Source organism: Bos indicus x Bos taurus, chromosome 11 (genome assembly GCF_003369695.1).
Source record: "Bos indicus x Bos taurus breed Angus x Brahman F1 hybrid chromosome 11, Bos_hybrid_MaternalHap_v2.0, whole genome shotgun sequence".
NCBI classification, from domain to species: Eukaryota; Metazoa; Chordata; class Mammalia; order Artiodactyla; family Bovidae; genus Bos; species Bos indicus x Bos taurus.
The window spans coordinates 21,859,929-21,977,091 of record NC_040086.1 but is presented as its reverse complement, the minus strand read 5'-3'; the positions used below and the strand labels follow the sequence as shown (position 1 = coordinate 21,977,091).

At 42.5% G+C, this 117,163-nt stretch overlaps 1 protein-coding gene across 1 annotated transcript; it reads right to left on the bottom strand.

The window, feature by feature from the left end:
* Positions 1 to 19,659: 19,659 nt before the first annotated feature.
* Positions 19,660 to 77,281, bottom strand: TMEM178A (transmembrane protein 178A). The gene is made up of 4 exons (XM_027555080.1): positions 76,767 to 77,281; positions 35,440 to 35,553; positions 32,243 to 32,380; positions 19,660 to 20,630 (listed from the first exon to the last, which is right to left on the bottom strand). Exons 1-4 carry the CDS (start codon positions 77,164 to 77,166, stop codon positions 20,389 to 20,391), a joined length of 894 nt encoding a protein of 297 aa, XP_027410881.1. The 5' UTR covers positions 77,167 to 77,281; the 3' UTR covers positions 19,660 to 20,388.
* Between the last annotated feature and the right edge of the window lie 39,882 nt (positions 77,282 to 117,163).

Sequence of the window (117,163 nt, the reverse complement as noted above, 5' to 3'; positions counted from 1 at the left end):
GCTAGGTTAAAAGATAACCTAGCGAAGATAATCTAGGTAAGTAGAAGGACCTTGCAGGGAGAAAATAGAGCAGAGTAGTGACGAGAACATAGGAGGATGGGGGCAAATGTTTTGCATTCTGCTTAAAACAGCTCCAGCTTCACTGAAAATGTGAGATTTGAGCAAATATTTAAAGGACATGGAATAGTGTTCCAGGCATATGGAACAGCCGTTGCAAAGGTCCTGTGGCCAGAGAGTGCCTGATGTGTGTGAGGAACAGCAGAAAAGCACATGTGGTTGGAGGAGAGTGAGTAATGGGGAGAATGAGAGGTTAAAGAGAAAGTGAGGGGCAGGTAAGGGTGGGAGGGGTTGGTGGGTGGGTTAAATCACATAGGACCTTGACGACTACAGGAAGACTTTGACTCAAAAGCAGTATAGAGTATTTAACAAGTCACAATCTAACATACACTGTATAGGATCACTGACTGCTGTATTGCACAGCGACTGTAGGGAGGCAAGGGTGGAAGTAGAGAGGTCAGTTGGGAATTTTTGCAATAATTCAGGCAAGAGAAGGTAGCTTGCCCCAGGATGGTGGAGCACAGGTAGTAAGAAGCAGCTGGATTCTGGATGTATTTTGTAAGAAGAACCAGCAGGATCTGCCGATGGAGAAGACGCAGGAATGACCACAAGATTTTTTGGCCAAGCACCTGGAACAGTGGAGTTTTCCAGTCAACTGTCCAGGGAACAACACAGGAGGAGCAGGCTTGGTGTGAGATATCAGAAGTTCAGGTTCAGACTTGCTCGCTTTGAGATACATATTAAACATTCAAGTGGAGGAGCTAAGTAGGCAATTGAATAAATAATCTGCAGTTTAAGCTGAAGGTCTGTTCTGGAGATAGAAATTTTGGAATTTACAGCATAAAGTTGCCATGAAACTGAATGGGGTCACCATAGGATGGAGTGGAGGAAAGAAAGGAAGAGGAGCAGGGCTGAGCCCTGGGTTCCTTCAACAGAAGAGGGATCTGCAAGGGAGACTGAGAAGGAACAAGCGGTGAGGCAGGAGGAAAACAAGAGCAGTTGCCTGGAAGGCAAATAATATGGTGGAGGGAGTGACCAACTACTAAACACGGCTAACCAGCCTAGTAAGAGAAGGACTGGAAATTGACTATTGGATTTAATAATGAAGAGGTCATATGGGACCTTGATAATGGGAGTTTTAGTGTTGTAGAGAAGGAGAAAAACCACACTGGATTGGGCTTCAGAGAAAACAGGAAAAGAACCAGAGGTAGTATGTATAGGCAACACCTTCAACTAGTTTTGCTGAAAAGAGCAAAAACGTAATAGTTGGTCAGGGACGTGGTGTTGAATGATTTTTTTTTTTTTTTTATGATGAGAGAAGTAGCATTTTTTTATGTTGATGAGACTGTTCAAGAAAGGTAAAAACTGATGAGCCAGGGAAAAGGGGCCAAATGCTAGAACGTCCTTGAATAAGGAGGTGGTACGAGTCCATACATGGAGGAATAAGCTTTCGATAAGAGCATGAATAATTTCTCCATGGTGACTAGTGGGAAGAAACATATAGGCATTTCTGCTATAACATGATAAATGTGTTTCTGAACACTTTTTCAATCCAAAATCCATGCACTAAAAATAACAATTTATGGAAAAGTAGGGTTGGGGCAGACCATTCCAAACTTATCCAATTTTGCAAACTGCATGCTAGCAAAAACTGACATAGTTGTTTGTTGTTTTTTTTTTTAAAGCCTTATATTTCATATAAATAAATCAGAAAATAAAAGACTCCACCTTCCCAAGAAAAGGGCAAAGACAGCCTGCTAGAATTTAGGAGAAGGAAAGATAGAAACTGCTGAGTCACGCCAACGGGTGGCCATTTCCTTCTCCAGGGGATGTTCCTTACCCAGGGATCAAATGCACATCCGCTGTGTCTCCTGCATTGCAGGCAGATTCTTTACCCACTGAGCCATCAGGGAAGCCCCCTCCAAGACAGAACCTGTGGCCAAACCACCAAGACCAGGAAGGACCAGGAAGGAGCGGCGTTACGTCAAGTACCTTATTCTGCAGCTCGTCCATTCAGCTCACCCCATTGGTGTCCTTCCCATTCGGCAGCTTTTATCTGGTGGAACAAAATATTAATGTGCTGGGGAAAAAATCACTTGTGATCCAACCCAATTTCCATATTACAGTGACATCATCCCCCTACTTAGCAATAATATTTAATGCCTGTCACAGAAACACACAGCGTAGGAGAACAGACTGTAAGTGGGAGCAGATGCTGGAAGGTGGGCGGATGTGCTGGTGAAAGACTGTTGGAGTCTTCCTACCACTTCCATTTTCTCAGTGAAAAAGTATGTGGTTATTTCCCCAGTTTCTGAGTCTGTGGTTGGAACAGCTTTCCTGTGCAGTGAAAGAATCTACACAATGAGCTCCAAACCAGGGGCTTGGGGTGTCTATTATGGAAGGACTAAGGTTACATACTCCCTAGGCTCCCCCTTCCTATCAAAATGACCAAAGAAAAGCAACACTGTACGTCTATAGGAACTGCAGATCTTGCTGCCACCAAGAATGAGGCACAGATGCTCAAGGGCACAGATCCCATCACTTGGCATCTGAATGCAACCTGTGTCAGCTTTGGGTCTGCTGCTCTGGCTCATTTACTCCTCCTGGACGCCTGGGTAGGAGACAGCTCTCTAGCTGGTCCAGGCACACTGGAAGCAGCTCTGCATTTTGCCCTTAGGACCCAGGAGAGTGAATGATGCCCAGACAGTCTGGGATCAGCCTGGATGCTGTGTGGACTCTGTCGCAGGTCCTAAAAGGGAAAGTGTAGCTGCAGCCTCTTGGCTTTTGGAGAAAATCCAAGCTTTCTTATGCAAGTAGTTATTCTTTTAGAAATAACTCTTGCTGCTAAGGGCTTGACCATAGGATTTTAGGTGACCATGTGACCTAAACTATCCATCCTGAGATTCAATCCAGCAAGCCAAGAGTGAGAGGGCTCAGTCTGACAGCATGCCTTCATCAGATGGGAATGACATATACCAGCACTGAGTGTGTGTGACTGACAGTCCTCATCCAGCGAGGTGCCTCCTGCCTGCCACTCCCCTCCCTCATAATCATGGTCCCACAGGGAATTCCCAATGAGTAGATCACCAAGGAGGAAAAAAAGCCAAATCTGGTTTGCAGATGGCTCTGCCAGTTTAGCTGTTATCTTCTGGCATTTAACTCCCAGAGCATGTCAGCCCCACTTGGGGCCAAGGGATGATGGGGAAAGGAAACATTCCCAGGGAGTACCGCTTGAAGCGGTCTGCAATGTCCACTTTACCTTAAAGGAGAGATGGCCTGAGAAGAGGATGCCCCCCATGTCATGGGCAGTAACTACCAGTTTGAAAGGATGGTGAGCAACATGAAGTGTGGGAAGAGGAATGTGGATGGACATCTCAGGATGGGCTCCCATATGGGAGAATCACTGGGTCTCAGTCACTGGAATGGTCCAGAACTCCCACCACGCATGAGACTCAGGTGTGTGAGCAGCAGATTGCCTGGCCTGCGCCTTCCCCGTTTTTCACTCAACAGCCTCATGGACAAAGTGGGCATGGTTTCAGACACAGAGATGAGGCGCTGGCCCAACAAGGACTTCTCACCAAGGCTGATTGCCTACTGCCCCTGCTGATGAATTTTCAGCAGCAGTGACCAGCCCTAAGACTTCGATATAATACCACACGGAGGAGGGGAATTAGAATGGAGACCCTTCCCTGGTAGGGAGGGCAAGAATCTGTTCTCACTAGACTAACTGCTCACTCTGGACCCCAACTCTCCAGACCAGCCACGCCTTTCATGGACCTTGTTTCCCTGCAACAATACTTCTCATCAGAGTTCATTTACAGTGCTGTGTGTGAGACACACCACTGTGAGATCTGTGAGACCAAGGTTCATTGAATTTCTAGTCTTGTACCATCTGTCCCATCACCTCAAACAGAAGTCCTGATGGCAGGGTGGAAGGGCTATTCGACACTCAATGACTGTGCCAGCATAGAGAAGTCCTTGAGAGGCCGAGAGGCCTCCTTGCAGAATGCTATGTGCACTATGAGCCAAAGACCAATAGATGGTGCTCTTTCTCCCGAAGTCAGAAAAAAGGGATCAGGGGGTGAAAGTGGAAGGCAAGCCTGTTACCATACCCCATCTAAGCAGGCACCATGATGGAATCCACTCTCTGGAAGGGTGTCAGCAGAAGGATCTGGCCTCAGGAGTCATAGGGCCCCGAAGGAACGGTACGAGCTGCGGATGGTGCAGCCCAATGAGGCTGCAACGGCTCATTGTGACAGCAGTCCTGTCATGGCAGCTGGATGATGTTTCTGGTTGTGTAGCCACACAAACTAATTTCCTGCCCTCCCGAACACCTTAATATACCTAATTTTAATGACGTCTCTTCTGCTAAACTGCCTAGAGTAGATTCTGTCAGATGCAGCTAGGAACCCTGTCCCACACACCTGCGTTACCGAAGCCCACTCCTGTCCTCCGGGCACAGCCCTCTCCTTCTCGGTGGGGTGCACTCATCTCTTCTGCATTTGTTCTTTTGCCACAGGTCTTAATTTTATATAATTTCTACACCCCCCCTTCACCAAAATTACTTTTAATGTTTTGGCCTCTTAAAGACGTTGAACAATAATACAGTCTTTTTCATTCTGTGCCTAAACCTTACTTGAATATTTAGAAGAGAAAAAAAAAACGTGCAAAGTTGCACATCTTTGTGTGTGTAACCAAGATGTAGCAAATGGCAGGTAGAAAATATGTTTCCTCATGGACTTGAATGACAGTTGGTGGACATCCTCAAAGGCAGTGGTTCTAACTATCTTTGCACACTTGGCAGAATTAAATCATGGTTTCAGTGTCTGTTAAAACAGCTTTAATAATCAAATGCACAAAATGATAAAGCTTTTTAAAACAAGTTTCCAAAATTTGAGGATATCTTCTAGTAGGAGTATTCTATCGTATTTTCCCCCACCCTTGGCACAGGGTGTGGCCCCCAAGAACAGTTAATATTCCTTGAACAAAACTAAACTGGCTCCTATTGGAAGGGAACAAATAGATGTTTGTGGATCTGAGGACAGTTAATTAAAGAGACACCCAGAAAGCCATGTGAGAGACAGACAGCTGTCTGGGGAGAGGCCTACTTTCTACATAACCTAGAAAACTAAGCCTCCTCAGGGATTCTAAATATATTGATTTTTCAAGAGGAATCACTCACTTGGATATTGGGTAAATATAAGCGTTCAAGGAGCCATGCAAGAAAGCTTTGGGGCAAAAATTAGCGAGATGAGAGGTCTTCACAGAAAAATCCTGGTAATAAAGAAATCTTAAGTGAGTATTTTCATGCACGTTATACAAACACATTTTTACATAGTGTTTATAGCGTTTTCAATTCTCTTATTCACTTCATTCATTGGACGGCCAAGCATCTCTGAGTACCTGCTGTGTGTCAGGCTCTGGGATGCTCATTAGTAAAGTGAAAAGGTGGGCAGGGAGCAGGAAGACAGCAGCCAGAGGTCTCCACGTATGACAGGGCTATCCCCGACCTCCAGACACAGAGGGACAAAATCACTCTCTGAAAGAGCTTGACAGAGAAAGATGGACAGAGTCCAGGATTGAGAGCAAAAAATAATGGATTTGTGGGGAGTTAAAAAAAACTGAATGCCTGCCTAGGTGTGGCTAGCTTCATCTTTTAGTTACATCACCTTTTAATGACATCTCTTCTGCTAAACTACCTAGAGTAGATTCTGTCAGTTGCAGCTGGGAACCCTGTTCTGCACACCTGGGTTACTGAAGCCCACTCCTGTCCCCCGGGCACTGCCCTCTCATTCATATAAATTCTGTGAATTTATGATGCTCAAGAGATGCAAGAATTTGAAGTATCATTTTGCCATCCGAATGCCACAACCATTTAATACTGTCAGTTTTCATCAAGTTCATTCAGCAAGTAATGGCCTTCTCAAATGTGTAATAAATGAGAACAATTACACCAGGCCCTCTCCCTGCCCATCCTCCTCTTTACATTTCTTCTTACCATTGAGTGGCTCTCCTCCTAGCTGCCCTTCTGTGGCTCCTGCCCTTGATATGTCTACACTATTTAGATTGAATTCACCTCAGAAGAGTGGGCATATTAACCATGTGTTCTGCCAGGGGCCCCCAAATGCCCAGTCTTGGACTCTGTGTATTAACATGATTCACTGGGCCAGAGGTTTTTTGGTTTTGTTTTTATGTAAGTTAGATAGTTCATCTTTCAGTGTCATATCTTTTTGCCTTTTCATACTGTTCATGGGATTCTCAAGGCAAGAGTACTGAAGTGGTTTGCCATTCCCTTCTCCAGTGGACCATGGTTTGTCAAAACTCTCCACCATGACCTGTCTATCTTGGGTGGCCCTACACAGCATGGCTCATAGTTTCATTGAGTTAGAAAAGGCTGTGGTCCATGTGATCAATTTGATTAGTTTTCTGTGATTGTGGTTTTCATTCTGTCTGCCCTCTGACAGATAAGAATAAGAGGCTTATGGAAGCTTTCTGTTGGGAGAGACTGACTGTGGGGGAAACTGGGTCTTATTCTGATGGGTGGGGCCATGCTCAGTCAATCCTTTGTCCAATTTTCTGTTGATGGGCGGGGCTGTGTTCCCTCCCTGTTGTTTGACCTGAGACCAAACTATGGTGGCCTAAAGGAAATCAGTCCTGAATATTCACTGAAAGGACTGATGCTAAAGCTGGAATTACAATACTTTGGCCACCTGATACAAAGAAATGACTCCTTGGAAAAGACCCTGATGCTGGGAAAGATTTAAGGCAGGAGGAGAAGGGGACAACAGATGATGAGATGGTTGGATGGCATCACCGACTCAATGGACATGAGTTTGAGCAAGCTGCAGGAGTTGGTGATGGACAGGGAAGCCTGACGTGTTGCAGTCCACGCGGTTGCAAAGAGTTGGACACAACTGAGCAACTGAACTGAACTGAAGTCAGATAATTGTATGACTGTCTTGCTCAAAGCCCTCCAGTGATTTTCCCATTTTCCTCAGAATAAAACCTAAAGTCTTGATCTGGCCCCTGGTACCCATCTAACTTCATCTCTGACACATCCTCTCTCATTCTGACCCCTTGCCAACCCAGGAATGTGCAAAGTTCTGTCCCATCTCAGGCCTTTGGACTTGCTGGCCCTCTCCCTGGGCATCTCCCCTCATCCTGCACTGCTCAGGCTCTCAGTTGAAATGCCCTCTGATGAGCAAGGCCATCCATGGCCTCCTTACCTAAGCCAGCCACCACCTCACCCTTCACACCTAGTCTCAGAGCTCTTTTTCCATTTCTCTTTATATGTATGACATGCTTGTCTGTTGGCTGTCTGCCCATTACAGTGGCAGGTCCTTGAAGGCAGTGGCCTTAGTAATTTGCTCACAGTTTCTCTCCTGTACTGAAGTCAGTCTCTGACACATACTAGGCACTCAATATAGATTTGGTAAATAAAAGACCACATGAAGATTCCATTCCATGATCATCTGCCAACCAGATGAACAGAGCCAGAAAGGCCTGGATGCTAGACCAAGATCCCCCTCACTCTGAACAAATGCATACACTCCAAAAAAGAAGAAATGTTCAACTGTTATTCCCTGAAGAGAAATTCCCCCCACCTGCTTTCTTTTCCTTTGTGACATTAGAATGTATGGAATCGCGCAGCCCAGAACCAGCTGCTCAATCGTTACTAGGTAAAAGCTTGACATTTTCTGTGACACCCTTCTTGATTATGTAGGCGTATCACAGCCCCACAGGCTGACTGCTTTTAAAAATAATGAAGTTGTACTAAATTTCACTTTAACCCATTGCATTCTTCACTCCTCTGGCTCCCCGCAGCCACAGGTATTTTTTTGGACAAGGTTGTGAAAAGCGGGCATCCATGCATCCAGCCCTGTCCAGCTCCACAAAACTCTTAGCCCTTTAATCCATCTCTCTCCAGCTCACCCTCATTACTCCCTCTCCCTCACCTCAGTTCCCTTGAAAACCATTCCTCACTCCTATGAACACTCTTTAAACTGTTACTTGATTTGGAAAATTCTTTGTTTAAGAACTGGCTCATCCTTTGAATCAATACCACATTAATCACTTGTGTTATCTCCTCCAGATTACCTTTCACACTTGGTTTAGTTTCCATCCCCTAGTCCACGTTATCTGAGAAACGTGTTGGCACAATAGTGATTTACTGTAGTCACAGCAGAGGCATATAAAGCAGACACAGATGCCCAATTGACATGTTTGCAGGAATACAGATGCTTTGTTCAACCTCAAAATCTACTTAGCTGTTCTGTTTAGGGTGTTAGACACCTCACTAGAGACTGGCTGAGAGATCTTAGGTTAATACTCAGTCTCGTTTCCTCTCTTGTCAACAGGGATGACGATGAGGGCCTCCATATACCTTCCAAGGCTGCCTTGAGGTTTGGTTTGGTTTGGTTTTGAACTCACCACTCAGTGATCAACCTCTCCAAGAGAAAACATAAAATGAAGTACTCTCCTTGATTCATTAGAAAAAAAAATAAGAAGAACCTGTAGGATATCCTTTTTTGACTCAACATCAGATGGCTTTACTTTACTGTTTGTGTAATCCCCATGCTATATTTTCAAAGTTGCATTCAACTTGGATAAATAAAAGTTTACCAAAGTATTCAAAGTATTTCATGGGCTTCTCAAAAGTGTGGTGATTGCCAACATCCCTGGAAATCACATAAGCTCATGGATGTGTCTAGAGGTTCAGGAGAGGTGACTGGTTTTCAGTACTGTACATCAAGACAGTCACAAAACAAGGACTAAAATCCATGAGTCTCTGAAATCTGATACTATTTCTAACTGTATAGCCTCCTTTCTGAGTAATTGCTCTCATTTAATCATTTTTAAAAAGCCATCAGGAATGCTTTCTCAGGACAAAAGAAGGCAGACCCACCCACTTAAATATTAATCTTTGAGCCACCCTGGTGACATGGGAATTTCTCAAAATGTTCAGTGGGGGAAGTGCCAAGAAGGTAATTAAAATTGCTGTCATACCTTTAGGCTGCCGAAGGTCACTCATGTAAGGAGAGGTTCTGTGCTTGTAAAAATAGGTCTGGCATTCTTTAGAGAATTACAAAGGTCAGTGTGTGCTCTGGTTTAGAAATGCAGTAGCTTGATTAAAAACTGCAGAGCAATAACGTCCAAGGGGAACCATAAAAAATGTGGGGGAGTATGAACATATCTAGATGTACACGACTTTGAAAAATAAAATCAAATATAGCTAAAAGTGGACTGGCAGTGTTTGTCCTGGGGCTCCAGTAGGTGGTGTGGATGTCATGTGGAAAAGTGGAAAAAGCAATGACTTTGGAGTCAGCAGGCCAGTATCTAAACCTTGGCTCTGCCATTTGATACCTTAGAGAAGGTGATTTAACCACAAGGAGCCTTAGTTTCTCCATTTAGAAAGGAGCTATAGAACCTAAAATGGACTGAAATCAGTGAATTTAACTCAGATGACCATTATATCTACTACTGTGGGCAAGAATCCCTTAGAAGAAATGGATTAGCCATCCTAGTCAACAAGAAAGTCTGAAATGCAGTACTTGAATGCAGTCTCAAAAACGACAGAATGATCTCCATTCGTTTCCAAGGTAAACCATTCTATATCACAATAATCCAAGTCTATGCCCCAACCAGTAATGCTGAAGCTGAAGTTGAATGGTTCTATGAAGACCTACAAGACCTTCTATAACCAACACCCAAAAGAGATGTCCTTTTCATTATAGGGGACTGGAATGCAAAAGTAGGAAGTCAAGAGATACCTGGAGTAACAGGCAAATTTGGCCCTGGAGTTCAAAATGAAGTTGGTCAAAGGCTAACAGAGTTTTGCCAAGGGAACACACTGGTCATAGCAAACGCCCTCTTCCAACAACACAAGATAAGACTCTACACATGGACATCACCAGATGGTCAATACCAAAATCAGATTGATTATATTCTTTGCTGGAGAAGGAAATGGCAACCCACTCCAGTATTCTTGCCTAGAGAATCCTGTGGACAGAGGAGCCTGGTGGGCTGCTGTCCATAGGGTCGCCCAGAGTCAGACATGAGTGAAGCAACTTAGCAGCAACATATTCTTTGCAGCCAAAGATGGAGAAGCTGTATACAGTCAGCAAAAACAAGACCCGGAGCTGACTGTGGCTCAGATCATGAACTCTTTATTGCCAAATTCAGACTGAAATTGAAGAAAGTAGGGAAAACCACTAGACCATTCAGGTATGACCTAAATCAAATCCTTTATGATTATACAGTGGAAGTGACAAATAGATTCAAGGGATTAGATCTGATAGACAGAGTGGCTGAAGAACTATGGATGGAGGTTCATGACATTGTACAGGAAACAGGGATCAGGAATATCCCCAAGAAAAAGAAATGCAAAAAGGAAAAATGGTTGTCTGAGGAGGCCTTACAAATAGCTGTGAAAAGAAGAGAAGCGAAAGGCAAAGGAGAAAAGGAAAGATATATCCATTGGAATGCAGAGTTCCAAAGAAAACCAAGGAGAGATAAGAAAGCCCTCCTCAGTGATGGATGCAAAGAAATAGAGGAAAACGATAGAATGAGAAAGACTAGAGATCTTTTCAAGAAAACTAGAGATGCCAAGGGAACATTGCATGCAAAGATGGGCACAATAAAGGACAGAAATTGTAGGGACCTAACAGAAGCAGAAGATATTACGAAAAGGTGGCAAGAATACACAGAAGAACTGTACAAAAAAGATCATGACCCAGATAACCATGATGGTGTGATCATTCACCTAGAGCCAGACATCCTGGACTGCGAAGTCAAGTGGGCCTTAGGAAGCATCACTACAAACAAAGCTAGTGGAGGTGATGGACTTCAAGTTTCAAATCCTAAAAGATGATGTTGTGAAAGTGCTGCATTCAATATGCCAGCAAATTTGGAAAACTCAGCAAAACTCAGCAGTGGCCACAGGACTGGAAAAGGATTGCATTCCAATCCCAAAGAAAGGCAATGCCAAAGAATGCTCAAACTACTGCACAATTGCACTTATCTCACATGCTAGTAAATTCTGGCTCAGAGTTCTCCAAGCCAGGCTTCAACAGTACATGAACCATGAACTTCCAGATGTTCAAGCTGGATTTAGAAAAGGCAGAGGAATCAGAGATCAAATTGCCAACATCTGTTGGATCATCGACAAAACAAGAGAGTTCCAGAAAAACATCTACTTCTGCTTCATTGACTACGCCAAAGCCTTTGACTGTGTGGATCATGACAAACTGGAAAATTCTTCAAGAGACAGGAATACCAGACCACCTGACCTGCCTCCTGAGAAATCTGTATGCAGGTCAAAAAGCAACAGTTAGAACTGGACATGGAACAATAGACTGGTTCCAAATCGGGAAAGGAGTATGTCAAGGCTGCATATTGTCACCCCGCTTATTTAACTTATATATCAGAGTACATCATGAGAAATGCTGGGCTGGATGAAGCACAAGCTGGAATCAAGACTGCTGGGAGAAATATCAATATCCTCCGATATGCAGGTGACCCCACCCTTATGGCAGAAAGTGAAGAAGAACTTATGAAAGTAATGTAAGTAAAAGAGGAGAGTGAAAAAGTTGCTTAAAACTCAACATTCAGAAAACTAAGATCATAGTATCTGATCCTGTCACTTCATGGCAAATAGATGGGGAAACAATGAAAACAGTAACAGACTTTATTTTGGGGGGCTCCAAAATCACTGCAGATGGTGACTGCAGTCATGAAATTAAAAGATGCTTACTCCTTGGAAGAAAAGCTATGACCAACCTAGACAGCATATTAAAAAGCAGAGACATTACTTTGCCAACAAAGGTTTGTCTAGTCAAAGCTATGGTTTTTCCAGTAGTCACGTATGGATGTGAGAGTTGGACTATAAAGCAAGCTGAGTGCAGAAGCATTGATGCTTTCGAACTGTGGTGTTGGAGAAGACTCTTGAGAGTCCCTTGGACTGCAAGGAGATCCAACCAGTCCATCCTAAAGGAAATCAGTCCTGAATATTCATTGGAAGGACTGATGCTAAAGATGAAACTCCGATACTGTGGCCACTTGATGTGAAGAACTGATTCATTGGAAAAGACTGATGCTGGGAAGGATTGGGGGCAGGAGGAGAAGGGGACAACAGATGATGAGATGGTTGGATGGCATCACCAACTCAATGGACATAAGTTTGAGCAAGCTCCGGGAGTTGGTGATGGACAGGGAAGCCTGGCATGCTGCAGTCCTTCAGGTTGCAAAGAGTTGGACATGACTGAGCAACTGAACTGAACTGAATGTTTGTAAGGAAGATGTCCTGGAACAGTCCCTAAGAAAACTCAGTCCTTCCCTTCAGCATCTCATCAATGTCAAGAAACAAAACTGGAGAGGACTTAAAAATCAGAGCTTTCTTTTCCACTTCTCATTTATATCTAACATTTACAAGAATGAAGGAGACCTGGAAATTGACAGGAATAAAACTCCAGCACCAGCCTCTTAAATTCAAGTGCTTTGAAAATGGGAAGTGGTTTTTTTGAGCATCCAAGAGAGTCCAGAACTAACAAATGGAAACCAGGGCTTAGAGAGAGATGAGAAAACCTCAACAATTTATGCAGCTGCCTGGGTCCCTTTCTGCAGCCCAGTGCTTAACAGCTTCCACCGGTGTGGAGAGCTGTGATGTGTTTCATGTGTGCGGAATGAGTTTGAAGCCCACTGATGCCACATCCAGTGAAGTCAGGTTCCAGCATGGCCCAATTCCCAAAGCAAGTATTGAGGTCTCATCACAGTCAACTTGATTGACAGGCAAAGCCAGGAGGATAAAAATAAATGGTGTTTTATAATTCAAAAACTAAACATCCAGAGCCTGACATCTCTCTGTGATTTTTGAGGGATCTGTTGTGTTCTGGGGGCACTGTCAGTGGGGTCCCAGGCCCTTCTTGCCAGGATCTAGTGGAGTCTTCATGAACCCCCACTCCAGCAAAGCTTCCATGCACTTTCCAGAATTCCCAGAGGATGTCATTCCACATCTACATAGTATTTAGGGGATTTACCTCTAGGGGCCTGTGTAGATTTAGAATGTTTCCTAAATAGCTTGAGAATACAGTTCTCTATACTCACAACCCACGCTCTCAAGGTGGTGGCATCATCCGAGACTTGGCCATCCAGAACGAGCAGATGATGGGGTAGTGGTCTGTGCGTTTGGTGAATGTCAGTAATACCAGCCCTCAGACATGATGGAGACTTAATGAATGCAGGCCAATAGTCTGTCAGGTTGAATTTAAGCTAGGGGTGGCCAGGGCATGACATCTGCCTTCCCCATTCACTTACAATCACTACATCCTTTCCTCTCTGGCTGGACTGAAATCTTCCCGAACACCAGTAAATGATCAAGTTCCTACTCAGACTGAATCCTATTTGCCAACACTGTATAAGCAGCTTCTGGAGAACAACTATAAACCAAAGAGGACGAGGCTAGCATTGGATCAATTAGAGAGAAAGCACATTGCAGTCACTAGAACACATTCTCAGCTACAGCTTTTCAATCCTGGGCTCCACTCAGGATTTATCTTAACACAGGTGCCATCCTAGGTGACACTGTGTTTGCCATAAAACTTTGTATTGTTTTCTTTTTTCAAATTGCTATATGCCTTTTTGATATAAGAACCATAATTTCCTTAGTAAATAACCTATTTTCTTGGGCTCCAAAATTGCTGTGGATGGTGACTGCAGCCACAAAATTAAAAGATACTTGCTTCTTGGAAGAAAGGCTATGCCAATCCTAGACAGTGTATTAAAAAGCAGAGATGTCACTTTGCGGACAAAGGTCCATAATAGTCTAAGCTATGGTTTTTCCAGTAGTCATGTATGGATGTGTGAGTTGGACCATAAAGAAGGCTGAGTGCCAAAGAATTGATGCTTTTGAACTGTGGTGCTGGAGAAGACTCTTGAGAGTCCCTTGGACTGCAAGAAGATCCAACCAGTCAATCCTAAAGTAGATCAGTCCTAGGTGTTCATTGGAAGGACTGAAGCTGAAGCTCCAATACTTTGGCCACCTGAGGGGAAGAGCTGACTCATTGGAAAAGACCCTGATGCTGGGAAAGATTGAGGGCAAGAGAAGGGGATAACAGAAGATGAGATGGTGGATGGCATCACTGACTCAATGGACATAGTTTGAGCAAACTCTGGGAGATAGTGAAGGATGGGGAAGCCTGGTGTGCTGCAGTTCAGGGGGTCACAAAGAGTCAGACACAACTTAGTAACTGAACAATCAAAAATTACTTAGTTGTCATCCTTGATAATGTCCCCTCTTTTCCCCCTCTCCATCTACCTTACCAGCATGCCTTGTCAATTCCATCTATAAAGTATACCTCCCCACTTCTATCTTCATCATATTCGTACCCACCATTACACCTCCAGGACTCCAGCAACAACCACCCCCCTTCTCAATGGGCTTCTCCACTTCAAGTCTTGCCTCCTTCCAATCTATTCTCCATCCAGCAACAACACTGACATTGTTAAAACAGAAATCAGATCCCATTGTTGTCCTTCATTAAAGACTTTCATTGCTTTTCAAGGCCAGAATAAAACCTCATCTCCTTATGGTGACCAGGAAGGCCCTGCCCATCCTCGAAGTCTCTCCTACACCACTGCCCCTTGCTCTTACCCCTCCAGCCAGTGGTCTTCCCTCATTTCTTGTCTGCAGACAGACCCTGACAGAAGTCCACGTGTAGCCCAAGGCCTTGCACATAGCAGACAGTATTCTACAGTATGGTACATGCTGACAGAGGAAAAAATAGGAAGACAGAAAAGTATCTTATTTTATAGCCAACCATTTTGTTTTCCTCTTACAGATGCTGTAAGAAGACATATTCTATTAGATTTTAGGACAATTAGAAATCTTTCTTTTGAAGGATGGCAGAATATAGGTTGTATACAAAGAGGAAATGTATTGGATGGCCATGTTCCCAGTATGCAGTGGGGTGACCTGAGCATCGTCAGGCATTTGTGGTTGTCCTACAGCAAGGAGAACTTCCGGTCAAACAACAGGGCCCCAGGGAAATTCAAATAATGCAATTTAAAAGGGTTCTTGGTCTGTATAGCTATTTACATTCAAAGGAAATTATTTTTGAAGCATTCCTTTCAGAATTCCAATTAGAGATCTGAAACATATCAGCACATAAATGGAAAAACTTTAAAATGAGGTGTAGAACCATATTGAGGTTACTAATGTAGTACTGTTCGAACCATCAAATAAATGTCCCATGGTACTTAGTTCGTAACACATTTCAAGTTATATCTGGGATAGTTTAGGTTAATAGTCCTTTTAATTATTCTAATGAGACTTCCTTGCTTGCCAAGCTATATTCTCATTCCATTTAGCCTATTATACTACTGTTTATTTTTTTATGGGTTCCCTAAAATTGGTGCTAACAGAGTCAGTTCTGTCCAGGGAAGAGGAGAGTTTGTTTTTATGACTGAACTCATACATTTATTCCACAAAGGTTTATAAGCACCTGTTGGGTTCCAGAGCTAAACACTGGAGACAAAACTCAAACAAGACACAGTGTACACCTTGCAAGAGTCTCTCATCCAGTTAGGGGTGAGCAGGTGATTAGTCAGCTGGGAAGTCTGCAAGAGGCAAACTCATTCCCACCACCAAAAAAAATTAATAATGTACTTTTCATGCTACTGATAGATTCAAATAAGAATGATATGAAGTGAAGCACATAGCCAATGAAAACATAATTCAAAAGAAACTTACTTAATAACTGGATTGAATTACTTTAATCCTGGATTTATGGAATCATGTGGGGCCTGAAGGAACTTCCTAGGTGGTGCTAGTGGTAAAGAATCCACCAGCCACTGCAGGAGATCCAAGAGATGCAGGCTTGATTCCTGGGTCGGGAGGATCCCCTGGAGGAGAAAATGGCAACCCACTCCAGTATTCTCATCTGGAGAATCCCATCGACAGAGGAACGTGGCAACTTACAATATATAGTAAGAAACGAATTGTTGAAATATATAGTTGAATATATAGTTGAAAAGAGTTGTGTGTGACTGAAGTGACTTAGCATCCACATGGGGCTTGAAAGGGTAACACATTTTTTATTTGTACTTTATTGCATTTTACTAGAAAAAGCTTCACAGGGGCAATAATTTTGGTCTGTTTTGCTTCATTGGTGTTCCCCAAGTGCCTAGAAAACCACTTAGAATTCAACAAATATTTAAAGTATACCAGGACTCTTGCTTATTAAGGGTCCATGGTGCTTCAAAGAAGGAGGGGATAGGGTTTCCTTTGAGTGGGCAGCAATGTTCTAACATTGCAAATAAACCAAAAATGATACTGATAAAAGGAGGGGTCCATGTGGCCTATGATTATCTCATCAAGGCTTTGGGTAGAGCTCTCTTTTTCGGTAAATATTATCTATATATGGCAGATGGACTTGAATCTTAGTCTACAATCTCAGGTGTTCTGTAAATTTATTTACTTTTTATTCAAAGCCCTTCCTTGCAGGTCTAGGGGGTATTTGCTCTCAGTCATTACTGGGGACACACACAAACTGTACCAACATTCCCAGACCTCCCAAGGGTCAGACAGGCCACCACTGAGAGGTCCATTATTCCAAGGAGTGGTCCCTCCCAGCCCATTGATTCTGTTGCTCTGAAACCATGGTTGGGGCATGAGAGCCATTGTACTAAGGGCCCAGTATTTCTGGACACCCACACAGCCATCCTTCCCAAGGTCCTGATAACCTCAAGAAATTCATGTGCTTGTGCTTAGTCGCTCAGTTGTGTCCGACTCCATGTGACTTTCTGGACTATATTCCGCCAGGCTCCTCCATCCATGGGAATTTTCAGGCAAGAATATTGGAGCGGGTTGCCATTTCCTCCTCCAGGGGATCTTCCCAACCCTGGGATCAAACCTGGTCTTCTGCACTGCAGGTGGATTCTTTCACCGAGTCATTGGCGAAATCCTTCCAAGAAATGCACAGACCCAGCTAATCACAGGCCTGCCACCCTTTTCTCTCTCCATTCTCCGGGATGCCCTTGAGCACTTCTCGCCCACAAAGTCAGTCCTCTAGCCTGGCCTCCCTTCTGGACTTCTGCATCCTCTCTTCAAGAATATCAGCTACCTCTGCTTTCTGCTCTGCAAAAATACCCGAGGCAAAACATACACACACACACACACACGTAGCCTAGTTACAGGCATGTAACTCCAAGTGGGAGAGAGAGAACATGAGAACAACATTAATTAATTCTTCTGCACATGCAGTACTGTGTGGCCATTTCAATCACTCCTCATTTGCAAGATAATTAAGAAAACACCTCTATGAGAAGCCTAAGGACTGGAAGCCAAATGCCTGTCTTTGGCAACATTTACTCACACTCTAAGATAGTAAATAGAAAGCAAGAAACCTTGCTCTGAGCTCCCTTTGGCTGAAAGGCAGGGAAGCTCTGTTCTTGCCAACACAAGTTTGCATCCTAAGTGTACTCCCTTGGCTTCTGGGCAAATCTTTCTAGTACGTGAACCCTTCAACCTTCTGTCACTCTGAGTCTCTCTTCCACTCACACCTCAAGCCCCTGGGAAGCTTTTCAGAAACTTCAAACGTCACTTACTCAGACGCTGCTCTGGTGGTTGGAATATAAATGCTCAAGAGTCCTGACATCTTCTGTGGGGCTCTTTAAAGAAAACTTCAAAGAAACGGCTCTCCGGCTTTGAAAATTTCCCACATAAGTAATAAATGAAAATAATTGCCCCTTTCTATACATCTCTGATCTCATCCAGAGGGATGGGTTTATTAAATAGGCCTGAGAGATTGTCGGGGAATATGGCCACAGGCCTCAACAAGAGCTTATGAGATCACCCAGATCATCTAACCTCTTCTGAAAGGCTTACGTGAAAATATGCGGAAGTTTGATTTTTGGGCAGGGGTAGGTAGATTATCACTGTCCTTCTACAATCACCAAATCAAGTTTCATCATGAAGAGAGAAAAATCTTTTACAAAATTAAAATCTGAAACACTGCTGTACTTCTGGTATAACATCTTTTCTCTTTTATAGACCATCTTTCTCACATGTTGTGTGTAGAATATCAGATAATGCCAAAGTTTTTAAAAGGAAAAGCAAAAAATTAGCTAGTAAACCTACCCTTCCATTTAGGGCTTCCCAGGTGGCATAGTGGTAAAGAATCTGCCTGCCAGTGCAGAAGACACAGGAGATGCTGGCTCAATCCCTAGTTTGGGATGATCCCCAGGGGGAGGAAATGGCGACCCACTCTAGCACTCCTGTTGGGAAAACCCCATGGACAGAGGAGCCTGCTATATACAGTCTGTGGTGTCATAAAGAGTCGGACACGGCTTAGGAACTGAACATACACACTTTTCCATTTAAAAGATAAGGAAACGCCATGGAAGAGTTTTAATTTTGTCCTATACCCACACATTAAAAAAAAAAAAAAAATGAAGCAAGTGCTCTGAGTCTGCCCTTCAGCTTCATTGTCAGTAAAATGGAATAAAAGTACCTACCTGGATGATCAGGCCACTCAAGATAGTTCTTCTCTTGCTCTCAGCACATCCTCTGCTTGATCCATCCCTGCTTTACCTACACCCTACTCAAGGGAATATGCTTGCCCCCTGCCCCTTAGGCCAGAATGGTTCCACCTGCTAGTTTATTAAAGGGAAACATACACCCTCATGATAGTTGTTAACCTGCGGGGCGGGGCTGTGAGGGAAGGTGTCTCAGCTTCTTGTTTCCCTGGTAACTAATGAGCCAATCTGACATCAATTCCCTGAGAAATGGTAGCCTCCTTCTCCCCCAGGTAGCAAAGACCACTGCCATAGCCTGCCTGCCATCTACTGAGGGGTATTGCTCTAGGACCTTTTTGCTTCAGATGTGTAAGATTTCATGTCCAATAAACTGCTGATGTCTCTCTGTCGCTGTCTCTGGGCTCTTTCTTCCGTCTTGAGGCTGGTCATCCACAAGGCTTGCAGGGTGCTGCCTAACACTACCTGATAGAACTTTTGAGAGGATTTGAATGAAATTATACCTGGAAAAAACAGTCCAGTTACTGGCACACAGTACGTGCTAAATGAATGTTAGCTATTAAGGAGATAACCACAGCTCTGACGCAGTACAGTGACTCTTTATCACAGCTGCACGTCATACCTGAGGTGTTTCTTTTCCAAAATTATTCAAGCCGAGGCCCAGCTGCAGATATTCTATGATAATTGCTCTGGGACAGGGCACAGTTTAGGTACAAGTGAAGATGATTAAGCAGGTGATTCTGCTGTGCAGCCAAGGTTGAAACCCATTGGCTTAGGAGGTCCAAGGATAAGGCCAGAAACTGTAAATCCTTATCACTGGCTACATGCCAGGCAGACCGCACACAGAGAGGAAGAGGGAGAGAAGAAAACTCAAAATACTTCAGTGAGGTTTTAAAAGAAGCTTGAAAAATGATATCTTTTGTCAATAGCATATGTGTGGGTGCCACAAAAGATAAATAAAAATGACCAACCTCACTGAAATGAAACAAGTCTGTGAAAAACAAGAGTTCTCACCTGTCCAAATGGCTAGGGAGACCTACTGCCATGGCTGAAAGACAGAAGAACACACCCAGATTAACAAGGAGGCAGTCATTTAATGCAGAGATCCAGTTAACATAAAGAGACAGGTTGAACAACAGACAGGACTTCAAACAATACTGCATAGTATTACAGGGTAACTCTTCCACGGTTGGTCTGTTTCTCTTATGATTTCGATTCCAGTACAAAGAAGGAGAAGAGACTTCAATTAAAAATAAATAAGGCAACAGAAGAATCTTCCTGTAACAAAAAACATCAACAAATAATGCACAAATATTTGGAGCTGACACAAGACACCATTAGGACAAGTTCTGAAGGTGCAGCATGAAAATTTAACAAGCATGGTACAACAACAAGAAAATTATACTCGCTTTGTTATGAATCCTTTTGCAAATAGAAATGACTCTCGGGTAATTGTTATATACAAACTTTCTGAAATAAGTGGCAATCGTACAAATTTTTCCATTGCAGTTTCCTCTCTTTCTAAACCGAGCAATGTTCCATGGCACTGTTCCCTAACTCCTCATAGTCAAAGCATAAATAGTCATTAAAGCACTTGAATCCACAGTAGTCTTGTCCTTAGAAAAGTATGGAGGTTTTGCATGATTAGATATCAGTCATCCACAAGGGGCTGGCAGGCAACAGACTGGAATGTAAAAGACGGTATTTGTGCTTGGGATCGTGACTCAAACTCTCCTCCGTCCCCTTCAAGAGTCGTCCGCACTGTGGACGGGGCCACCAAGCAGTGAACTTGAGTGTGGACAGTCATACCGTGGAGTCCCTGCCAGACTTTAGATGTGCAATCTTGGTCCGGCTGATAAATGGGTAAGCAATGCAGAGACCTCCAGCTGCCACAATAAAGCCTAAACTGCACCAGGCACAAAAGATAGACCAGCTGTAGCCGTGTTCCACATCATCAGGCAGGCTATAAATTAGCTTCGGGAGCCGGTTCAAATCATAGGAGATGCTGGCAGCGTAAGTGCAGAGGGAGATGGTGCAAAATATTCCTATAAATAATACAAAGAGAGCAGAGTGATCCGTTACTGTTTTGCCGGCTACAGGCAAATGCCAGACAGGCCTTTGTGAACATCAGATCAACAAATGAGATGATGAGTCCAAATTAATAAAAGATCCACAATTCTTTCACTTGAATTACTTCATTCAACAAACATTGGCAAAACCTTTATGTGCCAGGCTGTATGCTAGGTTCTGGAGACACAGGAGTGAAAAAAAAAGATGCAGGAAATTGTGGTAACTTGAATTATTCAGAATTATCTAAATTAAATGGTATGTATATATGAATTTTTTTCTTCTTAAAAACTTAGAAATTTTGATTATTTTTAAGGAAAAAATCTTCTATAATCACTCAACCCTAATACAAACAATTTTCATTTCCTTTTTATTATTTTTGTTTTTTATTTTTGGCTGCACTGGATTTTCTTTGCTGTGTGCGCGCTTTCTCTAACTGCAGTGAGCGAGGGCTGCTCCCTAGTTGTGGTGACCGGGCTCTAGGGTGCCAGATTGGTAGATGTGGTGCTCGAGTTTAGAGGCTCCAAGGAATGTGGGATCTTCCTGGACCAGGGATTGAACCTGTGTCCCCTGCGTTGGCAGGCAGATTCTTAACCCCTGGACCATCAGGGAAGTCCCGAGTCTCATTTCCCTTTGTTCTATACCTGAGTTGATGCATTTTTAGAGAGCTGCAGTCATACCAAGTCTTTCTTTTTCAATTAACATTATCCTTGAAATGTATCTGGGTGTCTGTGAATAATATCTCAAATTAATTTTTACAAGTTTCTTTTAAGGCACAGAGCTTGGCACGTTCTAGGGCTTCAAAAATCTTTTTTTTTTTTTTTAATGAATGGATACAAAAATTTAAAATAATATAAATTAAATCCAAGAAGCTGGAGTTGATGTAAAATAGCTGACATCATATATAGGAGATCTATAACTCAACCGCTCAGAATGCAGGTAATTTGGGTGGCTTAAGGAAAATGAGAGTCCCTTGGACTGCAAGGAGATCCAACCAGTCCATTCTGAAGGAGATCAGCCCTGGCATTTCTTTGGAAGGAATGATGCTAAAGCTGAAACTCCAGTACTTTGGCCACCTCATGCGAAGAGTTGACTCATTGAAAAAGACTCTGATGCTGGGAGGGATTGGGGGCAGGAGGAGAAGGGGACGACAGAGGATGAGATGGCTGGATGGCATCACTGACTCGATGGACATGAGTTTGAGTAAACTCTGGGAGTTGGTGATGGACAGGGAGGACTGGCGTGCTGCGATTTATGGGGTCGCAAAGAGTTGGACACGACTGAGCGACTGAACTGAACTGAAGGAAAATGAACAATTTAATTTGTTCATGTCAACATGGTATATACAATTGTCCTTTCAGAACACTAAAATCAGTATTCTGATAAAAATGCTGCAAAAGCCCAAAAGACAGGATTCTTAGTACTCATGGATGTAGATGGTTCTATTTCACCACAGTGGATCCCAAGGATGCTCCTTTTTGGTAGGCATGGGATTGCAATAAGGCAGTTGCCGAGCTGAAGGTGGGTAATAAATACAAAAATCCAGTCAAGTATCAGAATGTTTCGTTCTGTTCTGAGTCCTACATATCTGTTTTTAGTATTTTGGTTTATCCTTGTGTACAAAGGAGGTTATATCCATTTGCTGGAAAATTGCTTTGGTAACCTTAGGGATCTCTGCAGCATCTCCATAGGATTCAGAGACAGGTTTGGAACTGTAAAGAGAAGGTGAAAAGTAACAGACCGCTATATCCCGTTTTAATAGAGCTTTGGGGATCAGAAACACCAGAAGAAAACAAACTCAGAACAGGCAGCAGCCAGGAGGAAATAAAGATCACCTTAATGCCTCCTTTTTTCCCCTTAATGACATTTTTAAGTGATAGAATTTGTCTGCACTTAAATCGCATAAGGATACATTGCCTGAATCCTTTTCCAAATGTGCATTTAGAAATGTTTTAAATGAAAAGGACACTTGATCTGAGGTGATTTGATATCTCCTACTCTTGGCATAATTCTATTTTTAGACTCTAAAGCAATTATGTTTTATAAAATCTTGTTTTCTGACTTCTTGCTCCAAATTATTATGGTAAACACATTGCTTTTTGAGTTCTCTAAAGAAAGATCATGATGGAAATAAGTTTTTCATAAAGAATTGGTCCAGTTAAAACCAGAATACTACTCTGCTTTTTTCAAACCATGTAAAGAGCAAATGTTCTTGCATCTACATGAATGTTTTCACTGGCAGCCAAACAAAGACAATGTTTTATATGTAACAAGGCCCGTCTAATGAGTGCTGGTAATAGAACAATAGGCAGAAGAATTTGATCTCTAGAGTGTCAACAGGTAAAATACTAAAAATAGAACAGTAACCTGCTCACAGGAGAACCAACTCTAATCTGCATTTATCTGTCTGCACACAGCTGAGTGCTTGAAAGTGAAGCTTTTTACAAGTAACATATTTTTAATGACCTCAGAAAGTATGAGTTCAAACTAAGACTCTTAAGCAGCCTTTGATGTCCAAATGCATTGGGCTGGGATGAAAATAATATGTATTCTGGTCCCCAGCTCTGCTACTAATCTCTGAGTTTCGTCTAGGAAAGAAAATGAGGGCTTGGTTCCTGAAGTCCCTCGCTGTGCCAATTTTCAGAGACTCTATTATTCCACAATATAGCATAGAGCCAGGCCATTTCCCAAAATTTCCTAGTGAATCTAGTACTCAGTATTATACAGCTAAATAAAAATTGAAAGAGTCATGAATTTTTCTTTCTGCACGTACTCCTTTTGATTTTATACTAAACTTAGATTTTATTGGCATCTCTCCCCTACCAACACCCAAAACTGCTTTGAGTGAAATGAATTTTTTTTTCCCTTGGTTTCTCCTCATTTTATTATATAAACAATGATTGTACAACAATTAGAAAATGCACATAATACAATATTGTGATGGTTTTTGCCATACATTGACATGAATCAGCCACAAGTGTACATGTGTCCCCCACCCCCCATCTTGAGCCCCCCTCCCGCCTCCCTCCCCATCCCATCTCTCTGGGTTGTCCCAATGCACCAGCTTTAAGTACCCTGCTTCATGCATAGAAACTTGGGCTGGTCATCTATTGGGTGAAATGAATTTCAGCGTAACAACACCAGCTCATACTGAATAGAAAAAGATTATAACCTGAGGATTTAATCTCTCTCTGCCCTGAGTGTCATGCCCAGGGCACTTAGTTTGTGCTTACCTCATGGACACTGTGAATGATATCACTAATAGAAGTTTTTTTCCCCCCCCCAGCAAGTTGCCAGAGAGCTGAAACTCCCCTAAAATGTATACATTTGTACCCACACCCCACACCCAGGAGCAAAAACTGGCAAATTCATGGCATGCTTTTTGGCTACTGACCTCACCCTTGGATCCATCTTGCTTCGCAAACATGACTGCTTCTTTGTCTTATTTGTATTTCTTATTTTTATTTATCTTATCTTGAAATATACACATCTCTGTGCCACTTAAGTTCTTTCTGAAATAGGACATCACCAAACCTTGATGAAAACCTGCTTTATTTCCTTCTGCCTTTACTCTCTCAGCTGGGATGGGGTAGAAGAGACTCCATGAGCCCATAAATATGCCTGATTTCTACCCCTCCCCCTCCCCACAACTGTCCCCAGAGGCTGCTCTTCTGGGGACATTGTTTTCTCCCTCCGAGATGCTCTTGAAGTGGTTCTGAGTGAGAGAAAAGTAAAGATGAGCCAAAGAGCATATCTAGGAATTTCCCCTTTCTGGACCCTCACAGCTCTAAGGAAGTTTGCACGCACATAGCTGCCACAGCTCTTATTCATGGGCTGGGCATCACTGTTTCTGATTATTACAAAGAAATGTAGGGACAGGAGACAAAGCAGTGTTTCCAATGCTTGAAACCAGCTTTTGGAAAAGAGGCCTACTCCATTCAAGATATAAGAAGAGGAAAGAAAAACCCTTCTAACTTCAAAGACGCTAAGGAAAAGTGTTTAAAGGATGAAAACATCTTTGGTGCAGCTAGATTAGTAGTCTTGGTCAGTTTTGACCCTGTTGAATTCTATTTTATTTCCCTACACATGTCTTATAGTCTTCATGTGTGTTAGTTGCCTGGGTTGCCTTAAGAAAGTAGCAGCAGTCTGGATGGCTAAAACAACAGAAATCTATTTTATCACAGTTCTGGAGGCTAGAAGTCTGAGATCAATGTCCTAGAAAGGTGAGTTTCTTGCAAGGCCTCTCTCCTTGGCTTAAAGCTGGTGGTCTTCTCCCTGTGCCTTCACACATCCTTCCCCTGATAATATTTGAGTCCAAATTTCTTCTTTTTTATAAAGACACCAATCACCTGGGATTAAGGCCCACCCTAATGACCTCATTTAGATTTAATTACCTCTTTAAAGACCCTGCCTCTAAATACAATCACACTCTGAGGTTCTAGGAGTTAGAACTTCAACATATGAATGGGAGGCGGGCCACACAATCCAGCCGGTAACATTGTGTGCATGTGTTCAATGTATGAAGTACATTTCTATCCCTTTTATCAGATCAGATCAGATCAGTCACTCAGTCGTGTCCAACTCTTTGCGACCCCATGAATCGCAGCACGCCAGGCCTCCCTGTCCATCGCCAACTCCCGGAGTTCACTCAGACTCACATCCATCGAGTCAGTGATGCCATCCAGCCATCTCATCCTCTGTCGTCCCCTTCTCCTCTTGCCCCCAATCCCTCCCAGCATCAGAGTCTTTTCCAATGAGTCAACTCTTCACATGAGGTGGCCAAAGTACTGGAGTTTCAGCTTTAGCATCATTCCTTCCAAAGAAATCCCAGGGCTGACCTCCTTCAGAATTTGGACTGGTTGGATCTCCTTGCAGTCCAAGGGACTCTCAAGAGTCTTCTCCAACACCACAGTTCAAAAGCATCAATTCTTCGGCGCTTAGCCTTCTTCACAGTCCAACTCTCACATCCATACATGACCACAGGAAAAACCATAGCCTTGACTAGACGAACCTTTGAAGCCTAAGCAAAACTTTACTATTTTAAGAGTTATTTACTCAGTTTGATCCCTGGGTTGGGAAGATCCCCTGGAGAAGGGAAAGGCTACCCATTCCAGTATTCTGGCCTGGAGAATTGCATGGACTATGGAGAAGGCAATGGCACCCCACTCTAGTACTCTTGCCTGGAAAATCCCACAGACGGAGGAGCCTGGTAGGCTGCAGTCCATGGGGTCGCTAAGAGTTGGACACGACTGAACGACTTCACTTTCACTTTTCACTTTCATGCATTGGAGAAGGAAATGGCAACCCACTCCAGTGTTCTTGCCTGGAGAATCCCAGGGATGGGGGGAGCCTGGTGGGCTGCTGCCTCTGGGGTCGCAGAGTCGGACACGACTGAAGCGACTTAGCAGTAGCAGCAGCATAGTCCATGGTGCCTCAAAGAGTCCGACAGGATTGAGTGACTTTCACTTTCTTTCACTTTCACTCAGTTGCTCAAGAGTTATTTATAAGTGGAATTCCCTGGAGGTCCAGTGGTTAGGACTCTGCACTCCCACTGCCAAAGACACACGTCCCTGGTCAGGGAACTAAATTCCCACAAGCTGTGAGGCGTAGCCAAAAAATAAAAAAGAATTATTTGTAAGCCCCTTCTAGGTTCCAGACCCAGTTCTGATTATCATAGAGGTAGCTGAGTTGAATGAGTTCTTGATGGTCACAGCCATCATTTTCTTGACACTAACGTGATCATGAACCCCAAATGTTCTTTCCATTCACTTCCAAGCACGCATCTCAGGGAAAAGGAGTAGAGACCCCTCCCCACCCCAGACTTCCTGTAAGTTCCACATGGGGCCTAATAGCACAGAGGATATGGGAGTCAGCAAAACCTGCTGAACAAAACTGAGTTCTACAATGCAGTGAGTTCTACACACCTAAGAACCAATTCATTCCAAACTGCCTTCTGTAAGATTTACCTTGGAAAAGGAAATGGCAACCAACTCCAGTATTCTTGCCTGGAAAAATCCCATGGACAGAGGAGCCTAGCGGGTCACAGTCCATGGGGTCACAAAGAGTCAGACATAACTGAAGCGACTTAGCATGCAAGGTTTATCTAGGTAGCAAGTTATTTCAGATAATGTTGCCTTTTTGTCAGTAGCAACTTAGTTAATGCGAGATATGGGATGAGGGCATGGAAAGATAAGGTACCAACCTTGCATTTCAAAGTTCTAAATCAAATGATCCTTCTTAAAAATCCACGAGGAGAGAGGTCACATCTCTTTCTTCTTCTCTTAGACTTTTCCTTCATTTTCTCCTCTCTCCTGACCAACCAGGAGCTCCCTGGGGCAACCACCACTGACACTTTTCAGCCCAGCTAGTGGTGCCAAGGGAAAGGAGTTTATAAGTCCCAAGCCTCTGTCCTGGCTATTGCTGGTAGCATCGTCAAAAGGGTGAATAATTACTGGTTCTGAAGAGCCCTGTAGGCAGTTACTTTTCTTATAAAATATTAAAAGGTTTTCTGCCAAAATTCTTAATTAGAAGATACAGTGATATCACAGAATTACAAGACTGGAAGGGATATTTTCAGATCAGGAAAGAAGTGAATTTATGCTGCATCTCAGATCATCAACCTAATTTCCTTCCCTAAACTCTTCTCAGTGCCCGTGGCCAGCTGGTACAGTATAATTAGGGTAACTGGGCCCACTCTTCTCACCATCCTCCTTTGATGTGCTTGAAAGGCAGAAGAGAGCGGAAGTTGCTTCATCCTGGTTAGCCTGTTTGATAAATAACGTAGCTGCAACACCCAAAGGCATAAACATTGATTTTTTTTTTTCCCCCACTCCTTCAAAAGATGGCCTGCCCATCATTCTGGTCTCTGCAATTCCACACACACACAAAAAGCTTCATGCTACTTTTCACACAGATTACTCAAAGAGCCATTGCTAAGTTGCCTTAACTAAATGACTGGGCAGGACTAACAGAGACAGATGACACTTCTTGAAAAAGTCAAATACATGATCCACAGGCTGTAACTACTAAACCCAGAAAGCATGCAATTGTCTTCTGAGAGATTGCAGCACTGTAAATGACCAGCAAATCTTGGTCTGATGTGACACAAGGCTATTGACAGTCCTTATTGATCTTGCCTAGTGTGAATATTCATATGTTTGGCTGCAAAAATGTTAATGTATTGATTTTAGACCCTGCTTAGGGTGTTAGATAATACAGAATACATGCACTATATTACCTTTCTAAAAATCTAAAAAAAATATATTTTTTAAATCCTGAATCCCAAAGTGCACCTGGTGCCAAGAGTTTCAGATATAGCATTAAGAACCTATAGTTTTAGGAAATAATCAATGGATACCCTAGATAAGTCAATACACCTACAGAGGAGGCCTTTTTTAAAAAAAAAAAAATTGAATGTATTGAAGCAAAACAATGGATTGCCTAATGTGGGTGTTACCCATCCTGGAACTTGGCTGGGGTGGCCTGGACTGTTTCTTCTTTCTCTGCTGTCCCAAAAGCCCCGTATTGTTAGCAGTGGTCACTCCTGGCACAGCCTATGAAGGGGAATGGAGGCCCCAAAATATTTGCGTTGAATAAATTAACTTTTGAAAATATTTATATGTCTGCTGCTGCTGCTTGCTAAGTCGCTTCAGTCGTGTCCGACTCTGTGCGACCCCAGAGACGGCAGCCCACCAGGCTCCCCCGTCCCTGGGATTCTCCAGGCAAGAACACTGGAGTGGGTTGCCATTTCCTTCTCCAATGCATGAAAGTGAAAAGTGAAAGTGAAGTCGCTCAGTCGTGTCCGACTCCTTGTGATCCCATGGACTGCAGCCTACCAGGCTCCTCCGTCCATGGGATTTTCCAGGCAAGAGTACTGGAATGGGGTGATTTATATGTCTAACAAATGATAATCATCATTCTATCACAATGGTGATCTAATGAGAGCATCATTTGAAGCTGAGGCACATACTCACTAGCAGTGCCCAAAGACAGTGTTGTCTGGTCAAGGGCAGCCCCCCACCCTGGATCATTAGTCTTATTTCCTTTGTCCTCTGGATACGCCTCAGTGACAGGGTGTGTAACCCAGAGGACATGAAGTCAGAAGGTTTTATTTGGGGCCCTGTGCCCTTGGCCCTGCTGGCGGACTGCTTGAGAGCCCCAAGGGAATTAGGATAAGTGACAGTTACAGCCCTGCTGTTCCACATGTGGGTAATCAAGAGCTGTCTGTATGCAATACGGCAGGAGAGATTGTTTCCAAGTTTCCATTTTAACATCTTAACTGTCACATCACTGAGGATCTTCATTGAAGGTTTGACTAATAAATTCAGGTAGAGTGAAGATGCCAGCGCCTTAGAAGAGGCTAAGATTAGCATCAAAAATCGGTGAGAGTGACGCTGACTAGGACTGCCGAAGACATTTCTGCTTAATTAAAATCAATTCTTTTAACCCTTATTTGCTCTCATCTGCTGCTGCTACATGGAAAGGTCCTATAGCTAATTTATCTCACGCAACGGATTAACACAGCTATCTCAGTGTTTACAAGGAAATGGAAAGGTATTATTTGTAGTAGCAAAAATGAAACAAACCTCCCTAAATCCCATAGTACAGGACTACAGCACAGCAAATCCCCTCCATGGAAGAAAATGCAGCTATTAAAATTGATTAAAAACGGAACACAGAACAATATAGGGACACGGGGAATGGATTTGGTAGAATGTTAAATGGAAGCCTAGAAAACAAAATACTTCCCAAATGATGAAGGTTGCAAACATTTTTCTTCTTTTTTTCTTTAAACTTTCTCTTCTGAAATAACTGTAGACTCAAATGCAGTTGAAAGAAGTAAAATGGTGAGTAGGATGGAGGATGAGTGGGAAGGAGGCTCAAGAAAGAGGAGACACATGTACACTTACAACTGATTCATGTTGTACAGCAGAAATTAATACAACATTGTAATTATAACCCAATTAAAAAATAACTTGTGTGTAGGCAAGATCCTACATTACCCATCACTCAATTTCCCCAAACAGTAATGTCTTATGACGTTAGGATAATAGCACAACCAGGAAACTGACAATGATACAATCCATCCACCTTATTCAGATTTCACCATTTTTATACACTCACTTGTGTGTGTGCACACTTAGTTCCACGGAATGTCACCATGTGTGCAGATTATGTGACCACTTTCATGGTCCAGATACAGGGCATTTCCATCATGAGAATGCCCTGAATTATCTACCCTTTTACAGCACAGCCACTTCTCTCCCCTTTGTTTACTTTTGTTTTCATGAGACAAAGATGTGGGCAAGACTTGGTTTAGGATAAGGAAAATATTTTAACAACCTAATTTTTCAGATGGTGACATCTATAAGTGGATTTTCCCTTTAGTCCAAAAAAAAAATGTTGTTTGGACAATCAAAATCAAAAACAAAAAAGCCAAACAGTGTTATGTGGTGTCTGTTTATCCTCCGGGACTGGTCATCAAACTTCAAGTTCACAAGTTTGGGATTTTGGAGGGGGGTTGCAGTGGGGTTTTGCTATTGTGGCTATTGTTCTGCTTATTCTTTTTTGTTTAACAATTGCACAGGGACTTTGAATGATAAATCCTGCTGAGCCCTGAGTCAGTCTGGCCCGAAGTTACACATTCAGTTGAGGGTTGAGTGGAGGCAGGTGGGCCTGGCTCAAGAAACTCTGTTCCTAATTCTGCTCCTAGCGACCCAAGACTGAACTCCCACCTCCTCTCATTTAAAACTAAACAAGCCCTTCCGCCTCCCAAGGAATGCTCACTGAGGCTGGCTTTTATGGCCCTATGATTTATTTTTATGCCAACAATTGTTTTATATCTAAGAGCATCCTAAATTATCCATGCATTACCCACATTAAAAGTGTCCTTTAAAAACTAATACTACTGAGGCTTTTGTCTGACCCTCAGCCCCTTTCATTTTCCTAAGGATACAACGTGGGGCCTTTCCAGGGCTGGGGGTAGTGAATCTGTACTTTGATGTCTATGAGGACGAGAGTTTGAAAAATGAGGCCTCAGCTAATAAAGGAAGGGAAGAAAAGGGAGAAGATTTTTAGCCTCCCAGGGCTACAGTCCTTCAGTCTCTGTGTAATCCCCCAAATTTGGAAAAGATGTTCTGCTAAGAATTTTTCAGGACCCAGGTGACTTCTAAGTGCTCTGTTCACAGTGATCATCCAGATTCCAGATCACTGCCAGTTACAGCCTCACACAGAACTTAGAAGGAAGGGCCTCTGTGGCAGAACTGGGTTAGGCGGGCTGACTGGTTGACCATTTACCTGTCAGTCACTTAAGACAAAGAAGACAGTGCCAACCACCGAGGGGTGCTGCTGCCTCCAGTTAACACCAGCTTGAGTAAGTGGCCGTGACAGTGAGAAGTGTCAGAAAACCCAGTCATGCTCACTTGAGTAACAGGACTCCAGAGAAGCAAAAATAAGCTTATTCAAAGTGCCTGCACATCTAGAGTAATAGCGCCCCAATGCTAAGCGTACTCGGGTGAGACTGCTAACTTGGCACTCACTCATCACTATCACACTCATGTCCTGAGAAGCAGCAGGAGGAAAGGTTTTTTTCCCCAAAGCCACGTTCAATTTCAGCCTTCAATTCAGCTCTTTTGACTCCTTCTTAGGTAAAAATGTCCTTCACCTGCTAATCGGTAAGACCAGCTGTGTCTCCACACACTCCCCACCCAACCTCCTGCTTTAAAATGAAGTCACTGCTCAGTTTAAAGCCTTCTGGTGACTTCCATCACCCTTGGATTAAAATCCAAGCCACTGCCCACTTCTCTGCCTCACAGGATGCTGTCCCTCCCCTCCTTGCTCTCCAGCCACACTGGTCTCTCTGTAGCTCAAAACACAAGCATCAACCCAGCCCTCCTTGGGGCTTGGCATTGTGCCTTCCTCTGCCCACAGCACACTCCCCATTTAGAATAGGGTCCCCTAGGCCAACTCGTTTCTCTTTCTCACAGCTTTTATGGCTGTCATAAATGATCATTTGTGTCTCCCCACAACAGAAATGGAGAAGGATTTTATTGCCTTAATCTCTGTGTGTCTTTAGTATGTAAAGCAGTGCCTGGCCCACAGTAAGTCCTCAAAAAATATCTGTAGAATAAAATGAATGAATGTGTTTTTGTGCGTAAAAATGACACCAGGGACTCCATCACTAAGGATGGACTGAGCTGACCTTCTGCCCAGAGGCATGGGCTGTGCTGAGCTATCATCCTCTGCTGGAGGGTTCCTGAGAACCAATGGTCCACTTTTGCTAAGAGTCCACATCAGAGCTAGGGGGCAATATGAAAGAATGGGACAGAAAAATCAGATCTGCCTCATTCGGAGATTAAACCCAAGACATCTCCATCTAATCTTGCAATGCACCACAATAGGGAAATCAGGACTGTGTTTTTAACATTGCTATTTTCTTTAAAGTCTGTATTACCTACCAAAGCCAAAGAACCTTTTGGTTGCTTTTCTCACAAGTGAAAATAAAATTAACAGAGAGATAACAAAGTGAAGCTACATGCTGCAGAACAGCCTTCACTTTTTCTGGGAAAGGTGTCAGAGGTGCTCCACGTACCTGTCATGAGGAAAAGGAGTCCAGCCACATGCTGGGTCAGGCTTTCCTCCCAGAAGAAGCTGACCGTGGCCACAATGCAGCCACAAAGCAGGACAGCCACAGCCATGCCCAGGAAGCCAGCAGTGATTCTTCTTAAATCTAATCTCAAATACAAACATTCAAAATAACAAGAAGGAGAGTTATTGAAAATTAGAGAATGAAGAGCTCTGTATACACTGTGAAAATTAATAAGTTGCATGGATAGGCATAGTGTCTACAGGGCCAAGGTGATTTAGGAAATAGACTTCCCAGGTATTCAGTAAGAGGACAGACCGGGTATAACGAATTGAGGTATCAGCATCTGCCTTCTCTAAATCCATGGAAAAGTCCCTACCAAGTAGAACACAGACCAGAGGACACCAGGGCAAATGAGGGTTATAGATAACGAGTTACTTAACAAACTAAGAGTCTGTTTGCAAACAAACAAGGTTGTACTGAACAAACTGAAGAAGGTCTGCAAAAGATCTTTATTATCCTTCAAAGAGCAACAGAAACCTAGGTCACCACCAACTGCAGTGACTGTAATTAATTTGACTTTGGGGAAAAAGTCTAAAAAGTCAGCTACAGTGAAACATGGTTTTACCTGCACACCAAGGATGCCAATTATTTTATTTTTCAGTTATATTTCCTCCTGCTTATTTTCAAAAAGAATTTGAGAAAGTGAAAGCAGTTGTACCTAAAAGGGGACCCAAGATGCACATATAAGACACCTGCTCATAAAGGCCCTCTCCCCTTAAACACAGGTCCTACAACCCACGCATCCAAGTACTCAGGTTAAGGAAGGGCTGTTTTCATGGCCAAGCCCACTGTATATGCAACTGTCAAGTTTGGTCTATCACAAAACCACCAGTGGTTGTGATCACGGGGCCAGGAACCCATCCCCTCCCCACCTTCTGAGCCATAACCAAGAGATGGACTGACTTCATGTACTTTGGTGCCGTGGGCTTCCCTGGTGGCTCAGATGGTAAAGACTCTGCCTGCAATACAGGAGAGGCAGGTCCAATCCCTGGGTCAGGAAGATGCTCTGGGCAAGGGAATAGTAACCCATTCCACTATTCTTGCCTAGAGAATTCTATGGATGGGGGAACTTGGTGGGCTATAGTCCACATGGTTGCAAAGAGTCAGACATGACTGAGCAATGAACACTGAATACTCTGATTGCCCACCCTCCTGTTATTTTCTTTTTCTATTTTCCTCTCTCCTTTTTTAAATTTGAATGCAGATACTTTTAAAAATTGTGGCTAAATTTCTCTGATCCCTCTTAAAGCAATAGATCCCAAACATAAGGCTGACCCTGAGACCAGTCAACAGTCCTGGGCAAGGTGGATCATGCACACCTATGCACATACAGAGCCCAGACAATAGGCACACCCTGCTGCATGAATGTGGGCGGCTCTGCGAAGGTGCCCAGGCAGACACCACCTCACTGTGTGTTCCTGTGGCTCCCGGGCAACTCAGGGTGGTGTATACAGGGTAAATTATGGTAGCTTCCAGTCTTGGCCTTGTCACACATGGTTCATCCCTTTCTTTCAAAAGAATTTCTTATTTCCAGCTCAGAGCATCTATACTGAATCAGGGCATTGCAGCCTAGAAGAGAAAGTGTATACATCACAGAGCTAGGGGTCACAGACACAGTTCATTTAAAGGGGCTGTTTAATATTACAGTGTAGGTCATTTTGAGACATTCAATATCATCATAGCTCAGCCACCATAATCTCACAACCTCCTAAATTCCCTGTGATTCAAGTTTTATTTACTATGGCCATTAAAATGTATACACACAAGGTTCAGATATAATCCACTTGGGATTCGCATTAGTACCAGACATGTTAAGCTTATCTGGTAAACATGGTACAGATCACCAAGTGTGACTGTCTTGGAAAGAGCCACGCCTGAGACTGCTGAAAGCATCTTTCCATGAGAACCTCAAAGAGGATTAGGAGGACAGTGCTCAATGTGGTCTTGTTGGGCAGTGACAGGGTACAAACTCAGAGTAAAGAGATAAGGTTCTTTTTCAGGACCCAGTAATGATCTTTTCTCACCTAAAACCAATGACTATGTGGCTTTCTGGATAGATGATTAAGGCAAAGAACCCCAAACATGCTCAAAAGTAATTATAAGAACACTTAGATAAGGCTCTAACTAAGGTCTGTTGAGAAATGACCATTAAGATCAGCCAGCCAAAAATAATTTTCAGGAATTTTCAGGTTTATTAAGAAATAAACCACATTTAAGCCAAGGACTTTCCAAGTTCTAAATGTGCCGATCACAATATCTATAATATTATACCACTGTTGTGGGCAGTATCTTAAGAGCTTCCATTTATGTGTTTGAGATTCAAAATAGAGCCCTTTGCTCTGCGGAGAGATTTTACTTTGCAAAATGAAACTCTGCCTTTGTAGTGACTTTGGTCACCAAACAAGATCACTGAAGTCCTTGTACTGACTGCATTGGAAATGACAATGTCAACCTCTGACTGCGGTAAACACTAAAAAGAATTAGGCCTAGTTTTTTTTTTTTTTTACTTTCCTGTATTAGCTATCCCTAGGCAACGCGAATCAATAGTTTTCAGGTAAATATCAGTTTTCTTTGGTATCACGCTGACGATCCTTTCTAGACTTTCACATTTTCCTGACAGTAACAAAAGAGTTCCTGCCATCAAGATGTGGAGGTAACAGACACCTTCTGAGAAAATTATAACATACACTCAATAAAGATATTTGAGTAGAAACACCAAGGTCTGAGACAGAAACGGTAACTAAAATGAATATTGGATAAACAAAACAAAAATAAGAGCACCTAAGGTATAATCTCCTGGGCTCATTGAGACAATTACCAGATCAGGGTCTTGTACCCCATGACCTGGTAAAGGAAACACCCAGGATGTGGCTTGTATACAGATGCCACCAGGACAGACAAGCTCACTGCACTGTCTCCCAGAACCCCACGCCTCACTCTCACACGTCTGATCTGCAAACAAGCTGTGACCTCGGCATGGTGAGATGACCCTCTGAGTCTCTGCCCAAGTCAGATGGGGCCCAGAGGCCCACGCAGGATCAGCACAGCATCTTTCAGTCCAGATCTGAAACGGCTGGTGGGAATACTTTTTGTTCAGAAAGACACCGCTTCCTCTCTGACCCTTTCCCGGAAATACTCACGAAGCAGGTGCCATTCATCTTGCTGGATTGTCTTGGTCAAATTGAAAGGGATGTTTCGTAAGCGGATTGGCTGAGAAAAGTGGTACTTGATGGCTGTACATCGTTGTGCAATACCTTGAAGGAAATAAGAAATGTGAGCTACTAGTTTGTGCATTTGTAATAGAATTCTGGAAACTGAAGGCAGGGTAATGCATCCTAAACTGGCTTGAAGGGACAAGGGAGAAGAGTCTATTGATTACTCTCATTAATAGAGACAAGTCAAAGCAGTAAAAACCCAAAACATGAAATAATTTTTTAAATCATGTTTCCACCTTTGAATGTATTAAATTTGATAAGAATCTAAACTCCCTTAATTGTTTTTTTCAACATTGAATTTGTGTTAATTAAACACAAAACTCCTCAAGGAGACATGGTCTAAAAGTATACAGAGGATTGGGAGAAATCAGCTTGGAATGTTAACACAGATAAATCTCATGCATCCAAATTTGATCCAACCTCAAACTCTCAAATAATCAAAAAGTACATCAGGAAGTGTGTTGTTTGTAAACCAGAAGACATTTTTCCATAAAGAATCTTCCACATGATGGTTTAAGTGGTAATTAGGTCTCCAGACAACCCACAAGAACCTAACTAGCCCTAGAGTAGCTGAAGTAATTCCTTAATACAAATTTTATTGATCTGAATTCAACGTCCTAAAAGCAAGGGTAATATTAAAAGGAGAAAGAAATGTGTTTCCTCCCTTTTCTGGTTGTTTGCATAATATTTTGAAAGGGGAAAATACCTACTACTTTATCTAGCAACTTCTATATTCCCTTCCAATCCATGATTTTATTGCATAGATTAACACAGGCCTATTTTTCCCCTAAAATTTGCTGAATCCAACAAGAGTATCTATCTTCCTTTCAAAGTAAAATATAACAAAACTTTGTTGTTTCCTTGTAAATCACCGTGATCAGTTGTTTGGATAAATGCAAACTGATTAGATTAATTTTTAAAGAGCTGTGAGTAAATGTTAATCCTTTAACTCAAGCAGCTGTTAAAAAATATTCTCATAGATGCAAATAAATCTCTAATTGGTAGACTTGGAGTAAATGTAATAATAAAGTGAAACTTTTTTAAAGATCAGACATTGAAAAGGGAGATTAATATTTGAACACAGTTAATACCATGATCCAGTTAGCCCCTGACATGAAGGCACCTACAGAATCATCTCTCATAAATAGTTTCTCAGTCATTAGTGTTCGTAAGAATCACCGGGGGAGATAGTTTAACATGCAGACCCTGGACCTCACCAAAGATATTCTGAATCAAAAGATTTGGGACGGAGCCACAAACCTGACTTTTAACAAACATCCCAAGTAATTCTGATACAGGCAGCTGAAAAATACTACCCAAGACTATGTCTGCTTTTTGGAAGCTTATTTTTCTTTTCCTTATGAAACCATAGATTCTCCAAAAAGCTCAAAGCTCCCTTTTATTTTTCTCTTTGGTTGTGAGGTCTGTAAGGTATGTAAGTTCAGTGTTTATATATGTTATGTGTTTATAAGTCAGAAAATTCCTGTGCTTACAAAGAGCAAATGATCTGGGCTGAGAATAATAATAGATAACAGACTGAAAATGTATTAATGGTTTACATTTGTGTTTTTCAAAATTATCATTCTACTTGATACTCATCCTTGGGGTAACTTTGAGGCTCTGTGTAAGCAGGAACTGAAGGGCTAAAGCAGAGTTGAACGACATGCCCCAACACACACACACCGTCCATCAGCAAAGACTGGTAACCTATTGGTTCTAGGCAGTTAAGGACATTTCTGTATAGTCATTAGCTTCCCACTAAGCTAGTCAAGCAGAGACTTTAGGGCCTACATATGACAAAGGATACAGACTTCACAGAATTAGTTCAGTAGAGTCACTAAACAAACAAACAAAAACCATTGACACAAAAAACAATAACAAACTCTGAGCAGGAGGGAGAATCTAATTTCCAGAATTGCTATATAATTTTAAATGCCCAGTTTCAATTTAAAACTACAAAGCAAACACAGAAAAGGAACATATGAGTCATACATAGGAAAAAAAATAGGTCAGTCAATAGAAACTATCACTGAAGAAGCCCAGACACTGGATTTATCTAACCAAGGCTTCACAATTCAAGGTTTTGTTTCTTGGTTTTTGTTTTCTGTTTTTAACACACTGCCAAATATGTGAGATCTTAGCTCCCCAACCATGGATTGAACCCCTGCCCCCTGCAGTGGAAATGTGGAGTCTTAACCACTGGACCACCGGGGAAGTCCCTAACCAAGACTTTAAATCAAATGTTCTAAATATGTTAAAAGAATTAAAGGAAACCATGTCCAAGGAGCTAAATGCAAGTGTGAGAATGATGTCTCACCAAATAGAGAATATTAGTAAAGTGACGAAATGTATGAAAAGAAAAACAAATAGAAAATCAAAAGTTGAAAAGTATAATAACTGAAATTTAAACATTTATTAGAGGGGCTCAACAAAGTTTTGAGCAGGCAGGAAAAATAATCAGTCAACTTGAAGATAGATCAATTGATATAATCCAGTCTGAGGAATATAATGGGAGTCCCAGAAATGAGGAGAGGAAAAAGGGACAAAAAGAATATTTGAAGAAATAATTGTCAAAACTTTCCCAATTTGATGAAAAACATGAATCTATACATCTAAGAAGTTTGATGAAGTAAAAAAAGGACAAACTCATATTCAGACACACCATCATCAAACTCTTGGAAGCCAAAGATGGAGACTCTTGAAAACCACAAGAAAAAAAGCAGTGTATGATATGTAAGGACTCCCCAAAAGACTGGACACTGATTTCTCATCAGAAACCATGGAGGCCAGAGGGAGTATTCAAAGCACTGAAAGAAGGATTGTCAACCAAGAATTTTGAATGCAGCAAAGTTATCCTTCAGAAATGAACAGAAAATGAAGACATTTCCAGTTAAACAAAAACTGACAGAATGCGTCACTAGCAGACCTGCCCTATAAGAAATAGTAAAGGAAGTCCTTCAGGCTGAATGAAGTAACAGTAACTGAATCCACATGGAGAAACAAGAAAACAACAAAAACATTTGTAATGTTACAAAACAGGGAAACATAAATGGAATTACACTAAATATAAATAGACCAAACATTCCAACAAAAGCAGAGATTGCATTACAGATAAAACAACATGATCCTTATGTGATACCCACTAGAGACACACTTCAGATTCAAAGACACAAGTAGGTTGGAAGTAAAAGATGAAAGAAGATACACCATGAAAATAGTCACCAAAAGAGAGATGGAATAGCTATACTAATATCAAACAAAATTAGACTTTAAGACAAAAACTGTTATTAGAGACAAAGAAAGACATTTTATAATGATAAAAGGGTCAACTCACTAAGAAGATATAACAACTTTAAACACATTTTATCCACTTACCAACAAAGCCCCAAAATACTAAAAAAAAAAAAACTGACATAATTAAAGGAAGAAATAGACAATTCAACAATAATATTTGGAGACTTTAGCACTCCACTTTCAATAATGGTAGAATAGCGGAGAGTCAAGAAATAAACAGAAGATTTGAACAACACTATAAACCAACTAGACAAAACAGGCATCTACAGAACACTCCACCAAACAGCAGAATATACATAATTTTCAAGCGTACATCAGACACTCCCCAGCATACACCATATTTTATGCAATAAAATAAGTCTCAATGCATTTAAAAGTCATGCAAAGTATGTTCTCTGACTGCAATATAATGAAATTGGAAATCAATAACAGAAGGAAATTTTGGAAATTCAGAAATTTGTGGAAATTAAGTAACACTTCTAAACAATAAATGAGTCAAAAAGAAATTACAAGGAAAGTTTAAAAACACTTTGAGATTAATGAAAACAAAATCACAATATGTGAAAATCTATGAGATGCAGCACGGAGAAGGCAATGGCAACCCACTCCAGTGTTCTTGCCTGGAGAATCCCAGGGGCGGCGGAGCCTGGTGGGCTGCCGTCTATGGGGTCGCACAGAGATGGACACGACTGAAGCGACTTAGCAGCAGCAGCAGCATGAGATGCAGTTAAAGCAGTGCTTAGAGGGAATTTACGCCTGTAAATGCCTACATTAAAAGAGAAAGTCTCAAATCAGCAGCCTGACTTTCTGAAGAAACTAAAAAGAGAAGAACAAACTAAACCCAAAGCAGAGAGATTACATAATTAGGGTAGAAGTAAAGTTAGTAGAGACTAGAAAAATGAGGAAAGTTTTTTTTTAATTTATTTTTTGAAAGATTAATAGAATTGATAAATCCTTATCTAGACCATTCAAGGCAAAAGGAGAGAAAACTTGAGTTACTAAATTCAGGAACAAAACAGAAGACAACACTTTACAAAAACAAAACATGGTAACAAGAGAATACTGTGAAAAAATTATATGTCAACAAATTAGATACTACAGATTATACGAGAACTTCCTAGAGAGACGCAAATTACCAAAACTGACTCAAGAAGAAATAGAACATGTAAACCGATCGATATCAACTAAAGAGCCTTGAGTTAGTTATCGACTTAGTTTTAAAAAAAAAAAAAATTCCCACAAAGGAAAGTCCAGAACCAAAGAGCTTCACTGGTGAACTTTACCAAATGTTTAAAGAAGAATTAACCATGTTTCATAAACTCTTAAAAAAAAAAAAAGAGGAGGGAACAATTCCCAAATCATTGGATGAGGCCAGGTTTGCCCTGATATGAAAAACAAAGGCATCACAAGAAAAGAATATTACAAAACATTTCTTATGACTATGTATTCAAAAGTCCTCAATAAAGTACTAGCAAACTGAATTCACCAACATATAAAAAGGATAGAACATCATGACTAAATGCAATTTATGCCAGGATGGTAAGGTTGGTTCAACATAAGAAGATGAATTGATATAATACGCCTTATCGATAGAATGAAGTGCAGAAACCACCTCATAGATGAAAAAAAAAAAAAAAGCATTTGTCAAAATTCATTTGGTACTCACCAATTCCCCTAAGAATTAGACATAAAATAGGTATTATTAATTCCATTAGGTGGGAAGAAAAATCTGATGCTCGCAAAGGTTAAGTAACTAGACCAAAGCAATAGAACAAAGTACAAAGCAATAGCCACACTTTAACATGTGCAGTGTCACCCAAACTTTGCATAATGCTCACTCAGGAAAGTTAGGAATCCCTAACTCTTTTAGAAATGCCTCTTAATTCCGTGGGTAGTGAGACCTGTAGTTAGTTTGTTTTCATGGAAAGGCATTTTATTTTAAACACGGGAGTGTATACATGTCAATCCCAAACTCCCAATCTATCCTTTCCTCTCACCCTTCCCCCCTGGTAATCATAAATTCAAGAACTGTAGTTATTGAATGAACTGTCAGTTTGAAGTGAAAAACAAATTTTTCAGTTTAGTACAAGCATATGCTCTTTTGGAAACAACCTGATACCCAAATTGAGGCTTCTGTCTGTACATTTTCCATACCTTTCAACACACATTATTCAGAGACTGGATTGGCTCATGGTTGACTCAGTGGCCTCATCCTTCCCGCATCTCACAGAAGCTGCTTAAGGCTAGATATGGGGTTGGACTGGGAAGAAATTCTCTCAGACTCAGAGGGCTGGCCTTCTACCAACTCCCGTGCTAAGAATATCTTTGGTCCCTTGCTAAACATCATTACTAATACTCTCAGAGCCCATCTCCTCCTCCACCCCTGCTGGAAATGGGTGTGATCCCAGGGGGCAGAGGCAGTAGCAGAAAGGAGGCGACCGGCCAGCCCAGTGTTCTTCTGCTCCCCACACATGCCAGGAATGAGGTAAGCAGTGCACACGCAACCAAATTATCTTTCCTTCCCCAGGAGGCTTCCAGGCTAAATTTAAACTGCCAAGAACTCTGAAATGAGAAGACATAGGAAGTGTGGAGAGTGACAAGGTCTGAATGGAGCACCTAAAATCCCAAAGATTAGGAGTATGGTGGGGAACCCAGAGCAACTTCCTTGAGTTTGCAAGAAAATGCTCTACAGCCCGGGAGTTACACTCCCTTGAAAGATTATTCGAGATTTCAGGCAGAAGTGGGGGTAAAGATGGAGATAGGACAGATCGCAGTAGGGTCAGAGGCCTGCCATTAGCTCTTTTATATCCTTTAAACATTTGTTCCACCATCATAGCAGAAAGTCAAATCGATTTGAAAAGGAAAGTATATTATTAAGTTCTAATTTCCTATGGCATGCACATAAAACTGACAAAATGAAACTTCACGAAAATCACATAGGAAAAGGCCTGCAGTTGCTTGATGGTTTGCTAAAGACAAAGTTCTTCTGATAAAAAGACAAGAATACGTATATACATAAGGGGTGGTCAAGATAGAAGTTCCGTGAGATATACTGAAGAGCAATACTATGAAAATCCACAAGGAGGCATTAGATGCAAATTTTTTCAAATCCATGCATGCAAACTGAAATTAACTGGCTGTCCGGGCTTAGAGAGCGATGAATCTGGTTCTCTGGAAAGGAACACAAAAAGCATGAGATCATAGCACCAGATGGCATCACACAATGGGGGGAAGAGACACGCAGGGGGTTGAAAAGAACAACTCGTGGTCTATATTTAGTGATTAATTAGCTTCTTAAAGGGCCAATCAGTTCAGTTCAGTCGCCCAGTCGTGTCCAACTCTTTGCGACCCCATGAATCGCAGCACACCAGGCGTCCCTGTCCATCACCAACAACAGAGCCACTCTAATGATGATATAAACCATGGAATAAGATATATAGACTATGCTGCACAAGGGTTAAAAATGGGGCTTAGGGGCTGGTGAATTTCTGTTGTTTCTGATGCTTAAGAGAAATGAATCAAATTCTGAGCTAAGTTACAGAAACTCACACTCTAGGTAAAATGACTGAGAAAAGTGAGAAACAGCAGAAGATGCTGTAAAAAATCATCAATCAATGACGAAGCAGTACATGCAGTGGCTAAAGGCCTTGCAGTCAGCCAGGCTCAGATTTGAATCCCAGCTGTACGATTTTGGGCAAATTACGTAACCTCCCTGAGACTCAGTTCCATCATCTGTAAAAGAGTGGGAACAATGGCAGATATTTCATGGGGTTATTGTGGGAAACAGAGATAGCACAGGATGTGGCCCACTCTAAGGCTCAGTAAACGTCAGCATTGGATTACGAGTTATCTCTCGGCATCTGCCCATGTTCACCACCAGAACAATCAGACACACTAGGAGTCTGAACCCTAAATGAGCATCGCTGTTGCTGCTGCTGCTAAGTCACTTCAGTCGTGTCTGACTCTATGCGATCCCATAGATGGGAGCCCACCAGGCTCCCCCGTCCCTGGGATTCTCCAGGCAAGAACACTGGAGTGGGTTGCCATCTCCTTCTCCAATGCATGAAAGTGAAAAGTGAAAGTGAAGTCGCTCAGTCGTGTCCTACCCTCAGCGACCCCATGGACTGCAGCCTTCCAGGCTCCTCCATCCATGGGATTTTCCAGGCAAGAGTACTGGAGTGGGTGCCATTGCCTTCTCCAAAATGAGCATCGCACATCAACCCAAATGCACAGAGAAATACACACACTCATGAAACACCTGACTGTACAACAGTCTAACCAGTGGCTTTTCTGTTTCCTCTCCTCCACCGCCTCTCAAGACTTCTATCAAGTCTTCACTTCACACCTGAACAGCTGGCTAACTGGCCACTTTGCCACTATTTCCCCACCTTCCACCCCACCCTGCATGCCACAGATAAACTTGCTGTGTGAAGGTGTGGGTCCTCTGGAGCCTTAGGTGCTCATCTATAAGGTAGGATATGAAAACCTTTATGATTGTTGCTATATCCACCTGCCTTTCACAGTATCATGAATTTAATATGTTTCTTTAAATTGATAACTCTACCAAAGCCTTTGGCTGTGTGGATCACAATAAACTGTGGAAAATTCTGAAAGAGATGGAATACCAGACCACCTGACCTGCCTCTTGAGAAACCTGTATGCAGGTCAGGAAGCAACAGTTAGAACTGGACATGGAACAACAGACTGGTTCCAAATAGGAAAAGGAGTATGTCAAGACTGTATGTAGTCACCTTGCTTATTTAACTTCTATGCAGAGTACATCATGAGAAATGCTGGGCTGGAGGAAGCACAAGCTGGAATCAAGATTGCTGGGAGAAATATCAATAACCTGAGATATGTAGATGACACCACTCTTATGGCAGAAAATGAAGAACTAAAGAGCCTCTTGATGAAAGTTAAAGAGGACTGAAAAAGTTGGTTTAAAGCTCAACATTCAGAAAACTAAAGATCACGGCATCCAGTCCCATTGCTTCATGGCAAATAGATGGGGAAACAGTGGAAACAGTAGATGATTTTATTTTGGGGGGCTCCAAAATCACTGCAGATGGTGACTGCAGCCATGAAATTAAAAGACGCTTACTTCTTGGAAGGAAAGTTATGACCAACCTAGACAGCATATTAAAAAGCAGAGACATTACTTTACCAACAAAAATCTGTCTAGTCAAGGCTATGGTTTTTCCAGTGGTCATATATGGATGTGAGAGTTGGACTATAAAGAAAGCTGAGCACCGAAGAATTGATGCTTTTGAACTGTGGTGTTGGAGAAGACTCTTGAGAGTCCCTTGGACTGCAAGGAGATCCAACTAGTCCATCCTAAAGAGATAAGTCCTGGATGTTCATTGGAAGGACTGATGCTGAAGCTGAAACTCCAGTACTTTTGGCCACCTGATGCGAAGAGCTGACTCATTTGAAAAGACCCTGATGCTGAGAAAGATTGAAGGCAGGAGGAGAAGGGGACAACAGAGGATGAGATGGTTGGATGGCATCACCGACTCAATGGACATAGGTTTGGGTAAACTCCGGGAGTTGGTGATGGACAGGGAGGCCTGGGGTGCTGTGGTTCGTGGGGTTGCAGAGAGTTGGACAAGACTAAGAGACTGAACTGAACTGAACTGAACTGAAGTGGGACACAGTTTTACTTGCCATCCTGTAACAATGTATTTGTTTTAGAATTCTGTATTTATTTGAAAACAAGGTGTCTTGAACAAGGTAGGTGCCATACAATTGTATAATGAATAGCTTTAAAGCTGTGCCAATGTAGCAGCATCCACATTTAGGCAAACAGAAGATAAGAACATTTCTAGGGGACTCTGAGAGCAATAAGCTCAGAGTTTTCATTGTCCAACTCTGTCTTGCTCCTTCTGAGACCATACCATCAGCTTCCGCCTGAGTCAAGCCCAGGTTATAAGCCCCTACCTTCTATCCCTGACCCCCAGCTCACTTACCTGTAACTGGTCCCCAGTGGCTCCCCCTACCCCTCCAACCTTCCCCTTAGAACAACCTACAACCTACTAAGCCCTCAAGGCTCAAAATCTTCATTCAAAAAGTCTTCTCTGAGCACATGGCCCATGCAGCTCACCCCCTTCTCTGGCTTTACTTTGATGTTCAAGGCTGAGCCACACAATCTGGCTCTAATTACTCAGTCTTTATTGCCTAACAAATCAGCAAGTCTGCCTCCCCCGAAAATCTGAAATTCCTTAAGGGCCAGGCTGTGACTTCCCTTCTGGGTCTGTGATGTTTAAGAGGTACATCAGCCACAGCTGTTGACGAATGCAGTATAACTGATACTTTGGGTCCTCTAGCAGGTGAAACGGAGAAGGCAATGGCACCCCACTCCAGTACCCTTGCCTGGAAAATCCCATGGACGGAGGAGCCTGGTAGGCTGCAGTCCATGAGGTCTCGAAGAGTCGGACACGACTGAGCGACTTCATTTTCACTTTTCACTTTCATGCATTGGAGAAGGAAATGGCAACCCACTCCAGGGTTCTTGCCTGGAGAATCCCAGGGATGGAGAAGCCTGGTGGGCTGCCATATGGGGTCGGACAGAGTTGGACACGACTGAAGCGACTTAGCAGCAGCAGCAGCAGCAGGTGAAAGGGCTGGTGAATAGCGTGCATGGTTTCCTAAAACATTTCAAAAGCAATTTGGAATTCCATAACTGGCCACGAGCAGAAAAATGAAGAGCTCTCTCCCCACCAGCACTACCTGCACACATCCCAGGTTAAAAGGAAAGATCGACCGTGGGGTCACAGGGCAGGGTGGTCACCATGTTCTTCCCTAAGAGATTTAATTTCAGAGGAAGGCAGGTGCTAAACAGGAAAAAGGAAAGGTTTTCCTCATCATCTCCTTGAATCAGCATGAACAGCTCTCACTTAGATAAATACACTAAGTACAGTAAGCCTAGTAGCTTAAAGCTGACTTTTAAGCCTAAAATGACCAAAACCAGTCCTGAAGGGCAAACCCATCATGAAGTGTCCAGAACTGAAGGGAGAAAGATATAAAATCAGTAAACCTATAATGTTGCTGTCCAGTAGAAATGGAACACAAGTCACATAAATAATTTTAAATTTTCTAATAGTCACATTATAAAAATAAACAGGGGGTATTAATTTTAATGTATTTTAACAAGCAATCAAGATTTTGAACATTATGAATGAGATATCTGACGTGCTTTTTTTTTACACCAAGTCTTCAAAACCTGGTGTTTGTTTTTCCCTTATGGCACATCTCCTTTTGGAAGTCTCCTTTCAAGCACCCATAAGTCTCCTGTGGCTGGTGCCTCTTGCACTGGAGAGAGGAAGTTTCCAGATGAAGGTGAATAAGACTCTATAAAAGCAACTAAGAGCAAGAAGGTTGGATATTGGAAGTGCCTGAAAGGTGTGAACGTTATTTTTTGCTGAGACTCTTTCTCTACAATACACTAGCTTGTTCTACTATAATTACTTATGATTAATACTAGTGGAGAATCAATTTTTAGCAATGTGGAATTGTGTTTGTGTTCACTCTGTTGGAGCCAGACAACCTGGATTTGTATTCTGGCTTCACCAGTCACTAGCTGTGTGCCCTTGGCCAGTTACTTAACCTCTCTGGGCATCAATTTCTTCTGTTGTAATATATAGACAATGACAGTTCATCTATCACACACAGGAGTAAATATATAGTACTTATACAATACTCATGTAATATTATTAGTGCAATTACTATTACTATTGTTAATACTACTACTGTTACTATTTCTACTGCTGCTATTTTGAACAAACCCAGACAACCACACTATTAAAGGTAAGATGCTGGGGAGTTCCTTGAACCGTAGAAAACACATGATCTCTGGGGTTCAATGCCAGAGGGACGGTTCAATGCCAAGTCTGATGGATTCAACCTTCTGCAGAGATAGTGAAAATCAACACAGGAAATTTTTTTTAAAAAGTGACAGTGGAGAAAACCAGAAATAATACTGGTCACACAGGCCCAGTCCTGTGTAAAGGTGGACACTGTCACTGGGTTAGGGTGATGACTGGTCTGCTGAACTTAACTGTCCTTGAATTTAGTTATGTTGCTGGGTCTAAAACATAATAAAACATTTAAAACTTGCAAACCAGGGATTCTCAGTTTTGAACCATCATGGCACACCATCAGGGACGTGTCTGGTGGCTTGGGGATTTACGATTAGAAGCTGAAGAGAGGATGTGATTTTCTGTGGCTTATGGGGGATGTTAGCCCAGCTGAACACTCTCTACCACTCTCTCTTTCTCCCTTCCTTCCTCCCTCCCTCCCTCTTCTCTTCCCTCCTCTACCCACTCTCTCTAGCAGGATATGAGAGAACTGAAATGCAGAGACAGGTCCTGGCCTCTTTTTTTCCATCTCAGAGGCGGCAGGATGAGAAACAGGGGAGTGATTCCACCACTGGAGAGAAGGCAGATGCACTAGTAACCGATACCCCCTCCCTCACCCTATTCCCTGAGCCCCGACTCATGTGAAACCAAATACAGCCATCAGCTAGTGGATACAGGAGCATCACACGCTGTGTATTTTCCCTGCCACCCACAGGGGATACCATGTTGCAGGGACAGGCCAACAGTCATTTCTAGTTACTCCTTCTCTGGTCACAACATGCTGACCTCAAAGAGATCAATACAGTCTGGACAATAGCTGTCTTAATAGTACCCGGGTCTGTTGTTAATACACACCTGAAGTTAAAATCTCCTGACTCAGGAAGGCATCCAGTCAGTCAGTGTGAGAAGCACATTGAAGCTGTCTTCCCCCTCCAGTCCCCAGGACTTTTTCAATTCATGTGAATGTCAATGAGTATACATTTTTTAATCAGCAGGTTAAACCCTTATACTCTACATATTGGGAGAAACTTGGGAATATGAGTTTTGTGTGTGTGTGCATTTAATATATGTGTATAAGAAGCAGCATGTGCAGTACTGTGCTCAGTCACTTCAGTCATGTCCTGCTCTTTGTGACCCTATGGACAGTAGCCTGCCAGGCTCCTCTGTCGATGGGATTCTCCAAGCAAGAATACTGGAGTCAGTTGCCATTCCCTTCACCAGGGGATCTTCCCCACCCAGGGATTGATCTCCTGTGTCTCTGCATTGCAGGCTGATTCTTTACCTGCTGAGCCACCTGGGAAGCCCCACAAAGAAGCTGCATGCAAGAGTGCAAACTGGAAGATCAGCTTTGGAACCAGCACATTGTGTAATTTAAACAATATACTTGACTACCCTGAGCCTCCATTTCCTCATTTGTAGAACAGAGGTGATATAATCTCATAGAACTGTTCACGAGGATAAAACGAGGTCACATATATGGAGTGTTCTAACACTGCCTAGCCCATAACTGATGCTTCATAAAGGCCAGTGTCCATTCACATCCCTCTCTTCCCGCCCTCTTCATAAGCAGGACCATTACAGTGTGAGTTCTGACCTGAGAGATGGCAGGAATTTCATCCTCGTCGCCAGCATTTGGGGAAAAAAATACTGGCTGTGTGTCAGTCACTATCTTTTGCCATCAAGAGTAAATCACCTCATCATTTATTCTTTATTTCATTTGCTCATTCATTCAACATTCATTTAGCAAGTACCCTTTAGATGGAGAACCTGCTTTCTGAATCTAGAATGTGGTTCCACAAAAACTGAAAACTAACAATATCAAACCAAACTACAACTCTAAAATGGGGAAAGGGGGAGAGAGTGGAGGATGAATGGGGAGAGAGAGGGAGCAATCTCCCACCTGCCACATGATGACCTATAAATACTGATGGCTTTAGCAATTCACCAACTACTCAAAAAAGAGCAACTTTCTGGAGAAAAGCTGCCAATTGTAGAGTGGGTTGGCAGTGTCCCAGGGCAGATTATCCTTAAAAACAATGCACTCTTGGCCCTTTCCAGGTGCCTTCATAGAATTCTTCAAACTGACTACACTTTCAAACGTTTGTTTCCTCCGTGAAGATAAGCCCTGGATCGAGCTGAACTGACTAATTGCTACTATACATGGAGATGAGGAAAGCAGTTTGGTAGAGCTAATTTATGAAAATATGGACAAGAGCAATAGCTCTGCTCAGACTGTGAAAAAAATCTAAACATATTTACTATCATGAACAATGTTCTCATGTCCCCTTCACCAGATGGGCTGCTGGATTTATGCTGGGATGTGTCACAGATACACATCAAGATAAATGGAAACTAGAAGCCCCTTTAAAAGCAGCCCTTAGGATCTCAAGAGAGAGCCTATTCTACTGCTGGCTTGATTACTAACAGGGTTGTAGTCTTGGGCTTTGATAGATGATTGAAATCAATTTCAAAAACCATACAAACTATTTTAAAACAATATTTTCAACTTTTTCTGAGTAAAGATCAAGGCTAAATTCCTGGATGTAATCTCACAAATGACAGAATGATCTCTGTTCGTTTCCAAGGCAAACCATTCAATATCATGGTAATCCAAGTCTATGCCCCAACTAGTAACACTGAAGAAGCTGAGATTGAACACTTCTATGAAGACCTACAAGACCTTTTAGAACTCACACCCCAAAAATATGTCTTTTTCATTATAGGGGACTGGAATGCAAAAGTAGGAAGACAAGAAACACCTGGAGTAACAGGCAAATTTGGCCTTGGAGTACAGAATGAAGCAGGGCAAAGGCTAATAGAGTTCTGCCAAGAGAATGCACTGGTCATAGCAAACACCCTCTTCCAACAACACAAGAGGAGACTGTACACATGGACATCACCAGATGGTCAATACAGAAATCAGATTGATTGTCTTCTTTGCTGGAGAAAGAAATGGCAACCCACTCCAGTATTCTTGCCTAGAGAATCTGTGGACAGAGGAACCTGGTGGGCTGCTGTCCATAGGGTTGCCCAGAGTCAGACACAACTGAAGTGACTTAGCAGCAGCATATTCTCTGCAGCCAAAGATGGAGAAGCTCTATACAGTCAGCAAAACAAGACTGGGAGCTGACTGTGGCTCAGACCATGAACTCCCTATTGCCAAATTCAGACTTAAATTGAAGAAAGTAGGGAAAACCACTAGACCATTCAGGTATGACCTAAATCAAATCCCTTATGATTATACAGTGGAAGTGAGAAATAGATTTAAGGGACTAGATCTGATAGATAGAGTGGCTGAAGAACTATGGATGGAGGTTCATGACACTGTACAGGAGACAGGGATCAAGACCATCCCCATGGAAAAGAAATGCAAAAAAGAAAAATGGCTGTCTGAGGAGGCCTTACAAATAGCTATGAAAAGAAGGGAAGTGAAAAGCAAAGGAGAAAAGGAAAGATATACCCATTTGAATGCAGAGTTCCAAAGAATAGCAAGGAGAGATAAGAAAGCCTTCCTCAGTGATCAATGCAAAGAAATAGAGGAAAACAAAAGAATGGGAAAGACTAGAGATCTCTTCAAGAAAATTAGAGATACCAAGGGAACATTTCATGCAAAGATGGGCTCAACAAAGGACAGAAAATGGTATGGACCTAACAGAAGCAGAAGATATTAAGAAGAGGTGGCAAGAATACACAGAAGAACTGTACAAAAAAGATCTTCGTGACCCAGATAATCATGATGGTGTGATCATTCACCTAGAGCCAGACATCCTGGAACGTGAAGTCAAGTGGGCCTTAAGAAGCATCACTACAAACAAAGCTAATGGAGGTGATAGAATTCCAGTTGAGCTATTTCAAATCCTAAAAGATGATGCTGTGGAAGAAAGTGCTGCCCTCAATATGCCAGCAAATTTGGAAAACTCAGCAGTGGCCGCAGGACTGGAAAAGGATTTCATTCCAATCCCAAAGAAAAGTAATGCCAAAGAACACTCAAACTACTGCACAACTGCACTCATCTCACATGCTAGTAAAGTAATGCTCAAAATTCTCCAAGCCAGGCTTCAGCAATACGTGAACCGTGAACTTCCTGATGTTCAAGCTGGATTTAGAAAAGGCAGAGGAACCAGAGATCAAATTGCCAACATCTGCTGGATTATCAAAAAAGCAAGAGAGTTCCAGAAAAACATCTATTTCTGCTCTATTGACTATGCCAAAGCCTTTGACTGTGTGGATCACAATAAACTGTGGAAAATTCTTAAGAGATGGGAATACCAGACCACCTGACCTGCCTCTTGAGAAACCTGTATGCAGGTCAGGAAGCAACAGTTACAACTGGACATGGAACAACAGACTGATTCCAAATAGGAAAAGGAGTATGTCAAGACTGTATATTGTCACCTTGCTTATTTAACTTCTATGCAGAGCACATCATGAAAAACGCTGGGCTGGAGGAAGCATAAGCTGGAATCAAGATTGCCGGGAGAAACATCAATAACCTCAGATATGCAGATGACATCACCCTTATGGCAGAAAGTGAAGAACTAAAGAGCCTCTTGAAGAAAGTGAAAGAGGAGAGTGAAAATGTTGGCTTAAAGCTCAACATTCAGAAAACGAAGATCATGGCATCTGGTCCCATCACTTCATGGGAAATAGATGGGGAAACAGTGTCAGACTTTCTTTTTCTGGGCTCCAAAATCACTGCGGATGGTGATTGCAGCCATGAAATTAAAAGATGCTTGCTCCTTGGAAGGAAAGTTATGATCAACCTAGACAGTATATTCAAAAGCAGAGACATTACTTTGCCAACAAAGGTCTGTCTAGTCAAGGCTATGGTTTTTCCAGTAGTCCAGTAGTCATGTATGGATGTGAGAATTGGACTCTAAAGAAAGATGAGTGCCGAAGCATTGATGCTTTTGAACTGTGGTGTTGGAGAAGACTCTTGAGAGTCCCTTGGACTGCAAGGAGATGCAACCAGTCCATCCTAAAGGAGATCAGTCCTGGGTGTTCACTGGAAAAACTGATGTTGAAGCTGAAATTCCAATACTTTGGCCACCTGATGAGCCGACTCATTTGAAAAGACCGTGATGCTGGTAAAGATTGAGGGCAGGAGAAGGGGATGACAGAAGATGAGATGGTTGGATGGCATCACCGACTCAATGGACATGAGTTTGGGTGAACTCCGGGAGTTGGTGATGGACAAGGAGGCCTGGTGTGCTGCGATTCATGGGGTTGCAAAGAGTCAGACACGACTGAGTGACTGAACTGAACTGAACTGAAGCAATTTTAAGCAAAACTGACAGGTTTGAACTTCACTCCCTTTACTGTTTCAGTCTACCCTCTCATAGTTAGGTGGCCTGGTAGGTTCCAGAGGCAGGAAGCAAAGGAGCAAGAAAATCTCCAAATTGGATGAATTATCAATTATTCACTCCAACAAGAGCTGAGGATGGCACTCACTACCTTCCAGTGGCAAGAACCTTATGGAAGAAGAAGCCAAATCTCAAAGTCATTTGTAGCAGCAGCAGGAAGACAATAGGCAGGGCAAGATCCCTCCGTATCCAGCATCTTTTACACTATTTCCCATGAGTTCTGGCTCCTCCAACAATTCTATGGGCATTTCTAAATCATGACATAAATCTGCAGCCAGATAGCACACTGTTGAGACCCCCAAGAATTGCTATAGTGTAGTTATAGGAAAATGATAGTCATGCTCTTATTTATTATATTGCCTGTGATGCTATAGTCAACGTGCCTTCTCGTGCATCCTGATAAGTTACATAAGGCACCTTTCCTGTCCCTTCACAAGGAGGGCACAGCGGTTTGCCTTAGGCCACACAACTAAATGGTGATAATGATAGTTTACCGGGGACTTATTCTGTGCCAGGGTCTGTGCTGAGAGCTTAACCCACATTTCCCCCGTGAGATAGGTTCTGTTTTACAGAGGAGAAAACAGAGGCTCAGAGGTTCAATGATCTGCCTGAAGTCCCACAGCGAACAAGTGACAGAGCTGGCACTGAATTTGCATCTGCTTCCAAAACCAGTTCTTAGATATCTTAACAGACTCTGTCAGATGAGCGTCACTATGATCATATCAGACCACATCTGATCATAACTAATTAGTCCTCTTACATGAATAAGGACAAAGCAGGCAGGCATGGATGGACATATGGCGTTGCTTTTATTGTAATATTAATGTGTGTATTTCCATCCTCTTTGCTCTCATAGTGCCCTTTACCCACAAGGAAGCAGAAACAAAGACCAAAAAAAACCATTATCCAAAGCTCTGCAGGCAAAATTTCTTTCCCTGCTTGGTGAGGAGGTTTTCAGGTGCCTACAGAGGCAGAGGAAAAACAAAAAGGGCACAGGAGTAGCTGGGGAGAGAAAGGAAGGTGTAGAAAGGATGCGAGGGGCAGGAGGGCCATTCGAGGCAGAGATTCCACCTCAGAGTCCTGGACACACATGGGTCCCAAATCCAGTGGCGGGGGCGGGGTGAGGGGGGTGTTGGGGTTTAATACCTAAAATGAAAACGGAAAGGATAAACTTCTTCCTTGACCAAGCAGAACTCACCTCTGATGGGAATCTCTGTGCGGGTAGGGAGAGGGAACGGGCAGGAGGAGGAAGGCCCACTCCCCAGCTCCCTACTTTAAATTGAAGTCCCCATCCTTCCCCCTACCAGAACTAACCACCTACCCACACAGTCCAAGCAGCCAAAATAACCATTGGATGCTTAATCCTGAAGCATAAATGTGCCTCTGTCCAGCTCCAGTGATAGTGTGAAGGAGAGCTGTAACTCTCTATTTCCACCTGTGCTTATCACATCTAGTCATCACACGTTCTTACTGGAGGACGAGCACAGGACGAGATAACCTGAATATAGTCCAGGGCTGTGTCTTGTTTACTACGGTTCTCACTGCACCTTATAACACACACACACACACACACACACACACACACACACACACACACTTATACACACTGCCAGATTTCAGCCCACATCTCATCCAAACATCCCCACCAAATGTTTCCAGCCCTAATTTTACATCAGTCAGAATAAAAGACACAGACAACCAGCAGGAAAAAAAAAAAGTGCCAATAGGCAGTTCGGCTAAGTATCACTTCGATCAGCTATTTGTGGATATGGAGCTAAGAATTCAGGAAGTAGGCAGAGTTGATCTGAATGACAAAAATTACAGGTTAACCCTTAGCCCCCACTCATCTAGTCGGGTCAGCAGCAATGAACCTCTCCTTTGCTCCCCCCACCCCGGCCCCCCAGCCTGTGCTCAGTGAGCTCTCTCCTGCAGCTCCCAGCTCAGCCCAGAGCTATAGCCCATTAGCATTCCTATCACTCTCCTCAACCCAAGGGGAAAAACTTCCAGCTGCCTCATACTTAAGCATCACCCTCAGCACCATAAGCCTGAGCCTGTGCATAATTGACAAGGAATATGTTGATAAGGAGTGGGACTGTTCCAAGTTTCTGAAGGATAACTAGGTAATTAAAAGAAAAACCTAATTTAAGAAAATTCAGAAGAAATGCTTTAAAACCCTCTGGCAACATCCTTTATGGATTATCCTCTTTTACAGAGACCTCGGTTTTGCCTTTGTCTGCTTTTCAAAGCCCAGGGCTAGATCGCCACTGTTTGAGGGCATCCACAGCCCCCAACCTCCTCTGAAGGTAACTTAAAAGCCCTCGACTAGAAGTAGAAAGGCCACTTCCATTCCTCCTCCAGGCTCAGAAGTATCTGAGTTTTCTGAGGTTTGAGCACCTGGAGACTTCTTGCTCAGGACTTTGCATAGTACCCTCTGAGGACCCTGGCAGCCCAGCTAGCAGTTGCCCCCACTTTTATCAGGCAGTGCAAAAGGACTGAGAGAACCCCATGAACCCCCCCACCAGGAGCGCCCGTGCAGTGCTCCCTGCTTCTGGCCACACCACTTAGCTGCCTGGCTGGCTTAAAACCACAAACAGAGCCAGCCAGCTGCCAAAATACACCCTGAGACAGACAGACACACCCACCCACCCACACACACACCTCCACTACCACATACCAGGTAATCCATCAGCTCCCAATAGACAGCCTGGGCCAGCATGTTCTTTATTCCACTCTCCTCGCAATTGGCTTAACGTGAAATTACGGCCCCACCCTGCTACCTTTGATTTCATAGGCTATTCCAAGGACTAAGGGAGCACAGGTACTTCTGATGCTTGATCACCTCCTGCATTGCCCCCACGTGGGGGCGTGGGACTGACCTGGCCTTATCTAGTTTGATGTGTTGGGAACAGTTCTAACATCAGCAAATGAACCTTGTGACTTCCCCCCAATCCAATCCTACCTGTAAGTGAAAACAAACACAAGTCTTACCCTCAGAGAGTCTAGTGAAGGACAGTGGCATTGTTGAAATTAATAGGACAAGTAGATGCAAAATTATGACTCTGACATAAAGGAGATGCACGCAGTGACTGGGAACCATAGAGGAGGGTGTCTGAGTGCTGAGGACAAGGTGGAGACAGTCCAGGAATGCTGAGGTCTCGAGGATGAGCAGGATTATCCTCATGGAGCAGAAGGAAAGGCACACACGAGGGCTTTGAAGAAGGAGGCCTGTGAGACTGGGGTGCAGAGGCCGAGGAGGTGTCAGGGAAGATGGTACCAGAGGGGAGGTGGAGGCTAGATCACAGAGAGCCTGAAGTTGGATCTCCACTGTGAGCCTCAGTGGAACCACCCCAGATTGTAAATGACCAGAATCGATGATGAGAATTGATTTTTAAAAAAAAAAAACAAACCAGCCAGAAAACACTTCCCTTTTTCCCCCTAAATGGAGAATGGACTGGAGGGGGCGCAGAGTCATTTGAGTGAAGGAGATATAAGTAGGTGTCTACAGAACTGCCCAGAGAAACAGGTTCCCGACCAAGGGAAGGCAGAGAAGATCTCCTGCAGTGAATCTTAAAACAGAGCCAGAGTCAGCCAGGTCACAGGGGTGCTGACATTAGAGGCAGCAATGGGCATTCCAGACAGAAGAAATAGCAAAAGGGAAGGCAGAGAGGCAAGGAGTGTTTACAGGGACTGATAGGAGGTTCAGTACTGTGTGAGATGGAGCATGATGAGAAATAAAGAACTAAGAGGGGAGGTTGTCAGAGACCAAACAGGAAAAGCTCCCTCCCCAACTATGCAAGGCCTCACCCAGCAAGTTATCAGGAAGCACAGAAGGGTTTAAGCAGGGATGTGATAGGATCAAGTTTTCTCTCCAGTAGATGATTCCGTCAGGCAGACAAAAAAGGGGATAGGAGGAGAGACAAGAGTCAGAGAGATTAGTTACCTAGAAGGCTATGAGTCCACTAAAATAACTCTGCAGATATTAAAAAGAGATTAAAACTGGAAAACTCTTGTGGCTCAATGCTGGCTACAAGGCAGTATATATCATATTATCTAAATATGTCTCTGTACTTATGGTTACCAGGGTGGAAGGCTGGGAGGAAGGGACAGTTAGGGAGTTTGGAACTGACATGTACACACTGCTATATCTAAAATGGATAACCAACAAGGACCTACTGTATAGCACTGGGAACTCTGCTCAATATTATGTAACAACCTAAATGGGAAACGGACTTGAAAAAGAATGGATACATGCATATGTATAATTGAATCACTTTGCTGTATACTTGAAACTAATACAACAGTGTAAATCAACTATACTCCCATATAACATAAAAAGTAAATATATATGTGTGTCTTTATATATTTGCATAAAAACCGGATGAAAAGAAATCAAACTTTGAACAGGATTATATAAGTAAGTCGGAGGGCTACAGTTGATGTTTGTTTTCTTCTTTGCAGTTTTCTACATTTTCTATAATGAGAGCATGTTAATGAAAGTTCATAGTTAAGAAAGAAAGATATAAACCACGGAGACAGCATGAACCATCCTATCACACTGATGGCAACAATTTACATTTCGTGAGTGCATGATGTTTAGTTATCCTAAATCTTAAGCCACAAGATAAATATCATTCTCTCCGTGTTCAAAGAGAGGAAAATGAAAAACAAGGAAGGAAAATGATTCACTTAACATGACACAAAGGGCTGGAGGCAGAAGCAGACAGGAACAAGGTAGACGCATGGACCCTTGAGCTGGTTCAATTCCTTTTTTTGCTGAGAAATTATTTGAACACAACAGTTCATGCACAATCCCATAATTAGAACCAGCCCAACAGACTGCACGATTATCAGCCCAGATCAATAAAGAATAAGCCAATGCAAAGCCGTGGATAGACAAGGCCACAGGCTACACCGTTACAAGGACTGATTCCAGAATCCTGAGTGAGATTACGACAGTATTTTTCTAGAAGTGAGGAGAGGCCAGCCTTAGAAGGGAAGACAGCAGAAGCTGCTTCCACACTGTGCCCATCCTCATGCCTCCCGATGGTGTTAAAAGAGAGGAAAATTCCAACCCAAGTGGGACACAACAGTTGCTCACTTAACTCCCATGCCAGAAGAGGTAGCATGGTTCTATTTCTCTAATTACTGATCATCTCCTGGCTTTCCCCACAGCTCCAGGAGCTACATAATCCTGGCTGAAGCCACAGTGACATATACTGAACCCTCCTGGCTCCCTCCTCCCTAGGATGAGTTCCTATCTCCGTCCTAGGCCAGGCAGCTGTGGTCCCAGGACAGCACCAGGCCTGACTGCTGTTCTTCCATGAGTGCCCAGAAAACACAGCAAAAACAGCTTCATGGGAGACTGGCCTGTGTGATCCTTATTTATTTATTTATTTGAAAACTTCAGAAAAGCTTAGAGAAACCCAGCGGTATTTTTTAATATAGTTCCTACAGCCTAAAATAACATTCTTGGCTTTGCCGGATGGGAGGGTTGAGGTCACGGGGAGGGAGGATGGGAAAGGGACGAGGCTGCCCCAAATTGCCAAGCTGGCAGATTAAAGAAGCACAAATTAGTCAGTGTCCAGGTTTATGCTAAAATGGACAACACTGGATTTTGCAAGCTAATAAAGTGGCATTTACATGTAAATATACAGAAAATGAATAACCAATTTACATTTTCTCAATCTACCCGGCAAGTGGTCCTGAGGATCAATAGAATAACAATTAACTGGAAGTTCAGTATCCAGGGGTCCTAAATTAACCTTGCCACAGTAGACCCCCCTGTACATGCTTTGCTTCTTCTAAAGAAGGTGGAAATGGGAGGTCATGGTGGAGCATGGCTGGCAAGTCAAGGTTGTGAACAGGATGACCTTGTGGGATGCCCTATAAACATGACTTAGCCCAGTCTGTCAGTCTCCTGGATACTCTCACAGACCCACACATCTGCCCTCTCAGTGGCCTTTCTATTTTTGAGCCCTTTTTAGTCCCTTGGGCTATATCATTTCTGCCCAGCTCTCAGTCTTACCCGCCTCCCCCGGCAAGGATGGTCACAAACATTAGATCATTCCATAAACAAGAAGAGCCAGACACTTTATCCAAGGGCCTCTTACTGCAACACAGAACACCCCAAAGGCCTCAGGCAGTGACCCAAGGATGCCTCCAAACCTTCACACGCTGAAGTCCCTCCAGAAACCTCACCTGCGACTATTTGCCCAAACTTCAGACTTAACTCCAACTTGCTTCACCTACAGCTCCCTGTTCCTGGCCCATTAGAAGCAGTAAGGTGGAATACAGAAAAGGACAGCTCAAGACAGACAATGGAAACAGAAGGAAGTGATATTTAGGAAGCAGCAAGCATTAAAAAAAACCAAAAATCAGAACCAACACAATCATTTTCGTGAAAAGTATAGTGTTACTGCGATATTTGGTTTTGAGGCACATAGTTCCACATACCTCTATGCTCCCCAAGAGGAACATATCATGTTAATATGCTATATCCCAGTTATTATATCATAGTTCGTAGCAACAACCTTGAGTCATTCAGCAAAAGTTAAATTTAGTGCTCTCTGTTTCAGAAGGCAGATGAGAAGTATGTAATGCACTGAATAATAGATCCATCCAGTTAGATAAAAACAAGTTTCTGAGGCACAGAAAGGTAGGTTTTAGCTCTCTGGAAAACTCACCTTTTCCTTCCTGACACTATAAATAAGCCATAAAAAGTAATAATCTGGAAAACTCTGAAATCATTAAGTTCAATTTTAAAAATGAGAAACTTGGATTTAGAGAGGTTTAAATGACTTGCCAAGGTCCCATGGGTGGCACAAAAGCCAGGCCCAGGCCCACGGTTCCCGGTTCCCAGGGTTCTTCATCTCCTCCCCACTCCACGTGGCCATCTTCCCCTCCGTATACAAACAGTAATTAACGGCAGTCCCTATGTTATTCTCCTCAACGCTGAGTCAGAGAACATGTCTCCTTTTTCTCGTTGTAAAAACTGCTCTGACTTATACGGAAGGAATCTGCTGTGTAAATTTAAGGTGTTTTTCTTCATGAATTCCATGAATATCACACTCCTCGTCATATGGCTTCTACAGAGTAATTTCAGTTTCCTAGTGCATTATCTCCCACAGATTTTGTAAGAGTCTTCCTAGCGTTACTGTTTGTAAAAGGAAATAAACAAATTCCAAAAGAATGAAGAGACTTTCTAAGAAATATATCCCCAAATCAGCAGACCACAGTGAAGACCGTTATGTGATGACTCTTTCTCCTTGGAATTTTGTCTCCCCCATCTTCACCATCACCAATCAAAACAGGTCTCTCTTCTTTTTTTTCCTTCCTCTTAGATAAACTTCTAAATCTTCCAAATGACCCAAATGCTTATGATGGGGAAAAGTGAGGTGGTGGTATGCTCAACCTCCAGACCATATACACACACTGTCTTCTAGATCTCACGCTCTCTCTCAGTAAGAATCAGCCCGACTCTGATGGGGATAACTCAGATGATTATCTTGTCTACCCATCTCTGCTTTGACTGGAAGGATTTAAGTGAAAACAACTGGTCCAATCAAACATCAGAAGTGGAGCAACAGATCTACCATTATAATCATTGCCATGGATGCCTAAAGAAGTTTACCTGGGCATATCCTTTCATCTACATAAAAGAGAAAATTTGGGGGCAAGGAAAGTCATATCAAATTCAAATTTTTTGAATAGGGCTTTCAGTGAAATTAACTATTATGCCAGTGAAATTAACTATTATGCCAGTTACAATATGTGGCAAGCCACCTAAAATATCATTTGAGGGTAGAAAAAAAAAAAAAACCAAGTGAATAATCAAGATTCATAATATGAATTAAAGTGATCAAATATAACTTGCAGGTATTTAACACAGTGGATTATTAAATTCAGAGAGTACATCTCTAAAACCTTTGAACAAAATGAATCATAGTAGATAATTGTGGATTTCTCTGACTTCACATGGCTTGTGAGTATTAAATACTGTCATGAAGCAAAAAAGGAATAAATATAGGATTTTTTTTTACCTGTAATAACAAAAAAAAGTGTATGAGTTTTTTCTTTCATCGAAATCTTTCAAACTTCTTCAAAGAAGTTTAAAATGAGCAAGTAAGGCAAAATTTAAATTATACGATACAATTTTCTAAAGGGCACTTCTTTTTTGCTCTCTATTATAAACTCTAACTTCAGTTCCTAAAGCCAGGTATAACTTATTATTACCAATTCCCTGTGAAATTATCTAAGAAGAAAAAAAAATTATACAGTTGAGTCCTTCCAACCAAATGGCAAACACTGCTCGGGCAGAAAAGAATTCCTGGAACAATACGGAAAGTCCCGCTTTCTCCTTTGAAACCCTCAGGAAACGAAAAAGAAAATTAGCAAAAAGAAAGCATGTCACATTCAAAAGAGCAAAGGAAAGAAATGTGGGTGAACAATTGAAAAGAGAGAAAGGTTCTCAGATTTGGCTTGTCCTAATGCTTACCTACTTCTAGAGAGAAATGACCTTTCTCTATCCTTACACTTTGCTGAGTTAATTAAGCTGCTGTTTGCTGGGCATCCTATAATTACTGCCACTTAATGCTGCAAAAGACCCAGCAGGTTACACCGATCCAACCCCTATATTCACAAATGAGAAAATGAAGATCTGAGAGGTGAGGTGACTTGCCCAAGGTCACATAGCTAGTTAATAGCAGAGGCAAGGAGATGCCCCGAGTCTCTGACTCCTGTCACCTCAATAAACTGCAAAATAAACTTGCTGAGAGGGAGATGATTTCAGCACGCCAGAAAAGCCACCAGTCTCTTGGAGAGCTATCTCAGCTTGAAGAGTCCAAGGAGCACACTTGAACCCCACATGGTTTTCCAGGCTTTTTTGTCAGCAAACAGCCTCCTGCCTAAGACACCTGACACAGCATCCAAATAGCTCAGAAACGAGCCTGACGAAGGGCAGCCACCAAGAGTCTTTCAGTGATTCACTCTAGCTCTTGTGCTTTCCAGGGAAAGGAAGTATGTAACTGGACTTGAACAGCGTTACTGAAAAACAGAACATTTAATAAGCCAAAACTGTACAAGGAAATACTTAGAATAAACCTAGGAAAACACTACATATCTATTGAGTTCCTAGTATCTGAAAAACCACCAAATCAGGTCCTGTGAGAGAATAAAGGAAAAGTTCCTTGAAGGTAGGGACTTCCTGCTACGGGATATAAGCTGAAAGACAAGAAAATTGTAACAAAAATGTAATCCTTTTGCTAAGGCTATGGTTTTTCCAGTGGTCATGTATGGATGTGAAAGTTGGACTGTGAAGAAAGCTGAGCGCTGAAGAATTGATGCTTTTGAACTGTGGTGTTGGAGAAGACTCTTGAGAGTCCCTTGGACTGCAAGGAGATCCAACCAGTCTATCCTAAAGGAGATCAGTCCTGGGTGTTCTTTGGAAGGACTGATGCTAAAGCTGAAACTCCAATACTTCGGCCACCTGATGCGAAGAGCTGACTCATTGGAAAAGACCCTGATGCTGGGAGGGATTGAGGGCAGGAGGAGAAGGGGACAACAGAGGATGAGATGGCTGGATGCCATCACTGACTCGATGGACCTGAGTTTGAGCAAGCTCCGGGAGTTGGTGATGGTCAGGGAGGCCTGGCATGCTGTGATTCATGGGGTCGCAAAGAGTTGGACACGACTGAGCGACTGAACTGAACTGAACTGAAGAACATTTTGTGAGGAAAATCCTCCATAGAGAAGCACCCTGTTAGTTTTACAGTGGTTTTTAGAATACATCAAAAACAAAAGCAACCATAAATGTTTTGTTTTACATAATACTATTACTGTTTTTTTTAAATACCAATTGCTTTGCCTTCTTTGAATTATTAGTGTCCTAGTCTTTGAAAGCTCAGAATAAGTCTCTCTTCTCCCTTTCCTTAAATTGAATGAGTGGGTGAAAAAGAATGGACCAAATATCATGGTGATTTGAATCAATCCAGTGGAATTTTTTCAACAACTCTTCCATGGGAAGATAGCCATGTGCCAGATACTGAGCTAAGTGGCATCTGTTCCCAACCTAGGTAGGGAGCAAAGTGGGCAAGGAAATAAACCACAATATAATGTGCCTGCATGCTCAGTTGCTCGGTCGTGTCCGACTCTTTGCAGTCCCATGGACTGTAGGCTGCCAGGCTCCTCTGTCCATGGAATTTTTCAGGCAAAAATACTGCAGTGGGTTGGCATTTCCTACTCTAGGAGATCTTCCTGACCCAGGGATCAGATCCACGTTTCTCCTGTGTCTCCTGCATTGGCAGGTGGTTCTTTATCACTGCAAAACCTGGGAAACCCCACAATACAATGTAGAAAGTAATAATAGAGGTATGTACAAAGCACACTGGGGTCCTAACTAACAAAGCAATTAATTCTGCAGGTAATGAGAGACTAAGGGGAGAGTCAAGGAAATCTAGAGAGGAAAAAACAATAGAAGCCTTCAAGGAGTGACCAAAAGGACAAGGAGCAGTGGCATTTCAGGCAGAAGAAACAAATTCCAGTGACACAGAGTGAAGGGCATACGTACTGAAAGAAGAGCAAATGATCTGGTGAAGCCTGACCCCAGATTGCAAGAAGTGTCTGAGTACATAACAAGGAAAGGAGTTGGAGCCACAAGGAGAAGGCCTTTTTATGAACTTCGAAGAAGTTTAGACTTTTAGATATGAGCAGTGTAATGATTTTGTTTTGGTTTTGCTTGGTTTTGACCCCATTAGCCATTTTAAAGCATGTAATATCTTGTTCTTTAGTACATTACCATTCCTACCATCTATCTCTAGAACTTTTCTATCCACCCCAAAGAAAATCCTATGAATCAGTCACTTCCCCATTCTTCCGTCCTATTTTTCTATCTCTATGGCTTATTCTGGATATTTCATATTCATGGAATCATATAATACTTTGCCTTTTGTGTCTGATTTCTTTCACTGAGCATAGTATTTTCATGGTTCATCCATGCTGTGGCATGTATCAGTACATCATTCCTTTTTAATGTTCCATTATATAGATATAGCATATTTTCTTTAACCATTCATCAGCTCATGAACATTTGGGTTGAATCCACCTTTTGCCTATTTGGAACAGCACTGTTATGAATATTCATGTACAAGCTTTTGTTTGAGCCCCTGTTTTCCATTCTAGAGTATATTCCATTCTAGGATATATTGCTAGGAATGGAATTGCTGGATCAATTGGGTCAGTCTATTTTTACCTTATTGGGGAATCCATCAGACAGTGATTTTTAATCAAAGTAAAGGCATGGTAAGATTGTATTTCAGAAAGATAAATGAACTTGATAGATATTTAAAGAAACAAGATCTTAGAGGGTTGGTTCCCCAAAGATCTACCAAATAGTTGTTCATTTGCTCTTTCCTGCTTTCCTTTATTTCCTGCCTCTCCACTTGTTTTTTTTTCTTTTTTTTTTCTTTTTGAACCTGCAAATTGGCATGCAATCTGGTGGTCCTAAAATATGTCCTCCCACATACCTTGTGGCTCTACACCATCTTTTGAGGCTTCTGGGCTGAAATCCTGCTAGCTCAGCCCATCTGCAGTAGTTCAGATTGTTTTCTTGCTTTGTAATTCCTGCTGTAAAGAGGTATCAAGCTTTAATAAATAGGCCTCTCAGTTTCAAATAAGAGGTCCAAGAGGAACGCAGCAATTCCATGAGGAAAGGTGAAGTGCCCTGGAGTGCTGTGACTTGAACATTCCTGCTGAGATGCTTGACCTTCATCTTAATACGCTCTCCCTCCATCCCACTCCTCCAAACACAGAATTCCATGTTGCTGAACAACCACTTCCTTAGGTGACCTTCCAGGTTTGAACAACACTGACCTCATCAACCCAATGTGTATTAAATTTATAGCAACTGCACTATCAGATCTTAAGAGTGCATCAAAATTCTCTAAAATGTACGGTTTTGGAAATTTCACATTCCATTTTGTTAAGTGCAATTATGAAGAAGCCACCATAAAAACAACCATTCAGTCCCTGGGTTACTACAGATTAAAGAGTCACAAACCAGCCTTTAGAAAAGCAAAGCACAGAGCTTTCAGGGTGCTTCAATATGCCCATGAAAAATAGAATATGCTGCTCCCAAATATGCCACTCTGATATAAGAATCATTTTGAGCTGAAGGCAATCGAGAAGAAGCAGATACAAGAAAAACTCTGCCCTTCTCCTACTTGCCTAAAAGCAGGACATAAATTTATAAAGGTGCTGCTTCCTTCTTCTACCAAGGATAGAAGTTAATTACCAGGGATAACTCTAGATTCTCATCAGTGAAGAGATGGCAGCAGAGGAATCTACATAACAATCCTTGCTAATTTCTAGCCCTGATTTACTACCAGTCTCTCCTAATATTTGCCTTCCCACAATCTGTCAGCCCTGGAAACTCAAAGTCCTTTTCCTTTGGTTATCACTTCTCTGAAAATGTACTGTTCTTTCATTAAGATGCCATATAAACCTAAGTCCTAAACACCACTTTGAGCTACCAATCTCTGAGGGCTCCATATGCGTGATGCACACGTTAACTTCTGTTTTTCTCTCTTCATCTGTCTTTTATCAGTCAATTTACAGGAACCCAACCTGAGAATTTAACAAAGCTAGTGGAGGTGACAGAATTCTAGCTGAGCTATTTCAAATCCTAAAAGATGATGATGTGAAAGTGCTGCACTCAATATGCCAGCAAATTTGGAAAACTCAGCAGTGGCCACAGGACTGGAAAAGGTCAGTTTTCATTCCAATCGCAAAGAAGGGCAGTGCCAAACAATGTTCAAACTACTGCAAAATTGCTCTCATTTCACAAGCTAGCAAAATAATGCTCAAAATTCTCCAAGCTAGGCTTCAAAAGTATGTGAACTAAAAACTTCCAGATGTGCAAGCTGGATTTAGAAAAGGCAGAGGAATCAGAGATCAAATTGCCAACATCCGTTGGATCATCGAAAAAGCAAGAGAGTTCCAGAAAAACATCTACTTCTGCTTCATTGACTATGCTAAAGCCTTTGACTGTGTGGATCACAACAAACTGGAAAATTCTGAAAGAGATGGGAATACCAGACCACATTATCTGCCTTCTGAGAAACCTGTATGCAGGTCAAGAAACAACAATTAGAACCAGACATGGAACAACAGACTGGTTCCAAATAGGGAAAGGAGTACATCAAGGCTGTATACTGTCACCTTGCTTATTTAACTTCTATGCAGAGTACATCATGCAAAATGCTGGGATGGATGAAGTGCAAGCTCGCATCAAAATTGCCAGGAGAAATATCAGTAACCTCAGATATTCAGATGACACCACCCTTATGGCAGAAAGTGAAGAACTAAAGAGCCTCTTGATGAAGATGAAAGAAGAGAGGGAAAAACTGGCTTAAAACTCAACATTCAGAAAACTAAGATCATGGCATCCGGTCCCATTACTTCATGACAAATAGATGGGGGAGGAAATGGAAACAGTGACAGACTTTATTTTCTTGGGCTCCAAAATCACTGCAGATGGTGACTGCAGCCATGAAATTAAAAGACACTTGCTCCTTGGAAGAAAAGCTATGACAAACCTAGACACTGTAGTAAAAAGCAGAGACATCACTTTGCCAACAAAGGTCCATACAGTCAAAGTTATGGTTTTTCCAGTAATCACGTATGGATATGAAAGCTGGACCATAAAGAAGACTGACCACCGAAAAAATGATGCTTTCCAACTGTGGAGCTGGAGAAGACTCTTCAGAGTCCTTTGGACTGCAAGAAGATCAAACCAATTAATCCTAAAGGAAGTCAGTCCTGAATATTCATTGGAAGGACTGATGCTGAAGGTGAAACTCCAACACTTTGGCCACCTGATGCGAAGAGCCGACTCATTAGAAAAGATTCTGATGCTGGGAAAGATTGAAGGCAGGAGGAGAAGGGGATGACAGAGGATGAGATGGTTGGATGGCATCACCGATTTGATGGACATGAGTTTGAGTAAGCTCCAGGAGATGGTGATGGACAGGAAAGCCTGGCGTGCTGCAGTCCATGGGGTCACAAAGAGTTGGACACAACTGAGCAACTGAACAACAATCACAATCTGAGAATTTAGCGATATAGAGGAAAAAGATGTTCTTTTACTTCCCTATTCCCATCAGGGCAGGTTGTAGAGAGGGAATGTGGTAAATCTGGAAGCACCAGCAAGAAACTGGGTTCTCTCAGTCCTGTTCTCCCTATGGAATGATCGCAGGTAGGACTGGACCACTGTCTGGATTTCAAGCTGCAGCAGCACTAAAGCAGCCACACTTCTTTAGCTAACAGTAGCCAGACTTGGTTCAGGTATCAAGCAGGCAAGTGCCTCCTGGGGACACTGAAATCTTAGCCTCTGTCATGAGAAGCTTGATTGGTCTAAGGGGCTCATTCTAATTCCATTCAATTCACTGGGGATTGGTTTAGGAATGGTCATGTGACATAATTCTAACCAATGATGTCTGTGGGAAATCTGGGAGACTTCTGGGGCATTACATTCATTCTAAGAATGTTTAGGAAAAAAGGGGCATGGCCTCTCTCCTGCTTTAGCCTTTGAACTACTGTTGTATAAGGAAGTGACCATCAGTCCTGCTGGTGACCAGGAAGAGACAAGCCTGAAGGCAAAGTTGCCCATGCTGCAACAACTAAAGCCCAACAGAATTCAATCTTCAATTGACCAGCCTAGGTACAGGCTTCCTCTGGACTTCTTGTTATGGGAGAAAACACATTTTTCTTGTAGGTTAAGTCATTTTTATCTGGGTTTTCTCTTATTTAGCTCTAAAAGATCTTTAGTAAACCTTACACAAGTGGATAAATGTTTATCAAGCATTTTATTAATAGCATTTTAAAAAATTAGACTTACAACCAAAATTATAATGTTTCATACCTGACCTTTTCAGGAATTAAAAACTCCAGAAACCTACATATATGGGACAATACTTAGCCAGGGGATGGGGGAGGAATAGGTCTGCCATTTTAACCTACAAATAGAACAGGAAGAGTGCTAAAACAAGAACCGTGTGATAATTGAAAAAATAAAAACATGCTGTAAAAAACACCCATGCCACAAATTTCCAAAATGAAAATCTGGGGCATATTAGTAAGGAACATTCAATTTCCTCCATGGCCTATTCAAATGTGACTGCAGAATCATCTGTATATGGGTTTACTGAATAGTGAACTCTGTTTAATGCCTCTCAGGGTCTCTCAGACAGATTTATTTCAATAACTCTGTTACACTTGGAGGGCAAACAAAACTATGACCTTTTATGATTCCTCCTGTCATTTTGTTTTTAACTTTCTCAAATCAAGTGTGTTGGGATGGGTTCAGAAGACTAACAGGTAATGAGTTCTTAATAAAGTTCCCAATTTCCAAATCAGAGATGGTGCCTGGGGACGACTTTGGGAGATTGAAGTGCACATGCTCACTGTATCCATCAGCTTCCTGTACAAGCCTCACTCCTAAAAAATACACAAACCGGATAAAGCCTCCACTCCCACAGCCAATCAGACTGCTTTCTCTAAGTTTCTTCTACATAAGATCAAAGGACCTCCCCCGTGCAAAAGCTAGAGTCTATTTTATAAATTAAAACTTATTTGAGATTTTGCTGATAACAACATTCCCTCCTTCACAGACATTCTAAAAACACTTTCTGAGCAAAAAACAGAGAGTTAGAGCTGGTGTGCCAGGAATTACATGTAATGGGCAGAAGTGTGCAGCGCACAAGAAAATTCTCTATCACGGCATCATAGTAAAAAAACTGGGTGAGGATCACAGCTCAAAGTTCCTTTCAACTCTATGAATCTTTAATTCAACATGTGCTTACCCATTTTCCTCCAACCAATTTGAGTTTCTTTCAGAAACAAAACGTAACCCTTGAGAAAAAAAGGAAAGAAATACATGACTTTGATGCTTCTTCAGCAGACATTTCTGGCTGGATTCTATCTTCTACTGCTGAATAGTAAGCGATTTCCTTGTGCCTTTTTGGTTTTGTTTCTTTCAAAAAACTGAACAAAAAGACAATATTTTTCAGAAACGTTCTTATCGGCAGTCACTGTCGCTTCTTCTGCCACTTGAATTCAGCCTAGCTCTTTCTTTCTCTAGTATTTGTTAGTTTTAGCTTGTTTCAAACAACATTTTCATTGTCTGAACATCAAAGTTTCCCTAAAATGCTAAGGATCAAACTAAAATGCTAAGGATCCCTAGATGCTAAGGATCAAACCCCCGGGAATAAGTGACTAAGTATTAGTGGCATGAAGCAAATACTGAACTTTGACAAAGACTCCATTACTGCCCTTGGCCATTGTATTTTTAGTTTCTCCTCTCCTACAGTTTATCTTCTGCTGAGTCAAATTGCTGCTCTGATGATCAGTTTCATAATCTTTCAATTCCATGACAAGTGATCAATTCTGTTGTTTTTCAGGATAACTTCCTTAAATACCATTTAATGGGATGCCCATGCTAAAAATTCCATGACAACTATAAACATTACTGTAAGGAGTTTTCAAAACTGTGAGAACATAAGGAACGGCATTCAAACTCAAATTAACCAAAAGCCCCAGCCCACCCCCTCAGACCCTCTTCCTCACTACTGAGGGTGTCCTTAGAGACAGCAAAACCTCACAGGGCAAGGAGGACACAGCACCCATGTGTTTCACTAAGCAGCCTCTTATTTTCAAAAGCATTTCTTTTCAACACTCAGTAACATTTGCTGACTGATTTCTGAATGAAGCAAATGCTTACATCCCCCACACCAAATAAAAATTCCCTAAAATATAGGCAAAAGAGATCCAAGTCACATACAGCCTCCTACCCCTACCCCCACCCCCACTCTCTCAATCTTGCCAGTTAAAGACCCTAAGAATATATGTCAGTGTTCTCTGGCATGGCAGATGGAAGCATCAGTGTTGATTTACAGTTGAGGGACCTATTTAAAGGGACACTAAAGCCTTCTGGATTATCTATACATTCAAAATTTCTCACATATTTCTGGAATCACTTCCCTATCTACCTGTATGGTATTAAACAACCTGGTGGAACCAGAAGGGAACAGATAACATCCTTTTGGTCCTTAGAGGAGAAATGAGTTGATTGATTTTTTTTCCATGAACAAAACACTTAAAAGTCTGAACACTGGGGGACATCCAGCAAGTTGTAGAAATAATTCAGTGTGTCTTCAGTCAGTCAAGATAACGAAAACTGAAATATGGTGTGTATTGTTCCCCTTTTTTCACTTGCTAATGCATTTCCTGATGGGTGTCCCCATGACATTATTGTTTGGTCTGCAATCAGCTTATCTGGCTGAGTTACAAGAAAGATGGAGTGCAGCCTGGAGTTTCCTGGTACTCTACAGCAAACAAAGGCTGTCAGCTTCGTGATGGCTGATGCGGACTCTCTCGGGCTCCAAGAAGTTCAGTTACCTCCTTTTAGTTAAAACTTGCAATAAAACAGATTAATCACTGCAATCACTTTTAACCGCAGGGAAGCACTATAAGAAAGTGAAAAATAAATAAATAAACCAGCATCAGTTTTACCAGGTTTTGAAGATAAAGTCCATTTTCTACTGTCAGATGCCTTTATTTTGATAAAAATCTTTACAACCAGTTGTGCAAAGCTTTAGACAATAGTAATGGTATGCTATTTTTAAAATACATACATATATATATATATATATATAAATTGTAGAAAAAACTAATTTGTTACACTTAAAGCAAGTCTACAGGGTTAAGATGATCTTGTCTGAATTGCCCCCAAATTACTGAGCTAATGTTTTACTCCAAAGGAGACACATTTACTACTTGTACTATTTGCCAAACCTCCAGCTTAGTTGTTTTCAACTTTTTCCTTCCATCTCACCAGTTGCTTCTGCAAGGGACAGGAAAGTGAAGGGGATGACCAAATCAGATTATTTCTACTCTTTTAACCAGAAAATAATACAGGAAAATAGGCCTCAGACAGTCAGTCACATAATTATCAAAGAAGGACAATGGAATCTCTCTGAAAGATAAGATGGACACAAGAAAGATGGGCTTAAGGACACTGCCAACCTGATGTTACAGCTTGCTTGTAAGCTGGCAGAGGTCACAGCTCAGTTACCTGGGGTATACTGCACTGCAGGTGTACTCAAAGAGGAAAGGAGGGTTCGTTCTTGGTAACTGTTGGGAAAATCCTAGGACCAGCCTAAATTCCTTCAATGTGGCCACTCACCATCGTTTCCCATTTACCACTGACACTGGGCGTCTCAGTTACTCCCTCAATGAAATGTAACTCCCGGATGCTCCCCCAACAAAAGCTATCTTCTCTTGCAATCAAGAACACTTGGAATTATGAGTAGTCTGCCTGATGGGGTTTAAGGGCTCTTTCTGAGCTTTGAAGAGAAATCAGGAGCTAAGAAAAAAAATCACAGCCAACTCTAGTATGATTGGATGTGAATGTTCTATGGCATAGCAAAAAACTCTTCTGTTGTTCCCCTCAAGGTCATTGCTAAATGTAATCCACGAGACACGGTAGATACAAATGTCATTGACTCTTGCAATTTTGATCACAAACCACTTAAAGCACCATCCACTTTTGTGTTTATGAATCACTATTAAAAGGTGACTTCTCTGTGCAATCCACGAGACACGGTAGATACAAACGTCATTGACTCTTGCAATTTTGATCACAAACCACTTAAAGCACCATCCACTTTTGTGTTTATGAATCACTATTAAAAGGTGACTTCTCTGTGCAGATGGAAAGAATAGAAGCAAATGTCGTTTTTTGATATCAGAGAGGCAAGTGAGAATTTAATTTCTATGCAAGATAACTTTCAGGAGTGTTATCAATAGGATGTGTTGAAGCATAGGATATCACACTCAGGTATGTTCAGCCCCAAGACACTGCAGCACAAATCTACAAATCTAGTCATTAAGAGCTGTGTAATGTGAGCTAGCACTTGTTTAATCATAAAGTCGCAGGTAATACTGTTTCATGTCGGAAATGATACAGAAATAAAATGCATCTTCTTCTCTCGCCTGTGCACGATGAATATGTGATACAATGGTGCTGGGAGACCCACCACAGAGGTCAGGCACGATAGTAAAGGAACGATCCATCTTCTGCCCACACAAGAAACCCGGGCTTTGCTGATGGGCAATGAGAGAAGCAGTCTTCCAAGAGAAAGGGGGATATGCCAGGCGGTACATAAGCAGTCCTCTCATGTACCCCCTGGAACATAGATAAACTTTTTTCTATTTATTAATATTACCCCATCCCTTCAAAGTTTGTGTTCATTCATGTTTCATGATGAAGTTTGTTTGGTTTTCCACACAAGTGTACAAAAAAACAAATGAAATTTTTGGACAAGCCAATATATTTCAGTACAGAGTGTGCTGCTGCTGCTAAGTCACTTCAGTCGTGTCCGACTCTGTGTGATCCCATAGATGGCAGCCCACCAGGCTCCCTTGTCCCTGGGATTCTCCAGGCAAAAACACCGGAGTGGGTTGCCATTTCCTTCTCCAATGCATGAAAGTGGAAAGTGAACAGAGTGTGCAAGCATACTCAAATGCTCAGTCACGTTTGACTCTTTGCGACCCCTTGCACTGTAGTCGGCCAGGTGCCTCTGTCCATTGGATTATCTCGGCAAGAATACTGAAGTAGGTTGCCATTTCCTCCTCCAAGAGATTTTCCCCACCCAGGAATCAAACCCATGTCTCCTGCAGCTCCTGCCTTGGCAGGCAGATTCTTTACCACTGCATCATCTGGGAAGCCCATGTAAGTACAGTTCCTGTATCTAATTTTTAAATAAAAAAATATAAATTACATAGAGTGGGGTTTAAAACAGTTTCAGAGACCACTGCCTTGAGAAATAGAGAGAGAAAAAGGAAGTCTTAATGATATCCCCAGCACCCCCAAAACTGAAGAATCCCTTTGCCAGCAGCATCTTCTGGTCCAAGAGAAGGTCCGAGAACAATGTGTAAACTAATGGGTCAGGAAGGAGAAACAGTGCTCGCCTCCCAGATTTCCCAGATACATCTGCTCTTGGGAGATAATTATTCTAACACAAATGATACTTTGGTCTACAAATGAGCTGGAGAAAATCATCAATCTATTTTTCTGTCAGGTAGAACTTGGTGGGTCCTGTACAGACTATTAATTTCATGGAAAATAAGCCAACAGGGAAAACAGATAAATCATTAGCAGAGTGAGGAAGAGACCCAATAAATGCCTACCAATCCTCCTACTTTCTCTTTCTTGCAGAGAGTAAAATGACAAAGTATTTATGTCCCACTGTCTTTGATATCTCTGTTTATCTCATTAAAGGAAAAATGCTTCTGAAACCACAAGGACATATTCTATTTCAAGTTTTAAGAATTCAATCCCAAATGATTTATACAAGTGAACAATATGACTACAGAATCGTAATCTTCATATTTCTAAAATTCTATCATTCTTAACTTCATAAAAACAGAACACTACCACATTCATTTCCCTTTTGTTTATTGCAGGCAATATATAATATTAGGATTCAGTTTACATAAACAAGGAACATATATTTGAAAAGTAGTGTGGATTGTTTTTAATGAAAATTTTTAATTAAAAATTTTTTTCAATTAAACTTAAGGCTAGTAAGAACAGTTGGCACTTTTGATATCATTTCAATGACTAATCCCTACTCAAAATTAATTTCTCCAAAGTTCCATATAATGTATTCACAAGACTCATCAGTGTTTATTTATTAAAGTCAGTGTTTTCAGTAACTGAAAGAAGCATTATAGAATGTTTCCAACTGAGTCTCTTTCCATCTGTCCTTCTATTTTACTGTTCATCAAGTAGTTTAAACATAAGAATTGCACTGGGAACAGAATGCCTGGGTGTCACCCGAAGGCTCCGGCTCTCCATCACTTTGCAGTGTACTGTCTGTCATTTACCTACCAGTGCTAGCAGCCTGCCCAAAGTGTTTATCCCACAGCCTACTAAAAGTAGTTATTCTATAACCTACTAGAAAATAACTACAGTACTTGATAGCAACTCCATCGGGGCAGGTGTTTTTATCCATTTTTTTCACTTCTGTATTTTCTATTTTTTGAAGTGAAAGTGAAAGTCACTCAGCAGTGTCCAACTCTTTGCGACCCCAGGGACTATACAGTCCATGGAATTCTCCAGGCCAGAATTCTGAAGTGGGTAGCCATTCCCTCCTCCAGGGGATCTTCCCAATCCAGGGATTGAACCCAGGTCTCCTGCATTGCAGGCAGATTCTTTACCAGCTCAGCCACGAAGGAAGTCAAATTGTCTATACATAGAACAATACCTGACATTCAATACATGTTTATAAAGTAAATAAATTGGGTGAATGGTGGAAAAAAAGAATCTATCTTTAGGTCACCTCCTCTCATTTCCTGGGCTCTGTACACAATTCATGCCACCTGCCTTCCTGGCTTTCTTTTATACATAAAGGCTTCTTTCCAATGTGGTATTCCCAGGGGCACAGAGGGGCCTGAGGCCCTCCTCTTTAAACCCATTCTTTCAAGTTTCTACCACAAGGCTTCTTTAACTGTTCTAGCCCTCCTGCTGCTGGACGGACGATGATTAATTTGCAAACTTACCAGAATCTGTCTTTACTTTGAACAGCAAAGCTTTGTTAGCAACAAGAGTTAGCTGCAAGAAGGATCTACAAGGAACAGTTAGTCAACTGACCAACTCAAATACAAAAGAACTCTCACATGTGTAGCTGAAATCTTCCTAATATTAACTGACGAAATAACAGGGTTTTGATGGGCATTTATTTCTATAATGCAGTGCAAACTTAATATCTCTATAGCATTTGTAAGTTCCCATGTTATCCCAGTGGGCAAGATAGTAAAATGTGGATTAGTCAATATAGTAAGAGGACTTGGTGCTGGAAAATCTATATTCAAATTGTGTTGGGGACTGGTCCTTCCTCAGCCTAAGACAGTAGCATCGAGTTCTAGTCTTGGTCCTTAATGGGTTTATCAATAACTTTACCTCCACTCTGACTGAAGGTCCTGGTTGGAGGTCTAATCTAGACCTTCAAGGGTCACTCTGGGCTAAAAGTAAACTAGAGTCACAATGAAAGGGTGACATTCAGAGTTTGACAATTTTCCTAAATACCTGTACAAATACCAAATACCAAATACCAAATCAAATACCAAAACAAAAGTAATGTTTACCTAATAGAGGTGTCAAAAATCATCTGTTCAAACTATTCTTGGAATCACAGAATTTTAAAGCTATTCATTTCACCCATTCATTTCACAGATGATAAATCTGAGATCCAAAAGAGTTATGTAAGTAGCCCAAGGTAGATGGGGAGCAATATTGAAAGTATTGCAGGCCCTTTTGGCCATCTCCCAAATAACAAATTATGATCCTACAATGTACTGAATGTCATTTCTCCAAACTCTTCATGTCTTAATAATGGCAGCTCGTTAACTTCCTAGGAAGCTAAATTTACATTGCTATTAGTACAACAATGACAGATTTCAGAACTACAAAAAAAATCCCCTAAAAGATACTGAGCCTTCCTACAAGGAACAAGAAAACTGAAGACCAAGGAGGCCTGGACTTGTTGGAGGAAACACTGAGATTTAGTGGTATGGGCAACAATGGAGCCCAGGTCTTCTGATGACAACCTAGAACTCTTTAGTATTCCACACAAGGAATTAGCTAAACACCATCAATATTACAAAGCTGAGATCATTTTAATCTAAACTTGTGTTTATGATGAGAAAACTGTAATTCTTGAACTAGTACACAAGTTCCATCTTATGGAAGTGCTAGGGTGGACAACCATGCCAGAAAGATGTAGAAGGGATTTCAAACAATAGGTGGGAGGTTGGACTGAATGACGTCTAAAGTCCCTTCAGCCTCTAGGATTATTGGATTCTGAACTTCCCAGGAGCTGAACACCTCAGCTAGCCAGGGCGGATGAGGAGGTGGGGAACGTGCAAGAGTCCTGAGGGGCATACTCTCCAGCCCTTGGATTGAATGAACTCTACCCTGCTGTTTCAGGCATTATTACATATCCAATTTACATGCAATCAAATACCCTAGGCACAGGAAGAGTGGAAGGAAATGCAGCTCTGTTGTTCATTCCCAAAGACAGACTTCACTGCTTAGCTTTCAAAACTGCCTTGCCTAAATGAGCATTCCATAACTGAGCTTCCACTTTGAGCTTTTACAGTTTGCTCATGTACTTTGCTACTATCAACATTAATTATGCAGCATCTTCATGAGGAGAAACCAGATTTGGATGTGAGGTAGGAGAGGAAAGAATAAAGCGCAGTTTCCAAAAGAAGGTTATTGTATCTGCTCCCTGCTCCCCAAAGCACTGGAGTCCTTCCACCACAGACAGATTTCAGATGGCAGTCCCCAGCTGAGCTAGCCATGGGAAGGAGGAAGTTGACATGTTTGAGAAATGAGGAATACGCCAACTAAGAAGACTCTGAGGCCAATATGTTATTAACTCCCTCCTTTCTATGTAATTCCATTCCAAACCAGAATTCAACACAAATCTGCTTCTTTGCTTTCCTGAATGGCTACTAAAAATGTAGATGTACCGATTTTATACGTCTTCTTTTTTCTTTTGCAATAATGAGTTCCAGGGAAGAACGTAGGGTGTTTTTTGTTTTTTGTTTTTTTTTTCGTCTCAGAGAAACAGAATTTATCATAAGGGTCAAGCTCTGACAGCTAGAAGAAAGCTTCAGCAATAGGACTGTCACACTGAATGAGATTACAAAAAATAAATAAATAAATAAATTCAATGGATCCAACACGCATGGGAGCCAGGTATCGTCTAGACTTCAAAGAGCAAACTGATGTTCTACAACTCAGTGTCAAATAACAAAACAGCAACAAAACAGCCTAACAAGGTATCAAAATCTGAGAGGGTGATTCTGTAGAGACTCTGTGTGCAAATACAAAAAGCTCTACTTTAAAACGCTTGGGCAGGTTTTCCACTCTGCTCGCCCTGAACTGAGGATGGTGTGCCCAGTCATTAGGAGGAAGGCTGCAAAACAGTCGATGTCCTAGCTGCACTCAGCTGCCTCCACCAGGGCATTACTGTCGTCTGAGGTCTAACCCAAAGGAACCCCGCACTTCAGGGTTTAGAGGAAGATTCCTCCAGCCTCCTGAGCTCCCCATTAGCCGGTCAGACTGGCATGACCACATCAGTCCCGTCTGCTACCAACATTAAAGCAGGACAAGAATAAAGCCCTTTCCTCCTCTTCTGAGATTTGCACCACTTTTCTTCCAAAGGTATTTCTAAAAGGAAAGCACAACTTGAGGGAAGGAGTCCAGCTGGGCAAGGTCGGGTCTTTTTGAGGGTTCCCTTCCTCGCCAGCGGCAATCGACACATGCATTCCAAGTCGGGCAGGTGTACAAAGAGAGCGAAGGACGAGAGAGAGGAGAAGAGGGGGAGGAAGGAGGTCGAGGAAGGAAAGGAGACAGAGGTGAAGGGCTGAAGGGACTTGAGGGAAGAGAGGGAAAGGAAGAGGATGAAGAGGAAAGAAGAGTCGGGGAAAGAAGAGCCAGAGAGAAGGGAGGGACGGGAGAAAGAAAGGGAGACGAATAAAGAAAGGAGGCGGCGGGGAAGACGAAAGAGTGTGCCGGGGACGCGGCGGGGAGGCGGCCGTGGGGACCGGAGCCCCTGGGGAGCCACGAGCTGCGCTCCGCGAGCGGGCGCCTGGGGCGCAGGGCGCGCCCGGCGCTCACCTTTCAGGATGAGGGTGTCGATGTCCCGGTCGATGCCCAGGAAGTAGCACTTCCTCCAGAGGCCCGAGTAGGTGGCAAAGAGTGGCCGGCCGCACTCGGCGTCCAGCCCGCCGAGCCCCAGCAGCGAGCGCCAAGACTCGGGATCGGCGCGCCCTGGGCCGCCCGGGAGCAGCCGGCGCCCCAGTGGGGGCGAGTCCCGCAGCGGCAGGTGCGACAGCGGCATCAGGCGGTTCTTCTGGTCCGGGGGGTCGGCGCCCGCACGGCTGCGCTCGCAGCTCTCCTTGTGGCGCCGGGGGTCGGTCTCGTACCAGTGGTCGGTGAAGATGGCCGTGACCAGCAGCCCCAGGGAGCAGAGGCTGAGGCCGAGGCTGAGCGCCGTGACGAGCGCCCGCGGCTCCATGGCTGCTCGCCCCGCCGCCAGTGGGCCCGCGCGCCGCCGCCAGACACAATGCACTTGGCCTCGGCTCGCTCCGCTCTCTCTCCCGCGCTCCCCCACCTGCCCCCTGCCGCCCGCGGCCTCCGGCTCCCGGCCCGGCGCGCTCCCTCCTCGGCTCCCTCCGACCGCGCGCCCGCCTCCTCCCGGGCCCGCCGCTCCGCGCCACCCCGAGCCTCGAGCACTTTCTCGCTGCCCCCAACCCCGCTTTCACCGCCGCTCCCGCAGCCCCTTCCCCTCCCTCTCGGAGCCCCCCACCCTTCTCACCCCTAACTGTCCACACCGCCTGATCGATCAATCCTTCCGCCCTGCCCTCCCGCGACTCCTCTTCCTTTCCGAATCCCTCTCCTCGCCCTCACTTTTCCCTTGTCTCCTCCTCTCTCCCCTTCACCCAGTCCCTACTTTGCCCCTACTTTTCTTCAACTCGTCCTCTCTCTTCTTCGTCCCTGTCTCCCCGCTCTTGTCCCTTTCTGTCCCTGCCCTGGCCGCGACGCTTCTCCCCAGCTACCCACGAGCGCTCAGCCGTCCTCTCCCCTCCGACGACCTGAAAAGACATCCACCCACATCAGACTCAGTCTTGTCACTTGTCCAAGTTGATGTTGATCAGTGTCCCGTTTTGTAACCAGAAGCGAATCCCATCTGGGTCGGGCTGCACGGTGATACTTAACTCAGGAATCTCGATCTGGAGCGGAAGCAGAAGACCCTTTCTCCCTTCTCCGAAGAACGCAGCCTCTCAGACCCCTGGGCGGCTCTGTCACCCTGCCATCCCCCGCTTTCCCTCTCCCTCCCCCACGGCAACCTCTCAGCGCTCTGTCCGCTCCAGACCCTCTTCTGAAAGAAAAGACACCGAGTGTCACTAGAGCGATGGACCAATGGCCAGAGATTTTTCTCCCACTCCAGCCTGCTCAGAGATGGACTTCTTTTTCGTCGACCACCTCCAACTCCCGCTGGAATGACGGCCTCCTGGAATTTCTACTAGTCTATAGTGATCAATAAGCCCTTGCAATGGCACCTGGTCTGTGAGGTGATTCTTGTCCTTAAATAAAGAAAGTCCTTAGTAATAAATAAAGGGAATTTTTTTTTTTCCTCCTGTGCAACTTAGATGGGCTAGGAGGGTCAACAGCGTAGCAATACTATACACCAAAGTCAACATCTCAGCTTGCTTCTGTTTTCTAGGGCACTCAGAGGTATTAATTGAGAAAAGCAGGCAGATTCACATTTTCTAAAATGAGGAAACCTTAGGACTCAGGGTCCTGAAAGAGTTAATCTCTGTGTTGTGTGGAATCTGATGATAGAGGAGCAATACCCTCCTGCCACTTAATGCCCAGGAGGCCACATCACAGACAGAAAACCATGCTGCGGGAGCCCAAGGATACCAAGTTTTGTATTCTTTTGCTATATTAATGATCAAAAGATGATGAGGCATTCATTAGATGCTAAATGTCATTACTCCATGATTTAATGGGACTTATTAATTAGTGCCCCACATCAGTTGGTATGAATATTATTTATATATTTCCTCTGAAATGACATCTGTAAAGGTGGTATAAGAATCTTTCTGAGATTTGTTTTCATTGTTGTTTGTACTCAGCATCTTCAGAGGGTATATTGCCCATGAAGACTGTGTACCTCCCTTCACAGATAGATCATTGGAGCAAATCTTTCAGTCATATTGGGCACCCCCTGCCTATTTCTGCTGACCTGACAATGTGAATTATTACTTGGATTGTCTCAGCAAGATCTATGGTGAGCTTCAGTCTAATTAAGAAAGACAAAGAATTATAATTTTAGTGTTCCTCTCACCTATAAGCTTTTCCTTAACAGGAAATGCTAAGCTCATCAGAGGAGTCTTATCTGGATTTACACAAAAAAATGATGAGTCTTAGAAGCTTGCTTTTATTTATACTCTATAATATGTGTAAAATCCTCGATCTTTATGGATACACAGAAAGAATATCTTTCACTGTGAACCCACAGCTGATATCTGAAACTCACTCTAGTTGTCATATGTCCTTTTATTTTTTGAAAATGCCTCTTGAGATCAAGATATTACAAACCTTGCAACTCCCAAGGATAGTCAAACCTTAAGCAACTCTTCACTCCCTTTACAAATCCTGTTGTACTCCAACAAATAAATATTCTGCCACATTTCAGAGTCACCTGATTATCTTCACACAATAACCATGTCCCCAACTGGAGCCAACAGAAGGAAAACTCTTTCTCAGGCACTTCTGTTTAACTTAAAAGAAAATAATGTTCTGCTTTATTTTCTTAGCCAGAACCCTTTGATCATACCCTTCTCTGAAAACAGCATTATCCTTGAAGTTCATTTATGTCTGTGTTTAAGACCAGTCTCAGCATATAATCCAAAGGTTACTATATGATGGATTACCCTTGACAGTACTTCATAAAAAATGTCACACATTACAAATATGGGCCAGCAGCATGTAATGAGAGCACTGCTTCTCCTGGTGCAGCATTAACAGCATCAGCGGGAATGTGACATATGATGTGAACACAGGTTTTGCTATAGTAACTGAGTATCGCTCCATCTATGTTCTTAAAATTTCTCTTTTGGATATTTCCAACAATGAACTGTCATCCACTCTGCTGGGGGAGTGGGAAATACAAAGATGAATCGATGGTTCCCATCTTCTGGATGCTCCCAGACTAGTAGTGAGAGAGACACAGAGCTTTTTCTATGCCCTGTAGTATAGAAATCAGAACAAAGTGTGTGGTAATGTGGCCAATGAAAGGACTAACTGCCTGGGGGAGTCAGGAAGGTTACTTAGAGGTAGTAACTTCTGAGTAAGTTCTCAAAGGATGTGTTAAACTTTGCCAGAAGGACTAGATAAAAGATTGGCATTGTGGCCACAATATAATTCTGATTTATATATCTGCCTGACAGATTTGGAGGCTTCCATATTTGAGGCCATTGTAAAAGAAGAATATTTTTCTACATCTTTAAATCATAACGTTGACATCTTCTAATTCCTGAATACAAGCTAAGTAGTTGCAGACCAGGAAAAGCCTACCCTCCCCAGAAGCCTAAGCCAGAATACAGCTGATTTAGGAGAGCATTTAGCCTGGCAGGGAGTCAAAATGATGGGAGATCAAATATCCAACCAGAACACCAAGGCATGTCTTGGCTGTGGCAGTGCTGTGCCCACAGTGCTTTCAAACTTAGCTTGTTCTTCACTTGTCTTAAATTTCCCTTTTCCATCTCCAGATTTGACATTACCAGTATCTCCCTTGGAGAGTAACAGTACCCTAAAGTGACAGGGACAGAGCTAGAGAATTTCCACCTGGGCATCTCACTGTGTTGTGGAACTCAGTACGTTCAAAGGTCAGTTCTTATATTTCCCCTATGGCTCAACTGCACCTCCTCACTTATCCCTCTTTCTGGTGTTGACAGATCAGTAGATATTTTAGAATTTTCTATCATACCCACAAAGTGGTAGGGATTCTTCCTTTGAAATATCTTTCTAGCCAGTCTCTTCTCTACATTTCTACCTCTTGCTAACACTATGACTCTATCATTCACATCTGGATTATTCTTCCAGCTCCCTCCTTGGCTCCCATAATTCCAGGACATCTGGGTTCGTGGGCAGCTCTTCCTGAAGTTATCCTGGACACTGTTGCCCAATGCATCTTCCTCCAGTGTTGTCTTCGTGACTTTCATCCTTCAGTGTCCAACTCTCCTTTCTAAGTTAAAAAGAAATATCCTTTATCTTACTCTAGAGCCTTCTTTGTTACTGTCAATATTCCCATAGCATTTAAATATACCAACTGATGTGTTGGCTATCTTTAAATATTTAGAAAACAAAACACTTTTGCCTTCTCACACTTATCATAATATCTAGGTGCTTTATGACATTCATTGCATTTCTCTATATAGTCAGGAAGTTCTTAAATTTTCTTACAAAAATGTATACACACACACACACACACACACACACACACAGGGAGAGAGAGAGACCCAATCATCACAGAGCTATGGCAATGATTTATTGACATACCCATGCTAAGTTAACCATGCTATAACCATGAATCTTCTAAAAGGCCCTTTTGCCCCAGTGCTGAGACCAAAAGTAACATCTTTCCTCATTTCAAATGTTTTGATTCCACAGATTTTAAAATGTGAAGTTTAACCAAAATCACACACTGGCTTTCATAAAGAGTAGGGGTTTATTCTTGGTACTATCAGACATTTTTCCAGCATTTAATGTAAAGATAGACTCAATATGTTGTTGACCTACAATATGTCATTTCTGTAAATAATTGAGGTATCTTACATTAATGTCATCATTCTAAACTGTTCCCCTGTAACAATTTTATTTTAATTCAACATTTATTGAGCACCCCCAATGTAAGTTATTTTGCTGGGTTGTACTAAATGATGCTGAAATGATGAAAAGCATGGCCTGTGCCCTCAGGGAGCTTTAGGTTAGTGGAGGAGGAGGAAGAGAGAAACGCAAGAGGCTATAAAGAGAGATGCTTGGACTGAGTGCTATCATGAAGGTGCAAACAATATTCAACACAGACAGATAGGGAAATCTGGCACAGATCCATTTTCAGTGGGAAGAACATGGTTAAGCCAAGTGGAATACAGGCTATCTCAGAGAGGCCTTGGAGGAAACAGGGTATTTTCTGTATATGTGTCAGTTGAGTCCAGGGCAAAGCCAAAAGTAAATTTTAGAAGGAGCACCTACTATGGTGCTCCTCTCTACCTACCCCACACATGTGGCAATTCTTCTTGCCATTTTATCACTAACTGGAAGTCTGGAACCAGAAAATACCACAAAGCCCCAAAATAGATGGTGCCTGATAAATTTCTCATTTCACTGACACACCACGGAATGTCACCATTCTTTTTCACATTCCTGGATTAAGCTGTTTCCTTTTTAAAGCCTTTAAGCACATATGGTGGGGAAGAAAAAAAAAAAAAAAAACCACGTTCAAAGAAACCCATAACCATGTTAAGTCCCACTCAGAGTGTGATGTTTTAGCAGATGGTGGCTCATTAATTGCCATACCTAACTGTATTCCCTGCCTTATCTGTGTGTATGGATACTGGGTTTCTAAGTTGAGGGCTAGTTCAGCTCACTCAGGCCGTATTGACAACCAAGGCAGAGATACCTAGTCTCTCTGATCACAGCAGCTAGAGATGCTGTCCAGGTGAACAAAAAAAGCTAGTGTCTCCAGGTGTCTCTCCTTTTTACCTCGAATCTCTTCTCTGAGTTTTACCCACCCAAAAGCACCAGGACTCAGGGAACACACAAGCACGAAACTCAGACCACCTAGAAATTCCAGACCCACTGCTTCTTACCCACTCATCCTTAGCCAGTTACCTAACCTCACCGAGCCACACAAATTCTGAAAAACAGGGATATCAGCAGCTACCTCTCAGGATTAATGAGTCATCGTTAACACATGCTAAATATGTTTCCTCCCACTCCTCCCTGAAACATGCTTCGGAAAACCCATAGCCTAATCATACTAAGCCCATATCGCTTAAATGTCATAAATACTAATAGCTGAACAAGTTATTAATGACATACTTTTTTTCATGTTATTATTCATCTTATTCTTGTAGGAGAGGCAATCTATCCATACTCTTCTCGCTTGTTCAGTTAACATGTAGTGAGCACTTGTGGGTCAGGGAGAGAGCGTTCCAAGGAGAGGGAACTGCCAGTGCAAAGGTCCTGAGGCATGAAAGGGCTCTGTAATCACTGAGGAACTGGAAAGACAGCCCTGTAGCTAAAGAGCAGTGAGTGAGGCAGTGACGGGTATGAGATTCAGTTGCAAAGTTAGCCAACTGCCAGTTCATGCATAGCCTTGAAGGGCATTCTACGGAGTTTGGTCTTCAGTCAAAAGAAAATCTTTGGAGAGTTTCAAGGAGGGGAGGGACCCAAATTGATTTATATTTTATTTTAATTGTATTTATTATTATTTTTAAATTGGGGGCCCATGGGCAATATTGGACCTATAGGTATATGTAATCAATCCTTTTCTTCTTTCTTAAAAAAAAAATATTTAGTAAATTCACTGGTTTGTCTATGCCAGCTCTTAGTTTTGGCAGAAGGGATCTTCGGTTGTGGCACACAGGATCAGTTCCCTGACCAGAGATCAAACCCTGGCCCCCTGCTTTGGGAGCGTGGAGCCTTAGCTATTATGCCACCAGGGAATTCCCTGATTCATATTGTAAACATCATTAAGTGGGAAATGAATTGGGGCTGGGGATGGCAAGTATGAAAGCAGGGAAACCAGGGAAAGTAGGCTATTGCAATAGTTCAGACAAGGGATGTTAGTACTTAGACTAAAGACACAGCAGTGGAGGAAGAAAAGTGGGTCAAGGTTGAACTCACATAATTACTGGGAGTCTAGATGAAGAAAAGGTGAAATCAAGAACCAGGCTGACACTTCTGGTTTGAGTGTTTGCATGGTGGTATCATGTATTGAGGTGTCTGATGTTCTTGAGAAGGAAATAAAGAAGTCTATTTGGGGCATGTTAGCCTTTGACTGTGTGTGCACTAAGTTGCTTCAGTTGTGTCTGACTCTTTGCAACCCCATGAACTGTAGCCTGCCAGGCTCCTCTGTCCATGGGATTTTCCAAGCAAGAATATTGGAGTGGGTTGCCATTTCCAAACTGTGGAAAATTCTTGAAGAGATGGGAATACCATACCACATTACCTGCCTCCTGAGAAACCTGTATGCAGGTCAAGTAGCAACAGTTAGAACCAGACATGGAACAGTGGACTGGTTCAAAATTGGGAAAGTAGTACATCAAGGCTGTATATTGTCACCCTGCTTTTTCACTTCTATGCAGAGTCAGTCAGTCAGTTCAGTCACTCAGTCGTGTCTGACTCTTTGCAACCCCACGAATCACAGCACGCCAGGCCTCCCTGTCCATCACCAGCTCCTGGAGTTTACCCAAACTCATGTCTATCAAGTTGATGATGCCATCCAGCCATCTCATCCTCTGTCATCCCCTTCTACTCGTGCCCCCAATCCCTCCCAGCATCAGAGTCTTTTCCAATGAGTCAACTCTTCGCATGAGGTGGCCAAAGTACTGGAGTTTCAGCTTTAGCATCAGTCCTTCCAATGAACACCCAGGACTGATCTCCTTTAGGATGGACTGGTTGGATCTCCTTGCAGTCCAAAGGACTCTCAAGAGTCTTCTCCAACACCACAGTTCAAAAGCATCAATTCTTCAGCACTCAGCTTTCCTCACAGTCCAACTCTCACATCCATACAGTGGCTAAGACTCAGAGCTCCTAATGCAGGGAGCATCCCTGATCAGGGAAGTAGATCCCATATGCCACAACTAAAGATCCCATGAGCCGCAAGGAAGACCTGGCATAGACAAGTAGATGTATATTTTTTTAAAAACCAAGGTAGCTTTAAAAGGAAGCAAAGAATGGGCAAACAGGGGTGGGTTGGATATAACCTATCACTCTCTATAATATTATGTGTACTGACACAGCACTGGTTTGGCATTACTAAGTTTGGAAAAGGCTTGTTCATGTTTTCTTCCAGGACCACTAAATTGCTTTGTCATTTGAGAGAGTTTATTTTTTCAGTTCTCCTTTAATGAAAATATAGTTACCAGGTGGCAGTGGGTTCTTAGTGATGGAATTTTTCTAGCCCCTCCCACCCCTTCCTATGTATACTTATATTATTAACTTGTATATATTGAGAGGTAGTATATGTAGTGCTGGGCTGGATGAGTCACAAGCTGAAATCAAGACAGGTGGGAGAAACATCAACAATTGCAGATATGCAAATGATACCACTCAAATGGCAGAAAGCGAAGAGGAACTAAAGAGCCTCTTGAAGGTGAAGGAGGAGAAAGAGCTGGCTTAAGACTAAATATTAAAAAAACTAAGATCGTGGCCTTTTCATACTGTTCGTGGGGTTCTCAAGGCAAGAATACTGAGAAGGGAATGGCAAACCACTTCAGTATTCTTGCCTTGAGAACCCCATGAACAGTATGAAAAGGCAAAATGATAGGATACTGAAAGAGGAACTCCCCAGGTCAGTAGGTGCCCAATATGCTACTGGAGATCAGTGGAGAAATAACTCCAGAAAGAACGAAGGGATGGAGCCAAAGCAAAAACAATACCCAGTTGTGGATGTGACTGGTGATAGAAACAAGGTCTGATGCTGTAAAGAGCAATATTGCATAGGAACCTGGAATGTTAGGTCCATGAATGAAGGCAAATTGGAAGTGGTCAAACAGGAGATGGCAAGAGTAAACGTTGACATTCTAGGAATCAGCGAACTCAAATGGACTGGAATTGGTGAATTTAACTCAGATGACCATTATATCTACTACTGCAGGCAGGAATCCCTCAGAAGAATTGGAGTAGCCATCATGGTCAACAAAAGAGTCCGAAATACAGTACTTGGATGCAATCTCAAAAATGACAGAATGATCTCTGTTCGTTTCCAAGGCAAACCATTCAGTATCACAGTAATCCAAGCCTATGCCCCAACCAGTAACGCTGAAAAAGCTGAAGTTGAACGGTTCTATGAACACCTCCAAGACCTTTTAGAACTAACACCCAAAAAAGATGTCTTTTTCATTACAGGGGCCTGGAATGCAAAAATAGGAAGTCAAGAAACACCTGGAGTAACAGGCAAATTTGGCCTTGGAATACGGAATGAAGCAGGGCAAAGACTAATAGAGTTTTGCCAAGAAAATGCACTGGTCATAGCAAACACCCTCTTCCAACAACCCAAGAGGAGACTCTACACATGGACATCACCAGATGGTCAACATGAAATTAGATTGATTATATTCTTTGCAGCCAAAGATGGAAAAGCTCTATACAGTCAGCAAAAACAAGACCAGGAGCTGACTGTGGCTCAGATCATGAACTCCTTATTGACAAATTCAGACTTAAATTGAAGAAAGTAGGGAAAACCACTAGGCCATTCAGGTATGACCTAAATCAAATCCCTTATGATTATACAGTAGAAGTGAGAAATAGATTTAAGGGACTAGATCTGATTGATAAAGTGCCCGATGAACTATGGAATGAGGTTCATGACATTGTACAGGAGACAGGGATCAAGATCATCCCCATGGAAAAGAAATGCAAAAAAGCAAAATGGCTGTCTGAGGAGGCCTTACAAATAGCTGTGAAAAGAAGAGAAGTGAAAAAAAAAAAAAAAGAAGAGAAGCGAAAAGCAAAGGAGAAAAGGAAAGATATAAGCATCTGAATGCAGAGTTCCAAAGAATAGCAAGGAGAGATAAGACAGCCTTCCTCAGTGATCAATGCAAAGAAATAGAGGAAAACAACAGGATGGGAAAGACTAGAGATTTCTTCAAGAAAATTAGAGATACCAAGGGAAGATTTCATGCAAAGATAGGCTCAATAAAGGACAGAAATGGTATGGACCTAACAGAAGCAGAAGACATTAAGAAGAGGTGGCAAGAATACACAGAAGAACTGTACAAAAAAGATCTTCATGACTAAGATAATCATGATGGTGTGATCACTGACCTAGAGCCAGACATCCTGGAATGTGAAGTCAAGTGGGCCTTAGCAAGAGCATCACTACGAACAAAGCTAGTGGAGGTGATGGAATTCCAGTGGAGCTATTTCAAATCCTGAAAGATGATGCTGTGAAAGTGCTGCATGCAATATGCCAGCAAATTTGGAAAACCCAGCAGTGGCCACAGGACTGGAAAAGGTCAGTTTTCATTCCAATCCCAAAGAAAGGCAATGCCAAAGAATGCTCAAACTACCGCACAATTGCACTCATCTCACACACTAGTAAAGTAATACTCAAAATTCTCCAAGCCAGGCTTCAGCAATATGTGAACCGTGAACTTTCAGATGTTCAAGCTGGTTTTAGAAAAGGCAGATGAACCAGAGATCAAATTGCCAACATCCCCTGGGTCATGGAAAAAGCAAGAGAGTTCCAGAAAAACATCTATTTCTGCTTTATTGACTATGCCAAAGCCTTTGACTGTGTGGATCACAATAAACTGTGGAAAATTCTGAAAGAGATGGGAATACCAGACCACCTGATCTGCCTCTTGAGAAATTTGTATGCAGGTCAGGAAGCAACAGTTAGAACTGGACATGGAACAACAGACTGATTCCAAATAGGAAAAGGAGTAAGTCAAGGCTGTATATCGTCACCCTGCTTATTTAACTTATATGCAGAATACATCATGAGAAACGCTGGACTGGAAGAAACACAAGCTGGAATCTAGATTGCTGGGAGAAATATCAATAACCTCAGATATGCAGATGACACCACCCTTATGGCAGAAAGTGAAGAGGAACTCAAAAGCCTCTTGATGAAAGTGAAAGTGGAGAGTGAAAAAGTTGGCTTAAAGCTCAACATTCAGAAAACTAAGATCATGGCATCTGGTCCCATCACTTCATGGGAAATAGATGGGGAAACAGTGGAAACAGTGTCAGACTTTATTTTTCTGGGCTCCAAAATCACTGCAGATGGTGACTGCAGCCATGAAATTAAAAGACGCTTACTCCTTGGAAGGAAAGTTATGACCAACCTAGATAGCATATTGAAAAGCAGAGACATTATTTTGCCAACAAAGGTCTGTCTCGTCAAGGCTATGGTTTTTCCTGTGGTCATGTATGGATGTGAGAGTTGGACTGTGAAGAAGGCTGAGTGCTGAACAACTGATGCTTTTGAACTGTGGTGTTGGAGAAGACTCTTGAGAGTCCCTTGGACTGCAAGGAGTTCCAACCAGTCTATTCTAAAGGAGATCAGCCCTAGGATTTCTTTGGAAGGAATGATGCTAAAGCTGAAACTCCAGTACTTTGGCCACTTCATGTGAAGAGTTGACTCATTGGAAAAGACTCTGATGCTGGGAGGGATTGGGGGCAGGAGGAGAAGGGGATGACAGAGGATGAGATGGCTGGATGGCATCACCAACTCGATGGACGTGAGTCTGAGTGAACTCCGGGAGTTGGTGATGGACAGGGAGGCCTGGCGTGCTGCAATTCATGGGGTCTCAGAGAGTCGGACACAACTGAGCAACTGAACTGAACTGAACTGAAGATCATGGCATCTGACCCCATTACTGCATAGCAAATAGAAGGGTGAAAGGAGGAAATAGTGACAGATTTCCTCTTCTTGGGCTGCAAAATCACTGTGGATGGTGACTGCAGCCATGAAATCAGAAGACGATTGCTTCTTGGCAGGAAAGCGATGACAAACCTAGACAGTGTGTTAAAAAGCAGAGACATTACTCTGCCGACAAAGGTCCATATAGTCAAGGCTGTGGTCTTCCCAATGGTCATGTATGGTTGTGAGAGCTAGACTGTTAGGAAGGCAGAAAGCCAAAGAATTGGTGCCTTCAAACTGTGGTGCTGGAGAAGACTCCTGAGAGTCTCTTGGATAGCAAGGAGATCAAACCAGTCAATCTTAAGGGAGATCAACCCTGAATATTCACTGTAAGGACTGATGCTGAAGCTGAAGCTCCAGTATTTTGGTCTTCTGATTCCAACAGGCAACTGATTGGAAAAGTCCCTGATGCTGGGAAAGATTGAGGGCAGAAGAGGGTGTCAGAGGATGAGATGGCTGGATGGCATCATCGATACAATGAACACAAACTTGGGCAAACTCTGGGAGATGATGAGGGATAGGGAAGCCTGGCATGCTGCAGTCCATGGGGTCACAAAGAGTTGGACACAACTGAGCGACTGAGCAACAATGTATATTTACAAATATGTGTGAGCATATACAAGCTGATATATACACATATCTTTTAAAGGTATAGGAAGACAAAATATAAGCCCTAAGTGCCAAGGAATTTCAACAAAAATGCATCTTAAAGTTGAAAAAGTTTATCACCTTATTGTCCCTCCACTCTCAACACCTGCCCCTTCCCTTGTCTAATTAGAGCTCTCTGAAAAATGTACAAATAAGCACACATTTTCATCTTTTCAGGAATGACTTATGTAAAGACATCATCAGGATCAATAGATTTGTTTTCTGTAATGTAACGTACTCTTAAGCAAGTGTACTTAAAAAATTAGCCCACATGTATTATTGAATACTGGTCATATTTTTACAATGAGTGATGAGTGCCACTGACTGCCTCTTCTACATGCACCCACGCGGCTGGCACACCCTCTTCAATATCAGTAAGGCAGAGCAAGTCACCAGCTTCTATAGAGCACCGCTGGCTGTGTGCTGAGAATTTTCTCCCATGCAGACCTGGCAAGACAATGCTTGTACACAAACACATTGTATAGCCATTTGCTGGCTCCGTCAGAGCAGCAACAGGGCAGGGGCAGGGGGTCTCTGAGCCGGGAACTCTCTCTGTTGGAGGAGTCCCTCTTAACCCTTTAGAGGTAACTAATTTCATGAGGTAACTAATCTCATTCATGGCTGCACAACTGCCTTCCTCTAAACCCCTCCTAAGATCTCTCAAAATGGTGCTAATTAGACATCTCATGCACTTTTTGACTTATCATAACATCATTAACAAGGGAAGTAAGCCCCAATGCTGACCAGCTAGGTGCTAGGGCAGACCTTCTGCACTTTGTCTATACCCCACCTGTGTTCTTGACACATTTCACTTATGGTGCTAAGAATATACAGTTTCTCTTTCTTTTGTTTGTTTGCTTTTGGCTGTTTCTCCATAAAGTATTCATGACCTGTCCACATTCTCCTGGATTTATCAACTTAGCTCCTTTTATATCTACTAGTTAACCTTGATGTCTTCCCTTCCTCCTGTACAATAAATTCCTCTTCTGGATCAATACTCCTCATTCAGTACACACTCGCCTTATAAGTAACTCTCAAGATACTTGGGTCCTTTTACAGAGTCCATGTTTGCAGTTCAAAGGCAATCTCTCGGGCTTTAATAACTTGGATTCAGGTAATCAGGGCGGTAGCTACATATGCTCCATTCTGTTAAATGCCAGGTGGAAATCCATTCTGATTGAGTTCAAAGTGAAATTAGGAAAAAAAGTCTTTCCAGCTCTTTGGTACAGGAAACAGCTCGGGGTTCTGCACAAATCCGAAGAGCTCATTGAATGCATCTTTCCTGTGACTTTAGTGGACACAGTCACTGGAGCTTATTGGTGCTCAGGCTTCTCTGTTGCTTTCTGGAGGATTCACTACAATCATCCTCCAGCCTTTCCTATTCCTGGATGGCAGGCAGAGCACGCCTGGAGGGAATGAGTGCTTAGCTGAGATAAAGGCACGGAGAAAGTGGACGCCAGGATCTAAGGGAAACTGGCGAGACATTCACTCTCCAGCTGTTAGGAACTTTAATTGTCATGTCTATTGGAATTCCGTAGACCCTTGGAACATGATCAGAGGGGTAAGTGGGTCAGAGAAGAGGGGAAATAGTGGTGAATTGTGGGCTACCATCTTACAAAGAAAGCAATTTAAAATACTGGTTTCCAATTCCTGCTATAACAAATTACCACCAATTTAAGGACTTAAGACAATTCATTACCTTACAGTTCTATAGGTCAGAAGTCCAAAGTTAGTCTCACCAGGCTAAACCCAAGGCATCATCAGGGCTGCATTCCTCTCTAAAAGCTCTATAGAGACACAAATGTAGAGAACAAACATATAGACACCCAGGGGGGAGGAGGGGATGAACTGGGAGATTGAGATTAACATATATACACTATGGATACCACGTATAAAATAGATAACTACTGAGAACCTACCGTATACTTCAGGGAACCCTACTCAGTGCTCTGTGGTGACCGGAATGGGAAGAAAATCCAAAAAAAGAGGGGATATATATACACACACACATACATATAGCTGATTCACTTTGCTGCACAGTAGAAACTAGCATAACATTGTAAAGCAACTACACTTCAATAAAAATTAAAGATAAACCTGAATATTGAAATAGTAAAAAAAAAAAAAAAGCTCTTGGGGAGAATCAGTTTGCTTGCCTTTTCTAGCCTTGAGAGGTTTCCTACATTCCCCAGCTTGTTGTTTACTTCCTCTGTTTTCAAGGTCAGCAATGATGCATCTCTGTAACTCTTTTCCCATTTTCCACCTGCTCTAATGGTACTCAGGAAAGGTTCTCTGGTTTTAGGAATGCATGGAATTCGCTTGGACCCACTGGAATAATCCAGGATAATCTCCCCATTTCAAGACTTCAAGACCTTAATTATATCTGCCAAGTTCCTTTTGCCATCTAAGGTGACATAGTCATAGGTTTTGGGGGTGGGATGGGCAGATTATTCTATCCTACTGTGAAGAAGGCTGAGTGCTGAAGAATTGATGCCTTTGAACTGTGGTGTTGGAGAAGACTCTTGAGAGTCCCTTGGACTGCAAGGAGATCCAACCAGTCCATTCTGAAGGAGATCAGGCCTGGGTGTTCTTTGGAAGGAATGATGCTAAAGCTGAAACTCCAGTACTTTGGCCACCTCATGCGAAGAGTTGACTCATTGGAAAAGACTCTGATGCTGGGAGGGATTGGGGGCAGGAGGAGAAGGGGACGACAGAGGATGAGATGGCTGGATGGCATCACTGACTCGATGAACGTGAGTCTGGGTGAACTCTGGTGTGAACTGAGTCTGGATGAACTCCGGGAGTTGGTGATGGACAGGGAGGCCTGGCGTGCTGTGATTCATGGGGTCGCAAAGAGTTGGACACGACTGAGTGACTGAACTGACTGACTGACCACAACCACAAATGGAGAAGTAAATGGCAGCCCACTCCAGTATTCTTGCCTAGAGAATACCATGGACTGTATGTAGCCTGTCAGGCTCCTGTGTCCATGGGGTCACAAAAGTTGGACATGACTTAGCAACTAAACCACCCCCCACCCCACAACCACAGAGTTGATATCCTCACTGAGATAGAAAAGGGAAGTGTCTACCTTTAGACCTACCTTTTTTTGTCTCCTTCAGGTCTAATGGGGCTTCCCAGGTGGCTTAGTGTTAAAGAATCCTTCTGCTAGCTGCCGTCTATGGGGTCACTACTGAAGTGACTTAGCAGCAGCAGCAGCAGCAGCGGAGATATGGGTTTGATCCCTGGGTCAGGAAGATCCCCTGGAGTGGGAAATGGCAACCCACTCCAGTATTCTTGCCTGAGAAAGAGGAGCCTGATGGGCTACAGTCCATGAGGTGACAAAAGAGTCGGCCCAGATGGTGCAGCGGTGAAGAATCCGCCTGCCGATGCAGGAGATGCAGGAGACCAGAGTTTGCTCCTTGGGTTGGGAAGATCCTCGGGAGGAGGAAATGGCAACCCACTCTAGTATTCTTACCTGAAAAATCCCATGGACAGAGGAGACTGGTGGGCTACAGTCCATGGGGTTGCAGAGTTGGACACAACTGAGCACGCATGCTGTGCTGTGCAGATCTAATGAGATAACCATAGATTTTTAGAAATTCTTGATTTGACCAGTTAATCTATGATAAGTGAAATTTTATTATTGGCAAGCAATAATAATAGTAATTCCATAATAATTTTTCTTTATGCAAATTATTACTTTAGTTTCAGTTTGGGAGATAACTTTCATTTCTCCTCTCCATGTCTCTCCTTTGAACATCCAGGAGCTTTCTCTGCCTTCAAAATCTTTAATCTTCCTGACCTCTCTAGCTACGGAATGATTTCTTCTACAGGTGACTGCCAAAGTTCTCTGACAATTCATCAACATGTGTTACTGTGTTTTCACTTATCTTCTATCCATCCCTCAGGCCCCAGAAGTTTGATTCCTGCCTTAACTCCTCTATTGATGATCACATGCCAAAGGTCCCAGGTATTATGTCACTGAGACCCTTTCTTACTCTTCTGTCTGCTGCTAGATATTCCCATGGTTCTCAACACCCTTGACCAGGCGCTTCTTGAAACTCCCTGCCCTTGGCTTGCGTGGCTCTCCTGACTCACTCACAGCATGCCGCTAGGCCCTGGTTCCTTGTCCTCCTCCAAGGTCTACCTTCAGACACCACCTCTGCTCTTCTACCCCAGTTAATCATGGGCTTCTCAACATGTTTGCCTCTACGTAGATACCTGCCGAATCTGCTTTTCTGACTATCTGGTAGACATTTCTATACAGGTATCCCTCTGTCCTCTCATATCCAAAAGTCCAGAGCTTAAATCTCCAAATCTGTTCTCCCTCCTGATTTATATACCTACTTACTTATATAAAGGCTGTTCATTTATTTTAGTCAACAAATCCATCATGGTCCTAGTCATCTTGGCTTGAATCTCCAGCATTGGCGTCTGACTCTTTTAATCCCCTCTGGTTAACTTATTCACTATTTTTATTCCTAATACTTCTGGCATCTTTTCCTTTGCTTCCAGTACTGCCCTCCTGATTCTTATCACACATGCCTGGGTGATCTGAAGTCCTTCTCGGCACTTTCTTCACCACCACTGCTAAAGCAGTTCTTAATCTCTCTTCTTCCATCATGTCATTCTTCTTTTCTTCATTGCCTAAGATCTTAGTGCTGTTTGAACCCTCCGCTCTCTCAATCTGATCGGTATTTCCACATTTATCTTAAACTTTTCATTACAAAAATTCTAGGAGGACCAGGCTGTTCACTCTCCCATGAACATAACTTGTTCATTACTGTTTCTGGGTTCACATGGTTTTCCATTCCTGAAATTCAATCTCTTTCTCCACTAGTTTACTCTCATAGACCTTTCAAAGCTCAAGTCTCAATTTCCCCATCAATACTTCTCTGGCCATTTCCGTTTTAAAGACTTTTTTCTTCTTCTGAACACATTCACATTTGCAGAGCACATTGCAAATCAGCAGAGAACTTCCATAAGGCACAGTCAACCACTCACCTGTCTTTCTGCAACTGTCACCATGTCCTAAATTCTTTCCACTGTTACTATGGATGAACTCTGCAGGTATTTACCTAAGTCAACCTGTCCACTTATCTACCAGATTCCACTTCAGCATTTCTGCTTCTCTTTTCTGTATCAATTTCTCCATCCCTCCTGGATAATTTCCATCAGTACATAGCATGCTGTTATCTTCTCATTTTCAAAAAATCAAACAAACCTTCTCTTAATCCCACTTCTGCCTCTATTCATTTTTTTCTCATTCCTTTTACAGCAAAACTCCTTGAAAAAGTAGCCAGTCTGCACTGCTCTAACTTCTCTCTTACTGTTCTGTCTTGAACGCATTCCAGATGAGCTTGCATCCCCAGTGGTCTGCTGAAAATGCTGTTAGTAAGGTCACCAAAGACCTCCTCTTTTTCTTTTCTTTTCTTTTTTTTTAAATCCAATGTTCAATTCTTATTTCTCATCTTGCTAGACCAATCAGAAACGTTTCAACCTTGATGACTTTCTTCTATTTGAAACACTGTTTTCACTTGGCTTCCCAGACTTCTCTCTGGCCATGCCTCTCCAGTCTTTTTGCTGGTTCCTACTCGTCTCCTGGACTTTCCTGATGGCTCAGATGGTAAAGCATCTGCCTACAATGCAGGAGACCTGGGTTTGACTCCTGGGTCGGGAAGATCCTCTGGAAAAGGAAATGGCAACCCACTCCAGTACTCTTGCCCGGAGAATCCCATGGATGGAGGAGCACAATAGGCTACAGTCCATGGGGTCGCAAAGAGTTGGATACGACTGAAAACTTCACTTTCTCATCTCCTAGACCTCAACTTGTAACAGTTTTCTATGTCTCAGTCCTTGCCCCTCTTGTCTCATCTCATCTCATGGTTTAAAGTACCATCTATAAGTGGATTCTGTTAGCCCCCAAATTTATATCTTTACCTGAACCTCTTCCCTGAGCCTTAGATGTGTGCATCCAATTGCTCACTCAGCATCTCCACTTAGACATCTAATAGGCATCTCAGTGCATCCCAAATCTAGCTACTGAGACTGTTATTGCTCCAACCTACACTTTCCATAGCCTCCCTGTGTCCATTGCTGATAACTCCACCCAGTCCCTTTCTTTCTCTCTCATTGTATGCACTAGCATATCCTTTTGGTAGTACTTTCAATATTGATCTGGAATCCAACCACTTATCATCGTTCTACTATTATTACCCAGCTTAAAACATTGTCATCTCTCTGCTGCTGCTGCTAAGTCGCTTCAGTTATGCCCAACTCTGTGCGACCCCATAGATGGCAGCCCACCAGGCTCCTCTGTCCCTGGGATTATCCAGGCAAGAATACTGGAGTGGGTTGCCATTTTCTTCTCCAATGCATGCATCCATGCTAAGTCACTTCAGTCGTGTCCGACTCTGTGCGACCCTATGAACAGCAGCCCACCAGGCTCCTCTATCCACAGGATTCTCCAGGCAACAATACTAGAGTGGGTTGCCATTTCCTTCTCCAAGTCATCGCTCTATAATGACACAAATGACAGGTAAGAGTGAAGGTCCTGGAGTCATAGCATGCAGGCTTCAGTCCAGGCTCTGCCACTTACTGAGGGTATGGTCTTGGCAAGTTATTTACCCTTTCTGTGATTCAGTTTCCTTATTTGTAAAATAAGGATAATGATGATGACTGTTACAAGGTTAAGTAAAAAAAAAAAAAAAAAAAAATATATATATATATATATATATATAAAATAAAGCGCTTAGAACAATGCCTGACAAATAGAAGGTGATCAACACATGTCAGCTACATACCATTATGTATGTATAATCTATAAAGCCATAAAAGCTCCTTGACCATAGATGGGAAATAGCAGGCAAGAAGATAAGGAGAACTGTCAAAATGGCCATTCTCCTAAGCATCAGCCATCCACATTTTTAAATACCCAAACCCTTACTGAACTAGGCTGGGGGATAATTGTTTCCACCCACTCTGGACTGTGCCTATTGCTTGATATATTGCTTATTTCGTGAAATTTTTACCTACAGATTTATAGAACGATGGCATGTAGCGAACATCTCCTGATCACGCTGTGCTGTGCTTAACTAGTAGCTATTGTCACCTCTCTTTCCTTTGTCTTGAGAGTACTTCTATGCTACTCTTCTCCAAATCTCCTTTCAGCTCCCAGGAATCCCAGACAACCTTAGTTCTGATCCTGGCTCTATTCTGGGTTGACCTCCTCTTTTCAGGATGCTATATGTAGTTTGCTGTCATTGCTACCAAATATAACATTTAAAAGAGTGCTCTATAAACCCAGTTAACAATGCTGCCCTGAGAGCCATTTTCAGTTCTCATTTTATTGACACAAAGAACCTGGGATTCTTTGCAAAAGTGGTTGATACGGAAAAGGCTGAACTGCTGAGTGAGGATGGAAAAAGCAAGTAATTCAAACTATGTCCATACTATTCAGGACCAAAAAAACCAGGTAGCTTTCAGAAAAGGAAATTGAGAAATGAAAGAATTTCCCTAAATATTCAGCAAGTCCTGAAGCAGGGATCAAACCTCACTGTTCAAAACTTCAGGTATTTCTTTTGGCTAAATTCCAAGATTCTTTGGAGAGAAGAATCTGTTGTGTTTTTGTTTCAGTGGGGCTCATAAGGGCACATGGTGGCCTGGCTGGGAAACACTGAGCAACATCTCCCCCACCATCTGCCCCCTCCATGACTTGCCACTTGTTCAAGGCTCTTGATCACATGCAGATCGCAGACACCAAATAAATTAGGCAGATGGAGCTCATACCTCAAAGCCACTCACCTGCACTCCTTTTTGACCATTGGTGCCTTTTCTCTCTCTCACTTTTTTTTTTTTTTTTTCAATCAGCCTCATAAATCTGACCCTGACAAGGTCCTATCTCTCCATACCGATAGTCAGAGGTGAAATGGTAATTTGTCCTCAGGCTTTCATCTGCTTCTCCACTTGAGTGACCATCAGTGCCATGTGGTAGGTGGCTCAGTGGTAAAGAATCCATGTGCCAATGCAGGAGACCCAGGAGATCGGGAAGATCCCCTGAAGGAGGAAATGACAACCCACACAGTATTCTTGTCTGGAAAATCCCATCAACAGAGGAGGTTAATGGGCTACAGTCCATGGGGTCACAAAGAATCGGACGTAACTGAGCATCGGCACACACCCATTTACTACAGGGGCTCAGGTGTAGCTGCGCAGAGATGTGTGCCAAGTCCTGCCAAACTGGTGACTCCTTCCAAAAGAACAGGATGGTTCTCCAAGCACTGTGCACATCTGATGATTACACTGCCAAGAGCTGTAAAGAACACGATACATTGTTATGTCTTCTTCAGAATATCTGCTTCATTATAGCTATTCATGTACTGGCTAATGATTACCTGGAGTCAAATAATTTTTCAAGAGGCTTATCCAAGTCAAGGATTGAAGGAAAAAAACAGAGTATCCAGGGTGGTAACATTGCTCTCTGAGGGAAGGAGGGCAAATGCCTCTCTGTAGAATTCACCGTGTTCAGGGACATTTGACTCAATTGTTGTGCCCTGGTCTTGAGCCTGTGAGTCTGGGATATCAATTTTGGTCATGTGGGCAAAGTTTAGATTTCTCATCACTTGTGGAGAGCTGCCTTCTGCCTTCTGGGAGCTGCATCTTGGCTGGGTCTTGGGTCATTTCTGAGTCTTTGCCTTTTTCTGCCTGCTCTTCTTAGAGGAGGCTGTCTCTTTTTCTCCTCTCATCCAGATGCTATTTATATGTGGCTTATGTTCCCCTGTCCTCTCTGGGTTTCCCCAGCTCCTTGCATGGGGAGGGGACACCCAGGTTCTCCCTCTGTTCCTCTGATGTGATTTGTATCCATAAAAATGGGCAGTCATTTTCTACAGAGGCCTTTCTATCTAGTCCATTTTAGAGACCTTGAGGGTTAGAGATACCTTATCATACTCTGGCAGCTTATTTTGGCTATTTACAAAATACCATTAAACTTCTTTCATTGGTTCATAATAAAATAACCTATTGAAAGAGCATCATGCTTTCTCATACTTTTGAATGCCCATCATTCCACCAATACTATAGATGATTTATGTTTGCTGGTGCTTTATGGTAAACTCCAGGCTTTTCACTGGGTACAGTCCTTGGGAAAATAGTGTTCTGTACCCCTTGGAGACTGTGGCCTGCAGGTGTGAGCAGCCACCGGATACCTGTGTTGGAGATGATGAAGAACAAGCCGTAACTGCTGCCATGCACATGGCGCAGTTATTACAGGCCAGCCTTCTCATTCTCTGATGCTAATGCTTCATTTTCATTATGTGTTTGGTTCTCATAGCAGCTCTAAGAAGGATATTATTACTCTGATCCCCATTTTACAGATGAGGAAACAAAGGCTTGGAGATGCTAAGTAAATCCTGCTCCCCACAAAACAGTGGAGCCTTGCAGGCTACAGTCCATGGGATTGCAAGAGTCCAACACAACGTAGCGACTAAACCACCACCACCACAAAACAATCACATAGAATTTGAACCCAAGCCCCTCTGACCTCACACCCTGGACTCCATATGTCTTGTTGCTATGTCATCAAAGCATATCACTAGACTCTCCCGGCTTGGCTTTGGGGACATGCATTTTATTGGTTTCCTTCCTACCTTTCTTCATGGTCTCCTCTGTGGCTCTTCCTCTCCCTGTGGAGCTTTCAATGCTTGAGAGTCTTAGAGTCTGCCTTGACCAGAACCTCCTAGTTTTCCTAGCTACACTCTCCCCTAAGCAATCTCACCTAGTTCTGTGAACTTAAATATCAACATGCATTTAACACCTATCTGCTGACATCTCTACAATCAAAACTTCCTTCCTTGACTCTCAGATTCATGCATCCAACTGAGATTTCTAAATGGCATCTCAAACTTTTGTCATTATTCAATTGCTCAGTCATGTCCAACTCTTGGCGACCCCATGGACTGCAGCACACCAGACTTTCCTGTCCTTCACTATCTCCCAGAGTTTGCACAAACTCATGTCCACTGATGTCAATGATGCCATCCAACCGTCTCCTCCTCTGTTGCCCCCTTCTCCTCCTGCCCTCAATCTTTGCCACCATCAGGGTCTTTTCCAGTGAGTCAGCTCTTTGTATCAGGTGGTCAAATTATTGGAGCTTCAGCATCGGACCTTCCAATGAATATTCATGATTGATTTCCTTTAGGATTGACTGGTTTTATCTCTTTCCTGTCCAAGAGACTCTCCAGAGTCTTCTCCAACACCACAATTCAAAAGCATCAGTTCTTCAGCACTCAACCTTGTTTATGGTCCAACTCTCGCATCCATACATGACTACGGGAAGAACCATAGCCTTGACTATATGGACCTTTGTCGGCAAAGTGATCTCTCTGCTTTTTAATACACTGTCTAGATTTGTCATAGCTTTTGTTACAAGGGAGCAAGTGTCTTTTCATTTCATGGCTGTAGTCACCATCTACAGTGATTTTGGAGCCCAAGAAAATAAAATCTGTCACAGTTTGCATTTTTTCCCCACCTAGTTGTCATGAAGTGGTGGGACTAGATACCAAGATCTTAGTTTTTTGAATATTGAGTTTTAAGCCATATTTTTCACTCTCCTCTTTCATCTTCCTCAAGAGGCTCTTTAGCTCTTCACTTTCTGCCATAAGCATGGTATCATCTGCATATCTGAGGTTATTGATATTTCTCCCAGCTATCTTGATGCCAGCTTGTGCTTCATTCAGCCCAGCATTTTGCATGATGTACTCTGCATAGAAAAGGCAAAATGATAGGATACTTAAAGAGGAACTCCCCAGGTTGGTAAGTGCCCAATATGCTACTGGAGATCAGTGGAGAAAGAACTCCAGAAAAAATGAAGGGATGGAACCAAAGCAAAAACAATACCCAGTTGTGGATGTGACTGGTGATAGAAGCAAGGTCCGATGCTGTAAAGAGCAATATTGCATAGGAACCTGGAATGTTAGGTCCATGAATGAAGGCAAATTGGAAGTGGTCAAACAAGAGATGGCAAGAGTGAGCATCAACATTCTGGGAATCAGCGAACTCAAATGGACTGGAATGGGTGAATTTAACTCAGATGACCATTATATCTACTACTGTGGGCAGGAATCCCTCAGAAGAAATGGAGTAGCCATCATGGTCAACAAAAGAGTCTGAAATGCAGTACTTGGATGCAATCTCAAAAACGACAGAATGATCTCTGTTTCCAAGGCAAGCCATTCAATATCACAGTAATCCAAGCCTATGCCCCAACCAGTAATGCTGAAGAAGCTGAAGTTGAACAGTTCTATAAAGACCTCCAAGACCTTTTAGAACTAACACCCAAAAAAGATGTCCTTTTCATTATAGGGACTGGAATACAAAAGTAAGAAGTTAAGAAACACCAGGAGTAACAGGCAAATTTGGCCTTGGAGTATAGAATGAAGCAGGGCAAATGCTAATAGAGTTTTGCCAGGAGACCACACTGGTCATAGCAAACATCCTCTTCCAACAACACAGGAGAAGACTCTACACCTGGACATCACCAGATGGTCAACACGAAATTAGATTGATTATATTCTTCGCAGCCAAAGATGGAGAAGCTTTATACAGTCAGCAAAAACAAGACCAGGAGCTGACTGTGGCTCAGATCATGAACTCCTTATTGACAAATTCAGACTTAAATTGAAGAAAGCAGGTAAAACCACTAGACCATTCAGGTATGACCTAAATCAAATCCCTTATGATTATACAGTAGATTATGATTATACAGTAGTACTTATGATTATACAGTGAGAAATAGATTTAAGGGAATAGATCCGATAGACAAAGTGCCTGATGAACTATGGATGGAGGTTCGTGACATTGTACAGGAGACAGGGATCAAGACCATCCCCATGGAAAAGAAATGCAAAAAACAAAATGGCTGTCTGGGGAGGCCTTACAAATAGCTGTGAAAAAAAAGAAGTGAAAAGCAAAGGAGAAAAGGAAAGATATAAGCATCTGAATGCAGAGTTCCAAACAATAGCAAGGAGAGATAAGAAAGCCTTCCTCAGTGATCAATGCAAAGAAATAGAGGAAAACAACAGGATGGGAAAGACTAGAGATCTCTTCAAGAAAATTAGAGATACCAAGGGAAGATTTCATGCAAAGATAGGCTCAATAAAGGACAGAAATGCTATGGACCTAACAGAAGCAGAAGATATTAAGAAGAGGTGGCAATAATACACAGGAGAACTGTACAAAAAAGATCTTCATGACCCAGATAATCACGATGGTGTGATCACTGACCTAGAGCCAGACATCCTGGAATGTGAAGTCAAGTGGGCCTTAGAAAGCATCACTACGAACAAAGCTAGTGGAGGTGATGGAATTCCAGTTGAGCTATTTCAAATCCTAAAAGATGATGCTGTGAAAGTGCTGCATGCAATATGCCAGCAAATTTGGAAAACCCAGCAGTGGCCACAGGACTGGAAAAGGTCAGTTTTCATTCCAATCCCAAAGAAAGGCAATGCCAAAGAATGCTCAAACTACTGCACAATTGCCCTCATCTCACACGCTAGTAAAGTAATGCTCAAAATTCTCCAAGCCAGGCTTCAGCAATACGTGAACCGTGAACCTCCAGGTGTTCAAGCTGGTTTTAGAAAAGGCAGAGGAACCAGAGATCAAATTGCCAACATCCGCTGGATCATCAAAAAAGCAAGAGAGTTCCAGAAATACGTTGATTTCTGCTTTATTGACTATGCTAAAGCCTTTGACTGTGTGGATCACAATGAACTGTGGGAAATTCTGAAAGAGATGGGAATACCAGACCACCTGACCTGCCTCTTGAGAAACTTGTATGCAGGTCAGGAAGCAACAGTTAGAACTGGACATGGAAAAACAGACTGGTTCCAAATAGGAAAAGGAGTACGTCAAGGCTGTATATTGTCACCCTGGTTATTTAACTTATATGCAGAGTACATCATGAGAAACGCTGGGCTGGAAGAAGACAAGCTGGAATCAAGATTGCCGGGAGAAATATCAATAACTTCAGATATGCAGATTTCACCACCCTTATGGCAGAAAGTGAAAAGGAACTAAAAAGCCTCTTGATGAAAGTGAAAGAGGAGAGTGAAAAAGTTGGCTTAAAGCTCAACATTCAGAAAACGAAGATCATGGCATCCGGTCCCATCACTTCATGGCAAATAGATGGGGAAACAGTGGAAACAGTGTCAGACTTTGTTTTTTTGGGCTCCAAAATCACTGCGGATGGTGATTGCAGCCATGAAATTAAAAGATGCTTACTCCTTGGAAGGAAAATTATGACCAACCTAGACAGCATATTCAAAAGCAGAGACATTACTTTTTCAGCAAAGATCTGTCTAGTCAAGGCTATGGTTTTTCCAGTGGTCCCACCAGGGAAGCCCCAAGGCTACCCTAATTTAGATCAGCCTTTTTATTCTGAAGCTTGAACACCTAGGGTCCTATTGACCCCAGAGAGCCTGTCGCTTTGAGGGCTAGCCAACTTCAAAGAGAATTAAGGACTTGTGGGAGTACACCTCTCAGAGCCTTACCCTAAACACCTCCTTGAGTGGATTTTTATGGCTGAGCCACTGTTCCTGTGCCCTAGTCACCCCAGGCCCAGAATATCAAAAAGAGACAGCCCCTATATCCCAGAACCCACTGAAATTATTCAGACTAGTCAATCCTAAACTTGTTCACCCTGCCTCACCTGTTTCTTCCTGCAGAAACCACAGTAAGGGCTCTCGCCTTCGCTTTCCCCTGCTCTGTCTGTCTCCTGTCTGATCCTGCTGCTCTCCGGTATGCCCCTGCCCTTGGGAACTGTGAATAACAAACTAGTTTCTCAACCGCTATCATCTCTTGATCTATTGTCCTCACCATTTCTGAATAAAAACAAACCTACCCTCTGTGGGGATAGGTTTCATGAAAACTGTGTTGATGAGTGAAAAGATTAGGATTCAGCTGTTGGGGAGATGGTACTAATAAGACCAATAGTTCAGTTATAAGAAAAGTCAATTTCTTTTATGACCCATTGGCCAAATATTCACACTGCAGATCCAGTTATTTGCAAATATTTACTCAGAACTACCATGTACCAACTAGTTCTGTAAATGATCATCTCTCTGCTGCTGCTGCTAAGTCTCTTGAGTTGTGTCCGACTCTGTGCGACCCCATAGACGGCAGCCCACCAGGCTCCCCCATCCCTGGGATTCTCCAGGCAAGAACACTGGAGTGGGTTGCCATTTCCTTCTCCAATGCATGAAAGTGAAAAGTGAAAGGGAAGTTGCCCAGTCGTGTCTGACTCTTAGTGACCCCATGGACTACAGCCTACCAGGCTCCTCCATCCATGGGATTTTCCAGGCAAGAGTACTGGAGTGGGGTGCCATTGCCTTCTCTGAATCATCTCTCTATTCTAATTCAAATAGAATGCTTATGTAAGTAGTGAGAATTACCTAGACCAGGAAAGAACCACAGTTCACCTCTGACACACCATGATCATCTGTGCCACCTGGAATGCAGAGCCATGACAGGGATGATGTGACCTTGGATTCTTTCCAACCAATCTGCAATAATCTGTCCTTTAAATCACCTCACAAATATACAGCCTTTAACTTCATACCCAAATATGCTAATATGCAGCAAGGATGGCTGCCATGTCTTTACAATGTATCTTTAAACACATCCATAAAATTGTCCCAAAGTTAATTGGGCAGTATAGATAAGGAGGGTCTGTAAAGTTTTATTTTAACCATTGTATACTTTTATACTTAGAAAACTTCTCCATCCCAGTTGCATAGTTGAGGAATCAGAGACCTAGAAAGAGTGATTTTTCTAGAATTAATGGCTAACTGGGGATAAAATCCCTAACTCCTACTGATTCTCTACCCTAACTAGTTGTGTGATTTAGAGCATGTCTACAAACTTCCCTAAACCTTAATTACTTTTTCTGAAAACAAAGATAATAGTACCACTTCATGGCTTTGTTGTAGTATTCAAGATGTGAAAAGGGATTGGCAAACCATAAAACAGAAAATGAATAATGTATGTTATTGCTTGCTGTTGTTCAGTTGCTCAGCTCTTTGTGACCTCATGGAATGCAGCATGCCAGGTCTCCCTGTCCATCATCTCCCAGAGTTTGCTCAAGCTCATGTCCATTGAGTCTGTGATACCATGCAACCATCTCATCCTCTGTCATCCCCTTCTACTCGTGCCTTCAATTTTTCCCAGCATCAGGGTCTTTTCCAAGGAGTCATTTCTTTGTATCAGGTGGCCAAAGGATTGGAGTTTCAGCTTCAGCATCAGTCCTTTCAATGAATATTCAGGACTGACTTCCTTTAGGATGGACTGGTTGGATCTCCTTGCAGTCCAAGGGACTCTCAAGAGTCTTCTCCACCACCACAGTTCAAAAGCATCAATTCTTTGGTGCTCAGCTTTCTTTATGGTCCAACTCTCACATCCATACATGACTACTGGAAAAACCATAGCTTTGACTAAATGGACCTTTGTTGGCAAAGTGATGTCTCTGATTTTTAATACACTGTCTAGATTTGTTATAGCTTTTTTTCCAATGAGCATGAGTCTTTTGATTTCATGGCTGCAGTCACCATCTGCAGTGATTTTGGAGAACCCCCCAAAATAAAGTCTGTCTCTGTTTCCATTGTTTCCATATCTATTTGCCATGAAGTGATGGGACCGGATCCCATGATCTTAGTTTTCTGAATGTTGAGTTTTAAGCCAGCTTTTTCACTCTCCTCTTTCATCTTTATCAAAGGGCTGTTTAGTCTTCTTCACTTTCTGCCATAAGGGTGGTGTCATCTGCGTATCTGAGGTTATTGATATTTCTCCCAGCTATCTTGATGCCAGATTGTGTTTCATCCAGCCCAGCATTTTGCATGATGTACTCTACATAGAAGTTAAATAAACAGGTTGACAATATACAGCCTTGATGTGCTCCTTTCCCAATTTTAGAACTAGTCCATTGCTGCATATCTGGTTCTAATTGTTGCATCTTGACCTGCATACAGGTTTCTCAAGAGTCAGTAAGGTGTTCTGTTATTCCCATCTCTTTAAGAATTTTCCACAGTTTGTTGTGATTCACACAGTCAAAGGCTTTACTGTAGTCAATGAAGCAGAAGTATATGTTTTTCTGGAATTCTCTTGCTTTTTCTAAGATCCAACAGTGTTGGCAATTTGATCTCTGGTTCCTCTGCCTTTTCTAAATCCAGCTTACATTGGTTCACATACTGCTGAAGCCTAGCTTGAAGGATTGTGAGCATTACCTTGCTAACATGTAAAAGGCAAATATATGATAGTTTGAACATTCATTGGCATTACCCTTCTTTGGGACTGGAATGAAAACTGACTTTTTCCAGTCCTGTGGCCACTGCTGCATTTTCCAAATTTGCTGGCATATTGAGTGTAGCACTTTCACAGCATCATGTTTTAGGATTTGAAATAGCTCAGCTGGAATGTTATTAAGAGTATCATTAAGAATGTTATTAAGAGTATTATTAAGGTTATTCCCAGGTGGTGCTAGTTATAAAGAACCTGCCTTCCAGTGCAGGTATACTTAAGAGATGAGGGTTCAATCTCTGGGTTGGGAAGATCCCTTGGAGGAGGGCACAGCAGCCTACTTCAGTATTCTTGCCTGGAGAATCCCATGGACAGAGGAGCCTGGCAGGTTGCTGTCCGTAGAGCTGCACAAAGTCAGACACAACTGAAGCGACTTGGCACACAAAGCATGCACAGGCTGATAGAACAAAGGGGTCAGGCCAATAAACGTCTTGAACTTAGAGTCCCACCTTCTCTGAGAAGACAGAACACATATTCTAGAAATATACTCAGATGAAATCCTTCATCCAAGAGCCTGAAACAACCGTATAGCCTCTGTTTGTAATTATGGATTTATTCTTTTTGGCTACTGTGTAATCCAAGGATTACTCTGGGCATCTTGACTGAAAAGCTTTTAAATTATTTAATCTCCTTTTGCAAATATATATTTAGCTTCAGAAGTAATACATGTTAACTGAAAACTTTCCAATGAAGCAGAAATGTAGAACGCCAAAGTGATGACCCTTCCCTCAGCTTCCTCAGCTCCAGTCCCCAAGGGCAGCACTGCTACACACGCATCGTTTTGTAAACACAGGAACGGCTATACAGCAACCTATTGTGGACACCGCTATTCAGATAAGGCTGCTTGGCTGTTTTTTCACAGCTACCTAATATTCTGCAGCATAAATAACACCATCATTGATATCACCCCCCCATTTAGGTTGTTTCCAATTTCTCATTCTTGTACTGCTACTGCTAAGTCGCTTCAGTCGTGTCCGACTCTGTCCGGCCCCATAGACGGCAGCCCACCAGGCTCCCCCGTCCCTGGGATTCTCCAGGCAAGAACACTGGAGTGGGTTGCCATTTCCTTCTCCAATGCATGCAAGTGAAAAGTGAAAGTGAAGTCGCTCAGTCGTGTCCGACTCTTTGCGACACCATGGACTGTAGCCTACCAGGCTCCTCCATCCATGGGTTTTCCAGGTAAGAGTACTGGAGTGGGGTGCCATTGCCTTCATGATGCTGTAATTAACTTCATTGTGGATGGACTTATGGAAACACTTGCTTAAGTATTTCTTTAGAATTGATTACTGGAAGTCAAAGGGCAGACACCATTTGGGAGGCTCAGAGTACCTAGACTTGGGGTTTTCCACTTTAAGTAACTGTCCTGACTTTCACTGTTCTTCATCACCAACTGCACCTCCAGGCAGACAATGTTGCAGGAGTTCAAGGCAGATGCAATCTAGACGGGGCTGAGTCTGTAATACACGAGAATAGAAGCCATTGCATAAGATGGGTTGTGTGGCATGCTCTGCAGTGACTCAGCCCTCGCATTGTTTGCCACTCATCCTGACAACTCTGTCCATGTTTCTGCTGACTCGAAGCATCTGTGTGTACAATGAAACTTATGACAATATCAGCATAGGGTTGCTTTAAATACACCACGGAGGTCATGTCACAGTGAGTATTCATAAATGACTTCTTAATGAATAAAAACAAGAGGAAGCTGAAACTCCCATCCTGCAAAAAGGTCAGACTCAGTCTCCATTTGGAGACAGTGACCATCCATCCTTCATCAGCCAGGCAAAGCCCTGGCTCGCCTAAGGCATGGTTCCACCCAGTGGGCTGCTCACAACTGCAGCCTTTCTCAGCTCCCACAGTCCCAGCCCATGAATGTAAACTCCAACTCTTGGGAAAATGCTGAAACAAATCCCAACTTTTGGAGTTGTCTTCAGCTTTGAAAATATGTTTACAGGAGTCTAGTTGTATTTACTGAACAATCATGGACCAATTCCTGATGCCTCCAATTTTTCACACCAACTGTGATTTATTTGTTACATTTGGACTTTTGGCCATGCTATAGTTTTCCTAAATTGAAATGTTTCTTAAGCTCAAAGATCTCCTTGATGTTCAAAAGCAAAATTGGTTTTCTATAAAAACTTGGCATCTCTGTCATTAATTAACAGAAAGTAGAATGCCTCTGTGCGTTTACCTTCACTAAGTGCATCCATGCAATGCACTTCTTTCCCAGAGGCATGGTTTATGCCTATGGACCAGAAATTAAGAATGGATTTTTCAAAAATGCATTCTTTTCACCAGCAGGGAAGTTTGGAAAAGGAGTCTACTATATTTCATGGGAAGACATCAGATACAGGGGTATGAAAATTAAATAGAGCCTCTCACTGTGAGAAAGTAAATCATGTTAAATCACTCACTTTGTCTGAGGCTACTTTCTGTGGCTTGATCCAGTTTGCCAAACAATGTATAGGCTGATCATTCAGTCAGTCAGGAGCTATTCACTGGCTAGCTTATGACTGATCCAACTTGCTAGTAACACTGCAAGGTAGAAGTGTGTGTATGTGTGTATACACACATGTGTGTGAGATTTCATTACTACTTATAACAAAAGGATTCCTAGAATTTAAAGACTGATTCTGGAAAGTAAGATTACAACCAAGGTTTTCTCTGTGGTTTCCTTTCATTCAGCATAATTTGAGTCATGGTATACTTAAATCCATGAACCATATTGTGATATTGGTTACATTTCTATAATACAATAAATGACTTTAAGTCATAAATATTTCTGGGTATACCTTTGAGACTGAAACTACATATTTCATTATTTTAGCCTCTGTTGCTTTTATAACAAGGTTAGGGATATAAATAAAACTGATAAATACTAGACACTAGATAAACACTTGCTTGCTGACTTTAATTACAGATGATCTCTTCCTTCCTTTATTTATGTTCTATGATTGTTGTTTAGTCGATAAGTCATATCTGATTCTTTGTGATCCCACAGACTATAGCCCACCAGGCTCCTGTGTCCACGGGATTTTCCAGGCAAGAATACTGAAGTGGGTTGCCATTTCCTTTTAAAGGGATCTTCCTGACCCAGAGACTGAACTCATGTCTCCTGCATTGCAGGCAGATTCTTTACCACTGAGTCACCTGGGAAGCCCCATATTCTATGATCAGTTCAATTCAGTTCAGTCACTCAGTCATGTTTGACTCTGCGAACCCATGGACTGACTGTAGTACACCAGGCCTCCCTGTCCGTCACCAACTCCTGAAGTTCACTCAAACTCATGTCCATTGAGTTCATGATCCCATCCAACCATCTCATCCTCTGTTGTCTCCTTTTCTTCCCACCTTCAATTTTTCCCAGCATCAGGGCCTTTTCAAATGAGTCAGTTCTTCACATCAGGTGGCCAAAGTATTGAAGTTTCAGCTTCAACATCAGTCCTTCCAATGAACAGACAGGACTGATCTCCTTTAGGATGGACTGGTTGGACCTCCTTGCAGTCCAAGGGACTCTCAAGAGTCTTCTCCAACACCACAGTTCAAAAGCATCAATTCTTCGGCGCTCAGCCTTCTTCACGGTCCAACTCTCACATCCGTACATGACCACTGGAAAAACCATAGCCTTGACTAGATGGACCCTTGTTGGCAAAGTTATGAATGTCTCTGCTTTTAAATATGCTGTCTAGCTTGGTCATAACTTTCCTTCCAAGGAGTATAAGGGTCTTTAATTTCATAGTGACAGTCACCATCTGCTATGATTATGAAGCCCAAAAAATAAAGTCACTGTTTTCACTGTTTCCCCATCTATTTGCCATGAAGTGATAGGACCAGATGCCATGATCTTAGTTTTCTGAATGTTGAGCTTTAAGCCAACTTTCACTCTCCTCTTTCACTTTCATCAAGAGGCTCTTTAGTTCTTCACTTTCTGCCATTAGGGTGGTATCATCTGCATATCTGAGGTTATTGATATTTCTCCTGGCAATCTTGATTCCAGCTTGTGTTTCATTCAGCCCAGCGTTTCTCATGATGTACTCTGCATATAAGTTAAATAAGCAGGGTGACAGTATACAGCATTGACATACTTCTTTTCCTATTTGGAACCAGTCTGTTGTTCCATGTCCAGTTCTAACTGTTGCTTCCTGACATGCATACAGGCTTCTCAAGAGGCAGGTTAGGTTGTCTGGTATTCCCGTATTTTGAAGAATTTTCCACAGTTCGTTGTGATCCACACAATCAAAGCTTTGGCATAGTCAATAAAGCAGAAACCAATGTTTTTCTGGAACTCTCTTGCTTTTTTGATGATCCAGTAGATGTTGGCAATTTGATCTCTGGTTCCTCTGCCTTTCCTAAAACCAGCTTGAACATCTGGAACTTCTTGGTTCATGTATTGCTGAAGCCTGGCTTGGAGAATTCTGAGCATTACTAGCATGTGAGATTAGTGCAATTGTGCAGTAGTTTGAGCATTCTTTGGCATTGCCTTTCTTTGGGATTGGAATGCAATCCTTTTCCAGTCCTGTGGCCACTGCTGAGTTTTCCAAATTTGCTGGCATATTGCATGCAGCACTTTCACAGCATCATCCTTTAGGATTTGAAATAGCTCCACAGGAATTCCATCACCTCCACTAGCTTTGTTCGTAGTGATGCTTCCTAAAGCCCAGTTGACTTCACATTCCAGGATGTCTGGCTCTAGGTGAGTGATCACACCATCATGATTATCTGGGTCATGAAGATCTTTTTTGTATAGTTCTTCTGTGTATTCGTGCCACCTCTTCTTAATATCTTCTGTTTGTATTAGGTCCATACCATTTCTGTCCTTTATTGTGCCTATTTTTGCATGAAATGTTCCCTTGGTATCTCTAATTTTCTTGAAGAGATCCCTATGCTTTCCCATTCTATTGTTTTCCTCTATTTCTTTGCACTGATCACTAAGGAAGGCTTTCTTATCTCTCCTTGCTATTCTTTGGAACTCCACATTCAAATGGGTATATCTTTCCTTTTCTCCTTTGTTTTTTGCTTCTCTTCTTTTCATGGCTATTTGTAAGGCCTCCTCAGACAGCCATTTTGCTTTTTGCATTTCTTTTCCATGGGGATGGTCTTGATCCCTGTCTCCTGTACAATGTCATGAACCTCCATCCACAGTTCTTCAGGCGCTCTGTCTATCAGATCTAATCCCTTGAATCCATTTCTCACTTCCACTGTATAATTGTAAGGGATTTGATTTAGGTCATACCTGAATGGTCTAGTAGTTTTACCTGCTTTCTTCAATTTAAGTCTGAATTTGGCAATAAGGAGTTCATGATCTGAGCCACAGTCAGCTCCTGGTCTTGTTTTTGCTAACTGTATAGAGCTTCTCCATCTTTGGCTGCAAATAATATAATCAATCTGATTTCTGTATTGACCATCTGGTGATGTCCATGTGTAGAGTCTTCTCTTGTGTTGTTGGAAGAGGGTGTTTGCTATGACCAGTGCGTTCTCTTGGCAGAACTCTATTAGCCTTTGCCCTGCTTCATTCTGTACTCCAAGGCCAAATTTGCCTGTTACTCCAGGTGTTTCTTGACTTCCTACTTTTGCATTCCAGTCCCCTATATTGAAAAGGACACCTTTTTGGGGTGTGAGTTCTGAGAGGTCTTGTAGGTCTTCATAGATGTGTTTGACTTCAGCTTCTTCAGCATTACTGGTCGGGGCATAGACTTGGATTACCGTGATATTGAATGGTTTGCCTTGGAAATGAACAGAGATCATTCTGTCATTTTTGAGATTGCATCCAAGTACTGCATTTCAGACTCTTGTTGACCATGATGGCTACGCCATTTCTTCTAAAGGATTCTTGCCAACAGTAGTAGATATAATGGTTGTCTTGAGTTAAATTTACCCATTCCAGTCCATTTTAGTTTGCTGATTCCTAAAATGTCAACATTCACTCTTGCCATCTCCTGTTTGACCACTTCCAATTTGCCTTGATTGATGGACCTAACATTACAGGTTCCTATGCAATATTGCTCTTCACAGCATCAGACTTCACTTCCATCACCCATCACATTCACAACTAGGTATTGTTTTTGCTTTGGCTCCATCCCCTCATTTTTTCTGGAGTTCTTTCTCCACTGATATTCAGTAGCACATTGGGTACCTACCGACCTGGGGAGTTCATCTTTCATTGTCCTATCTTTTTGCCTTTTCATACTGTTCATGGGGTTCTCAAGGCAAGAATACTGAACTGGTTTGCCATTCCTTCTCCAGTGGACCACATTTTGTTAGAACTCTCCACCATGACCCGTCCATCTTGGGTAGCCCTACATGGCATGGCTCATAGTTTCATTGAGTTAGACAAGGCTGTGGTCCATGTGATCAGATTGGTTAGTTTTCTGTGACTGTGGTTTTCATTCTGTCTGCCCTCTGATGGAGAAGGATAAGAGGCTTATGGAAGCTTCTTGATGGGAGAGACTGACTGAGGGGGAAACTGGGTCTTGTTCTGATGGGCATGGCCATGCTCAGTAAATCTTTAATTGAATTTTCTGTTGATGGGTGGAGCTGTGTTCTCTCCCTGATATTTACCTGGGGCCAAAGCCAAACTACAGTTGGTTTCCCTGGTGGCTCAGAGGATGAAGCGTCTGTCTGCAATGCAGGAGACCCAGGTTCGATCCCTGGGTTGGGTAGACCCCCTGGAGAAGGAAATGGCAACCCACTCCAGTATTCTTGCCTGGAGAATCCCATGGACAGAGGAGCCTGGCGGGCTACAGTCCACGGGGTTGCAAAGAGTCGGACACGATTGAGCGACTTCACTTTCACTTTCAAACTATGACGGTAACGAAGATAATATTGAGCTCCTTTAAAAGATCCCATGCATGTACTGCTACACTCACTGCTGCCAACCCTGCAGCAGGCCACCACCGACCCACGCCTCCACTGGAGATTCCTGGACACTCCTGGGCAAGTCTGGGTCAGTCTCTTGTGTGGTCACTGCTCCTTTCCTGGGTCCTGGTGCACAAGGTTCTGTTTGTCTAAGAGTCTATTTCACAATCCTGTGTAAGTTCCGGCAGCTCTATGGTAGGGTTAATGGCGACCTCCTCCAAGAGGGCTTATGCCATATCCGAGTCTGCTGCACCCAGAGCCCCTGCCCCTGTGGCAGTCCACTGCTGACCCATACCTCCACAGGAGACGCTCAAACACAGTTCTGTCTCAGTCTCTGTGGGGTCCCTGGGTCCTGGTGCACACAAAGTTTGTTTGAGCCTTCTGAGCGTCCCTGCCAGGAATGGGGTTTGATTCTAAACACAAATTTGCCCCTCCTACCATCTTGTTGGGGCTTCTCCTTTGCCCTTGGGCGTGGGGTATCTCCTCACAGCCGCTCCAGTGCCTACCGTCTTGCTGGGATTTCTCTGACCTTGGACGTGGGGTATCTCCTCACAGCCGTGAGACAAACATAAAATAAAACACTTTAATTCAAAAATGCTATTCAGAATCCTTCAGGATTGTTGCTCATAAGAACCAGGGTGCATGGTGGGACTTAGAGTTGAAGGAAATTGCCTTGTTGGCAGTCCTCCTTTCTTTTCCCCTTCTGCTGAAATCAGGGCCAGAGCCAAAGACAGCAATGCCACGTGTCCTGGGAGCACTGAGTAGCATCAATTCTATTAAAGTGAAAATGGGACAGAACCCAGACTCAGGCAGGCAGGAGGCTTGCTGGAGGCTTACTGGGGCCTTGGCAGCCAAGAGCAGGCAGGAATGGGCATCATGAACCAGGATGCAAGCCAGGCCAGCTGCAAAATTGAAGGTCCTGAGTCCAGCCTGACTCCTCGGTACACACTCGGTGTATAATGGGGTGACAAGGCCCACAAGATTCACTCCTTCTACCACCATCCCTCACCTAGACCCCTGCCTGGCCTCTCTGCTAGCCACCTGTTCATTTCAACCCCAGTTTCAATCTGGACACCTCCATCTACCTGTTCTTTTCTATGGTAATGTACCCCTTTACCTCTAAGCTCACGACATTTCTTTTCGCTCATCATTTAGTGATGCTTGAGCTGCTTTTCTAGAATCACAGCCATCATGGCCCCTGGAGCCTGTCTGTGGCACTCACTCCTGTAACTACCCCCCTAAGCAACCAGAGCGTTCAGCCCAGCATTCAGCTAATGTTTTGCTCTTTGCTCTAGGCTGAGAGAGTCAGACTCAGTCTCAAGGCATAATCATCCAAGGGTGTAATGAGGTCAGGCACAGTTCAGATTTTATGGCTATGAAGAGTTGCAGCCTAAAAGGATGAACACAGGAGCAAGAGAGTCTTAGACAGGCTCAACTGCAGTGTTAGGTAAGAGGCTGCTTCAGAATTGGGTGACAAGGAAGAGCATGGGCCCGGCATTTGTGGCCATGTCACTGGGCACCCAGGCCAGGAATGTGAATGAATCCCAGAGGTGAGGCTATCACACTTCCTACCAGGATTGGTTTGGGGACTGAGGTGGACAGGAGTTTGGAATTGGGACTATTTTTAAGTCCAGCCTTAAGGAGTTAGGGAGGAAGAAGTCAGAAGAATAAAGACGGTCCAAGAAGCAAGTGATCGGATTCCTCTTGCAGGAGACACAGACTTAAAAGATGACTGTTTATAGGAGATTAAGACAGAAAACAATCTTTTATTTCCACTGAAAGAACTATGTTTGGAAGAACTTTTAGGAGGGGAAAAAAAAAGATGGAGTAGGTAGCAGTCTGGAGTTTTCCAAACTAAACAAAAAATGGTTATTATAGTAGCTATAAACTTACTCACAAACCAAGAGCATTTATTTCTGGTGGGCATGCACCTTGAAGAAGGAAAAAGAATAAATATCCCTTTCAGAACTCACAAGTTCAAGTTAAATGACAACTTTCTCCATAGAACAGGTTGTTCAAAGGAAATAGCCCAGGAGAAGGCCTGCTGGTTATAAGGGAACATCTGAGCTCCCATACCAAGATCAAAAAGTGTCCTCCTCAATGTATGTGTCAGTAACGTAATCCTCACACAGTAATCTAATTTGCCACTGTACGTCAATGCAATAATCATCGCAGCAAATACTTAAATATACGCTTCCAACCTGGATCAATGCCCAGAAGTAAAATGCATCCAAGGATCCGATATTCTGACATTTAATAGAAGTTTGAATTATATTTCCAGTCTGCTGTGATTTAATTTTCTTGAGTTCAATATTTAATAAAACAATAGAAAATTATTACAAGTATTTGTGCCATTCAGAAACCACTGGAAAAGATCCTAGTTCTAGGGTCAGATATTAAGAGATTAAATCCCAATTTAGCCACATACTAGCTGTCTAACTAGCAAATGACTCACCCTGTCAGTCCCTCAGTTTTTCTCACCAGCAAAACTGAGAATCATCCTCAAATCTACTTACCATGGCTGCTGTGAGGGTTAATAAGTGACTATATGTGAATTGCTTTAAGCACTGCCAGGCTTAAAGAAAGGACTCAGCAGAAATTAACTAAGGTTTTTATTTTCCAAAGTGGAACCAGGCTACTTACTCCTCTTGTTTCATTTGTTTGCTTTTTTGTTTCAAATAGCTATACAAACATCTACACATTTTCCGTTTGTTTCAAATATTCTTCCAAATAAATTCTTTTTTAGAAAGAGAAGAATTGAATCGATTATAAACTTCAACATGCAGATTCTGAAGTTATGCGGACTGAGAAGATAACCAGGTGAAGCATCTGAACCTCAGATCACAGAGAAATCTGACTTAATGCAACCTTAAAAGTGGGTGCAGCTTCTGAGTTTCAAATCTGAATTTCCAGAAAGCACTAAGAAAGAAAGAACTGGTGTTGTAGTACTATTTACAACAGCCAGAACATGGAAGCAACCTCAGTGTCCATCAACAGAGGAATGGATAATGAAGATGTGGTACATACACACAATGGAATACTACACTCAGCCATAAAAAGAAACAAAGTTGGGTCATCTGCAGAGACTTGGATGGACTTAGAGACTGTCATACAGAATGAAATAGGTCAGAAAGAGAAAAACAAATATCATACATTAATGCATAGATGTGGAATCTAGAAAAATGGTATAAATGATCTTATTTGCAAAGCAGAAATAAAGACACAAATGTAGAGAAAAAATGTATGGACACCAAGGGGGGAAAGTAAGGGGGATAAATTGGGAGATTGGGGTTAACATATACACACTATTGATAGTATGTATAAAATAGATAACTAATGAGAACCTACTGTATAGCACAGGAATTCTTGGCTGAGCTATTACTACTGTCCTAGTTTTACAATCTGTGAAAATGGAGAACAGAGAGGTTAAGTGGGTTTTCCAAGATCATACAGCTAAGCAGTAGCTGACATAGACCTGAAAACCAGCTTTATTCAATTCCGAAGGACCTTGCTTTTAATCACTACCTTGCATTATATAGTGAAGTCACTCAGTCGTGTCCGACTCTTTGTGACCCCATGGACTGTAGCCTACCAGGCTCCTCTGTCCATGGGATTTTCCAGGCAATAGTCCTGGAGTGGATTGCCATTTCCTTCTCCAAGGGATCTTCCCAACCCAGGGATGGAACCCGGGTCTCCTGCATTGCAGGAAGACGCTTTACTGTCTGAGCCACCAGGGAAGTCTTAATGCCTTGCATTAAACCCTATTAAAGTCACAAAATAACAGAAACTAAGAGGATTTTGTGTATTTTACAGGTAAGGAAACTGAAACTAGTGTTGTGAGGTGCCTTGACAAATATCACCTGGTTCATCAAAGCAGAGCCTAGGACTTAAGACTCTTATCTGACAATCCAAAAAGCTTTCTCCTTACCTAATCACTTCCTTTTTAAACAAAAGCAGCCTTATTCTAGCTTTGGCAAACTCAATCAATCTCTTTACTGAATGTTAGAAAAAAATTTCCCTTCCAGAAATGACTTACTCTTGTTTCATAAGCTCAGTCAATTCTTTTGTAATCCAAAATATGCACCCTGAAATAAATTCCATGGGTTAGAAGTCTAAGCACATGTTTGTTTGTTTGTTTGTTTTTTCCTCTCCCTGCTTTCGAAACCGCCACTCAGAGCATGCTGCCTAACACAGACTCCCTTCCAGGGACTGGAACTGATAGAGAAAAAGGAGAAAAAAGACAAAGTGCAAACCTATTTTCACAATCAGATCTTTCATTCAACAGATGATTGCCAAGTAATAGATGTGACTGACAACAGTCACCCAATGAGGTCTAGCATCTTAACCAAGATGCCCGTTGTTTCTGATCCATTTGTTAAAGATGCCCATATTACACTGACCATGTGATGATTAAGGCATTGTTTACCAAACCAGGCATCATGACTGATGTTTTTTAAAAAGTGCATATATGCAAAATGCAAATCTGATTACCTCAATAATAGCCCATTCTTTAGCTTAAAAGGAGATGCTATTTTGGAATTATCAGCAGAAGCTCCCCCTTGGCCTCCCCCACCCCCCACTAAATGTGCTCTTTGCACGAAGCAAAATGTTGATAATAGTTGAATGTGGGGGAGTGGGTAAAAGGGTCTATTATTCTAATCTATTTGAGAATTTGAAAACTTGCACAATAAAGGCTCATTTTTTTTCCTCAAAAGTAATCCTTTCCTTGGGAAGAAGCTTCCCAGAGTCTTGTCTCATCAGGAAGCAAGGATTAGTAGAGGGCACTGGACTTGAACTCAGAAGTCCATGACCTCTAGCAGTCCAACAACCTCCTGGGCCACAGAGCCTTGAAGGTTCAACCTTCCCTAACTCGTGGTTTGTCTCATAGTCTCCCCTGCATTTGCTCCCATCACACTCCCTGAGAGTCCTTATCATACTGTATTTCCTTTGTCTTCTTCCCCATTTCCCCAGGAATACAAGAACTCGTCTAGAGATGGCGTCA

What these genes read in the sequence shown, in the direction of transcription:
- TMEM178A (XM_027555080.1), bottom strand. Translation starts at nt 77,166, where the DNA reads ATGGAGCCGCGGGCGCTCGTCACGGCGCTCAGCCTCGGCCTCAGCCTC. An exon ending in CGACACCCTCATCCTGAAAG is followed by an intron (nt 35,554 to 76,766) that starts GTGAGCGCCGGG and finishes ATTTCCTTCAAG; the next exon opens with GTATTGCACAACGATGTACA. An exon ending in ACTCCTTTTCCTCATGACAG is followed by an intron (nt 20,631 to 32,242) that starts GTACGTGGAGCA and finishes TATTATTTATAG; the next exon opens with GAATATTTTGCACCATCTCC.